Genomic DNA, 117,427 nt, shown 5'->3' with positions numbered 1-117,427 from the left:
TCGGACTATATTGATGAGGAGTGTGAGAATAGGACCTATTAGTTGTGATAGTGGAAAAAATGTGCATGGGGTCGGAGGAGCTAGCGGAGGTACTTAATGAAACCCTTGCTCAATATTCACCAGGGAAAGGGAACTTGGCAATTGGAAAGGAATAACCTAGAGCGGAATTACACTCTTCAGCATATAGACATAAACATGAGAGTGTGCTAGAGCTTTGGAAAAGCATTAAGTTAGATAGGTCGCCGGATCCATAGAGACATACAAACATCGAACATAGGTGCAGGAGTAAGCCATTCGGCCCTTCGAGTCTGCACCGCCATTCGGTATGATCATGGCTGATCATCCAACTCAGAACCCTGTACCTGCCCTCTCTCCATAACCTCTGATCCCTTTAGCCACAAGGGCCATATCTAACTCCCACTTAAATATAGCCAATGAACTGGCCTCAACTGTTTCCTGTGGCAGAGAATTCCACAAATTCACCACTCTCTGCGTGAAGAAGTTTTTCCTAATCTCGGTCCTAAAAGGCTTCCACTTTATCCTTAAACTCCTACCCTTGTTCTGGACTTCCCCAATCTTCCTCCAGCTAGCCTGTACAATCCCTTTAGAATTTTATACGTTTCAATAAGATCCCCCCTCAATCTTCTAAATTCCAGCGAATATAAGCCGAGTCGATCCAGTTTTTCATCATATGAAAGTCCTGGCATCCCAGGAATCAATCTGCTGAACCTTCTTTGTACTCCCTCTATGGCAAGAATGTCTTTCCTCAGATTTTGGGACAAAAACTGCATATAATACTCCAAGTGTACTCTCACCAAGGCCGTGTACAACTGTAGTAGTACCCCCCTGCTCCTGAACTCGAATCCTATTACTATGAATGCCAGCATACTATTCGCCTTTTTGACCTCCTGCTGTACCTGCATGCCCATTTTCAATGACTGGTGGACAATGACACCCAGGTCTCTTTGCACCTCCCCTTTTCCTAATCGGCCACCATTCAGATAATAATCTGTTTTCCTGGTCTTGCCACCAAAGTGGATATCCTCACATTTATCCACATCAGATTGTATCTGCCTGAATTTTCCCACTCACCGAACCTATCCAAGTCACCCTGCATCCTCTTAGCATCCTCCTCACAGCTAACACTGCCGCCCAGCTTCGTGTCATCCACAAACTTGGAGATGTTGCATTTAATTCCCTCGTCTAAGTCATTAATATATATTGTAAACAACTGGGGTCCCAGCACTGAGCCTTGCGGTACCCCACCAGTCACTGCCTACCATTCTGAAAAGGTCCAGTTAATTCCCAAGCTGTGCTTCCTGTCTCCCAATCAATTCTCCATCCACATCAATACCATACCCCAATACTGGGTGCTTTAAGTTTGCACACTGATCCCCTGTGTGAGACCTTGTCAAAAACCTTTTGAAAATCCAAATATACCACATCCACTGGCTCTCCCCTATCCACTATACCAGTTACATCCTCAAAAATTTCTGTGAGATTCGTCAGGCATGATTTTCCTTTCACAAATTTATGCTCACTTTGTCCAATGATTTCACCGCTTTCCAAATGTGCTATTATCACATCTTTGGCAACTAACTCTAGCATTTTCCCCACCACCGATGTCAGGCTAACCGGTCTATTATTCCCCGGTTTCTCTCTCCCTCCTTTTTTAAAAAGTCGGGTTACATTAGCCATCCTCCAATCCCCAGGAACTAGTCCAGACTCTAAAGAGTTTTGAAAAATTATCACTAATGCATCCTCTATTTCTTGGGCTACTTCTTTTAGCACTCTGGGATGCAGACCATCTGACCCGGTGGATTTATCTGCCTTTAATCCCTTCAATTTACCTAACACCACTTCCAGACCAATATGTATTTCCCTCGACTCCTCCATCTCACAAGACCCTGGTGTCCTACTATTTCCAGAAGATCATTTATGTCCTGCTCAGTGAAGACAGAACCAAAGTAGTTATTCAGTTTGTCTACCATGTCCTCGTTCCCCATGATCAATCCACCTGTTTCTGAATGTAAGGGACTTACATTTGTCTTAACCAATCTTTTTCCTTTCACATATCTATAAAAGATTTTACAGTCAGTTTTTATGTTCCCTGCCAGATTTCTCTCATAATCTTTTTTTCCCTTTTCTAATTAAGACCTTTGTCCTCCTCTTCTGGACTCTGAATTTCTCCCAGTCCTCAGGTGTGCCGCTTTTTCTGGTTAATTTCCTTGTTTCTTCTTTGGAATTCTTACTATCCCTAATTTCCCTTGTCATCCACAGTTGCACTACCTTCCCCAGTTTATTCTTTTGTCAAATTGGGATGTAAGATTGTTGTAGTTCATCCATGCGATCTTTACATGCTTGCCATTGCATTGTCAGTCTATCTTACCTAATTCACGTCTCGTACCTTCAAAGTTACCCTTCTTTCAGTTCAGAACCTTTGTTTCTGAGTTAACTATGTCACTCTCCGTCTTAATGAAGAATTCCACCGTGTTATGGTCTCTCATACCCAAGGGCCTCGCACCACAGGATTGCTCACTAGCTGTTCCTCATTGCTCAATACCCAGTCTAGAATGGCCTGTCCTCCAGTTGGTTTCTCGACATGTTGGTTAAGAAAACCATCCCACATACATTCCAAGAAATCCACTTCCTCAGCACCCTTACCAATCTGCGGAACAAATGTACACCGGGCTTCTATGGAAAGCGAGAAATGAGATTGTTGAGTTTCTGCGAGGATCTTTACATCAACAATAGGGACGGGAGAGGTACCGGAGGATTGTTCATGAATGGGAGTAGAAATAACTCAGGAAGTTATAGATCAATGAGCTTGACTTGAGTGACGTAGAAGATTCTGAGAGGCAGGATTTATGAACATTTGGAGAGGAGTGTTCAGCATGGATTTGCCAAGTCGGGTGATGCTTCACAAGCCTAATTGAATTATTTGAGGATGTACCAAAACACATTGATGAAGGTACAGCAGTGGATGTAGTGTAAATGGATTTCACCAAAACATTTGATAAGCCGCCCCAAGCAACGCTTGTTGAGAAATTAGGGAGGCATGGGATGAATGGAGACTTCGATTTGTGGATACAGAATTGGCTTGCCCGCAGAAGGTAAAGTGTGGTTTTAAATGCTTCGCATTCTCCATGCAGGTCGGGGACCAGTGCTGTTCCGCACGGATCAGTTCTAAGAGCCGCCCCCCCTTTTAATTTTTTGAAGTGACCTTAATGAAGAAGTAGTTGGGTAGATGTGTGAGTTAGTACGTTTGCTGGTGACACAAAGGTTGGCGATGTTGCGGATGATCTGGAAGGGTTGTCAGAGTTTACAGCGAGACAATCATAGGATGCAGACGTGCCAGATGGAGGGCAATAAAGATAAGTGTGAAATTGGTTCATTCTGGTGAGTCGAACTTCAAGACAGAACATGGTAAGATTCTTGGCTGTGTAGAGAATCGGAGAGATCATGAGGTTTATAGGACACTCCAAAGAAGGTTGACAGTGTTGTTAAGAAGGAGTATCGTGTGTTCTCAATCATCAACCGTGAGACCGACTTCATGAGCGGAGATGTAATGTTACAGCGGTATAAGACCAAGGTGTGATCCCACTTAGAGTACAGTGTTCAGGTCTGGTCACCTCACTGCAGGAAGGATGAAGATACTATCGAGAGAGTGCAGAGGAGATTTGCCATGATTGGAGACGAGCGTTATGAGAATAGGTTAAGTGAACTTAGTCTTTTCTCCTCAGAGCGATGGAGCATGAGAGGTACCTTGAGAGAGGTATATAAGATGATGAGAGGCTTTGATCGTGTGGATAGCCAGAGGCTTTTTTCCAGGGCTGAAATGGTTAACACGAAGGGCATAGTTTTAGGGTGCTTGGATGTAGGTACAGAGGAGATGCCAAAGGGAAATTTTTCACACAGAAGGTAGTGGGTGCATAGAATGCATCATCAGCGGCGGTGGTGGAAGCGGATACAATAGGGTCTTTTAAGAAAGACTTATGAAACACCCTAATTTCCGTGGCTGCGTAAGTATAGGGAAGTGTAGTACAGGGAAGACAAAACTCGTGAGAGTGAGGCACGTTCGATCCCACCTGAAACCCCGGTTTGTGTGGATGCTGTGTCATTTGCTCCCCTGTTATAAATTAATGCCACGAAATTACAGACATTACATTGCATACGATTAAAGGAATACTATTCATAAATCTTAACTAAACGGTTAGTAAATAATAACAAAAAAGAAAAGGGTCCATTCTAATTAAATAGTGAAAGGTGCACAGGTTGGAGCTTATGTTGAACTTTTCTCTCACTCACGTGCTTGGCCCTGGGTCAGCGTAAACACCCACACTGCATTCCGAACGTCGCTCGCAATCCACCTCGAGGAAACTGGTTTCCTACCGGACCGTAGGCTACGACCGATTATCCCAGCGGTTTAACTCTTCGTCTCCTTTCGAACTAAAGCTTCAAGCCCGACCTTAGTGCCTCTCACCAGAATCTGGGCTGAGAAGTGGCAGGTGGAGGGCAATCCAGGTAAGTGCAAATTGGTTCATTTTGGTAGGTCAACCTTGAAGACAGAACATGGTAAGATTCTTGGCAGTGTGGACGATCGGAGAGATCATGAGGTTCATGGGACACTCAAAAGAAGGTTTACAGTATTGCTAAGAAGGCAATTGTGTGTTCGTAATTGAATGACACACATTTCTCCTCTCTCTTATCTTCAACAGTAACCCAAGCAAGCATGGCACCGAACACACTGCTTGTCAGACCCTCAAGTTGAACTCTGTCTTTTAGTGTGCTTTCCTCCCGGCTGTCAGCCTGTGGTTTTGCATTGTCATGTGCTCCTATCCCCGCTCCTGTTCAACTCCGGCCCCTTTATTACTGAGTACTCCGTCTTTCATCTGCTTCTCAGTATCCGCTGTATTGCTGCCACCTGTGTCTCATTGTGCTCTGCGGCTCTGTATTTTGCTCAGTGTATTTCACTCCTGTGTTTTCACATGTTTGTTGCCAGATTGTGCCAGTGAATTTTCCTGAGCCTTTCCAGCCCTCGTATCTGTACTCTGTGCGTCTGAATATCGACTCTGCCTGCTTCTTGATTCTGGTTTTTAGATTGCTCTGGATGTTGGATCTCTGCCCAGACTTTGACACCAACATTGTTTGCACCTCGGGATTTGTTACTCAATTAAAATCACTGCATACACAGTACTGGGTCTGCAATAGGGTACCTACTCCAGCAACCGGACAGTACAATCTGGCGAGAATGAAACCAGCAGACCCCGATCGTCTGAGAGCTGCCATAGAACAACAGGGAGTGATGCTGGGGGAGACAAAAGAATCTATAGAAATCAGAATGCGCACACTCAGCGATTCCGGAAATATTTCTCTCCCGGTCGCCTCACCGACGTGTGATTTCTAATTGGACATTGAACACATAAACACGACCTCACCATTCTTAAAATTTATTTCGTTTGCACTACTAATTTTAAGTTAACTATTTTATATATACAAAAAAAAAGAAAAGGGCCATGCATGCATTTCTAAATGACAATAAACGAGGACTGAGTGTCCTCATAATCTAAATCTAAATAGTCCAGAAGTAAAAGAAAAGGGGCTGATGACGTAAGTTGGGCTGAAGAGTGGTTGAAGATGGAAGCTGCTTTCATAGTTGAGGTCGAGTCGCAGACGCTGAAAAATGCTGGAACCGATCAGAGAATAATTTGATGTCGAAAACGATAGAGAGGGATGATGGGCAGATGCAGCCGCAGATAATTGTCAAGCGAGTTGCTATCTTCTCTCTCCTCTCACGCTCCTGATCTAGTGCCAAAGTATAGTGTCCAAAATATCGACCTTTGCTTTCCTACTTAAATACTTCTTGGCTCGCAGAGATCCTCAGAAGTTTGCTAATTCCTCCTCCATTTTTGTGTATTTAACCAGACAATGGAGGTGATAAAATATAGATTTGACGTGTAGCAGATATGAGACCATAAGTTTGAAGATATTCTGAAGTCATTTGCGTTCATGGCATAAATGCGTGCGTACGTCAATGTGTATGTGTGTGGGCGCGCGCGCGCGTGTGTTTGTGCGCGCGCCTAGATTTTAGTTCTCGTTAGCTTTCAATGCAGGCTGAAATCCAAGCAGCTTATACACGATTGTCTACATACTTTCTTCTCCACTCTCAATACAAACCGTTCGCTAACGCAGCTGAATCTAAGTAATTCCGGTCAGAAAGACAAATATGCCAATCATTTCACACAGGAAATTCGGCGACATCTTGTGGATAGATGCGCTCAACAGTAAGTAATCAGGTACGTTTAACTTTGTTTTATGTGCAATAAATCAACATATTTGGGAAGGAAATTTAATAAACACGACTTTATTAATTGAAATAGATACGAATCAGTTTAAAATATATCAAAAATAAAATTATTCTTGAGACTAGATACAATTATTTATTTGTTATTGAATGATATATTAAATATTTATAGCTGAACAACAGCCAGAAGCTACTATATTTTGATGTCTAGTTAGCGTTTTTTTTAAACGGATGGCTATGCAATGAACACATTGGACGAGGTATCACATCGTCTGGGATTGCATAGAACATATTAACCTTTGTAACAGAATAATCATTAATTATGCATTACATCCACTTACTTGAACACAATTCACTCCATTGTCCACCCAGTGAAATTTCATGTGAACGACACAGTTCACTAAGGGTAATGCTAGGGTGTTACCCGTCAGAGAACTCTTGCTATATGTATTCCAGCAGACGATAATTATCTGAACTTCCTCAAATAATAAGTGGAACAACACACTCAAAATGCCGGAGAAACTCGGCTAGGCAGTCAGCATCAATGGAAAAATGTAGTTGACATTTCGGGCTGAGACCCTTCAGCATGAAGAGGGAAAATGTCCAATATCTTCTGATTTTATCTTGTTTGTCTACAACATGGAATCCCGTTTCCAACAGCGTTCTCGTATGGGGGAGGAGAGAGAGAAACACAAGGTGATAGATGAAAGCTAAAGAGGACGGATGAAGCATAGAGCTGGGAAGTTGATTGGTGAAAGAGATGCAGGCCTGGAGAAGGGGGAGTCAGATTGAAGAGAGAAAAATGCCATGGGAGAAAGTAAATAGCGGGAAGAGCACCGGAGGGAGCAAAGCGCAGACAAGAAGATAAGGTGAAGCAAAGGGAATGGGGAATGCTGAAAGAGAGGGAGGAAACATTACAGGAAGTATTAAAAATCGTTGTTCATGCCTTTAGTTTCGAAGTTACCCAGACGGCAAGGAAGGTGTTGTTCCTCTAACCTGAGTGTGACCTCATCACGACATTGCGGGAGGTCATGTATAGACATATCAGAATGAGAATGGGAAGTGGAATTAAAATATGTGGTACTGGCAGATCCCGCTTTTCCTGGAGGGCCCAGCGTTGGTGCTCGGTGAAGCAGTCGCCCAGTCTACGTCGGGTCTCCCAGATATATAGGAGGCAACACCTGGAGCACCAGAAAGAGTATATAAACCCAGGAGACTCAAATGGAGATGCATGGGAGCTATAGTACTTGTTCCGCTTGCAAGGATAAGAACCAGAAGGGATATCAGAGCGGAGGGACGAATGGACAAGGCAGTTACGTGGGGAGCCATACCTGAGAAGAGCAGAAAGTGGGACACGGGGTAGAGAAAGATGTGATTTGTAGCAGGATCGGTTGGAGATGATGGAAGCTGCGGAGCGCGGAGGCTGGTGGGGTGGTAGGTGAAGACATGAGGAACCATATCCCCGGTAGGATGCGGGAGGATGGGGTGAAGGCAAATATGCATGAAATGGAAGAGATGCGGTAGATGGCAGCGTTTATGATGAAGGAAGAGAAACTCCCTTCTTGCTTTTACAAGTAACAGGCAGGAGGTATAGTCCAGATAGTTGTGAGAGTGTAATAGACTTCAGCAGATAAGCTGACTCCAGAGACAGAGACAGAGAGATCAAGAAAAGTGAGGGACGTGTTGTAAAAGGTACATTTGAGTGCCGTCTGGCAGTTGGAGGCAAAGTGGATGAAGTAGACGATTTCCGAATGCGTACCTGACGCAGCGACTGCCCATGGCTGCAGCTTTAGTTTGATGGGGATGGGAGGAGCCAAAGGATAAATTATTTATTCCAATGCAGAAGAGCGCGGCGGTGGAGGGAAACGGATTCGGTCTGGTCTCTGGAAAGAAACGGAGAGCTTTGAAGCCTTCCCGTTTGGGGGCGGAGGTGTACAGAGACTGCACAAAAATATGATGGGAGCTGGAGAACTTGAAATCATTGAAAAGAACCAGAGCGTGTGCAGTGTCACGGATGTAGACAGGATGGGACTAAACTGGGCGAGATAAAACAGAGTCGAGGTATGCAGATGTGAGTTCAGTGCGGCCGCAGCAAGCTGCAACAACGGGTCTATGCGGAAAAGCAGATTTGTGGATCTTATGTAGGAGGTAGAAGCAGGAGGGGCGGAGTGCGGGAACTGTGAGGTTTATGGCGGTAGTAATGAGATCACCAGTGTTAATAAGGTTGGTGATGGAGTGGGAGACAATGGCATGCTGGTTCTTAATGGTGTCCTGTTCGAGGGGTCGTTAGAGGAGGTGTCTGAGGGCTTCAGCAAGGTTGAGGTCAGTAGGGCAGATTACTCCGGGAAAACCCAGTCCCCTTATCTGCAGGCTTAGTGGTGAGGAAGGGTTGGTACGGGGCGACTGGAGAACAGAGTGTTCTGAAGCAGTGAGGTTGGAATTGGAGAAAGGAGTGTTGAAGTCGAGACGGTTGATTTACTGCGGGCAGTTGGCAATGAAAAGGTTCAGATCAGGCAGAAGACCAGAGCAGGGTGTACAGGAAGTGAAGGAGGGTTGAAAACGAGAGAAATGAGTCATCGGTACGTGGTGGTGAGTCCTTGCCAAAGAAATAGGATCGGAGACGCAGGCGGTGGAAGAAAAGCCGAGAGTCGTGGAGGGATTGATACTCACTGAGATGATAACGCAGGGGGACAAAGGCGAGGCCCTAACTGAGGATGGAACTTTCTGCCTCAGTGAGGGGAAGGTCGGAGGGGATGGCGATGATCACAAAGACAGTGAAAATCTGCAATGTCTCCAAAATGATAATTACGCCTTTTGCCTTGCTGACCGAATTGTAAGTCGAATGGCTGTAATGCGCTATAAATATCTATGTTCTATGTTCTAGACTAAATGCTGACATTTGTCAATTTCGTATGATTTTAAATTCCTCTGATATTCTGTGAATTATAAACGTACTAAAGCAAAAATTAACTCCGATAGAAATGCCCTAAAGCCAAGAAACTAAACATCGTTTTAACCACATGGAAATATGTTTCATTGTCTGAGATTGTGCTGCCGCAGAATAAAATAAATTCAACGAACTTGCAGGCCTTCTAATTTTTCTCCGACAGTACGTCACGTGCCAATGATCTGAATTACACAAAGGCGCTGAAAAAATGTCATGAATGTATTCAAGGAATCAAATGCTTTTGAAACTGATGTGTCACTGACCGAATGATGAATGATCAGTGGGATTACATTTGTTTTGTTAGTAATTCGAAGGTTGGTCAACAAGTTGCATATTAGTCGTATTAGTCGAGGTCACTCGAAATCCCAGAAGCCATATTTAATGGGAATTTTAGGAAGTTTTTTTTTTATCAAGGGAGTACGTAAAATCTGGACTACACTCCGAAGGGATGAAGGGGACAGGTATTTTCTCCACGTTTAAGGACTAATTGTATTTGCACTTTGAGCACTACTGAGACAGGGTCAGTGTGGCTTTGAATTTGATAGGAGCTGGATAGAGGACCTGTACTGACCGAACTATCGTATTCCTGTATAAATCGTAAAGTACATCAGGAAATTAGAAAAAAAATAAAGTCTGGGCGACGAGGTTACACTACAACATAGAACATAGAATAGTACATCACCGACCAGGCCCTTCGGCCCGCAATGTTGTGCCGACCCTTAAACCCTACCTTCCATATAACATTCCACCTTAAATTCCTCCATATATCTGTCTAGCGGTCTCTTAAATTTCACTAATGTATCTGTCTCCACCACTGACTCAGGCAGTGCATTCCACTCAGCATCTATTCTCTGAGTGAAAAAAAAAACTTCCTCTAATCTCCCCCTTGAACTTCCCACCTCGTACCTGAAAGTCATGCCCTCTTTTACTGAACTGCGGGGAAGACACGCTGGCTGCCAACTCTATCTATTCCTCTTAATATCTTGTATACCTCTATCATGTCTCCTCCCATCCTCCTTCTCTCCAAAGGGTAAAGACCTTGCTTCCTTAATCTCTGAACACAATGCATACTCGCTACAGTCGACTGTACCTCTTCCTAGAGATGCTGCCTGGCCTGCTGATTTTAACTGCAACTTTGATGTGTGTTGCTTGAATTTCCAACATCTGCAGAATTCCCCATGTTTACCTCGGCGATTCCAGTTGGTTTTGCCGGTGGGGACCAAAGGTGGACAAATCGCCTTGAAAAGGACGCGACATGCTCCCCCACCAGAGGTGCCCCTTTCTGACAGCCCATTCATCCCAACCTGAGTGTGGCCTCTTAGCGGCCGTGGAGGAGTCATGGGCTGAAATATTGTTTGCAGCGTCACTGGAGAACAGCCAAAGTTCTGAAAGAATAGATATGTGAAACTGCAGCTTCCAGATGATCAGAGTGGATGGAGGAAATAGGGAATTCGGTTAGCCTGAACAACAGATTAAGATTAAGATTACATCAAGATTTTTGCCGTGAATAGAAAAATATAGTGTGTATTTAAAATGATTAGCAGTTTATTTGGAACGTTTCTGAGGCGTAGCTACGTGATTTCAGGAGCTGAGATTAATTCATCTACCTCTCCTTTGCCACAAGTTGGAGTTGCTCGTGATCTGACGCTCACTGCAGGGTATTTCTGAAATTTACTGACGTTATACTGACCGCTGAACCTTACGAAACCTTCTGCCCGCCACCCATCTCAAACTAGTGAAAACTGGTTAAAGTCCCCGCGCTGTATCGAGCTAGTAATTCTCAAGCATTTTGCCAGTCTCCATTTGAATTAAACGAAACACTCGCATATGACATGAAAGTCCTAAGCTTTATATCGGGGCTGCCATATCGATCACCATTTTCGCAATTTTCAAGCGCAGCTCTTCACTTCAATAGATGGGTGCGGTATTTCGTTTCACAAGTAACCTTGTTCATCTGCTAAACCAATAAATGGAATCTCCTATGTACGCGTTAGTCCATATCAATCTGGAGACATAACGGTAGCTAATTTGCAATACACTAGGGAATCAGGTTCTGCTAATGCGAACAGTCTTTGCAAACGTATTCTCTGACGAGGCTCTTCTGCCAAAAAGAAGTAAAAATAATTTTAAAACAGTAAATTCCCCTTGCTGTGTCTTATTACATGCAACGGCAATTTTGCTGGCCGACTGTCAAACGTTAAGCACTTTGTCCCGATTAACAAATTCTGTTTCATTGTTCTTTCTTTCCGTGCAAGAAATAGAATGCAGGACATCGAACATAAATCAGTACACTACAGAACCGGGCTCCTGGACCCACGATAATCCCCTCTCCCTACCAATTGCACAAATCCCGATATCCGAAAAAAAATAACGAAGTAAAACTGAACAAACTTCACTCTACGACTAAGGGTCGCCTTGGACCTGTTGGTGAAATTGGAATCGCAACACTCAAAAGTGACGACCTTTAGGTGATTCACACTGCTTGTTTGTGCTTAGAACCCAGTTCGCAATGGACAGCCCTCCCCTTCTATTGGGAACCGTTTGCTCGGGTGTTTCCTACGCGCTCGTCGCTTTCGCTAGGTTGTTGGAGAGTTCCGGTTGTAGATCGTTCAAATGAAGGCTGTAAGTTTAGTCTGGTCTAAGTGCCGTAGTTACCTGGATAGTTGTTGACAACGTTTATTGAATCGGGATATCGCCGGTCCTGTGGGCGGACTAAGAGTTAATTGCAGGGGGCGCAACTGGCAGAACTAAAATGTCGAAGTTGGAACTGACTGAAGTTACTGTGAAGTCGGGACCAAAAGCGAAATTAAACTTGCTATGAACGCTTCAGTGAAGGTTTAAAGGCGGAACATAAGGAAAATATAAGGAGAAGTAAAGGCTTAATAATATCAATTAAGGGTCTCATGGGCGATACCGATAAACAGTTACAAGTGCAATCGCATTTTAAGGATTTCACTGGTCTCCGGGAACCTGTTGTTGAGCAACACCGCATGTTGCTGTCTTCAATTCCAGAGCCAGGACAAGAAAGCTGTTTGGTAGTTTTGTGTGGATTGAAAATGTGAAAATGTGTTTTTTTTTCAAATTTCAAGTATTGATTTGCTTACGCATGTGGCAGAGGAACGCGCAGGGACGACCAGCCGAAGTTGCAGGAAGAAATTGCCGCACCGATAGCCAAATTTAAGGGCTATATTTGAGGTTGCTACGAAACGTGCTCAAGTAGGACACTCCGACAGTGTGACATACAATGTTCATAAGGCACAGAGGGAACCCAATACACTCTGTGTCAGTGTTGATTCATATTTTTTCCTCACTTGTCTGTGAAACATAAGTCAAGGCCCCAAGAGGTAGGTGCTCATAGGGATATAAACATAATAGATAAAAATAATATATGTTATGAGAAGGCAAAATTAAAAGACAATCTTATTGGAACAAGAGCACATTTTTCTCCATTTGCTTGAAGAGGACACGATAGGTCGCTGAGAGAGCATGTCAGACATTGCTAGCATTGTCGATCCTCAAGCACGATGTCCAAAGGCCATTTCCTGTCCCGTGAAAAAGCCTATCCGTTATTTATTTACATACACACAATCTTTCTCTCTCTCCCCTTTTTCTCCCTCTGCCCCTCTCACTATACCCCTTGCCATCCTTTGAGTTTTTCCCCCTCCCCCATTTTTTCTCCCTCGGCCTCCTGTCCCATGAAATATACTGCGTCCGGTGCTCCCGATGTGGCCTTCTATATACTGGCGAGATCCGACGCAGACTGAGAGATCGTTTCGCTGAACACCTACGCTCTGTCCGCCAGAGAAAGCAGGATCTCCCAGTGGCCACACATTTTAATTCCACGTCCCATTTCCATTCTGATATGTCTATCCACGGCTTCCTCTACTATCAAGATGAAGCCACATAATTCCCAACATGATTTTCTTTACCCCTGCATATTATTAACTCTACAACAAGGACACTACACATTCCGAACGTATGCCACCCTCTCAAAGGATTTGATTTCATATATTTTAACAACAGATCACCCCACCTTATCTGCATTTTTGCCTGTCCTTTTTGGTACGATATGTATTCCTGGATGTTAAGCTCCTAATTATGATCTTCCATCAGTCACGACTCGGTGAAGCCCAAAACGCTATACCGACCAATCTCTAACTGTGCTGCAAGATCATCTACGATATTGCGTATACTCCGCGCATTTAAACATGACGTTTGCAATCCGGCATTCATCACCATTTTCCATTGTGCCCTTATGTTTCACCTTAACGTATGCCACCGATTGGAGTTTTGCCGTATCATCTTTCTGACCTTCCTCACAGTCTCACTGCGCACGCGCATCTACTTGCGTATTGACTACCTATCTTAGGCCCTGTCACTCCGATTACCACCCCGCTTGCAAAATTATTTTCAATCCACCGAAAAGCTCCAGCGAATCGGCCAGCAGGGAGCATGGTCCCCTTCGGACTCGTAGAAGAGGTTCCAATGATCCATAAATCTAAAACCCTGCCATTAGTACCAGACCCTCAGTCGCTTACTCGTCAGTCCTAACAGTCTAATCCTGAGCTGACTAGCACCTGACACTGAAAGCGATCTAGAGACTACTACCTTAGTGGTCCCGCTCTCAGCCTTTTCACACACTCTCTGCATTCACTGAACAGGAACTGAACCCCTTTGCACCTCTGTCGTTGTTGGCGATCTGTACCACAGGCTCTGCATTTCCTCTGTGAGGGAACACATCATCCTGGCTTCTCGACGGTCGTCAGAGAATCTCTTGTCCGTTCCTCTAAATGTCTCGTCTCCTATCGCTATCGAATTAACTGAAGCTCCCCTTTCCTACTAAGCGCCAGAGACGGCCACAGTGCCACTGGCCAGTCTGCCGCTGACTCTGCCCGTTTTGGTAATACACTCGCCAGTACTCCAAAGAATGTAAATGTTGCTGAGGGGAATGGCTACAGTGGACCTTGCACCAGTTGCTTGCCACCCGATACTTTCCTGGCGGTCAAACATCTGCTGCCTGAAGCCTACACTCCGGTGTAACCCCGTGAGTAAAAAAGTGTTTTCTGTAATACATCCAGCTTTCTGGATGGTGGTGGTTGCAGCCAGCTCCAGCTCAAGTTCCTTGACCTTCGGGAGGTGATACTGAGCGCACATCCAGCAGATATACATAGTCAACAGGCAGAGCATGAGGAACACTGCGACAGAGCATTAATCTGACTTACCAGTCTCCCTGCCTATACCTGCTACAATTTTGCCTCTAATTGTTAATTTCTACAATCAACTAAATGACGCCAAATGTCTCAAAAACTTCAACCTCCGACAGTTCACTGCAAAGACTGACAAATCCAAAGCTAAAGGCAGCAGTGATTGGAGTCTCGATAGTTTCCAGGCGGAGTGTAAATTACGTGTCTACACTGGGGTGGTGCTTTGCCTCAAAGTGCCAGGGTGAAGAAAGATGCCTCCAAAAGATTGCCGAGCACCCTCACGGTGGAGCGTGAACACACAGTTGAATGATAAAGCACTTCAAAAGAAAAGTAGGTCCTATGGGCCACTAGGCCAGTTCTGAAATTCGATTCTGCCTAGTCCCATCGGCCTGCACCTGACCATAGACCTCCATTCCCCGCAAATCCATACACTAATCAAACGTCTCTTGAAAGCCGAAATCGTACCTATATGCACCACCTCCACCGGAATCTCGTTCCACATATACATCACATTCGGAATTAAGTAGTTCTGCCTCAGACTCCAATTAAATATCTTATCTTATACATATAATCGCTGACATCTACGTCCAGTCTCTCAAAGCCAAAATGGAATGGAAAATCGCTCGCATTTACAGAAAAGTTGCCGGTGAACGCAGCAGGCCAGGCAGCATCTACAGGAAGAGGTACAGTCGATGTTTCGGGTCGAGGCCCTTCGTCAGGACTCTGGCAGGAATCTTCCTATAAATGCTGCCTGGCCTGCTGCATTCACCAGCAACTCTTATGTGTGTTGCTTGAAATTCCAGCATCTGCAGATTTCCTCGTGGTCGCTCGCATTTATGCTATCTGCAAAGTGGAAATGAGCAAACCGTTCCATCTTTTTTTTTGTGAGGTCCAGGGCGAGTAATATACAGCCGTTTCATATGAAGATCATGGTGACAGGATGTGACCTGCAACATATTATTCTGTAAAACTGGGACCTTTAGCGGGGATAAGGATTCGGAGCATGGGAGCAATAGCCAGTGTGTGCGACAGACCTATTGCTCTGATGGCTCAGGTAACCTTCCACACGCCTCACAGCATAGTCCCTCATTAGGAGGGAGGGTACATACGGGCAGTGTAAGACAGAAGGCGAGCGAAATGGGGAACTGCAATGATACCTCTTGACAATTACGTAGAAATAGTAAGCTATAGTCTGGTTTGATAGAACAGGGCAGATGCGTGCATGGAGCTAATGCATGGGCGTCATAAGTCAGTCGACAGAGAAACGCCATTAGACGGGAGTGATGTGTTGGCCTTCTTTTGTAGATGGGTCAGGAAAGTACCATTTGGGAACAAGATGGTCTGTTATGGATGAAGGAGGAAGCCTAAGGGCAGGAGTAAAACTCTCAGGCTACAGGTCAGCACAGGTGACAGAACGAAACCCGCTAACATCGGCCCTTAAATGAGGTAAGGGACAGAGAGTGAGCAATTTCAAAGAGAGCAGCGCATGATGACATGACAGCCATGGCAAGGCGAGGGTACGTGACCTCGTCAGGAGGAAACAGACTGAACATTATGAAGAAATGGAGAAGGCTTTAGTTGAAGTTGCTAATGTGGTAACAGCATCCATAGACGAAGCCTCGAAGTAGAGACATAGTACAACGCCTCAGATTCGGGAGTTTCATTAATTGTGTTCTACAGTGCACCCATTATTGTAATAGAATTTGGATTTACTGTTAGACCTATTAATCTTTACTCTGCAATCCGAACCTAGTCCGTTAGTTAATTAAGTATTCTTGGGGTCACTATTTTGATGTCCATAGCTAGGTTTGATGGCAAACCCATCCACTGAGAATGTAAAAGCTCGAACAAATTCATGTTCAGGTAGATCAGCTTTTCCAGGTCTCCAGGTGCGCACTGTTTTAATAAACTGCCTATTATTTCAAACACCAAATTCTGTGTGATCTTTCTGCTTTTGTTTTGTTCCAACACCATCATCACATATTTCTGGCAACGGGATGTGGAATGAAACTTCCTGAAGTAATCTAAATGGCTGAAAGTGTTTTATTAATAAGTATCGGAATAAGAACCAGAGTCAAGTTCTAAATCTTTAACATTTTGTACTGTAGCAGCGGAAACGTTGCAATACATTGCAGTAGTAAATTGCAGAAATGATATTTCTGGATGCTACTTAAATCCAAAGGCCAGAATTAAAGAATGAGATAATTCGGAAAACATACAAATATTCTGTTGCTTCAGAACGTATTGTGGTGAAATGCTATAGACTTAACCGCTTTGGAAAGAGCCAAAACTAAGTCGCCTTCAGTTTTCAGCCAAATGTTGACAAAAGACATATTGACCAGTAGACTCCTTGCTAGTATTCCAGATGGCGTTAGAAATGTTGCTAGATTTGACCTGGGCACCCTACAGTGGAGACATGTGTAGCTGGGATCAACATCCGGATCAGAAAAGCAGTTGTCCCATTGGACAGTGAGCGGCATCGTTAATAACTTGGCCTGAGTCCGATTTCCCCGCGGATAATACTTACTTGTGAGAACAAGAATTGGGCGAATGACAAATGGTATATTTCCTTGCAATGTTGTGTGCTCCAAACTTGATTCAACTAACATTCTACCCTTTTCATATAACTCATATTTTCAAATATAACAATCAATTAGTGTAATGTAGAATGCACGTCCCGGGCTCAGTGCGATATTCTGTGTCAGAAACTTGCTACCTAAATTTTAGTCATATTTTCGGATCATTGTTAGCGACAAAGATCGTTAGAAATTCCGACAGGTATGAGGTCAATGTAACGCACTGAAGCGTACGCTTTTTAGAAGAAAAAAACAATTTAAATGTCATTAAAACATCACGGAGTAAACAGTGGCTAAAATTAACACAACGCAAAACAAAGTAAATAATTTAAGACATTTCTACCGATATCTTTCCCCAATTTTGTTCCGCTTTTACTAATCAAAATACGGGTATCTTGTAAATGGGTGAAGACTGAAGGAGATTTTCCCCAAAAGGTGGACTAATAGGACGGGCAATGCAGTTTCTGGTACGTTACACGTTGTAGTGATTTTAATTTTCGGAGAGAGGTAATTTTAAAGCGAGGTATCTTCTGCATTGTCTCTACAGTGAGACATCAGGATGAATCGCCATACACTGAAGTCCGCTGCACACGTTAACGGCTGTTTCCGAAAAATAAAACAGTTGGCTGTCTTTTTAGCTTTCATATGTGAAGTGTTACTCTCATGTTACTCGTGCAGGGTCAATAATATGCCCTCCCGATACTGGTGAAATAATATATCCAAAATTAGTGAGCATGTGGCAATCACTTGTGCAGGGAAATGAATGACTGTGCACGTAGGTCATTCATCCGTTTCGAATTACGAATAACATCAGGAAACTCTCCTCAGACATCCGCTCTCATTCGAAATAATTGCATAGCAATATTGTATGCGGAACAAGCACTAAACCGAGTATTCTCCAAATCTTTCACAGCATTTGCAAATTACCTTTAGTAAGGTTTCGTTCTGCCGGTATAGACATAGGGAGAAGCCATTATGTAATCAAACACAACCGTGGATAAGGTAACTTTCAGTAAAATGAGGTAACATAGTGGTAGAGTTCTTGTGCAGTGTGTTGAAACTCTGACTAAACACCAAGTTAACCCGGAGCCAATGAAGACAAAGTCGTGGTAAGGTTAACTATTTACTGTTCACTCTTCCACATTAACATCGTCTGGTGAAAACTGTTGATAAAAAAAAATACAAACATATACAGCGTCTGTTTCATTCTGGAGAACACGAGCGCTCTCTTGTTTTAGCGAGTGTCACCAGCCGCCCCGTGTAGGGAGCGAGAGGGTCGCGTCAAACCGCCGCCGGGCCCGAACCCACCCTGCGTTTGAAATTGAAAAGCTGACAAGCGCGCCGCTTCACTTAACAGAAACCGCGGTAATATTTTTACTTCATATACTTCATAGGAACTTACGGCGTTGCTTCTATAATGTTTCTTTGTGGGTAGACACGGAGCTCTTCACGATCATGCTGCACGCATGGAACCCACCTTTACACCTTCCCGAACCGGAGGTTACACATAAGACACGGCGAAACCGGACGTGACGTTATCACATGCAGCGATATTCATTGACAATGAATTTACCTTTGTTTGACTGCAACATAATTATCAAACTTTAACTTTAACTAGAAAATAGTTACAAGCAAATCATTTAAAGCGTCGACCCAACAAAATCAAATAAATGCCTTAAGGGCAGCACAATAGTTCTTGACGCCATAAGGTAACGTGAACAATGCATTGACATTTTATCTGCTGAGTTGCTTACACGTCACCCAGTTTTACTCTTTGCTTCCACGGTATAATTTGATCCGAATTCTGCAAGATATTCTCAGTCAGGGTTAGAAAAACTTACGGGAACATTTTGACAGCAGGCGAAGTTGTTACATTACGATGTCCGGATTGGATCGGTAGGTTGTCCGTGCATGCAAATCGCAAAATAATCTACAACCTGCTTCTCATCATGTAGGGTTGGGGTCAGTAACCATAGTGGACTGTAGTTTGGATCTTTTGAATTGTGTTCCTTTACCTTGTTGTCAGCGCTATTTCAGTGTTTCATTTTGATTTGTTGATTATCTTGAATGTTGCCAGTCTTTCCATTTACTAGATTATGTAGACTTTCCTGAATATCCAATTAAATTCCATATTGGTGGCTTCTTCCCCTGTTCTTGTTTATCCCCAAAGAAGAATCCGGCATGAAAAGTCGACTCCTTATTCCTCCTCATTGCTGCCGCCTGACTTGAGAGTTCTTTCCGTAGTGTGGGATTGTTGTTTTGCATTTCCAGCATATGCAGAGCATTGGTACTTTGTCCCTCACACGCACGTTTTCCAGGCTGATAATCTGTCCTTCATTCTGTGATTACAGTTAAAACATTCAACGCAGTTTCATCCTTTGAAGCATTTTGTTCAAAATCTCGAGAGTAGGTCAGTCTGCAACGAACGTAGAAAGCTAATTAACAAATGCCTACAAGTAGAATTTCCTGACCCATATGCAGAGAAATTGTTGCGTTTCTTATCAAATAAATATTTAGGTGTACGAATTTATATAATAACGAATTATTGCTTCACGAGTTAAGAAAGTATTAATTTTATATTACTACTTAATATGAAACGAGAGAATCTTTTCTTTACACGGGCCATGAGATTGAAAAAGAAGCAAATAAAGAATAAAGCGGAACGTACCTGATTTTCTTCTTCAGATCACTGCTTTGTATAACATTATGCAGCATTTGATCGGTGAGTCGGTTGGCCTCCTCCTCTTGCTCTGTGGAATTGCTCAGGTCCAGCCTCGTCAGTGAACGATTTCTAGCGAGAGTTGCGAATAAATCTTCCAAACAGTCATCTGTGAGCTTGTTGGATTTAAGCCTGCAATACAAGTGAAATATTATAGTCAGCACTGTTACCCAGTCTTATCTTGTAAGTATGGAAGTTACTGCTCCGGCCCTCATGACTGCTCGCTGTTGAACACGGTTATAAGTGATCGATCATGATGCAAATTTCTCCGCTGTGCTATGTGTCTGGCAGCTTCCGCGAATTATGCGAGCTCGGAATGACGGATATATCCCTTCGGTCCTACTTTCGTTAGAGCCCTAAGGTGCAAAGCTTGGGTGCACTGAAATACGCCTTCCTTTCGACACGTGAACATTTGGTTATCTGACTGGGAGTTTAAAAGATTCCTCCCTCCCTGTTATGGAAATCAGCTCAATTGCTATCTTTGCTGTCTTTGTACTGTCTACCAAGGAGAAGGCCGATGAAAAGGCGATGTCAAGATTGTTTTTTTTTTTGTTTGCAATTTATCTTTCTTTGCATATTGGTTGTTTGTCAATCTTCGTTTATGTGTAGTTTTTCATTGATTCTATTGCATTTCCTTGTTGTACTGTGAATACAGGCAAAGAAGGAAAAAAAACAAGATTTCATGTAGTGACAAATATGTACTTCGGTAATGAATTTATTCTGAACCTGAACTTTCGCCATTTCTTGCTTACTTGTTATTAACATCATCGCTCTCTAAATTTCTCTAACACACGTGGGGTGTATTCTTCCTCCTTACGTATCCAGAGAATTTCTTACTCTTATTATTTTTCTGATGTTACGGCCATGTTTACTCTGATTTTCCTGCCTTCCCATCGGACTTCTAGTCTATTGTTGGTAATCCCTAAAAACGTCCCGCCCTGTACTCTGTCCTACCACCAGTTTTGTCGCTTAATATATTCTACGTTTAAATTTAGCACGTTCCCATCTTCCTTTGAAATTAATTACTTTAGAGTGTTATGGTCAGCTGGTTTGAATACCTGCGATTGCAAAAACTTTTAATCAAAGAATTATAATTCGGAAGTAGTAGCATTTCTTCAAGGCTATAAATTCATATCTTACCGCTACCACGTGATTAAAGGCTCTCTGGAGATAACGCATAAGGTCAGATGTGACTCTGGTTGTGTAGTTTCATTCACATCAGTGGAATGGTACACTCTCACTGCCAGTAACACATATCCTCACTGTTACCGCGGACCATCCACATTGCAGCCTAACTCTATTAATCTGTCGCTTTTCATCGACTTGTTTTTGCAGTCCATCTCCGAAACTCAATTCATACGCCAATATAATTGCTCTTGTTGAACCTGAAAGCAGGGTTTGTATCTTAACACTACATATTGAATTCTGTCATATCCTGGTCACTACCTGCCCTGCCATAGGCTGTTAATGATAAGGTCTCTTATTATTTCTTGTTCGTCAATGATGACGAAACCTAAACCAATCTTCCTTTGTTGGGTTTGTGGAACAATCTATGTTCCGTGCCTATTCTGGTATCTGTCCCCCACTTTTCCTTCGCTATATCGACGACTGCATTGGCGCTGCTTCCTGCACGCATGCAGAACTCGTTGACTTTATTAACTTTGCCTCCAACTTTCACCCTGCCCTCAATTTACCTGGTCCATTTCTGACACCTCCCTCCCCTTTCTAGATCTTTCTGTCTCTGTCTCTGGAGACAGCTTATCCACTGATATCTACTATAAGCCTACTGACTCTCACAGCTATCTGGACTATTCCTCTTCTCACCCTGTCTCTTGCAAAAACGCCATCCCCTTCTCGCAATTCCTCCGTCTCCGCCGCATCTGCTCTCAGGATGAGGCTTTTCATTCTAGGACGAGGGAGATGTCTTCATTTTTTAAAGAAAGGGGCTTCCCTTCCTCCACTATCAACTCTGCTCTTAAACGCATCTCCTCCATTTCAAGTACATCTGCTCTCACTCCATCCTCCCACCACCCCACTAGGAATAGGGTTCCCCTGGTCCTCACCTACCACCCCACCAGCCTCCGGGTCCAACATATTATTCTCCGTAACTTCCGCCACCTCCAACGGGATCCCACCACTAAGCACATCTTTCCCTCCCCGCCCCCCTGCATTCCGCAGGGATCGCTCCCTACACAACTCCCTTGTCCATTCGTCCCCCCCATCCCTCCCCACTGATCTCCCTGCTGGGACTTATCCGTGTAAGCGGAACATGTGCTACACATGCCCTTACACTTCCTCCCTTACCACCATTCAGGGCCCCAAACAGTCCTTCCAGGTGAGGCATCACTTCACCTGTGAGTCGACTGGGGTGATATACTGCGTCCGGTGCTCCCGATGTGGCCTTTTATATATTGGTGAGACCCGACGCAGACTGGGAGAACGCTTTGCTGAACATCTACGCTCTGTCCGCCAGAGAAAGCAGGATCTCCCAGTGGCCACACATTTTAATTCCACATCCCATTCCCATTCTGACATGTCTATCCACGGCCTCCTCTACTGTAAAGATGAAGCCACACTCAGGTTGGAGGAACAACACCTTATATTCCGTCTGGGTAGCCTCCAACCTGATGGCATGAACATTGACTTCTCTAACTTCCGCTAGGCCCCACCTCCCCCTCGTACCCCAGCTGTTACTCCTTTTTATGCACACATTCTTTCTCTCACTCTCCTTTTTCTCCCTCTGTCCCTCTGAATATACCTCTTGCCCATCCTCTGGGTCACCCCCCCATCTTTCTCCCTAGGCCTCCTGTCCCATGATCCTCTCGTATCCCCTTTTGCCTATCACCTGTCCAGCTCTCGGCTCTATCCCTCCCCCTCCTGTCTTCTCCTATCATTTTGGATCTCCCCCTCCCCCTCCAGCTTTCAAATCCCTTACTCACTCTTCCTTCAGTTAGTCCTGACGAAGGGTCTCGGCCTGAAACGTCGACTGCGCCTCTTCCTATAGATGCTGCTTGGCCTGCTGCGTTCACCAGCAACTTTGATGTATGTTGCTTGAATTTCCAGCATCTGCAGAATTCCTGTTGTTTACCTCTATGAAGTAAGTTTATTCCACTTTGCTGTAATATGTTTGTCAGTTCAGCAATACCATCTGAGGTCAGCTGTATCTCACCTCGTTTATCTTGACTTATTAAGCATCCCGTGTTTGGAGACCGTGACCCCACGCCCACCCCCGCACCCATTTACTTAAAGGATGTGCCTGCAACTATTGTTAACCATTTTCCGGGTCTACTGGCTCATGCAAGTCTCAGGTGAAGCCCATCCAAACGGAAAGGCGCTGGTGTCAGTCCCATGTCTTGTGTCGCATCTCTGTTTAATCCTCTCATTCTGTCTCTATTTAGTCTCTGCTAACTTTCACCGTAATTTTCACCACACACACACACACACACACACACACACACACACACACACACACAAACACCGTTAAGCAGGTGAGATAGGCCACTAATAAAAGCACACACATACACAGACACACAGTTTTACACACAGACGTCCACCTGTCCACTCGCACAGCCAATAAACGCTTCCGCACAAATAAAAATAAATATTGCAGGTACAGCATATAAACAGACACACGCAATCACACACACACTAGTAAAACATAGACGTGCACACACACTTACACACACACATATGCACACATTGCAACATTGCCATAGATGTCAGAGCCCCAAAGGCACAACGCACAGACACACACCACACGAGACATAGAAAGACAGGCAGACCGAAGCATACACACACAAACGACTCGTGATATAAATTCATAGAAATTCAATTGCAACGAACACATACACACACATAGACAAACATACACGCGCGCATACACATACACAGGCGCGCGTGCAACGGGTAGCAGTTAAGAGAATCCAAGTCTGGCACTAATGGTATACCGAACTCACAGTTTAGACAGTATCTTGATTGCATTAGTATGTCTAACCTCAGAAACACAATTGTTAAATGGCAACTGACTGCCTACAGAGTAATACCCTGATGTATACTTACTCGAGTCTTTGCACTTTGCAATTACTTTTCTTCAGAACTTCAGAAAGAAACTTCACCCCAGCATCTCGCAGGTCATTTCCATTGAGTCTAAACGTGCAGAATCGTGGCCGGAGGATAGAACACAGATTTTAGCAATTAGTCAACGTGTTCGACATGTTTCTGTCAATGATCCAGAAAGCTATGTTGCTTTTTTTTTGGTGATTTCATGATTGATTGTCTAGGTAAATAAAGCTACGAAGATGTTTTGCAGCTCAATTGATACATTTTGTAATTCTGGTTGTAAAACGCAAATGAAACATAAAGCATTTGATGTATTTTAGTGGACTGATATTTCGGAATCAATGTACTTTTCAAAGTCAATAGGTTTGCTCTCTATCCGACATTATTCCATGAGGAGAAGAGAGTTGATGCCGACAGTGGAGTTTTGCATCTCAACTCAATTTAGTGTCAAATACTGAGTTACCGAGATCAAATCAGAAAGTTATAGAGTTATCGATTATTGCAGTCTTTCTGCCCCAATTAGCCCCTGCGCAACAAGGTGTTCATCTAATTACGTACCATTCGCCCGCGCCTGGGCCATGCAATCTGTACATTCTTATCCATGAGCTGACATAAGCATATTTTAATTGCTGCTGTCACTAACTTCAAACCCATCCCTTTGAAACTTCTTCTATATACTCAACAACCTGAGGTAGTTTTAATTATTTTCCCACTCACATTCTATCTATGCCATGTAGTTTTTTCTTAGTTTCCTCTCCCTATGAAAATAACTTGTGCATTCACCCTCTCTGTGCTTCTCACAATTATATTTCGACACTCCATCGTATCTCTCAGTACAATGACAATTGTCTGAGTTTGTCCGGCGTTTCCCCATAACTCAATACTCCCAATTTTGACAACAAAGGGAAAAGTCAATTTGGAAATTTGGTCCATGTGATGTGTTCAGTGGGTGTCCACGACTATAGAATTGCTTCATTCATATTAGAAATTGGAGTACTATTGCAATGAAACACTATAAGTGCCATGCTTCATTTAAACAAATGCATCTAGGCTGAGAGCGAATTCATAAAGTGATATGTAATTATTTGATGGAGACTTGGAAAGACCATAAAATAGGCTCGAGAGCAAAGTAAGAAATATAATAAAATTTTACTTTTTGCCTCCGAAGATTGCACTGGAAGACACTCACATATACACCCACTGCCACTTTATTAAGTACAGGAGTGGAGCCCAGCGTTGTCTGCTTTTGCAGCCCATCCACTTCAAGTTTGGACGTGTTTCGTGTTCAGAAGTACCTTTCTGCGCACCGCTGCCGATCTGAGTTACTGTCACCTTCCTGTCCTCTGGAATCAGTCTAACCATCCTTCCCTGACCTCTCACATTAGTAGGGTGTTTTCACCAACAGAACTGCCACTCACTGGTTTCTTTATTTTTTTCTATGTTTTTTGCACCATTCTCTGTAAGTCCAGAGACGTGCATGAACATCGCTGGCGGACAGATGGTTCAGAAATACACAAACCTGAGAGTAGCTCAAGTCGGCGCATGCAAAACCAAAGCTATAAAGGCAATCCAAACATTCCTCTCCTTTGATGCACTACTTGAATGATTGAATACTTCGCATACAAAACCTCAGCTAACAATACTTTAGCGATTAATATCCCTTTTCCTGATAACATGAAAAGAAAGCAGCTTGCGAGACAGGGATGAATTACATTGATGTAAAAAACAGCGTATTATTAGGAGAAACATTATTTCTCCTAGCGACTTTATTTGTTTTTTATTTAAATTAAATATTTGTTTTTGTTTGTAATGGTAGCGTAGCGGTCATAAGAGTTGGGAGTTCAGTTACAACGCCATCTGCAAGGATCTTGTATCCATAGACTGACCAGTTAATAGATTACCTCGTCATTGCAAATTGTCCTGCGATTAGGCTGTTGCTTAATACATGATCTGTCGGGCGGCAAGGTTCGTTGGGACGGACGGGCCTGTTCCTCGCTATGCCTCTGAAGAAATACATTTGGAATGTTTGTTAAATTACCTGAGAATTTCACATTTGTGGAGAACGTGCTCCAGTTGTTGGATTCCTTCAAGTTGTAAACGGCATGAACTGAGATCCATTTCTGTAACTCTTTCAGAGCAGGTTAATGTGGTGGATATCACCGTGCAGTCGGAAGGTCTGAGAAGGCATTGATTCAACTTTATTGCCGGTATTATTGTAAATGCATTCTTCGTTAGTTGCACGTCAGCAAATTCATATAAACAGTGTAGAATGTTTAATAAAGTGTTCTGGGTATACTTTCCCTCCAGTTTCCCGATGCACCTTTTAATCTTTTCCGAGAGCCAATCGGAGATGCACAGGGATACATCAGAAATTCGTTTGCCCACTAGCTTCTCTAGAAGATCACTTGATTTCCCTGAACAAAGGCCGACAAGAAAACGTAAAAATATAACCCATCTGCCGTCTGTGGACGTGAACGTATCGTTTAAAATTCTTTGCAATTCAATTCCCTTTGTATGTAGCCGTTTACTTACTGCAGCAATAAAATCCCGAATAAAGGAGTGTGTGAATTTATAAACAGAAGCAGTCATATCGTTGTCCTGAACTTGAATCATAAATGTCGAGGCAAAATTGGGAAGAAAGTAATTCAGATCACTTAATTTGTCGGATTCAAATGCATTTTTTTTATTACTGATTACCTCATAGGCTAACTTGCCGAGTGTCCGGAAGCTATTTCGAGAAAATGTCACATTATAACCGGACCTGCCTAGAAGGAGTGCAAAGAAGGAGGTGAACACCGGAGAGCTGCATATGACACAGGTTGTCCTCTCTCCTTGTATTTGTTGTGCCGTCAGAGAAGAGCAAAGGGCCGAGCAGAATAAAGGGTTACGGCACATGCTGTGCAATATGTCACTCTGCTCAATGAGTTTGATTACATTTTCTACTTGAAACCCATCTCGAAAATAACGATTAAAATATTGTTTTGCTTGATCAGCGGTGAACCCAATGATTTGGAATGTTGAATCTATCGGTGCCTCGTGCAGAGTCTCGAGGTTCCACGGCCGGGTTGTGATCAGCAACGAGCATCCCTTCAGCAAGTCTCCCTGCAAGAGGGAATGTACAATATCGGACACTAAGCAAACAGATTGCGGTTCCAAGCACTTTTGCTGTGGGTTCCCTTTCTTCACCTCGTCCTGATAATAACCGATTCCCTCAAATTGATCGAAATCGTCAAGTATGAACAATAGATTATTGGTTTCACTCCATAGATGTTCGAGATTACTTTTGAAGTGAGGATAAGCGTCAAGGATCAACGTGTTTAAATTTGTTTTACGTTTGACTGCATTTAGTTGCCGAAGCGGGAAATGCAAGATAAACTTAAATAGTTTGTACATAGTCCCCGTGGACCAGTCGTGGATAATTTTCTGTATCATGGTGCTTTTCCCAGTTCCAGCAGCCCCGCATACCACCGTGATGGTTGTTTTGTTTGTTAAGGAGTTGCCACTTCTAAACAATTGATGGAAATCAACTTGAATGTCTTGATTTGTGTTTTCCTCCAGCATCACTTCGTGTTCAATAAACAACCTCTCCCGGGGCGTGGCAATAAAGCATAAGTCAGTGTAGAACTCATCAAAGTTACGTTTCTCAGTCAATACGCTTCCATCATTCTCTGTGCCTTTCCAATGCTTATTTTGATCTCTGAGATGACACTTGTGCAACTGTTCAACTTCTTCAATATGGAACCAAGAAAAAACAAAACAGCAATTTTCTTTCAAAAGACAATATGCAATATTTCAACTAAATACCTGTAACACACGAGAAAGAATAAAATCAACAGAACTTTCGTAATTTCGTCGCAAACGTATTGCAGTTTGCTGTCAGTATATCGGATAGTCTAGAAAAGTGTCATTTAAAGCATTGCATGGGCGTTGAATTCGAATGCTATTCAATAGAGCTCGGTGGTCCTTATGAAATTGGTTGGACTTGTTGTAAGTAACCGGGATATGTGACATCACAGAGAAAACCTTTGCCATTGGGGTTTGTGCTTCAGTGCTTATATTGGGAAAACGCCAGGTGTTCGATTTATTCAATTAAATCTTTTCTACTCAATATGATTCCTACTACAAGAACTGCAAGATGTGGTAACAAACTGGAAGCTGCGGCGTCTTTAATCTGTAGCAGCAAATTAAATGCTAGAGGAGTTCATGGGGAGGGTGGCATCATTGGGGGAAATTCGAATTCGACACTTCTTTTCTAGACGATCTGGAAGCGCGAATAGAACAGAGAACGTCAGCATTAAGATATCAGAGGAAGAGGGAACAAGTAAACGCTGTACCATCAAGCAATGGTGAATACAATTAGAGGAGGGGGAAAAAAACGATTGTGGCGACAGCGATGGGATATGATTGGTTGAGTGAACAAAATGCTATAGGTTAAAGAATACAATTGGAAAGATAGATATGTAGCCACAAAAAAAAAGTGAGACATTCTGTTGCGAACAGCGAGGCAAGGGTGAGCTTGAATGGTGTTGTTTTTGGTGGAATGTTAATGCGACAGAGATTAGAAAAAAAAACTCGCCATTGTCAGTTTTGCTCGCATCGAGGCTTTGTTTCCCTAACAACTGTAATGCATCCGGTCGAGCTGCCTTCGCATTGTTTATGATGGTCCTATCACATTCCGCAAGAGAATGTATTCCTCTCACCGACTGAGATTCCACTTGATCTTGATCGACATCCAGCCTTAACTCTCTATCGCTGTCTGAATCAGTACTGCCCTTCCGGCGCTGCTGCGATTCTTTTGATGCATCTGCAGGAAACGTACAGAATACGTCGGTAGTTTCGTTAATTTCTCGATGGAAATTTGTAACCCTAGAGGTGGTACAACGGAGAAAAATGGTTCGGCATTTTTGCGGTTTCTACTTGAAAGATGAATTTCTGTTTCAAATAACAAAATATGTAATTATTTTTATATTTTTGGCTGTATAAAAGAACACTCGCCTTATTAATACATTTAAGAGCATTTGAATTGGATACAGGTATAGCTATTTCACTTGGAAAACGTGTGATACGTCCTGGTACAGTGGCTGTCAATCAATTAAGCTTCCAAGAACAATTTTCCGTTCTCGCATGCGCATTAGAATGCGGACCCCGCACTGGATATGCGCTCGTTGTTGTTACCTCTCTATTGCCAACATGTATGAGAATGAACGGAATGCCAACGTACGGCAATCTACATACGAGATACAAGACTACTCAAATATTATGAGGATACCCAGGACCCAACAGTCATTCCTGCGAAGCTATGCAGTCTAACTCAATGAAGAATGCAATTCAGCTATACGCACAGTCCATTATATAAACATCTGCAATATACTGACATCCGTAGCATAAGAACATTCTGACTCTGAGACTACAGGAAGTGGTTGTGATAACGGCAGTCATCTCTATCAATTGACTCTGTTCTCCTCAACTGAAAAATGTTTCATCTCCATATGATACCGGACTCAATCTCGACTATGCGGGACATAGTTCTGCCCTTAATCATTATGAGTAGCCGTTTCTGATCACCTCTGTAGTCCCTCAACAGAACTGTTTTTATTGCAGGACTGAAACATCGACGTTTTCCCTGATGAGTAACGCCACCCTCCCACTTTAATCCCTGTCACGTTCGAAGCAACGGAACCCTAGAGTCCTGAGCTGCCAGTCCTGCTACTATTCTCACTGTCTTATCAATGCCTCCCATGTCATATTTTCCTGTGCTGATCTATGCCCCGTGCTAATCTTGTCTTGAAATATAAAGAACCCTGGACATTATTGGCACAGTGGTCAACTTTATGATACCTGAATTTTTCTGAGGTCTGAACAACATCTGGTTACGACCAATTCCATTTTCATATTTAGTGTTGGAATATTAGACCTGGAGGAATACCACGATATTGTCGTCTTCTTTATGGCTATATCTACTTGAGATGCCATTCTCATTGAATTATGGACATGTATTACTTTGTTCTATTGCACTCCTCAGTGCCCTGTCCTGGTTGGTCCTACCGAGGTGTGATATCTCCCATTTGTCTGCGATAAATTCCATCTGTCATGTTCAGCACACTTTTTCAGCTGGTAAAGATTCCACTACATGACGGGATAGCCTTCCCCTCTGTCCACAACACCCATCGATCCTGGTGATCCTGTTTACACGCTATCATTTGAGATAGTAGGCAAATCAATCGGCACGGTAGTCCCCTAGTCACAGTCCTCCAGTCAGAGAGGCAAAGACCTACTACCGCTGTCTGGCTTCTCCTACAAAGTAATGTCTAATCAAATTAACTGAATCATGTTGAATGCCGAGCGACTGAAACCTCTTGACCAGCCTTCCATGAGGAACATGGTCAAGTACCTTACTAATGTATGTATGAATAACATTCACTGACTCGGCTTCATGAACATTCCCAGGAACTCCTTAAAAAAACTCCGCAAGTTTGTATGAACATGATCTACCACGCATAAAGCCATACTGAATGTCCAGAATCAGTCCTTGCCTCTACATCTCTTCTCGGTAAGGTATGACCTGTACCGGAGGGATGGATTACATCTGAACACGAGGGGTCCAATAGCATTGCGGCAGGTTGGCGAAAGATGTTAGGGTGGGTTTAAACTAATTTGGCGGGGGTACGGGAACAGGTATGATAGTTCCTTTACAAACAGACGCAATGTGTAGTGAGAGTTCCAGCAAAGGCGAGGCTAATGATAGGGCAAAAAGTCTCACAAAAGGCTGAGCTGCAACGAAAAGGTGTACACAATCGAGGAAAGTGCACACCGTACTGAAACTGTTATACTTGAATACAAGCAGTACACGGACTAAGGTCCATGAACAGTGAGAGTTGCATCATTGAACCATGGCTGAAGACAGATTAGAGTTGGCAGTTTAATGTTCAAGGATACACATTTTATCGAAAGAACAGGTACAAAGACAGAGGGGCGGTGATGCTCTGTTTGTAAAAATGACATCAAATCATTCGACCGTAGTTACAAAGGGTCAGAAGGTGTTGAATCATTGTCGATAATTCTTAGTAACTGCAAGGTTTACTGAACGGTGGAAGGAGAAGATCGCGGCGTGACGCAGCTCGCAGTGGCAACTCCGGTGGTGATGTCTGTTATCTGACAAGTAGGGTGCGGTGTACAATCCTGATTTGATGGAGGCAGGCATGAAAGCACAGAGGAACAACAGGTGAAATTTCCGAAATGCCTGCTTCGCTGCTACTGATACTGTGCGATCGAGAATCTCCAGTGGGGAAGGACCCGAGTCCTCGGCTTTGCTTGTTGTTCGGTGGCTGGGGTGTGGTCGTAGCGCTCGGCAGAGGATGATGCTCGGTGCTCGGTGTCGGAAAGCTGATTGGAGGCTCGAAGTTTTCGGACGGATTCTGAGTCCGCTGCGGTCGGGTGCTTCCAATGTTGCTGCATCGGCAAGTTTGCGGTGCTTGCAGGTTGATGGCAGGGAGAGTTTCTCTCTTCTACCGTCTGCGTGAGATCTTTGGACTTTCGAGAGACTTTGAGACTTTTTTTCTTTACCGTGTCTATGGTCTGTTCTTCTATCAAATTACGGTATTGTTGGCACTGTTGTAAATATGTGTTATAATTATGTGTTTTTTGTCAGTTTTTCAGTCATGGTCTGTCTTGTGTTTCTGTGATATCACACTGGAGGAACATCACATCGTTACTTAATGCAGGCATTACTAAATGACAATAAAAAAGGAATTCGTGTCCTCTTAATCTAATCTGAGCTAACATAGTGTTTTGCAGCAGCTCGGGCTTGTGACCAGTAAGGGATCAGCTGCTCAGGATTCGATGTTGTGCAATGAACTGCAATTGACGAGCGAACTGAAGGTAAAATAACCCTTGAAGCAAGTGATCATAGTATGATCGAATAGACTTTGAAGTTTTAGACGGAGAGCTAAAGTCAGATGTATCAGCATTACAGAGGAGAAAAAGGCAAGTAGGGAGGCTTGAGAGAGGAGCTAGCCAGAATTAATTGGATATACTGTGTATTTATATATACATTTAGTTTTTTTTATAAGGTAATGAGGAAGAGGTGTCCTAAAGGCAAAATAATGTGGTGGTGGCAACCGTTAGTCTCTCGAGAACATGGATCTGCTCCAGACTGTGTTAGAGAAGCGTCTGCTGTGGCTGTAGATTCCCACACGGGAGTGAAAGTCTCGGCTGCAGCGACTGCACGAAGGCACTGTCCCCCAGAGCTGTCTTGGTGCTGTTTTTCCGACGAGTGTACTTTCTTTTTTTTTTCCAGCAGCAAGTCTCAGCTACTCTTCTCCTCTTTTTAGACCTCTGCGTAGTTCCAGCCTCCAGTGAGAGCGATCGCTTGGGATGTCCTCCCACCTCTCGGCGTTGATTTTCAGTGACTTCATGTCTCTCTTGTAAACGTCTTTGAAACGAAGATGGTGCCACCCTTGCGCTCTCTTGCCGGAGGCCAGTTCTCTGTACCGAAGGTCTTTCAGGATCCTTCCGTCTGACATGCGGTGTACGTGGCCCAGCCAGCGGAGACGGCGTTGTTGGAGCAGGGTTGAGTGCAATGCTGTGGATAGTATCCCTGAGAGTATCCCATCTCTGCTGAGCATCTCATTCTGGTGGGTCTGCAAGGAGAACATCGTCCAGTGACTTGATGAACTCTGCAGCTTTGACTGGGTGCTGTGTCTTACTGGCATCGATGCGCTGCTTGCCCGGAGGCTTGGCGCAGTGCATCTTCTTCGGCCGAAGTCTGATCTTGCAGCAAACCAGAGAGTGATCCATGTCACAGTCGGCACTCTGAAAGGAGCGAGTCATGAGCATGTTTTTCAGGTGACGGTGTCTTGTGATTTTCAGGTCTAGCTGGTGCCAGTGTTTGGAGCGGGAATGCCGCCAAGACACTTTGTGCTGAGCTTTGATCTGGAAGTAGGTGTTGGTAACACACAATTCGTGGAGCATGCAAAACTCGAGCAGTCGTTGCCCGTTGTAATTCATGCTGCCAATCCCACTCCGCCCCAGGCAGCTTCGCCAGGAGTCGTGGTCGGCGCTCACTCTGGCGTTGAAGTCACCAAGTCGGAGCAACTGTTCCTGACTTGGGATCTCTTGTATCATCATTGAGAGCTGGTCGTAGAACTTGCCCTTTGTGTCTTGTGTAGAGTAGAGGGTTGGGGCATAGACGCTGACAAGGTTGACAAGCCCGTCGGATGTGTGGAGTCGAAGTGAGAAAATCCGCTCAGTCCCTTTCTCGCTAGACTCTACTATCTACAGCAGCGAATTCTTCACGGCAAAGCCGGCACCATATGCTCTCTGGTCTCGTCTGAGCCCTTCCCCTGCCAGAATAAGGTATAGTCTCTTTCACGTAGGGTTCCCGATTCTGCAAGACGTGTCTCTTGGAGCGTTGCGATGTCCACTTGGAGTCTTAACAGTTCATTGCTAATCACTGCTGTCTTGCGTGTGTCGCTGATCTCCCGAAGGTCGTTTGATATACCAGTTGTCATGATCCGTATATTCCAACATCCTAGTCTGAGAGCTGACTTCTTTCTTTGTCTTCTAGTTGTGCTTGGTGCAGCGTTTACAGTCCGCAGTTTGGGCTACTTGTATCCCAAAGCCCCAAGCACTCAGTGGAGAGGGGGGACTGTGGCGGGACAGCACCTAATTGGCTGAGGACTGCCCAGCTTGAGGCTGTCCAGTGAGACGCGATGGTCTCTCCCTCCGTCGAAAGCATCCCCTGGCGCCTTGATATACGCCAGTCGAGCACAGGTTTATAACCGGTAGACTGCTACTTTCCGTGTTGTGCCGTCGCGGTGAGGCGACGCTGGAGTGTCCTCTTCAGGGCGTAGGCCTGGGCAAGGTTGTATGGAAGACTGGCAGTTGCCCATGCTGCAAGTCTCCCCTCTCCACTACACCGATGTTGTCCAAGGGAAGGCCGATACAGCTTGGCACCAGTGTCGCCGCAGGAGTTTTCAGAACGAGGTTGAAGGCAACTGCCTTAGGGACTCCAGCTCCGGATTTGTTCTCAGGGTTTGTTCCCGAAGCCTTTCCCATCAGTGGGTATGGCCGCAAGGCAGCGGATCTTTGAAATCATAGTTTCCCTCTCTTAGATGGACGGCCTTCCCAGGCTGGCGATCTCCATCTACCCGAAGCACTGGTTTTAAGGCGCCAGGACCCACCTTCGCCCCTTCTCTGTCAGTAGAAACAGTTCCGCTGCGCTTAGAGGTTAAGCCACACGAGAAGGCCAGGAGTTAGACTTGGTTGTCAGAGGCTATTTGAGGCGCATTCCGTGAGGAGCACTTTTAGGTAGTGGGAGCTTGTCCCCACTACCACCCCTCGGCTTGACAACCTTGGAACAAACAAAATAATAATATAGCCGTGATTAAAAAGAGACGTCAATGTCAACTTAAAGGCCCAAAAGGAAGACAAAGATTAGAACAAAAGATATTGGTAAGTTTACAGATAGGGAAGCTTTAGAATGACAACAGAAGGTTTCAAATACTTTCATTAAAAGTTTGCAGACATATAACATGTCAACAAAAACACTCAACAACTTCGATAGATATACCGTGGATAGCATTATGACAGGCTGCATCACTGTCTGTTATGAGGGTGGGTGATTACTGCACCGGACCGAAATAAGCTGCAGCGGGTCGTAGTCTGCCCCATTTTAAGTACTGGCCTACAATATACCCAGGACATCTTCAAGGAGCCGGGTCTCTGAAAGGCAGCGTCCATTAATAATGACATCGAGAACCCAGGGCATGCCCGTTTCTCACTGTTACCATCAGGTAGGAGGTATAGAAGCCTGAAATCACACACTCAGCTATTCAGGAACAACCTGTTCCCCTCTGCCATCCGAGTTTTAAATGGACATTGAACCCATGAACAGTACCTCACTTTTTAAATATATATTATTTCTGTGTTTTTTTTTCTTTTGCAGAAATAGATGTTTATACATACTGTAATTGATCTATTTAATTTGTATTATTATTATTTTTTTCGTCTTCGATATTATGTATCACATTGAACTGCTGCTGGTAAGTTAACAAATTTCACGACGCATAACGATGATAATAAATCTGATTCCGATCTATCGGCTCTCTCTCTCCGTCACCCAAGTAAATACAGATGAAAAAAAAGCCCCTTAATATCACTGTCATCTCTCTTGACTCAACGCATAGATTTCCCACCGAGCACTTGTAATTTGCGAGACCTGGGATGTTGTCGATCACCAACCGCGTGATTTTCAATTTATGAATCCGATATATACCCAGCAGGTGTGCAACCAGTTTTCCAGGGCGGAACTGGACATACACTTGAGCAATGCATGTTTGACACTTCGGGCATTCGCGAGGCAAACTGCTCTGCAGGTTCACATTGCGCATGGGACAAATATATCCGGCTTCAACTCTGCTAGCTCGCTGAACCACTGTGCAGATACTGATGTGAGTACAATGTGACACATGTTGGAGTATTATCTTTCAGATCCACACTAACATCTAGCACATATATCACCCTCATTTTGGAACCTACATGAGAAAATCACTGGGGATCTCATTTCGGTTTATACATGCCCGCTAGAATAGGACAATAAGCTCGTTGTTGTTACGTCAATCAATTCCAGCTGTGTAACAAAGGAGACTTTTACACTCTGTGCACAAGTGAGCTGTACTGTTGATTTCCAATGCAACGCAAGTAATCTTCGTTCTCCGGCATACTTGCATTGGGATGCAATAAAACAGTGTAAGATTCGTACCGGTGCCATGGGGGAGGGTCTAGGCCCGAAAAGTAGACAGTTTACTCGTTTCATTAGGTGCTGTCTGATCTGCAGATTTCCTCCAACGTTTTGTGTGTGATTCTTCGGCTAGATATAGTTGTAAACGAAATGATAAAGTACTTAGTTAATTTCGAGCTCCACAATACGTCTTCAGTAATATAAACGGTAGTCCTAGCGCTGCAGAGCACGGCTAAAGCATTTTCTATGCATTATCCATAGCAGGCATTTTTCTGCCGCATACTGTAACAAAAATAAAACACGAAAAAAACAAAACAATACCAAAAAAATAAGAACCCTTACCACTTACAATTATGTTCTCTTCGGGGCTTTGCATCCTCACTTCAGTATTTGATGATCTTTGAACTTCATCAACTTCACTGGCGATAGATTCTTCACTTTCTGTAGCAGGCTTTCGCCCAGTCAATGGCTGAGATCTGGGCTGGTCTTTATGCTTGGAATCAATATCAGATTGATTGCATTCTTCCTGGTGTTGTTCATTTTCTTCCCATGCTTCCTGAATAATTTCTTGAGGCAAGCCAGTGTATTCTCTAAACTCTGGAGGTGAAATTAGAATTTCAGGTTGGTAATGGCGGAAGGCATGCTCCCCAATCCAGGCAACATCCTTGTAAATCTCCTCGGCACCCTTTCTATAGTATCCACATCTTTCCTGCACTGAGGCGACCAGAATTGAGCACAGTACTCCAAGTGGGGTCTGACCATGGTCCTATATAGCTGCAACATTATCTCTCGGCTATTAAACAATTGATTGATGAAGGCCAATGCACCGTTTGCTTTCTTAACCACAGAGACAACCTGGGCGGCAGCTTTAAGTGGCATATGGACTCGGGCCACAAGATCCCTCTGATCCTCCACACTGCCAGGAGTCTGACCATTAACTTTAAGGTATGAGACGTGAATTAGCTAAGATAGACTGGCAAATGATACTTAAAGGGTTGACGGTGGATATGCAATAGCAAGCATTTAACGATCGCATGGATGAACTACAACAATTGTTCATCCCAGTTTGGCAAAAGAATAAATCAGGGAAGGTAGTGCACCCGTGGTTGACAAGGGAAAATAGGGATAGTATAAATTCCAAACAAGAAACATACAAATTAGCCAGAAAAATCGGGACACCTGACGACTGGGAGAAATTCAGAGTCCAGCAGAGGAGAACAAAGGGCTTAATTAGGAAAGGGAAAAAAAAGATTATGAGAGAAAACTGGCAGGGAACATAAAAAATAGACTGTAAAAACTATTATAGATATGTGAAAAGAAAAAAAAAAGATTGGTTAAGACAAATGTAGGCCCCTTACAGTCAGAAACAGGTTAACTGATCATGGGTTCAAGGACATGGCAAACCAATTGAATAAGTACTTTGGTTCTGTATTCACTAAGGAGTACATAAATACATAAATAATCTTCCGGAAATAGTAGGGGACCAATTGTCTAGTGAGATGGAGGAACTGAGGGAAATACATGTTAGTAGGGAAGTGGTGTTAGGTAAATTGAAGGGATTAAAGACAGATAAATCCCCATGGCCAGATGGTCTGCATCCCAGAGTGCTTAAGGAAGTAGCCCAAGAAATAGTGGGTGCATTAGTGATAATTTTTCAAAACTCTTTAGATTCTGGACGTGTTCCTGTTGATTGGAGGGTGGCTAATGTAACCCCGCTTTTTAAAAAAAAGAGGGAGAGAGAAACTGGGGAATTATAGACTGGTTAGCCTAACATCGGTGGTGGGGAAAATGCTAGAATCGGTTATCAAAGATGTGATAACAGCACACTTGGAAAGCGATGAAATCATCTAACAAAGTCAGCATGGATTTGTGAAAGGAAAATCATGTCTGACGAATCTCATAGAATTTTTTGAGGATGTAACTAGTAGAGTGGATAGGGGAGAACCACAGGATGTGGTATATTTGAAATTTAAAAGGTTTTTGACAAGGTTCCACACAGGAGATTAGTGGGCAAACTTAAAGCACACGGTATTGGGGGTAAGGTATCGGTGTGGGTGGAGAACTGGCTGGCAGACAGGAAGCAAAGAGTGGGAATTAACCGGACCTTTTCATAATGGCAGGCAGTGACTAGTGGGGTACCGGAAGGCTCAGTGCAGGGACCCCAGTTGTTTACAATATATATTAATGACAGACGAAGGAATTAAATGCAGCAACTCTACGTTTGTGAATGACACGAATCTGGGAGGCAGTGTTAGCTGTGAGGAGGATGTTAAGAGGATGCGAGGTGACTTGGATAGGTTGGGTGAGTGGGCAAATTCGTGGCCGATGCAATTTAATGTGCCAATATGCGAGGTTATCCGCTTTGGTGGCAAAAACAGGAAAACAGATTATTACCTGAATGGTGGCCGATTAGGTAAAGGAGAGGTGCAACGAGACCTGGGTGTCATTGTACACCAGTCATTGAAAGTGGGCATGCAGGTACAGCAAGCGGTGAAAAATACGAATGGTATGCTGGCATTCATAGCAAGAGGATTCGAGTACTGGTACGGGGAGGTACTACTGCAGTTGTAGAAGACCTTGGTGAGACCACACCTGGAGTATTGTGTGCACTTCTGGTCCCCTAATCTGAGGAAAGACATCCTTGCCATAGAGTGAGTACAAAGAAGGTTCACCAGATTGATTCCGGGGATGGCAGGACTTTCATATGATGAAAGGCTGGGCCGACTAGGCTTATACTCGCTGGAATATTGAAAATTGAGGAGGGATCTTATTTAACGTATAAGTCCCTAAAGGAATTGGACAGGCTAGATGCAGGAAGACTGTTCCCTATGTTGGGGATGTCCAGAATGAGGGGTCACAGTTTAAGGATAAAGGGGAAGCCTTTTAGGACCGATATGACGAAAAACATCTTCACAAAGAGAGTGGCGAATCTGTGTAATTCTCTGTCACAGGAAACAGTTGAGGCCAGTTCATTGGCTATATTTAAGAGGGAGTTAGATATGGCCCTTGTGGCTAAAGGGATCGGGGTTATGGAGAGAAAGCAGGGACAGGGTTCTGAGTTGGATGATCAGCCATGATCATACTGAATGGCGGTGCAGGCTCGAAGGGCCAAATGGCCTACCCCTGCACCTATTTTCTATGTTTCTTTGTTTCTATTAATGCTATATTCTACCACCATATTTGACCTACCAAAATAAACCACCTCACACTTATCTGGTTGAACTCTATCCGCCACTTTTGAGCGCAGTTTTGCATCCTATCAATGTACCACTGTAAGTTCTGACAGCCCTCCACACTACCCAGAACACACTCGAACTTTGTTTCACCAGCAGATTTAATAACCCACCCCTGCACTTCCTCATCCATGCCATTTATAAAAATCACGAAGAATAGAGGTCCCAGTACAGATCCTTGAGGCACACTACTGGTTACCGACCTCCATGCTGAATATGACCTGACTATAACCACCAAGGCAGTTCTGGATCGACGAAGCAATGTACTCTTGGACCCCATGCCTCTTTCCTTTCTCAATAAGCCTTGCATGGTGTAACGTGTCAAATGCCTTGCTGAAATCCATATGCACTATATTAACGGCTTCATCTTCATCAATGCGTTTGTCACATCCTCAAAATATCAGTCAGGCTCGTAAGGCATGATCTGCCTTTGACAAAGCTATGCTGACTATTCCTAATTATATAATGCCTGTCTAAATGCTTATAAACCCTGCCTCTCAGGATCTTATCCGTCAACTTACCAAGCACTGAAGTAAGAGTCACTGGTCTATAATTTTCTGGGCCATTTCTTGAATAAGAGAAGAACATATGCGGAAACCTCCAACCCTACGGACGCTCTCCCGTCATCATTCATAATGCAAAGATCATCGCCAGAGGCTCAGCAAATTCCTCCCTCGCTTCCCAGAGTATCTTGGGATACATCCCTTCCAGACTTATCTAACTTGATGCTTTCCAAAAGCTCTAGCACATCCCCTTCCTTAGTACCTGCATACTGTAGCTTCTGAGTCTGCTGTGAGGTATCCCAACAATCGGGGGGCTCCATTTCCATTGTGAATACTAAAGCAAGGTGTTCATTAAGTACCTCTGATATCTCCTCCAGTTCCATACACACTTTTCCACTGTCACGCTTGATTGGTCCTATTATCTGACATCTTATCCTCTTGCTCTTCACATACTTGTAATATTCCAAAGGATTTCCTTAACCCTGTCTGCCAAGGCATTGTCATGGCACCTTCTGGCTCTCCTTATTTCATTCTTTAAATCCTTCCTGCTAGCCTTACAATTTTCTAGATCTGCATCAATATCTAGTTTTTTGAACCTTTCGTAGGCTTTTCTTTTCTTCTTCTCTAGATTTTCATCAGCCTTTATACACCATGGTTCCTGCGCCCTCCCAACCTTCCGCTGTCCCTGGTGTCCTGAAGGAGGTTCACGGCCCCAAAGTGTACACAGTTTACTCTTTTCATTAGGTGCTGCCTGACCTGAAGAGTTCCTCCAACATTTTGTGTGTGTTTCTTCAGCTAAATAAAGTTCTTAACAAAATTAATTGCTTATGTTTATATCGAGCTCATCAACATATCTTTGGTAATATGAATGCTCGTCCTAGTGCTGAAGAGTACGGCGAACACAGTTTCTATGTATTATCCTTGAGACGGATTATTTCAGGACGTTCGGAGAAAAACCCTTACCATTTCCGACTATGTTCTCTGCGGGGCTTTGCATCTCCTCTCCTCGTGTTGACGATGGTTGTACTTTATCAGATTTATTAGCGATGTCTTTTTCACTTTCGGTAGCAGTCTGTTGCTCAGTCCATGGCTGTGATTTGGGCTGGTCTTGATCAGCATCCAGCTTTTGCTTGAAGCAAATAGCAGATTGACTGCCGTCTGCTTGGTGGTGTTCATTTTTATTTAATGCCTCATGGATAATTTCTTGAGGTGAGCCAGCGTATTCTTTAAACTCTGGAGAGGACATTGCAATTTTAGGTTAGTTATGGTTCAAGAACGTTGTTCACTCGTCTCGTGGGGCATGCTCCCCAATCCAGGCAGCATCCTTCTAAATATCTTCTGCACCCTTTCTATGGTTTCCACATCTTTCTTGTAGTGAGGCGAACAGAATTGAGCACAGTACTCCAAGTGGAATCTGACCAGGTTCCGCTATAGCTGCAGCATTACCTCCCGGCTCTTAAACTCAATACCATGTTTGAAAAGGGCAATGCTTCGTATGCCTGCTTAGCGACAGTCAACCTGCACGGCAGCTTTGAGTCTCCTATGGACTCGGACCCAAAGATCACTCAGATCCTGCTCACTGACAAGAGTCTTACCATTAATGCAATCTGCTGCCATCTTATTAGGCATACCAAAATAAACCACCTCACACTTAACAGTGTTGACCTGCATCTACCACTACTCAGCCCAGTTTTGCATCCTATCAATGTACCGCTGTAACCTACGACAGCTATTCATACTATCTACAACACCCCCAGCCTTTGTGTCATCAGCAAGTTTACTAACTCCTCCCTCCACTTCCACATTCAGATCATTGATAAAAATCAGAAAGTGTAGGGGTCCCGAACAGATCCCTGAGCACCCCACTGGTCACCGAACCCCATGCAGAATATGACCCGTCTACAACCACTCTTTTCCTTCTGAGGGCAAAGGCAGTTCTACATCCGCAAAACAACGTCCCCTTGTATCCCATGCCTTCTTACATTCGCAATAAGCCTGGCATGGGGTACCTTATCATGTGCCTTGCTGAAATCCATACATATTTATTCTTCTTCTCTACATTCATCAGTGTGTCCAGTCATAACCTCAGAAAATTCAATCAGGCTCGTAAGGCACGAACTGCCTTTGACAAAGACATGCTGACTAATCCTGATCATATAATGCCTCTCCAAATGTTTATAAATCCTGCCTCTCAAGATATTCTCCATCAACTTACCAACTACTGAATAAGACTCATTGGTTTCTAAATTCGTGGGCTATATCTACCCCTTTCTTGAATAATGGAGCAACATATCCGCAAACCTCTAATCCTCTGGAACCTCTCCCATCCTCATTGATGATGCCAAGATCATCAGCAGGGGCTCAGCAATCTCTTTCCCCACTTCCCCACAGTAGCTGGGGTACATTCTCTCTGTTCCCGGTGACATATAGAACGTGACGCTTTTCAACATCTACAGTGCATGCACGTCCTTAATATCTACATGCTCAAGCTTTTTAGTCCGCTGTAAGTTATACCTGCAATCCCCAAGAACCTTTTCCTCAGTGAAAACTGAGGCAAACTCTTTATTATGTATCTCTGCTATCTCCTCCGGTTCCATAAACACTTTTCCACTGTCACACCTGATTGCTACTTTTCTCTCGCGTTGTATCCACTTGCTCTTCACATGCTACTAAATGCCTTTGGGTTTCCCTAATCCTGTCTGACAAGGTATTCTCATGGCCCCTTCTGGCTCTCCTAATTTCATTTCTCAGATCCCTCCTGCTTGCCTTATAATTTCCTAGATCTCTATCATTATCTAGTTCTTTGAACCTTTCCTATGCTTTTCTTTCCTTCTTCTCTAGGCTTTCAACAGCCTTTGCCCAGAATGGTTCCTGTACCCTTCCAACTTTTCCCTGCCCCTGGTCTCCTGAAGGAGTAGACGGTTTACTCTTTTTATTAGGTGCTGCCTGGTCTGCAGAGTTCCTCCAGCATTGTGTGTGTGTTTCTTTGGCTAAGTATATTTAAAATATACGAAATGGTAAATTGCTTATGTTTTTTTAGAGCTCACCAATACATCTGCAGTAAAATGAAAGCCTGTCCTAGCGCTGCAGAGCACAGCGAACACGTTTCTATGCATCATCGCTAATGCGCATTATCTTTGCAGCATATTGTAACAGAAACTCTTACCACTTCCGACTATGCTTTCTTTGGGGCTTTGCATCTCGGTTCCTGGTGTTGACGATGATTGAACTATATCAGATTTATTGGCGATGTCTTTTTCACTTTCTGTAGCAGGCTGATGCTCAGTCCATGGCTGTGATTTGGGCTGGTCTTGATCAGCATCCAGCTTTTGCTTGGAATCATTATCAGATTGACTGCGGTCTTCCTCGTGTTGTTCATTACCTTTTGAATCTTCATGGATAGTTTCTTGACACGAACCAGCATATTCTTTAAACTCTGCAGGGGAAATTAGTGTTTCAGGTGAGTTATTGTTGAAGAATGTTGTTCACTCGTCCCTGTGGTTGCGAGATTGAAGACAATTTTCAGTTTGAATTATATGAAAAAAAATTCACGAGAATTACTGAATCAACACGGTTGCAATCGAGGCCACATGACACACGTCCACTCTGCATAAAATATTAACCTAAACAGAATCGTCGTGTTTTTTTCTCCACATTTTATATCTACTATATTCCCACCTACTATAAGCACGAATTTCAATATATATCACCCAATAGGCCGTCCGTTATTTTTTTTTTCCTTTTGTGCACACTCTCGTTAAAATGCGAACCGTGGGCGTTCTCTAATGTTACATCAGTGCTTCAATTCCAATGACAGCACCACGTGGAAATTAAAACTTATCGGTAAATCAATGATGTGATATAATGCGCAATAGTCACTAAAGCAGGATTCTTACAATTATGGTTCCACCTGCAAGCACACATTTCTGCCTGTAGCCAAGGAAAGAGTGTTTTGTTTTCAGAATGGCTATATATTTCATGTCTTTATGTTTTGCTGATATATAATCTGAGTTTTTCGCTAGTTTTGTTTACCCGTTTTGATGCTTTTTTTTTGTAACGCTTTAGAGTTTGATTTACTTTGTTCCGCGGCTGTTGTGGGAAGACAAATGTCAGGGTTTACTACACAGATATTTTGACACTAAATGCACTTTGAATTCCGAAAACTACATTGTGATTACCCTCGTACTCCACCTGTTACTCATTTTTATGCACACATTCTTTCTCTCACTCTCCTTTTTCTCCCTCTGTCCCTCTGAATATACCTCTTGCCCATCCTCTGGGTCCCCCCCCCACTTGTCTTTCTTCCCGGACCTCCTGCCCCATGATCCTCTCGTATCCCCTTTTGCCTATCACCTGTACAATTCTCGGCTCTATCCCTCCCCCTCCTGTCTTCTCCTATCATTTTGGATCTCCCCCTCCCCCTCCAGCTTTCAAATCCCTTACTCACTCTTCCTTCAGTTGGTCCTGACGAAGGGTCTCGGCCTGAAACTTCGACTGCGCCTCTTCCTATAGATGCTGCTTGGCCTGCTGCGTTCACCAGCAACTTTCATGTGTGTTGCTTGTGATTACTTGTTTATTTTGAACGCAGCGAATTGTCTACTGTGAGATTTCAGTCATTTCCAGAGCAATACGGTACGAACGATAAAGTTCTGTGTTAATTAACCTTGGCAGACATTTCATTCACAGAAGGATATAACGAAACAACTCTCAACATTTTCTCTTGTCATTCTTTCCGAACCGTGTAACTCTGATTCTGGTAAAGTCACTGGCTGATTTTCATACAGGTTATTTGTTATGATATCTTCAAATTTTATGTCAAACCGTTGGTTAATTGCTGTGAGAAATGCAGCTTGAGTTTTGCTCTGCATCTCTCTCGGATTCACCGTGTAACAATTGCCATGACCCACTATCTTCGCGATCATCCGGTGGAATTTTATGGAATGTGTCAGCATTTTCATCTATTTCTGGAGGGAAAATTCTAATGATTATATTCACAAGGTAATGAAACATTTCGCTGAAGTCTGGGTTGCCAGTTAGAAGAGAATTTTTAAAAATTCATCAAATCAAATACAACAGACGTTAATCCTTCTGTATCAACTTCGAAGCATACAAAATTCTGCTTACATAGAACTATCGACACATAGAAGAACCTACAGCACTAGACACACTCTTCGGTCGACAATGCTGTGCCGAACATGTAATTACTTTAGAAATCACGTGCGGTTATCCATAGCCCTCTATTTTTCTAAGCTCCTCGTACCGATCCGCAAGCCTCTTAAAAAAAAATATATGTATATTCTATTCGCCTCCACCACCGTCGCTGTCAGAAAATGTCGTGCACTCACCACTCTATTTGGAATAAGTTACCCCTGACATCCCCTCTGTACCTACTTCCAAGCACCTTAAAGCAGTGTTTTCTCGTGTTATCCATTTCATGCCTGGGAAAACGACTCTATATATCCAAACGATCAATGCCTCTCATCATCTTATACACCTCTATCAAGTCACCTCTCATCCTCCATCGCTCCAAGGAGAAGAGACTAAGTTCACGCAACCTATTCCCGTAGGGCATGCTCCGCAGTCTAGGCAACACCTTTGTAAATTTTCTCTGCATCCTCTATGGTTTCTACATCCTTCCTGTAGTGGGGTGAACAGAACTGAACACTGCACTCAAGTGGAATCCCATATTTGTGCTATCTGGCTGCAACATTGCCTTTCGGCTCTTAAGTTCAATCCCTTGATAGATGATAGAGTACAGTACTCCAAGTGGGGTCTATCTAGGGTCCTATATAGTTGCAACTTTACCTCTTGGCTCTTAAACTCAATCCCACGATTGATGAATGCACCACATGCGTGCTGAACCACAGAGTCAACCTGTGTAGCAGCTTTGTGTGTCCTAAGGACTCAGACCGCATGATCCCGCTGACCCTTCACACTGCCAAGAGTCTTACCATTAATGCTATACTCCTCCATCATATTTGACCTGCCAAATTGAGCCACCTCACACTTATCTGGGTTGAACTCCAACTGCCACTTCTCAGCCCACTATTGCATCATATCAATGCACCGCTGTAACCTCTGAGAGCCCAGCACACTACAGCAATACCCCAACCTTTGTGTCGTCATCAAATTTACTATCACACCTCTCCACTTCCTCATCCAGATTATTTATAAAAAATCACGAAGAGTAGCGGTCCCAGAACAGATCCCTGAGGCACACCTATGATCACCGACCTCTACGCAGGTTATGACCTGTCTTTAGCTACTCTTTGTTATCTTAGTGCTAGACACTGCAACAAAGCAATGTTCCCTTGTATCCCATGCCTCTTTACTTTCTCAATACTTGTAGAATGCCTTTGGGTTTATTTAATCCTGCCTGACAAGACCTTCTCATGGCCACTGCTGGCTCTCCTAATTTTGTTCTTCATCTCCGCGCTAGCCTTATAACTTTTTTCATCTACATCAGTATCTAGTTGTTTGAACGTTTCGTAAGCTTTTCTGTTCTTCTTCACCAGAGTTTCAACAGCCTTTGTAGTCCATGACCTGTACCGTACCATCCTTTCCCTGTCCCTTGTGTCCGAAGGAGGGGTCGGCCCGAAAAATAGACAGCTGCCTGATATTTTAAGTCAGGGGTTACTATCTTAGGGACCACTGATCTTTCCCTAGTCCATGGATAGATCTGATGGTCCCCGTGATCTAGGATATGGACGAAAATACATCATTATGTTCAATAAAATTAACTGAAAGTGAGTATTTCCTTCAAATATTTTGTCTTTTAATATACATTTTTTTACAACTGCATTTCACTTTATTTGGTTGATTTTGGGATCCAATGCATTCAATTTATTATTATATGTTTAAATACAATATTTTGAGATATAACGAATACCAAAGGCGTCCGTTACCATAAAAAAAATAAGAGCACTAGCTTAATTTTCTAAACTTTATATGGTAGCTGAGTACTAGCAGCTAAACCGCAGTTGATGCTACTTAATGTGACTCCCTGATTATGATTTCTTATACTATGCTGTGAGCTATTTTATATCAGTAGTTTTCTGTAAAAGCAATGTGCCATGTTGGAAACTGTGTTTTGGCTTCGACTAAGGTAAGGACACATGCTGTCCATATAGGAATGTGAGTAAGCCGGTCAAGATTTTGTGATTTGGGAGAAGTTTCGAGAGGGCTGTGAGGAAGAGTTTTACGAAAGACAGTAGTCTTTTTCTCTGCCTTTTGGTGGGAGATGCGATAAAGAGAAGATCGAGAAATTCAACAGGAAGACTCGAGCGCAAGCGGAGCTTTGCGAGACGAAGGAGCCCAAGAAGGGAAGCTCTACCGGTCAGCATGATAAGAATTCAGCACAGTGAGTTATTGTTATACACAGCTTCAGGACGAGACGAACATGACTGGCCGTGTACGCATTTAGATTTATTTAACGGTTATGGTGTCTTTCATTTACTCCTTTCTTTTCTTTATTTAATTTATCTTTATAACTTTTTCATGCAGCTGAAATTAAGAAACAAACTTTACAATTTTATGGATTACATGATCTGTCATTTCTTTCCCGTGGATAATTGTGCATGGACAATATTTACAGATGATTCACTTAAATCGATGTTTCTTAAGTCGGAACGTCACGACGCTCCTGATTTGTTGACCGTCAAATCATACCGACCTGGATATATTTAGTTATGAAATGTGGCCTTCGCACCATTGCGTCACGCAGCTGTTAGCAGATGTCTAATGAGCTGAATGTGTATATGAGCCCTCCCTCACTCTCGGTATATCCATGACTGTGGCATAATCCGTAGCATTAAACTGCTAATTAAATTTGCTGATGACACTACACCGATTGGCCGAATCACAAATAGCAATGAGGCAGCCGACAGAGAAAAACTCATCGCCCCGATACAGTGGTGTCAAGAAAACAACTTTTCCCTCAATGTCGCCAAAATAAAGGAGTTGGTTTTGGACTGCAGGAGGAATGGAGTCAGACTCATCGCTAACTGACATGAACCGATCTGGGGTTGAGAGGGTGAAGAGCCTTAGGTTCTTGGGCACAAACATCACCGAGGATGTCACGCGGTCTGTACAAATCGGCTGTGTGTTGAAAAAGGCACAACGGTGACTGTTGCAGATCAGACGGTTGAAGAAGTTTGGTACGTGCCACCAAATGCAATGAACATCCTCACTTGCTGCATCACTGCCTGGTATGGAAACTGTACTACCCTAAATCGCAGCAGTTTGCAGGATGTCGTGCCGCCTGCACAGCGCATATGTGGATGTGAGCTTCCCTTTATTCAGGACATTGACAAAGACAGGTGTGAAAAACGGAGCGACGGAATTTTCTCCACCGTGTGGAATTAAAACGTGTCAGTAAATCAGCGATGTGATCTAATGCACAATATTCGATTCGAGTACAGGGGCAGGGAGGTACAACTGCAGTTGTACAAGGCCTTGGTGAGACCACACCTGGAGTATTGTGTGCAGTTTTGGTCCCCTAATCTGAGGAAAGACATCTTTGCCATACAGGGAGTACAAAGAAGGTTCACCAGATTGATTCCTGGGATGGCAGGTCTTTCATATGAAGAAAGACTGGATGAACTGGGCTTGTACTCGTTGGAATTTAGAAGATTGAGGGGGGATCTGATTGAAACGTATAAGATCCTAAAGGGATTGGACAGGCTAGATGCGGGAAGATTGTTCCCGATGTTGGGGAGGTCCAGAACGAGGGGTCACAGTTTGAGGATAGAGGGGAAGCCTTTTAGGACCGAGATTAGGAAAAACTTCTTCACACAGAGAGTGGTGAATCTGTGGAATTCTCTGCCACAGCAAACTGTTGAGGCCAGTTCATTGGCTATGTTTAAGAGGGAGTTAGATATGGCCCTTGTGGCTACAGGGGTCAGGGGGTATGGAGGGAAGGCTGGGTTCTGAGTTGGATGATCAGCCATGATCATAATAAATGGCGGTGCAGGCTCGAAGGGGCGAATGGCCTACTCATGCACCTATTTTCTATGTTTCTATGTTTATGTTTTATATTCTAAGATTTTCGCTAGTTCCTGGGGCCCCCCCCCCCCCCCCAGTTTTCACGCGATTAGCTTTTTTTTTAATTTTACGCATTGTGGGTTTGGTTTACTTTGTTTCGTGGCTGCTGTGGGAAGACAAATCTTGTTTTTTTTATATAGTACATACGCAGTTGGATAGTAAATGTACTTTGAATTTCAAAAATTATATTGTGAATACTTGTTTATTTTGAGCACAGAAATATGTCTTTTGTGAGCTCTGAGTCATTTCCAGAGTTTTTAGATGTGAACGATAAAGCTCTCTATTAACTAAGCTTGGTAGAATTTTATTTAACAGGAGGATATACGAAACAAGCCTCACCATTTTATCTTGGCATTTTTTCCTAACCTTGAAACTGTCGCAAGGGGGCGTTTAAGGAGCGGACCCGAATGGAAGACATCGGCACTGAAGTACTAGGAACAGGATGAAGTTCATCAAGAAAACAAGGGGGCTCAGGAAGAAACGGCGCTGGTCATGGACACAGGCCCTGAACGAGACAAGGATACGGAGCCTGTACTGGGTCTAAGACTACGAAAGCGAGACCAGGACAACGAACTTGGAACTAGGAGCTTCGTGCTTAACAGTTGGAGAGTTGTTCCTTTCATGAAATTCTAAACACTTTTTTCTCCAAGCATTCCTTTACTCATTGCGGTCGAAAAGTTCAATTTTAACTTCATCAGTCCGCAGGACTTGTTTCCAAAAATGCATCAGGCTTCTTTAAATTTTCCTTTGCAAACTTCTGATGCTGAATTTTGTGGTGAGGACGCAGGAAAAGTTTTCTCCTGATGTCTCTTTCATTTAGGTCATATTTATGCAGATGTCGCTGCACAGTAGAACAGTGCACCATCACTCCAGAGTCTGCTAAATCTTCCTGAAGGTCTTTTGAAATCAAACAGGGGTTTCGATTTGCCTTCCTAGCAATGCTACGAGCAGTTCTCTCGGAAAGTTTTCTTGGTCTTCAAATCTTCAACTTGACCTCCACCACTTTTATTGGAACCATAGAACCATAAGAGGCTACAACACAGAAAACAGGGCATTCGACCCTTCTGGTCTACGCCGAAACTTTATTCCGCTAGTCCCATTGACCGGCACCCAGTCCATAATTCTCCAGACCGCTCCCATCCATGAACTTATCCAATTTATTCTTACAACTTAAGAGTGAGCCCGCATTTACCATGTCAGATGGCAGCTCTTTACACACTCCCACCACTTTCTGAGTGAAGAAGTTCCTTTTAATGTTCCCCTTAAACCTTTCCCCTGTCATCCTAATGCCACGTCCTCTCGTATTTATCTCTCCTAATCTAATTCGGCCTACTCGCATTTACTCTGCCTATACCCCTCATAATTTTGTAAACCTCTATCAAATCCCACACCCCCATTCTTCTACGCTCCAAGGAATAAAGTCTTTACCTGTTCAATCTTTCCCTGTAACTCAGCTCCTGAGGACCCGGCACATCCTAGTAGATCTCTGCACTCTTTCAATCTTATTGATATCCTTCCTATAGTTAGGTGACCGGAACTGCACACAGTACTCCAAATTTGGCCTCACCAATGTCTTACATAACCTCATCACAGCATCCCAACTCTTATACTCAATACCTTGATTTATGAATGCCAGGATGCCAAACGCCTTCTTTACAACCCTGTGTCATACGAGGGGCGGCGCGTGACTGGAAGCGGACCCAGATGCAAGACATAGACACTGAAGTACTGGAAAAAGGACAAGGTTTATCAAGAAAGCAAGAGGAGTCAGGAAGAAACGACGTTGGACATGGACACAGGCCCTGGATGAAACAATGCCACTGGGCCTGGTCTAGAACTAGAACTAGGAAATCGGGAAAAGGACAAGGAACTTGGAACTAGGAGCCTGGGCTCGGAGCCAGACACTGTACAGCGACGAGAAACCTGGGTCTTGACTCGGGTTCGGATCCCGGATCTAGGCGAGGACAGACGTGGCTACAGGACTGTACGTGTCTAGAGGACTGAACATGGAACTCCTGCACAGGACGAGGCACATGGACAGGACGAGAACATAAACTCTTGACTTGGACAGGACGAGGATCTTGGATTAGGATTAGGTAAAACGAGGTTCTAAGAATTCGCGTGGACGAGAGACTCCTAGACTGACGACAGAACTCCTGGACTGGACGAGAGAACTCCAGCACAGGACGAAGGAACTCCATCACAGGACGGGGAACTCCAGCACAGGACGAGGGATCTCCAGTAAAAGACGAGCAATCTCCAGAACCGGGCTGGGCGAGGTACTCTCCATTGGGCGAGATAGCTCTGTGCTGGGCGAGGTTCTCCTGGGCTGCGCGAACTCCGGTACAAGGCATGGTTCTTGCAGGAGGTTTAGCTCGGTTCTTGGACTCGGCTTGATTAGGTTCCTGGTACGGAGCCGAGACCCGTCTAGGACGCTGGGCCGGGACCCTTCTAGGACGCAGAGCCGGGGCGCTATCAGGGACGCAGGGCCGGGACCCTTCTAGGACGCAGAGCCGGGGCGCTATCAGGGACGCAGGGCCGGGACCCTTTCTTGAACGCAGGGTCGGGACCGTTTCTTGGACTCAGTGCCGTGATGACTGCAGAGGATCTTTGCCGAAGTGACTGCCGAGGAGACTGTTGAGGAAACCGCCGAGGAAACTGTCAGGATTTAAGAAGGGGGAGGGCAAGGGAACGGTCCAGCAGGAAATCCTTGGTTTGCAGAGGTAGTTCTGTACCTGCCAAAAACGAGAATCAGGTGCCTCAATTAAGGCACCCAATGGAACAAGGGAAAAGAAGAAAACACGGAATAGCATCGATGAACCGGACCGTAAACCGGAATGCAGAAACTCTGATTCTGGTAAAGTCACTGGTTGATCGTCTGACAGTTTATTTGTTACGACATCTTCGAATTCGCTGTCAGGCTGTTAGCTAGTTGCTGGAAGAAATTCAGCTTGACTTTCATCAGCGCTCTACTTTTGCTCTGAATTCCTCATGGTATCACTGCGGTCACCTGGCCTGGTTGCACTTCTTCCCAATCATTAGATGGAATTTTATGGACTGTGTCAAAGTTTTCATAAATTTCTGGAGGGGAATTGTTTACGATTATTCACATAATATAATGAAGCATATCGCTGGAATCTGATTGCCAGTTGGAAGAAAAATTCTAAATTAATAAAATCAACTTCCAACATAAGTTTATAGTCTGCAAAGAAATACTTCATATCTACTTTGAAGCATACCAAATTTTGCTTCCATAGAACCATAGCAACGTAGGAAACCTAAATTACAATACTGGTCCTTCGGCCCACAATGCTGTGCCGAACTTACCCAGGGTGGCCCATATCAATCTATTTTCCCAAGGCCCAAGTACCGATCAAGGAGGCTTTCAGAAGACGCTATTGTATTCGCCTCCACCAGAGTCACCGGCATCCCCTTCCACTCACGCACGAATATGTGTGTCTGAATCCTACCCCTGGCATCTCCTCTTTATTTGGTCTGGCCTTAAAGCTGTACCCTCTAGTTTTAGCCATTTCATCCCTGATCGGTGCCTCTCATTGTCTTATACACCTCTATGAGATTACCACTCATTCTCCTTTGCTGCAAGGAAAAAAGGCTAAGTTCACGCCACCTAAGTTCATAGGGCATGATCCCAAATCGAGGTACCATCCTTGTAAAACCTCTCTGCCCCCTTTCTATAATTTTCACATCCTTCCTGTGGTGAGGTGACCAGAACTGTGTACAGAACTCCAGAGTGGGGTCTGACCAGAGTCTTTCAGAGATATAGCATTACCGTTCGGCTTTTGAACTCACTGCCACTGTTGATGAAGACCAATACACCGTATGCCTTCTTAACCACATAGTCAACCTGCGCAGCAACTTTGAATGTCCTACGGACTCGGAACAAATGATCCCTCTGACCCACCACACTGCTAAGAGTCTTAACATACTACTATATTCTGCCATCATATTTTACCACCTTACACGTGTTGATTTGAACTACTTCGGCCACTTTTAAACCGAGGTTTGCATCCTATTGATATCCCGTTATAACCAATGACAACCCTCCACGCTATCCACAACACTCCCAACCTTTGTGTCATCAGCAAATTTACTATCCCGTCCCTCCACTTCCTCATCCAGGTCATTTGTAAAAATTACGAAGTGATGTGGTCCCAGAACAGATCGCTGAGGCTCATCACTTGTCATCGGCCTCCATGCCGAATCTGAGCCATCGACAAACATTCTTTGCTTTCTGTGGGAGAGCCAGCTCTGGATCCATAAAGCAATGTCCCCTGGATCCCATGCTTCCTTACATTCTCAATAAACCTTGCATGGGGTACCTTATCAAATGACTTGCTGAAATACATATACACTGCATCTACTGCTCTACCTCCATCAGTGTGTTTAGTCACATCCTCAAAATATTCAATCAGGCTCGTAAGGCTCGACCTGCTTTTGAAGTATCCTAAACATATTACATTTGTAGGTTTCTCCAAATGTTCATAAATCCTTCCTCTTCTCCATTGGTCTATAAGTTCCTGGGCTATCTCTACTCCATTTCCTGAAAAAGGGAATAACATCAGCAACTCTCCAACCCTGCGGAACCTCTTCCGTTATCGTTGAAGATAGAAGTACCATTGCCAGCAGCTCAACAGTCACTTCTCTCGCCTCAAAAGTTCCCTCGAATATGTGGAGTCCGTTTCCAGTGACCTATCCAACTTGATGCTTACCAAATATTTGAACACATCTTCGATATTAATGTCTACATGCTCAAGCTTTTCAGTCCGCTGGAAGTCATCCCTATAATCGCCAGGTACCTTTTACGTAGTGAACTCTGAAGCAAAGTATTCCTGAAGTACCTCCTCCGGTTTCAAACACACTTATCCGCTGTCACACTTGATTGGTCCTATTCTCTCACAGCTATTCCTCTTGCTCTTCACATATGTATAGACTTCCATGGCGTTTGTTCTCAGTCCTGCTCGCCAAGAATTTCTCAGGGCTCTTCTAATTTCATTCTTATTCTCATTCCTGTTCGCCTTTGATTTTCTAGATCTCTATCGTTATCTAGTTTTTTTTTAACCTTTCGTAAACATTTCTTTTATTCTTCACCAGGCTTTCAACAGCCCTTTTTCATCAGCGTTCCAGTACCCTACCATCCTTTCCTTGTCTTATTGGAACATACCATGCAGAAACTCACGCAAATATACCATGAAGATTTACCACATTTCTCCGTATATTTCCCTGAGAATATCTACACCCAGGTTTGGCTTGACGGTTCCAGCCTAAAATCATCATATTTCCACTTGTCGAATTAAACGTTTTGCCGAATTCTCTGCTTATATCCTTCTCCAGTGCTTGGTAAAGGAGATAGAAAGGATAATTGCATTCAACTGCTGCTGCTAAGTTAACAATTTTCAGCTCACAGGCCGTTGATAATAAACCTGACTGTGATTCTGATTATGATTCTAATCACCATCTCCAAAATGCTCTCCCACTGAGAGACCTGTCATATGATCTGGTTCATTGCCCAATACTAGATCAAGTACAGCCTCTCATCTCGTGGGCTCCAGGTAGAGCACGACCTGGAGCCAACTGTGGTACGGGGCTTGTGTTGCAGATGCTCCCCGAGCACGGAAACCCAGCCATAGCCGCCTACTGTGATGTCTGCAGAGATCATGACGTGAGTACATTGAGAGCTATTTCTCCTCCAGTGTCACAAGCCTCTTTCCACCCATAAAAACGTCTTTCCATACCCCGCACATACTTGCCCACCCTACTCCATCTCATTTCCGTACTTATGCTGCGTTAGAATGCTTAAATTGCCTTTCGTTAGGCAGCGGCTATTGTTGCGACGATACTGACTTGCAGCTCAGACAACTGAGAGCTATATCGTAACTCTAAAAATTGGTCGACCAGCACAGCCCTGCCAAGCTGCCGGTCGCGAATAAATGACAAGACTAGGCAATTTGTCGGGATCAAACTCTTTAGTTTCAATTTTTTAATCCGTTATATATCCAGCAGGTATCGAACCAGTATTCCACAGCTTGAAGATGTTTGGTCCTTCGGACACCGGCTAGCCGAACTATTCTGCAGGTTCACATTGCTCATTCGACAAACATATCGGACATCAAATCTGCCTGCTTGCTGACCCACTGTGGAGATTCTGATCCGAGGGTAATCGCACAAATGTTGGAAACTACCTTTCAGATGCATACTCTTATCTGGTTACTATATCATTCTTGTTAACTAACCTACGAGAGAACTCGGCATCTAGTTAAGCCTTATACATGTCCGTTATAACACGAACATAAACACGATGTCGTTATATCTTCAATTCGAGCACACCCACCAAGGAGAGCTTTACAATCTGTTCAGAAGTGCGCTGTACTGTTTGTAATGCACCAACAGAATTTTCGTTCTCTCGCGAGATTTGGAATGGTGTCCCGAGGGAGGGTCACGGTTTACTGCGTTCCGTTTTGATTCTCCAGCATCTTGTGTGTTGCTCTTCTGGTATTTTTTTTAACATAATTAGAATAAATATATTGATTTAGAGCTCATCAATATATTTGTAGAGATACAGTAGCTATTCCCAGCTCTGCAGAGAACAGTTAACACATTTGCCTACGTATTATTTCCACTACGCATGTTTTTGGCAGCAGATTGTAACAATACACCTTACCATTTCCACTTCTGCTCACTTCAGGGCTTTTCATCTCCGTTTCTGATATTAAGGATGGTTGAATTGCATCAGCTTTATTGGCGGTAGCTCTTTCACATTCTGTAGCACGGTCAGTGGCCGAGATTTGGCCCTCGTCTTCATCAGCATCCAGCTTCGGCTTGGAATCATTATCAGATTGACCTTGGACCTTCTGGTATTGCTCATTTTCTTCTGATGTTTTCAGGGTAATTTCTTGAAGTGAGCCAGCGTATTCTTTAAAAGATAGAGATGAAATTAGAATTTCATGTCAGTTATTTTGGCCGAATGCTGTTCACTCGTCTCTGCGGCTGCGAGATTCAGCAGAATCTTCAGATCGAAATGTATGAAACAAACATTGACTGAAATTAGAAAAACACGAGCAAGTCTGCAGATGCTGGAAATTCAAACAACACCCACAAAAAGCTCGTGTAACGCTGCAGACCAGGCAGCATCTATAGGAAGAGGGACAGTCGTTGTTTCAGGTCGAGACCCCTCGACAGGACAAACTGAAAGAGGAGAAAGTCGAGGATTTGAAAGTGGGAAGGGAAGTGGGATATCCGAAATGTTAGGAGAAGACAGGAGCTGGTGGGATGGAGCCAAGAACTTGAAAGTTGATTGGCAAATGGGATACAAGGCTGGAGAAGGGAGAGGATTATTGGACGGGAGGCCTAGGGATAAATAAACAGAATGCGAACTCCACGGACTGGGCAATGGCAATGTTTCCAGCACTGTATGGAAGCCTTCGGGCGACCGAACAGGCTCTCCATGACTAAGGACGACTTGGACGGGTGGGGTGTATTCAATCAGGAGAGAACCCAGGATGACAAGAGTTAGACTACTGTGTTTTCGTTGCTTGGTCCATGCATGGCTGGCTCTTTCTGGTCAACTCCAGTGTGAGTAACCTCGTTTCATGGTTCTTAGGTCTGTCAGTTCTAACTCTAGCATCGCTCTTCGATTCTCTCCAAACCCACAACTCCGGGTAAGGACTCTCCTGGATACCGATTCCACGCTTACTACGGCAATAACCCCTCCCGACCCTGACTCCGCGCCCGTGTTCTGCAGTTGGGTTCATCCGCCGCCACGCTCGTGTAACAGGATGATATTTTTATAAGAGACATGGTGGGCAGAGTAATAGTTCAGTTAGCTGGGAGAGTCCGGAGGCTTATAGAAGATGTAAGTAGATAGGCTGTCTCCAGAGATAGAGACAGAAAGATCAAGAAAGGGGAGGGAGGTGTCGGAAATGGACCAGGTAAACTTGAGGGCAAAGTTAATGAAGTCAACTAGTACTTAATCGACACGGTCACACCCACCGGCTTATTGCACACATTATTTTCATTTCACTAAGAGGAAATGCAAAGTGCCACAGCAGCATGTCCCAAATATTTTAGCTCGCGGTTCCCTATCCTAAGAACCACTGACCATACTGGATTTCATGTATAGACGCAATGGTGTCCGTAATCTTGGATTTGGTAAAATACATTTTTTTTCACTGACATCAAATAAGGCGCAGCTAAGTAATTATGGCACCTAAGGGCGTCTCCTTTGCTTGAATCGTAGGAAACAGTTCTATTTCCATTTTTAATATGTCATTTTTTCCCTTTCAGGGTTCTTATGAAGACCCTGACCTGGAGTTACACGCTGACTACGGTTCTTTGCGGGAATGGGACCCGCTCTAGGCCTCAACGATCGGCCGTTATTGGACACGCTAAGGTTTGCCCTAAGATTACGTACTTTTAACATTATAAACCAGCGAGTTGATTGTTATGTCTCCCTGCTCGTTTGAAAATGGAGTCACTTCTTTCTCCATGATTAGGAGAGCGATAGAGCCTGCACATTTGGAATTATCGTGTGCACAATGAGGTCTTTGGGGTAGCTGCAAGACTGTGTCTTTGCCATTGCTTTGCTCACGCTTGAGTGCTGGTCGTGGGTGCGCTTTATATTTGGCGGTGGGGGAGGGGGACGTTGCTCGCTGCCGCTTACGCGAGTGAATAAGGGTAGCTGAGGGTAACGAGCTTTGGGGTCCTGATATTTATCTGTCGCTCATTCTAGGGGTACTCCTCTGTTTTCGTGGTTGGTTCCGAAGAAAAAGCATTTCACGATGTACATTTTATGCATTTCTCTGACAGTACATGCAGCTTTGAAATCTTTGAAATCTTCGAAATGGAAAATTTTACTCATATCTTCGTACTCTCATGTGTATTTTTACGTCTGCATTTCAGTATCAAAGATTGTGCATAATCTGTTCTGCAGGTTCACATTACGCATGCGTCAAAAATATTGGGCTTCCACTCTGCCAGCTGGATGACTGACCGTGCAGAATCAGATCTAATAAAATGGGACATATGTTGGACAATTACTTGAGACATCCACACTTATGTCTAACACATATATCTTCCTCATTTTGGAACCTACATGAGAACATCACCCGGGATCTTGTTTATCGTTTGGGGATGCAATAAGACAGTGTACGATTCGAACTGGTGTCCCAAAGGAGTGCCTGGGCCAGAAAAGTAGACAGCTTGCTCTTTTACTGACTGCAGAGTTCCTCTAGCAATTTTGTGTGTGTTGCTTCACAACATGATAAATTGCTTATGATTATTTAGAGCTCATCAATATATCTCCAGTATTATAACCGCTAGTCTTGGCGTTCCAGAGCACGATTAACACATTTTCAATGTATCATCCTTCGTACGCATCATTATTATGATTAGTATTTCTTTGCAGTATATTGTAACAAAACCGCTTACCGTTTCCAACACTGTTCTCTCCAGGACTTTGCATCTCCTTTCCTGGTGTTGACAGTGTTTGAACTTCAACAACTTTATTGGCGATGGCTTCTTCGTATTCGGTAGCAGGCTGTTGCCCAGTCCATGACTGAGAAATGGGTGGCCCTGATCAGCATCCACCTTCTGATTGGAATTATTATCAGATCGAATGCGCCCTTCCTGATGTTGATCATTTTCTTTCCATATTTCCTGGCTATTTTCTGGAGGCGAGCCATCGTATTCTTTACACTCTGTAGGGGAAATTAGAATTTCAGGTCAGTTACGGTGGAAGAGTGCTGTTCACTCGTCTCTGTCACTGCGACAAAGAAAATAATATCCGTTTGAAATGTATGAGCAATATTCACCAAAGTTACTTAATCAACTTGGCTACACCCACTGGCACATGACAGCCATTGTTTTCATTTCACTTAGAACAACTACAAAATGCTAGGGCAGCATCGTTCCTAAATTGTTGGTCAGTGGTACCTGTCCTAAGGACCACAAACTCTTCGCGAGTACATGGATATATTGGATAGTCTCCGTGATCTTGGATGCGGGGAAAATACATCACTATGTTCAGTGACATGAACTGAAATTGAGATTTGCCTTCAAAGAATTTGAATTTTAATTTACATTTTTGCAAATGTATTTCAGTTTAATCGGTATATTTTGGGATCCTATGTATTCATTTTTTTAAAATATTTAAATACAATATCTTGAGATATAACAAAAGGCATCGGTTACGACAAAAAAAAAATCTTTAGAACACCAGCTTATTTGATTAATCTTTAGGTGGTAGCTGATTAGTAGCAGCTAACTGTAGTTGGCGCTACCTAATGTGACACCCTGATTATCATTTCTTCTACTATATGGTGAACTAGTTTATATTAGCAGTTTTCTGTAATATCAGTGTGCCATGCTGTACACTGTTTTTTTTTCGCTTTGGCTAAGTTAAGTACACAGCTCAACGTAGGACCGTGAGTTAGCCATTAAGGATTTTGGGATGTGGGACAAGGTTCGAGAGAGTTGTGGGGAAGAGTTTTATAAACGACAGTAGTCTTGTTCCTTATCAGTAGGTTACAGTTGCGATAAAGAGAATAACGGAAGATTCGACGAGAAGACGCGATTGCAAGCGGTGCTTTGCGAGACGAATGAGCCCAAGATGGGAAACTCCACCGGTCAGCAGTGATGAGAATTCAGCACCGTGTGTTATGGTTATTTCCAGTTTTCGGAACAGACGAACATCAGCGGCCATGTACGAATTTAGATTGATTTAACGGTAATGGTGTCTTTAATTTACACTTTTCTTTTCTTTCTTTACTTTCTCTCTGTAACTATTTCATGAAGCTCAAATTAATGAACATCCTTAATAACTTTATGGATTATACGATCTACTATTTCTTGCCCGCCGATAATTGCGTATGGACAATACTTGCAGATCAATCAGTTAAATTGACATTTCTTACGTCGGAACCTACGACGCTCCTGATTTGCTGACTATCAAATCATACCGACCCTAGTCATATTTGTTTATGAATGGTGACCTTCGCATCATTGAGTCACGCAGCTGGTAGCAGAGACGGCTAATAAGCTGAATTTGAATATGAGCCCTCCTTCACTCCCTGTACTTCCATGACTGTGTCACGATCCGCAGCAGGAATCGGCAGATTAAATTTGTAAACGATACTACACTGATTGGCGTAATCACAAATAGTAATGAGGCAGCCTGCAGAGAAAAAGTCATCACTAAGAAACAGCGGTGACAAGAAAACAACTTCTCCCTCAATGTGGCCAAAAAATGGAACTGGCTGTGTATTGCAGGAAGAAAGGAAACATTCTCATACTTATTGAAATAAATGGATCTAGTGTTGAGAAGGTGAGCAGATTGAAATTCTTAGGCATAAACATCACCGGGAACGTCACGCGAGTTGTACCAAACGGCTGTGTTTTGAAAAAGGCGCAACAGTGTCGCTTTCAGCTCCAAAGGCTGAAGAAATATAGGACGGGCCCATAAAAGCAGTGAACTTTCCATAGGGCTACAACTGACAGCATCCCGACTGGTTGCATCACTGCCTGCAATCGGAACTGTACTTCCCTCAATCTCAGTTGTCTGTAGAGAGTGGTGTGGATAGCACAGCCCATCTTCAGATGTAAGCGTCTCTTTATTCAGGACATTTAGAAAGACAGGTATGCAAAAAGCGTCCGAAGGGTCATTGGAGACACTAGTCGCTCCAACTCCAAACTGTTCCAGCTGCTACCATCCGGGAAATGGTTTCCACATCCTTACTATAGTCAGGCGAACAGTATTGAGCACTGTACTCCAAGTGGAATCTGACCAGGTTCCTATATAGCTGCAACATTACGTCTCGGCTCTTAAACTCAATAGCATTATTGAATAAGGCTAATACACCTTATGCCTGCTTAACCACAGTCAACCTGCACAGCAGCTTTGAGTGTCCTATGGACTGAGTCGCTCTGATCCACCACACTGCCAAGCGTCTTAAAGTTAATACTATCAGCTGCCATCAGATTTGGTCTACCAAAATGAACCACTTCATACTGATCTGTGTTGACCTGTACCTACCACTTCTCAGGCCAGTTGTATATCATATCAATATACTGCTGTAAACATGGACAGCCCTCCACACTATCCACAATACCCGCAACCTTTCAATACCGAAGTAAAGTATTTATTAAGTATTTATGCTATCTCTCCCCAGTTCATACACACTTTTCCACTGTCACATTTGATTACTCCTAGTCTCTCACGTCATAGTCTCTTGCTGTTCACGTACTTGCAGAATGACTTCGGGTTTCCTTAAACCTGTCGGCCAAGGGATTCTCATGGCTCCTTCTGGCTCTCCCAATTTCATTCTTCAGATCCTTCCTGCTTGCTTTATAATTTTATAGATTTCTATCATTTTTAAACTTTTTTTTATCCTTTTGTATGCTTTTCTTTTCATCTCCTCTAGATTTTCAGCAGTCTTTGTCCAGCATGGTTCCTGTTCCCTACCAACCTTTCCCTGACCCTGGTCTCCTGAAGGAGTAGACAGTTTACTCTCTATATTAGGCGCTACCTGGCCTACAGAGCTCCCCCAGCATTCTGTGTGTGTTTCTTCGTCTAAATATACTTATAAAAATGATGAATTGATTTTGTTTATTTAGAGCTTATCAATACACCTGCAGTAATATGAACGCTCGTCCTAGCGCTGCAGAGCACGGCTGACACAATTTCTATGTGTCATCCCTAATACGCATTTTTTGCAACCTATTGTAACAGAACGTTTTACCGCATCCGACTATGTTCTCTTCGGGGATTTGCATCTTCGCTCCTGCTGTTGGCGATGAATGAACTTCATCAGCTTTATTGGCGATGTAGTTTTCACTTTTGGTAGCAGGCCGTTGCCCAGTCCATGTCACAGAATTCGACTGACCTTGATCAGCATCCAGTTTATGCTTGGAATCATTATCAGGTTGATTGCGGTCTTCCTGTTGTTCATTTTCTTTCGATGCTTCCCGGGTAATTTCGTGGGGCAAGCCAGCGTTTTCTTTAAAATCTGGAGGGGAGATTAGAGATTCAGGTTAATTATGGCGGAAGAATGTCGTTCACTCGTCTCCATGGCACGAGATTGAAGAGAATTTTCAGCTTGAAATATATGAAGAAGATCATTCACCAAAATTACTTAATCAACACAACTACAACCTAGGGAACATAACGCACGTACACCCTTCATAATCACATTGATCTAAAAAAAATAATCGTCGTCTTTTTCCCATTTTGCATCTATATGGGAACTACTATAAGCACGAATTTCAATATATTTCACCTAACAGGCCGACGGTTTACTTTAATTTTCATTTGTACATGCGCTCGCTGAAATGGGAACTGCGGGCTTTCTCTAATGTTACATCGCCGCTTCAATTCCAACGATCACTACCTTTTGGAAATTAAAACTTATCAGTAAGTCAGTGATGTGATGCAATGCGCAACATTTACTAAGACAATATTCCTTAAGTTATTGTTCCAGTCGCAAGTTCGCAATTCTGCATGCAGCCAAAGATAGTGTGTTTTATTTTCAGAATGGCTATATATCTTATGACATTACGGTTTGCTGTTTTACAATCTGAGTTTTTTGCTAGTATTGTTTCCCCGCTTTTACGCGATGTTTAACGCAGTGGGGTTTGGTTTACTTTGTTTCGTGGCTGTTGTTGTAAGAAAAAGCTCAGGAATTACGACGTACGTAGCTTGATACTAATTGCACTTTGAATTTCGAAAATTACATTGTGATACTTGTTTATTTTGAACGTAGTAAAATGTATTCTGTGAGACTTGAGTCATTTCCAGAGCTATAAGGTATGAACGATGAAGTTCTCTATTAATTGAGCTTGGTAAACATTTCATTCGCAGGAGTATATAACGAAACAAGTCTTAACATTTTCTTTAGTCATGCTTTCCGAACCTTTTCACTCTGATTCTGGTAAAGTTACTGGTTGATCTTCATACAGGTAATTTGTTATAACATCTTCAAATTTGCTGTTCGACTGTTGGCTAATTGTGACAAATTTAGTTGACTGTCATCGGCGCCCGCCCTCGCTCTCTCTCTCTGCATCGCTCTCCTGTTCACAGTCCATCAACTGGCATGCTTCAATTTCTGCCCGATCATCTGGTGGAATTTTATGGAGTTTGTCAACATTTCAATAAATTTCTGGAAGGAAATTTTAATGATGATTTGCATAAGGAAATAAAACATTTCGCTATAGTCTGCGTTGCCAATTGGAAGATAAATTCTAAATTAATCAAATCAAAATACAACCGAAGTTAATTCTTCCTGCAGCAACACGCTACAAATCAACTTTGAGGCATAGCAAATTCTGCTTACACAGAACCATAGAAACACAGTAAACCTAATGTGCAATACAGGTCCTTCGGCCCACAATGCTGTGCCAAACATGTACGTGTTTTAGAAATTGCCTATGGTTATCCATATCACTCTATTCGTAAGCACCATGTACCGATCAAAGAGGCTCTCAGAAGACCCTGTTCTATTCGCCTCCACCAATGTCGCCGGCAGCCCCTTCCACGCACGCACGACTCACTGCATCAGAAACCTACCCCTGACATCTCCTTTTTATTTAATTTCCAAGCACATTAACTCAGTGCCCTGTCCTGTTTGCCATTTCATCCTGGGAAACAGCTTCTGACTATCCACATGATCAATGCCTCTCATCATCTTGTACAACTCTATCAGATCACCTCTCATTCACCTTCGCTCCAAGAAGAAAAGGCCAAGTTCAGTCCATTTATTCTCATAGGGAGTGATCCCCAATCGAGGTCGCATCCTTGTAAATCTTCTCTGCACCCTTTATATAATTTTCACATCCTGCCTATAGTGAGGTGACCAGAAATGAGTATTGAACTCCAAGTGGAGTCTGACCAGAGTCTTTCAAAGATGAAACATTGCCTCTCGGCTTTTGAACACACTCCCTCAGTTGATGAAGGTCAATGCACCGTATTGCTCCTTTACCACACAGTCAACCTGCGCAGCTGCTTTGAGTGTCTTGTGGAGTGGGACGTGAAGATCCCTCTGATCCTCCACACTGCTAAGAGTCTTAACATTATGACTATATTTTGCCTTCATATTTGACCGACCAAAACGGACGACCTCACACTTGTTAGATTGAACTCCACCTGCCAATTTGCAGACCAGGTTTGCATTATATTGACGTTCGGTTATAAACTATGACTGCCCTCCGCAATATCCATACCACTCCCAACATTAGCGTCATCAATAATTTACTACCTCATCCCTTCTCTTCCTCATCTTGGTAATTTGTAAAAAAACACGAAGAGAAGTGGTCCCAGAACAGATCGCTGAGGCACACCGCTGGACACCAACCTTCATGCCGAATTTGAGCCGTCTACAAACATTCTTTGTTTTCTATGTGAAAGCCAATTCTGGATCGACAAATCGATGTCCCCTTGGATCCCATGTTCGTTACATACTCAATAAGTCTTGCATAGTGTACCTTATAAAATGCCTTGCTGAAATCCATATACACTACATCTACTGCCTACCTTCATCAATGTGTTTAGTCACATCCTCAAAAATTTCAATCAGGCAAAAATTTCAAGCACGACCTGACTTTGACAAATCCATGCTGACTATTCTTAAATATATTAGGCCTCTTCAATCGTTCATAAATCCTTCCTCTTCTCCATCAACTTACCAACCTCTGATGTAAAAGTCACTGGTCTATGATTTCCTGTGCTATCCCCACTCCTTTGCTGAATAAGGGAACAACATTTGCAAGCCTCCAATACGTCGGAACCTCTCCCGTCCCCCTTAATGATGGAAAAGTCATTGCCAGCGGCTCAGCAATCTCTTCTCTCGCCTCCCACAGTATATGGAGTACATTGCGTCCGTTTCCGGTGACGTACCCAACTTGATGCTTTCCAAAAGTACCAGCACATCCTCCATCTTAAAGTCTATATGCTGAAGCTTTCTGTTCCGCTGCAAGCCATCCATATTATCGCCAAGTTCCTTTTCAGCAGTGAATGCTAAAGCAAGGTATTCCTGATGTACCTCAGCCACCTGCTCCGGTTTCATACACACCTTTCCACTGTCACACTTGATTAGTCCTATTTTCTCACGTCTTCTCCTCTTGCTCTTCAAATATCTGTAGAATTCCATGTCGTTTTTCTTAATCCTGCTCGCCAAGACCATTATCTATCATTATCTAGTTTTATGAACCTTTCGTAATCTTTACTTTGATTCTTCACTAGGTTTTCAACATCGTTCCTGTACCCTATCATACTTTCCCTGTCTTATTGGAACATGCCTATGCAGAACCTCACGTAAATATGCCCTAAATATTTGCCATATATTTCGTATATTTTCCTGAGAATATCTGCTCCCAATTTATGCTTGTGGGCTCCTGCTTGATAGCATCATATTTCCACTTTCTCGATTTAAACGTTTTGCCGACTTGGCTGCTCCTATCCCTCTCCAGTGCTTAGTAAAGGAGATGGAAAATAAACTAGTTATTTCCTGCTACTAAGTTAACAAATTCCACGTCATTTGCCGCTGATAATAAACCTGATTCGGATTGTGATCACTATCTCCAAAAATGCTCCCTCTGACTGAGAGACCTATTACCTGATCTAGTTCATTGCCCAATACCAGATCAATTACAACCTCACATCTTGTGGGGTTATCTACATACAGCGTGCCAGCAAGAACACGACTTGGAGCCAACAGTTGTACAGGCTTGTGTTACAGATGCTCCCAGAGCATGGAACTCCAGCTATGGCCGGCTACTGTGATGTCTGCAGAGATCATGATGTGAGCAGATTGCTAGCTCTCAGACCAATGAAAGCCATATCCTTACAGTAAAAAATTGTCGACAAGCACAGTTCTACCAAGCTGCTGAGCACGAGTAAGTGACAAGACGAGGCAACTTGTCGTTCAGCAACCTCTTCATTTTCAATTTCTGAATCCAGTATAAATCCAGCAGGTATGCAACCAGTTTCGTCATAGCGTAAATGGACATTCACTTGAAGCAATACACGGTTGGTCCTTCGACACTCGCGAGCCAAACAGTTCTTCAGGTTCACATTTCGCATGCGAAAAACATATCGGGCTTCAAATTTGCCAATTGCTGACCCTCTGTGAAGATGCTGATCCAAGTACAATAATACTGTTATTGAAAACTACCTTCCAGAATCACACTCACATTTAGCTTATATATCATTCTTGTTCATGCCATACGTGTGAACAACACTCAAAATCTGTCTTCGGCTTATTCATGCTCATTAGAACACGAACATAAACTCGCAGTTGTTAGGTCAATCAATTCGAGCCGACTAACCAAGGAGAACTTTGCAATCTGCGAAGAAGTATGGTGTGCTGTTGATTTGTAATTCACCCACGGAATTTTCGCTCTCTCACGAACTTTCCTTGGACATGAAATACAACAGTGTAAGATTCGGAATGGTGCCCTGAAGGAGGTTAACTGTTTACTGCTTTCCATAGGTGTCGCCTGACCTACAGAGCTCCTCCAGCAACTAGTGTGTTGCTCTTGGGGCATTTTTTAAAAATAATGATACATTACAAATATTGATTTAGAGCTAATCAATATGTCTGTAGAGATACGAAAGCCATTCTCGCTGTTCCAGAGAACAATGAACAAATTTGTCCACTTATTATTCCGAGTACGCATGTTTTTTGGCAGCAGATTGTAACAAAACACCTTACCATTTCCACTTATGTTCTCTTCGGGACTCTGCTTCTCCGCGTCTGATATCGGCGATGATTCAACTTCATTAGCTTTATTGGCGATGGCTCTTTCACTTTCCGTTTCAGGCTTTTGCCCGGTCCATGGCAGGGATATGTCCTGGTCTTGATCAGCATCCAGCTTTTGTTTGGAATCATTATCAGATTGATTGCGGTCTTCCTGGTGTTCTTCCCTTTGTTCTGATGAATCCAGTGTAATTTCTTGAGCTAAGTCATCGTCTTCTTTAAACTCTAGAGATGAAATTAGAATTTCAGTTCAGTTATTATGGCCGAATGTTGTTCACTCGTCTCTGTGGCTGCGACATTGAGGAGAATTTTCAGATAGAAATGTATGAAACAAACATTTACCAAGATTACTTAATGAACACGGTTACAACCACCTGCGCATTACATAGGCTGTTGTCATTTCACTTAGAGGGGATACAAAATACACAGGTCAGCGTGGTTATCAAAACAGTTTAGCTGAGGCGTTCCTAACCTGGCCTACACGTACCCTTCGGGGATGCATGGATAGGTTACAGCGGCTCCGTGATCTTGGATGGGAAATATACAAATTTATGTGTACTAACATCCAACTGAATTTGACAATTTACTTTAAATAATTCATATTTTAATATATATTTTGATAATTGCATGTAGGTATAATAGGCTGATATTTTTGCCCTATGTGTTTGATTTCATTTTATCTGTTTAAATAGATTGTTTTGAGAAGGTTTCCAGAAGTTTCATAGGACTGCCAAAGACGTCGTTATATTAAAAAAAAATCTTAAGAAGACGAAATTATTTGTTTAAAATGTATAAGGTAGCTGCACTGTACCAGCTAAACTTTTCTTGCTGCTGAATGCTAGTAAATATACTTGATTTATAATTTTATGCTTTATATGATCTACTTTTTCTTGTCCAATGATAATTGTGCATGGACAATATTCACAGAACATTCGCATAAATGGAGGTTTATTTCATCCGAACATCACGACGCTCTCGTTTGGTTAAAACAAAAATCATACCGACCCGAGACATACCTGTTTTTATTGCCTTGATTGTCAGAGAGAATATTACAGCGGTGTTCTGGCAGGATAGATTAGAGGGCTCGTCTAAGGAGGCTATTTATGTGGAATTGAGGAATGGGAAAAAAAGTGTAGTAACTCTTATGGGGTGTATAATAGACCACCAAATGGGGTGCGGGGATTGGAGGAGCAAATTTGTGAGGAGATAGCAGATATTTGTAGCAAACACAAAGTTACGATTGTGGGAGATTTTAATTTTCCCCACATGGACTAGGAAGCCCATACTGTAAAAGGGCTGGATGGTTTTGAGTTTTCAGAATGTGTTCAGGATAGGTTTTGCTCCAATACATACAGGTACCAACGATAGAAGGGGCAGTGTTTGATCTCCTGTTAGGGAATGAGATAGGTCAGGTGACAGAGGTTTGGGTTGGACAGCACTTCCGGTCCGTGATCACAATGATATTAGTTTCAATATATTTATGTAAAAGGATAGGGCTGGGCCCAGGGCTGGTATTTTTCATTGGAGAAACGCTAACTTTGAGGAGATGCGAAAGGATTTAGGACCAATGCATTGGGACAAGTTTTTTTTTTATGGGAAGAATGTAATAGAGAAATGGAGGTCATTCAATTTGAAATTTTGAGAGTATGTAATCTTAAGGTTCCTGTTAGGTTGAAAGGAAAGGTTAAAAGTTTGAATTAACCATGATTTTCAAGGAATATTGGAAACTTGGTTCTGAAAAGAGAGATACCTACAATAAATATAAGCAGATGGAGTAAGTGAGGTGCTCGAGGAATATAATGAATGTAAAAAGAATCTTAAGAAATAAATTAGAAAATCTAAAAGAAGATACGAAGTTGCTTTGGCAAGTAAGGTGAAAATAAATCCCAAGAGTTTCTACCGTTATATTAATAGGAAAAGCATAGTGAGGGATAAAATTGGGCCCATAGAGAATTCGAACGGGCAGCTATGTGAGGAGCCAAAAGAGATGGGGTAGATTCTGAACAATTTCTTTTCTTCAGTATTCATTTAGTAGAAGGATATTTAATCTTGTAAGATAGGGGAAACTGGTAGGGAAGTAATGGAAACTATGATGATTACAGAAGAGGAAATACTGGAGCTTTTAAGGAATATAAAAGTGGAAAAGTCTCCGGATATTCCCTAGGACCTTGAGGGAAGTTAGCGTGAAAATAGCAGAAGCTCTAACAGAAATGCCATTAGAAACGAGGATGGTGCCGGAGGGTTGGCGTATACCTCATATTTTTTTTCCCATTGTTTAAAAGGTGTTCTAAGAGTAAACTTAGTAATTATAGGCCTGTGAGTTTGACGTCAGTGTTGAGGAAATTAATGGAAAGTATTTTTAGAGATGATATATATATGATTATTTGGATCGCCAGGAACTGATTAGCAACAGTCAAGATGGATTTGTGCGTGGAAGGTCTTATTTGACAAATCTTATTGGATTTTTTGAAGAGGTTAATAGGAAAGATGACGAGAGTAAAGCGGTGGATGCTGTCTATATGAACTTCAGGAAGACCTTTGACAAAGTCCCACAACGAAGCTTGGTTAGGAAGGTTCAATCGTCAGGTATTAATATTGAAGTAGTAAAATGGATTCAGCAGTGGCTGGATGGGAGACACCAGAGAGTGGTGGTAGATAACTGTTTGTCAGATTGCAGGCCGGTGACTAGTGATGTGCCTCAGGGATCTGTACTGGGTCCAATTTTGTTTGTTATATACATTAATGATCTGGATGATGGGGTGGTACATTGGATGAGTAATTATGAAGATGATACATAGACAGATGGTGTTGTGGATAATGAAAGAGATTTTCAAAACTTGCAGAGAAATTGTGGCCAGTTAGAAAAGAGGGCTGAAAAATGGCAGATGGAGACAACTACTGATAAATGTGAGGTGCCACATTTTGGTAGAACTAATCAAAATCGGACATACATGGTAAATGGTAGGGCATTGAAGAATGCAGTAAAACAGAGGAATCTAGGAATAATGATGCATAGTTCCCTGAAGGTAGAATCTCAGGTGGATTTGTTGGTGAAGAAAGCTTTTGAATTGCTGTTTTTTTTTAATAAATCAGACAATTGAGTATTGGAGTTGGGATGTAATGTCGAAATTATACAAGGGCATTCATGAGGCCAAATTTGGAGTATTGTGTACAACTTTAGTTACCAAATTATAGGGAACATGTCAACAAAATAGAAAGAGTACAGAGAAGATTTACTAGAATGTTACCTGCTTTCATCACCTGAGTTACAGGGAAAGGTTGAACAAGTTGAGCCTTTATTCTCTGGAACGTAGAAGGTTCAGGGGGACTTGATAGAGGGATTTAAAACTATGAGGGGTATAGATAGAGTTGACGTGGTTAGGTTTTTTCCATTGAGTGTGGGGGAGATTCAAACAAGAGGCCATGAGTTTAGAGTTAAAGGGCAAAAGTTTAGGGGTAACATGAGGGGAAACTTCTTTACTCAGAGAGTGGTAGCTGTAGTGCGAGCTTCCAGCAGAAGTGGTTGAGGGAGTTCCAATGTTGTCCCTTAAAACTAAATTGGGCAGATCCATGGACAGGAAAGGAAAGTAGGGCTATAGTCTGTGTACAGGTCGGTGGGACTAGGGAAAATTAAGTGTTCGTCCCGGACTAGAAGGGCCAAGATGGCCTGTTTCCGTGTTGTAATGGTTGTATGGTTATGTGGTTATATATGAAAAGTGGTCTTCGCACCGCTGAGTCACGCGGCTGTTAGCAGAGCCGGCTAATGAGCCCGATGAGAGTGTTATATGATCTTCTCAGAGAGGGTTGAGTCCTCGGTAATCCAGTAAGTTTGTAAACACAATTTGTGCAGGGGATATCGGCATCCAGTCGATGCACTCCACAGCTCAAATATGGCACACAACTTAACCTCACTGCCGTACGGATTCTCGTTGCTTGCGCTTCCAGTACATCAGACTCCAGCTCTGCCCTCAACTTACAGGCCGCATAAAGATAATAATCTAACTAGAACCATCACTAGGTTACTTTTATGCTTTTGGCATCGCATAGGCATCTAGCATAAGTACAATTTCAATATACAACATTCACTAGGCCCTCCGTATAAGACACTGTAAGATTCGAACTGGTGTCCTAAAGGAGGGCCTGGGCCTGAAAAGTAGACAGTTTATTCTTTTAGTTAGGTGTTGCCTACCTGCAGAGCTCCTCCAGCATTTTGTGAGTGTTGCTTTGGCGAAATATACTATTGTAACAGCATGGTAAATTGCTTATGATTTATCAATGATTAGAGCTCATCTATATATCTGCACTAATATGACCGCTAGTCCTAGAGTTGTACAGCACGATTAACACATTTTCAATGTATCATCCTTGGTACGAATTATTATTATTATTATTATTTTGCAGGTTATTGTAACAAAACCGCTTACCGTTTCTAACATTGTTCTCTCCAGGACTTTGCATCTCCTTTCCTGGTGTTGACAGTGTTTGAACTTCATCAACTTTATTGGCGATGGTTTCTTCGCATTCGGTAGCAGGCTGTTGCCCAGTCCATGGCTGAGAAATGGGCTGATCTTGATCAGCATCCAACTTCTGCTTGGAATTATTATCAGATGGAATGCGGTCTTCCTGGTGCTCGTCATTTTCTTTCGACGTTTCCTGGTTATTTTCTTGATGCGAGCCATCGTATTCTTTACACTCTGTAGGGGAAATTAGAATTTCAGGTCAGTTACGGTAGACGAGTGTTGTTCACTCGTCTCTGTCACTGCGAGAAAGAAAATAATATCCGTTTGAAATGTATGAAAAACATTCATCAACATTACTTAATTACACAATTACTGTGGCTGTGCCCTTTAAGAATAAGTATCCCTGTTTGAGTACTGTTGCTGGGGGGACAGCATACCTGGGGGAAGCAACATTGGACGTGCCTCCGGCACAGAGCCCTGTACCTACGAATGATAGGGGATGGAAGAAGAGGACAACAGTAATAGAGGATTCAATAGTTAGGGGGTCAGATAGACGATTCTGTGGACGAAGTCAGGAGACCCAGATGGTATTTGTCCTCCCTGGTGCCAGGATCGGTGATGTTTCTGATCGCGTCCAAGAGATCTTGAAGTGGGAAGGAGAGGAATCAGAGGTCGTGGTACATATAGGTACCAATGACATAGCTGGGAAAAAGGGAGAGGTCCTGAAAGAAGAACATAGGGAGTTAGGAAGGGAGTTGAGAAAAAGGACGACAAAGGTAGTAATCTCGGGATTACTGCCTGTGCTACGCGAAAGTGAGAGTAGGAATGCAATGAGATGTAGAATAAATGCGTAGCTGAGAGATTGGAACAAGGTGCAGGGATTCGGGTTTTTTAATCATTTAGACCACTATTGGTGCAGTCATAACCTGTAGAAAGGGGACGGGTTGCACTTGAATCACAGAGGGCCAATATCCTGGCGGGGAGATTTGCGAGGGCCACTAAGGTGAATTTCAACCAGAATGGTTGTGGGGAAGGAATCAAATTAAGGAGACTAGGAGAGGGGAGGTTTATGTAAGGGAAACAGAGGAAGAAGATAACAAAGTTGTTTGCTCCACTAAGGATAAACAGCGAGTGGGAGGTGGAAAGTTTCTTAAATACATCTATTTTAATACTAGGAGCATTGTAAGAAAGGTGGATGAGTTTAGAGCACGGATTGATACCTAGAAATCTGATGTTGTAGCTATTAGTGAAACGTTTTCGGAGGAGGGGTGTGATTGGCAACTAAATATTCCAGGATTTCGTTGCTTCAGATTGAGAGAATAGGAGGGACAAGAGAAGGAGGTGTTACATTGCTTGTCACAGATTATATAACAGCGGTGCTCTGGCAGGATAGATTAGTGGACTCGTGTAGGGAGGCTATTTGAGTGGAATTGAGCAATAGGAAAGGTGTTGTGACGCTTATGGGGGTGTATTATAGACCACCAAATGGGGAGCGAGAGCTCGAGGAGCAAATTTGTAAGGAGATAGCAGATATTTGTAGTAAACACAACGTTGTGATTGTGGGAGATTTTAGTTTTCCACACATAGACTGGGAAGTCCATTCTGTAAAAGGGCTGGATGGTTTGGAGTTTGTGAAATGTGTGCAGGATAGTTATTTGAAGCAATACATAGAAATACCAACTAGAGAAGGAGCAGTTTTGGGTCACCTGTTAGGGAATGAGACAGTGCAGGTGACGGGCGTATTTGCTGGGGAGCACTTCGGCTCCAGCGATCATAATACAATTAGTTTTTATAATTCTGGAGAAGGATAGGACTGGACCTTGGATTGAGATTTTTGTTTGAAGAAAGGCTATCTTTGGGGACATACGAAAGGATTTAGAAGGAGTGGATTGGGAATATTTGTTTTATAGGAAGGATGTAACAGAGAAACGGAGGTCACTTACAGGTGAAATTTTGAGGGTTCAGAATCTTTATGTTCCTGTTCGGTTGAAAGGAAAGGTTAAAAGTTTGAGTGATCCGTGGTTTTCAAGAGATATTCCAAACGTGTTTCAGAGAAAGAGAGAGATCTTCCATAACATAGGCAGCTTGGAGTAAATGTGGTACTCGAGGAATATAAATAATGTAAAAACGTATCTTAAGAAAGAAATTAGAAAAGCTAAAAAAAGATACGAGGCTGCTGTGGCAAGTAAGGTGAAAGTAAATCCAAAGGGTTTCTACAATTATGTTAGTGGCAAAAGGATAGTGAGGGATAGAATTGGTCCATTGGAGATTCAGAGTGGACGCCTATGTGCGGAGCGAAAAGAGATGGGGGAGATTTTGAACAATTTCTTTTCTTCGGTATTCACTAAGGAGAAGGATATTGAATTGTATAAGGTAAAGGAAACAAGTAGGGTAGTTATGGAAAGTATGACAATTAAAGAAGAGGAAGTACTGACACTTTTAATGAACATAAAAGTGGATAAGTATCCGGGTCCAGATAAGATATTCCCTAGGACTTTGAGGGAAGTTAGTGTAGAAATAATAGGGGCTTTGACAGAAATATTTCAAATGCCATTAGAAACGGGAATAGTGCCGGAGGATTGGTGTATTGCTCATGTGGTTCCATTATTTAAAAAGTGTTCTAACAGTTAACCCGGCAATTATCGACCTGTGAGTTTGACGACGGGTGTGGGTAAATTGATGGAATGTTTTCTTAGATATGGTATATATAATTTTCTGGATATACAGAGTCTGATTAGGAACAGTCAGCATGGATTTGTGCGTGGAAGGTCATGTTTGACAAATCTTATTGAATTTTTTGATGAGATTACTAAGAAAGTTGACGAGGGTAAAGCGGCGGATGTTGTCTATATGGACTTCAGTAAGGCATTTGACAAGGTTCCACACGGAAGGTTAGTTAGGAAGCTTCACTCGTTAGGCATTAATATGGAAGTACTAAAATGGATTCAGCAGTGGCTACATGGGAGACGCCAGAGAGTAGTGGTGGATAACTGTGTGTCAGATTGGAGGATGGTGTGTAGCGGTGTGCCTCAGGGATCTGTACTGTGTCCAATGTTGTTTGTCATATATATTAATGATCTGGATGATGGGTTGGTAAATTGGATTAGTAAGGATACAGATGATACTAAGATAGGTTGTGTTGTGGACGATGAGGTAGGTTTTCAAAAATTGCAGAGATTTAGGACAGTTAGAAGGGTAGGCTGCAAGATGACGGATGGAATTTAATGCTGAAAAATGTGAGGTAGAACTGCTCAAAATAGCACATACATGGTAAATGGTAGGGCAATAAATAATGCTTTAGAACCGAGTGATCTAGGAATAATAGTGCATAGTTCCCTGAATTTGGAATCTCATGTGGATAGGGTGGGGAAGAAAGCTTTTGATTTGCTGGCCTTTATTAATCAGAGCATTTAGTATAGGAGTTGGGATATAATGTTGAATTTGTATAGGACATTGGTAAGGCCAAATCTGGAGTATTGTGTACAGTTATGGTCACCAAATTATCGGAAAGATGTCAATAAAATTGAGAGTACAGAGGAGGTTTACTAAAATGTTGCCTGGGTTTCATCTCCTAAGTTACAGAGAAAGATTGAAAAAGTTAGCTCTTTATTCTTTGGAGCGTAGAAGGAGACTCGACAAGGGTATTTAAAATTACGAGTGGGATTGATAGAGTTGACGTGGTTAGACTTTTTCACTTGAGAGTGGGGAAGATTCAAACAAGAGGCCATGGGTTGAAAATTAGAGGACAAAAATTTAGGGGTAGCATGAGGGGGAGCTTCTCTACTCAGAGAGTGGAAGCTGTGTGGAAAGAGCTTCCAGCAGAAGTGGTTAAGGCAGGTTCTTTGTTGTCGTTTAAATTTAAATTGGATAGATATATGGATAGCAAAGGAATGGGGAGTTATGGGCTGAGTGCAGGTCGGTGGGAATAGGATAGGGTAAGAGTTCGGCAGGGTCTAGCAGTGCCGAGATATCCGTGTTGTGATTGTTATATGGTTATATGGTTAATCAACATGGCTACACCCACTGGCACATGACACCCATTGTTATCATTTCACTTAGAGCAACTACAAAATGCCAGGGCAGCATGTTTCCCAACTATTTAGGTCAGTGGTACCTATCCTAGGGACCACAGACTCTTCGGGCGTACATGGATATATCCGATGGTCTCCGTGATCTTGGATGCGGGGAAAATAAATACAATATTTTGACGTATTACGGAAAAAAAAATCTTAAGAACTCTAGCTTATTCGTATAACCTTCAGGTGGTAGCTGATTAGTAGCAGCTGAACTGCAGTTGGTGCTACCTAATGTGTCTCCCTGATTCTGATTTCTTCTGCTATGCGGTGAACTACTTTATATTAGCAGTTTTCTGTATTAGCAGTGTGCCATGCTGTAAACTGATTTTTGGCTTTGGCTAAGTTAAGTACACAGTTCAACGTAGGACCGTGAGTTAACCATTCGGGACTTTGGGATGTGGGCAAGGTTCGAGAGAGCTGTGGGGAAGAGTTTTATAAAGGATAATAGTATTTTTTTTATCAGTAGGTTAGAGATGCAATGAAGTAAATAACGGAAGATTCGACGAGAGGACGCAGTTGCAAGCGGTGCTTTACGAGACGATTGAACCCAAGATGGGAAGCTCCACTGATCAGCAATGATGAGAATTCAGCACCGTGAGTTACGGTTATTCCTAGCTTTAGGACGAGCCGAACATCAGCGGCCATGTACGAATTTACAAACACCATTTCCAGAAAAGTTGGGATATTTTCCAAAATGCAATAAAAAAAAAACAAATATCTGTGATATGTTAATTCGCCTAAACCTTCATTTAACTGACAAAAGTACAAAGAAAAGAGTTTCAATAGTTTTACTGACCAACTTATTTATATTTTGTAAACATACACAAATTTCGAATTGATGGCTGCGCACCCTCGACAGTAGTTGGGACAGAGGCATGTTTGCCATTGCGTTACATCACCTTTCCGTTGAATAACACTTTTTAATGGTTTTGGAACTGAGGATACTAATTGTAGTAGATTTGCAATTGGAAATTTTGTCCATTCTTGCTTGATATAAGACTTCAGCTGCTCAACAGTCAGTGGTCCCCGTTGTCTGACTCTCCTCTTCATGATGCGCCTTACATTTTCAATAGGAGATAGATCTGGACTGGCAGCAGGCCAGTCAAGCACACACACTCTGTGTCTACAAAGCCACGCTGTTGTAGCCAGTACAGAACGTGGTCTGGCATTGTCCTACTGAAATAAGCATGGACGTCCCGGGAAGAGACGTCACTTTGATGGCAACATATGTCTCTCTAAAATTCTAATATACACCTCAGAGTCAATGGTACCTTCACATACATGCAACACACCCATGCTGTGGTCACTGATGCACCCCCATACCATCACAGATGCTGGCTTTTGCACTTTTCGCTGATAACAATCTGGATGGTCGTTTTCATCTTTGGCACGGAGAACTCGACGCCAGTTTTTTTTTTTTTTTCCCGAAATCTAGCTGAAATGTGGACTCTTCTGACCACAGTACGCGGTTCCAAAGTCTTTCAGTCCATCTAAGATGAGCTCGGGCCCAGAAAACTCGCCGGCTTTTCTGCATAGAGTTGATGTATGTTGTTCCTCCTTGCGTAATACAGTTTCAAGTTGCATTTCTGGATGCAGCGACGGACTGTGTTGAATGACAATGGTTTTCCGAAGTACTCCCCAGCCCAGGTGGCTATATTTGTCAAGGTAGCATGACGGTTTCTTAGGCAGTGCCGCCTGAGGGCTTGACGATCACGCGCGTTCAACAGTGGTTTCTGACCTTGCCCTTTACGCACTGAGATGTCTCTGAATTCTCTGAATATTTTCAGAATATTATGTACTGTAGATGTTGAAAGACCTAAATTCTCTGCAATCTTGCGTTGAGAAATGTTCCTTTACAACCGACTAACAATTCTGTCACGAATTTTGGCACAAAGGGGTGAGCCACGACCCAACCGTGCTTGCAAAGACTGAGCCTTTGATGGACGCTCTTTTATACACAGTCATGACACCTCACCTGCTACCAATTAGCCTGCTTAATGTGGAGTCCTCCAAACCGGTGTTACTTGAATATTTGTGCACTTTTCAATCTTATTTTAACTCGGTCCCAACTTTTGTTGAGTGTGTTGCAGCCATCAAATTTAAATTTGTGTATATTTACAAAATACAATTAAGTTGGTCAGTAAAACTATTGAAAATCTTTTGTTTGTACTTTTGTCAGTTAAATAAAGGTTCACGTAAATTAAATAAAGCTTCACGTAAATTAACATATCACAGATTTTTGTTTTTATTGCATTTTGGAAAATATCCCTACTCTTCTGTAAATGGGGTTTGTAGATTTATTTAACAGTAATGGTCTCTTTAATTTACACTTTTCTTTTCTTTCTTTTCTTTTTTCTCTATAACTATTAAATGAAGCTCAAATGAATGAACATACTTAATAACTTTATAGATTATACAATATGCTATTTCTTGCCCTCCGATAATTGCGTATGGACAATATATGCAGTTCATTCAGTTAAATTGACATTTCTTACATCGGAACATACGACTCTTCTGATTTGTTGACCATCAAATCATACCGACCCTTGCTATATTTGTTTATGAATGGTGATCTTCGCATCATTGCGTCAGGCAGCTGTTAGCAGAGACGGCTAATAAGCTGTATTTGTATAGGAGCCCTCCTTCACTCCCTGTATTTCCATGACTGTGTCACTATCCACAACAGTAATCTGCTGATTCATTTTGTGAACGAAACTACGCTGATTGGCGTCATCATAAATAGTCATGAGGCAGCCAACAGAGAAAAAGTCATCACGAAGACACAGTGGCGACAAGAAAACAACCTCTCCCTCAATGTGGCCAATAAAAAATGGAACTGGCTATGGTCTGCAGGAGGAACGGAAACAAGCTCATCCTTATTGACATAAATAGATCTGGGGTTAATAGGTTGAGAGAATTTCAATTGTTAGACATAAACATCACCGGGGACCTCACGAGAACTGTACAAAACGGCTGTGCTTTGAAAAAAAAAGACACAACAGTGCCGCTTTCATCTCAGAAGGTTGAAGAAGTATGGGACGGGCCCACAAAAGCAATGAACTTTCTACAGGGGTACAACTGAGAGCATCCTGACTGTCTGCATTACTGCCTGCAATCGGAACTGTACTTCCCTCAATCGGAGTTGTCTGTAGAGAGTGGTGTGGATAGCACAGCTCATCTTCAGATGTAAGCGTCTCTTTATTCAGGACATTTAGAAAGACAGGTATGCAAAAAGCGTCCGAAGGGTCATTGGAGACACTAGTCGCTCCAACTCCAAACTGTTCCAGCTGATACCATCCGGGAAATGGTTTCCACATCCTTACTATAGTCAGGCGAACAGTATTGAGCACTGTACTCCAAGTGGAATCTGACCAGGTTCCTATATAGCTGCAACATTACGTCTCGGCTCTTAAACTCAATAGCATGATTGAATAAGGCTAATACACCTTATGCCTGCTTAACCACAGTCAACCTGCACAGCAGCTTTGAGTGTCCTATGGACTGGGACCCAACGTCGCTCTGATCCACCACACTGCCAAGCGTCTTAACGTTAATGCTATCAGCTGCCATCAGATTTGGTCTACCAAAATGAACCACTTCATACTGATTTGTGTTGACCTGTACCTACCACTTCTCAGGCCAGTTGTATATCATATCAATATACTGCTGTAAACATGGACAGCCCTCCACACTATCCACAATACCCGCAACCTTTCAATACCGAAGTAAAGTATTTATTAAGTATTTATGCTATCTCTCCCCAGTTCATACACACTTTTCCACTGTCACATTTGATTACTCCTAGTCTCTCACGTCATAGTCTCTTGCTGTTCACATACTTGCAGAATGACTTCGGGTTTCCTTAAACCTGTCCGCCAAGGGATTCTCATGGCTCCTTCTGGCTCTCCCAATTTCATTCTTTAGATCCTTCCTGCTTGCTTTATAATTTTATAGATTTCTATCATTTTTAAACTTTTTTTTATCCCTTTGTATGCTTTTCTTTTCATCTCCTCTAGATTTTCAGCAGTCTTTGTCCAGCATGGTTCCTGTTCCCTACCAACCTTTCCCTGACCCTGGTCTCCTGAAGGAGTAGACAGTTTACTCTCTATATTAGGTGCTACCTGGCTTACAGAGCTCCCCCAGCATTCTGTGTGTGTTTATTCGTCTAAATATACTTATAAAAATAATGAATTGATTTTGTTTATTTAGAGCTGATCAATACACCTGCAGTAATATGAACGCTCGTCCTAGCGCTGCAGAGCACGGCTAACACAATTTCTATGTATTATCGCTAATACCTGTTTTTTGCAACATATTGTAACAGAACGTTTTACCGCATCCGACTATGTTCTCTTCGGGGATTTGCATCTTCGCTCCTGCTGTTGGCGATGAATGAACTTCATCAGCTTTATTGGCGATGTATTTTTCACTTTCGGTAGCAGGCCATTGTTCAGTCCATGTCTCAGAATTCGGTTGGTCTTGATCAGCATCCAGTTTATGCTTGGAATCATTATCCGGTTGATTGCGGTCTTCCTGTTGTTGTTCATTTTCTTTCGATGCTTCCTGGGTAATTTCGTGGGGCAAGCCAGCGTTTTCTTTAAAATCTGGAGGGGAGATTAGAGTTTCAGGTTAATTATGGCGGAAGAATGTTGTACACTCGTCTCCATGGCTGCGAGATTGAAGAGAATTTTCAGCTTGAAATATACGAAGAAGATCATTCACCAAAATTACTTAATCAACACAACTACAACCGAGTGAACATGACACACGTACACCTTTCATAATCACATTGATCTAAAAAAAATAATCGTCGTCATTTTCCCATTTTGCATCTATATGGGAACTACTATAAGCACGAATTTCAATATATTTCACCTAACAGGCCGACGGTTTACTTTAATTTTCATATGTACATGCGCTCGTTGAAATGCGAACCGCGGGCTTTCTCTAATGTTACATCGCCGCTTCACTTCCAACGATCACTACCTTTTGGAAATTAAAACTTATCAGTCAGTCAGTGATGTGATGCAATGCGCAACATTTACTAAAACAATATTCCTTTAGTTATTGTCCCAGTCGCAAGTTCGCAATTCTGCATGCAGCCAAAGATAGTGTGTTTTATTTTCAGAATGGCTATATATCTTATGACAATCGAAACTGTACTTCCCTCAATCGCAGTTGTCTGCAGAGATTGGTGTGAACAGCAGAGCGCATATTCAGATGTTAGCTTCTCTTTATTCAGGGCATTTAGAAAGACAGGTGTGCAAAAAGGGTCCGCAGGATCATTGGGGACCATAGTCGCTCCAACTCGAAACTGTTCCAGGTGCTACCTTCCGGGAAATGGTACCCAATACAGACAATATCCTTGTAAATCTGTTAGGCACAGTTTCTATGGTTTCCACATCCTTACTGTAGTCAGGCCAACAGTATTGAGCACTGTACTTCAAGTGGAATCTGACCAGGATCCTATATTGCTGCAACATTACGTCTCGGTTCTTAAACTCAATACCATGATTGAATATAGCTAATGCACCGTATGCCTGCTTAACCACAGTCAACCTGCACAGAATCTTTGAGTGTCCTGTGGACTGGGACCAAAGATCGCTCTGATCCACCACACTGCCAAGCGTCTTACTATTAATGTTATCAGCTGCCATCAGATTTGGTCTACCAAAATGAGCCACTTCATACTGATTTGCGTTGACCTATATCTACCACTTCTCAGCCCAGTTGTGCATCCTATCAATAGACCGCTGTAACCACGAACAGCCCCCCACACTATCCACAACATCCGCAACCTTTGCGTCATCAGAAAATTTACGAACCACGCCACCACTTGCTTATCCTGGTCATTTATAAAAATCACGAAGGGTAGCAGACCCTGAACAGATCCCTGAGGCACACCACTGCTCACTGAACACCATGCAGAATATGAACTTCCTACAACCACTCCTTTACTTCTGAGTGCAAGCCAGCTCTGGATCCGCATAAAAAATATCCCCTTGGATCCCATGCCACTTTACTTTCGCAACAGGCCTTGCATAGGTACCTTATCACGTGTCTTCCTCAACTCCATATACATTTTATCTACGTCGCTACCTTCTTCGAGGTGTTTACTCACATCCTCAAAAAATCAGTAAGGCTCTTAAGGCACGACCTGCCTTTGACAAAGCCACGTTAACTATTCCTAAACATATACTGCCTCTTGAGAGGTTGATAAATACTGCCTCTCAGGATATTCTCCATCAACTTACCAACTGAAGTAAGACTCACTGGTCTATAATTTCCTGGGTTTTTTCTCTACTCACTTTCTTGCGTAAGATAACAACATATCCGCAAACCTCCTATCGTCTGGTACCTCTCGTGTCCTCATTGATGATGCAAAGATCATCGCTAGGGGCTTAGCAATCTCCTTCCCGGCTTTCCACAGTCTACTCGGGTACATTCCGTCCTGTCCCGGTGACATATCGAACTTGATTCTTTTCAAATGCTGCAGTACATCCTCTTCCTTAATATGGACATGCTCAAGCTTTTCATTCCGCTGAAAGTTATACCTACAATCGCCAAGATCCTTTTCCATAGTGAATACTGAAGCAAAGTATTTATTAAGTATTTCTGCTATCTCCGCCGGTTCATACACACTTTCCAACTGTCACACTTGATTACTCCTAGTCTCTCACGTCATATTCTCTTGCTTTTCTCATACCTGTAGAATCCCTTCGGGTTTCCTTAAACCTGTCCGCAAAGGGATTCTCATGACTCCTTCTGGCTCTCCTAATTTCATTGTTCATATCCTTCCTGCTTGCTTTATAATTTTCTAGATCTCTAAAACTATCTAGCTTTTTTTTTATCCCTTTGTATGCTTTTCTTTTCTTCTTGTCTAGATTTTTAGCAGCCTTTGCCCAGCATGGTTCCTGTACCCTACCAAACTTTCCCTGTCCCTGGTCTCCTGCACGAGTAGACAGTTTACTCTTTATATTAGGTGCTGCCTGGCCTGAAGAGTTCCTCCAGCATTGTCTGTGTGTTTCTTCGACTTAATATACTGTATGGAAATGATAAATTGTCTTTGTTTATTTAGAGCTCATCAATAAAACTGCAGTAATATGAACGCTAGTCCTAGCACTGCAGAGCACGCCTAACACATTTTCTATGTATTATTCCTAATATGCATTTTTTGGCAACATATTGTAACAGGACCCCTTACCGCATCCAACTATGTTCTCTTCGGGGATTTGCATCTCCTCCGCTCCTGCTGTTGACGATGAATGAACTTCATCAGCTTTATTGGCGATGTATTTTTTACTTTCGGTAGCAGCCCATTGTTCAGTCCATGTCTCAGAATTCGGTTGGTCTTGATCAGCATCCAGTTTATGCTTGGAATCATTATCAGGTTGACTGTGGTCTTCCTGTTTTTGTTCATTTTCTTTCGATGCTTCCAGGGTAATTTCCTGAGGCAAGCCAGCGTTTTCTTTAAAATCTGGAGGGGACGTCAGAGTTTCAGGTTAATTGTGGCGGAAGAATTTTGTTCACTCGTCTCCATGGCTGCGAGATTGAAGAGAAATTTCAGTTTGAAATGTATGAAAAAGATCATTCAACAAAATTACTTAATCAACACCGCTACAACCGAGGGAAAATGTCAAATGTACATCCTTCATAATCACATTGATTTAACAACAACCGTCATCTTTTATTTTTCCCATTTTGCATGAACTTTAATTTTAATTTGTGCATACGCTCGTTGAAATGTGAACCGCCGGCTTTCTCTGATGTTACATCGCTGTTTTAGTTCCAACGATCACTACCTTTTGTAAATTAAAACTTATCAGTAAATCAAGGATGTGATGTAATTAGCAGCATCCACTAAGACAATATTCCTTAAGTTATTGTTCCAGCTGCAAGCTCGCATTTCTGCATGCAGCCAAGAAAGGTGTGTTTTATTTTCGGAATGGCTATATATTTCATGACCTTACAGTTTGCTGTTTTACAATCTGAGTTTTTTGCTCGTTTTGGTTCTCCGTTTTTACGCGATTTTTAAAGCATTGCGGTTTGGTTTACGTTGTTTCGTAGCTGTTGTGGTAAGACAAATGTCAGGCATTGCTACGTATAAAGCTTGACACTAAATGCTCTTTAAATTTCGAAAATTACATTGTGATCCTTGTTTATTTTGAACGTAGTAAACTGTCTTCAGTGAGATTTGAGTCAATTCCAGATCTATAAGTTATGAACGATGAAGTTCTCTATTAATTAAGCTTGGTAAACTTTTAATTCGCAGGAGTATATAACGAAACAAGTCTCAACATGTTTTTTTAGTCATGCTCTCCGAACCTTTTCACCCTGCATCGCTCTCGTGTTCACAGTACATTAACTGGTATGGTCCAATTTCTGCCCGATCATCCTGTGGAATTTTATAGAGTTTGTCAATATTTTCATAAATTTCTGGAGGGAAAATTTTAATGATGATTTGCATAAGGAAATGAAACATTTCGCTGAAGTCTACGTTGCCAGTTGGAACAGAAATTCTAAAATAATCAAATCAAACTACAACCGAAGTTAATCCTTCCTGCAGCAACACGCTACAAATCAACTTTGAAGCATACCACATTCTGCTTACACAGAACCATAGAAACATAGAAAACCTAATGTACAATACAGGCCCTTCGGCCGACAATCCTGTGCCAAACAGGAGACAGCTTCTGACTATCTACATGATCAATGCCTCTCATCATCGTATACACCTCTAGGATGTCACCTCTCATTCTCCTTTGCTCAAAGAAGAAACGGCCAAGTTCACTCCACTTACTCTCATAGGGGGTTATCCTCAGTCGGGGTACCATCCTTGTAAATTCTCTCTGCACACTTTATATAATTTTCACATCCTGCCTATAGTGAGGTGACCAGAAATGAGTGCAGAACTCCAAGTGGAGTCTTATCAGAGTCTTTCAAAGATATAACATTGCCCCTCGGCTTTTGAACTCACACCCACAGTTGATGAAGGCCAATACACCGTGTTGTATTATTTCTTAATGTATACATTACTAAATTTCAATAATAGAGGACTACGTGAGTTCATAATCTAACCACAGAACAACCTGCGCAGCAGCTTTGAGTGTCCCGTGGACTCGGATGCGAAGATACTCTGCCCATTCACGCTGCTAAGAGTCTTACCATTATTACTATATTCTTCCATCATATTTGACATACGAAAATGAACCACCGCACACTTATTCGGTTGAACTCCATCTGCCATTTTTCAGCCCAGGTTGGCATTCCATCAAGGTTCCGTTATAGCTTATGACAGCCCTCCACACTATCCACAACACTCCCAAACTTTGTGTTACCAGCAAATTTACTATCCCATCCCTTCACTTCCTCATCCTGGTCATTGGTAAACATCACGAAGAGAAGGGGTCCAAGAACAGATCGCTGAGACACACCGCTGGACACCGACCTCCATGCCGAATATGTGCTGTCTACAAACATTATTTGTTTTCTGTGGGAAAGCAAATTCTGGATCAACAGAGCATTGTCCCCATGAATCCCATGCTTCCTTAGATTCTCAATAAGCCTTGCATGGATGACCTTATAAAATTCCTTTGCTGAAATCCAGACATACCACATCTACTGTTCTAACTTCATCTCTGTGTTTAGTCACATACTCAAAAAATTCAATCAGGTTCGTAAGCCTTTGACAAATGCATCCTGACTATTCTGAAACATATTAGGCCTCTCCGAACGTTCATAAATCTTTCCTCTTCTCCATCAGCTTACCAACCACTGATGTAAAACTCACTGGTCTATAATTTCTTGGGTTATCCCTACTCCTTTCTTAAATAGGGGAACAACATCTGTAACCCTCCAATCATTCGGAACCTCTCCCGTTCCCTTTGATGATGAATGCTCATTGTCAGCGGCTCAGCAATCTTTTCTCTCGCCTCCGACAGCAGCCTGGAGTATATCGCGTCGGTTTTGGGTTACTTACCGAAATTGATGTTTTCCAAAAGTTCCAGCACACCCTCCATCTTAATGTCTATATGAGGAAGCATGTCATTCCTCTGCAAGTCCTCCCTATAATCGCTAAGTTCCTTTTCCGCAGTGAATACTGAAGCAAATTATTCCTGATGAATTACCTCCACTACCACCTCCGGTTCCATACAGATTTTTCCACTGTCACGCTTGATTGGTCCTATTCTGTCACGTCTTTTCCACTTGCTGTTCCCACAGGGGTAGAATTCCATGGCGCTGTTCTCAATCCTGCTCGCCAAGACCCTCTCAGGGCCCCTACTGGCTCTTCTAATTTTCTTCTTAATTTTATTCCTGCTCGTCTTTAATTTTCTAGATCTTTATGATTATATAGTTGTTTAAATCTTTCGTAATCGTTAAATTTATTCTTCACTGGGCGTTCAACCGCTTTTGTTCACCGTCGATCCTGTACCCTACCATTCTGTCCCTGTCTTATTGGAACATACCTGTGCAGAACCTCACGCTAATATCCCCTGAACATTTGCCACATTTCTCCCTACATTTGACTAAGAACTTCTCCTCCCAATTTCTGATTGATGATGCCTGCCTGATAGCATCATACTTCGACTTTCTCGAATTAACCGACTTGTCTGCTCCTATCCCTCCCCAATGCTTATTAAAGAAGATAAAAAGGAAATTACATATTGCATTGAACTGCAGCTTCTAAGTTAACAAGTTTCACGTCACATGCCGGTGATAATACACCAGATTCTGCCGGTGATCACTATCTCCCAAACGTTCTCTTACTAAGAGACTTGTCACCTGATATGGTTCATTGCCCAATACCGGATCAAGTACAGCCTCTCACCTTGTCGGCTTATCTACATATAGCGTGCCAGCAATAACACGACTTGGAGCCATCTGTTGTACCGGCTTGTGTTACAGATGCTCCCAGAGCGTGGAACTCCAGCTATGGCCGGCTGCTGTGATGTCTGCGGAGATCATGATATGAGCGCATTGCTAGCTATTTGCCCTTCAGTGTCACAGGCCTCTTTCCACCCCTGTATAGCTCTTTCTATACCACGGACATATTTTCCCACTCTACCCCATCTCGTTCCCGTACTTTCGCTGGCATTAGAATGCTTGAATTGCCTTTGGTTATACAGCGGCTATTGTTGTGACGATACCTTCTTGTAGCTCAGAGCAATGACAGCCATATAGCAACAGTAAACACTGATTGACAAGCACAAACCTACCCAGCTACGGGGCACGTGCACATCACAAGACCAGGCGATCTGTCGATCATCAACCTCTTCATTGTCAGTTCTTGAATCCAGTACAAATACAGAAGGTGTGCAACCAGTTTTCCACAGCGTAACTGCACATCCAGTTGAAGCAATAGATGCTTGGCCTTTCAGATACTCACGAACTTGCAATGGGCATGCAATAAAACAGTGTAAGATTCGGAATGGTGCCCTGAAGGAGGGTGACGTTAAACTATTTACTGCTTCCATAGGTGACGCCTGACCTGCTGAGCTTCTCCACCATCGTGTGTGTTACTCTTTGGGTATCTTTTTAACATAATGATAAATTACATAGGTCGATTTAGAGCTGATCAATATATCTGTAGAGACACGAAAGCCATTCTCAGCCCTGCAGAGAACAGTTAACAAATCTGTCAACGTATTAATTCCTAGTACGGAAGTTTTTGCAGCAGATTGTAACAAACACCTTACCATTTCCACCGATGTTTTCTTCGTGGCTTTGCATTCCCGCTTCTGATATTGACGATGGTTGAACTTCATTAGCGTTATTGGCGATGGCTCTTTCACTTCCGGTAACAGGCTGTTGCCCAGTCCATGGCTGAGATTTGGCCTCGTCTTGATCAGCATCCAACTTTTGCTTGCAATCATTATCAGATTGACTGCGGTCTTCCTGATGTTGCTCATTTTCTTTTGATGCTTCCCGTGTATTTTCCTGAGATGAGTCAACATTTTCTTTAAGCTCTAGAGATGAAGTTAGAATTTCAGGTCAGTTATTATGGCCGAATGTTCTTCACTCGTGGCTGCGAGGTTGAGGAGAATTTTCAGATAGAAATGAATGAAAAAAAAACAACATTCACCAAGATTAATTAAATAACACGAAAGCATCCACCTGCGCATTACACAGATTACTTTCATTTCACTTAGAGGAGGTACAAAATTCAGAGATCAGCGTGGTTATCAAAACAGTTAAGCTCAGGGGTTTCTAAAGTGGCCTACACGTATCCTTCGAGGAACTATGGACAGGTCACAGCGGCTCCGTGATCTTGGATGGGAAAAATACATTTTTTTTGTTTGCAGCCATTCAGTAAAGTATTTCGAGAATGGGTCAGAACGCTTTAAAGGACAGCCAAAGACGTCGTTATATTAAAAACAAAAGAAGAACACGAGCTTTTTTGCTTGAACTTTATATGGTAGCTGCGCAGTAGTAGCTAAACTTCAATCCCTGCTACTTAATGCAACGCCCTGACTATGCTGTGAGCTAGTTTATATCAGCAGTTTTCTGTAAAAGGAGTGTGCCATGCTGAGAAGTGTGTTTTGGCTTCGGCTAAGTTGAGGACACATGTTGTCCAACGTGGGAATGTGAATTAGCCAGTCCGGATTGTGCGATGTGAGAGAAGGCGCCAGGGAACAGTAGGGAAGAGTTTCTAAAGGACAGTATCTGGTTCGTCGTCTTTTGGCGGAGGATGCGGTAAAGAGAAGATCGGAAAATACGACAAGAAGACGCAGTTAGAAGCAATACTTCACGAGGCGAAGGAATCCGAGATGAGAATCTCTATCCATGATGGGTGATGAGAATTAATCGTCATGGCTTGCGGTCATACCCAGCTTTAGGAGAGATGAACTCCAAAGTTTAAGTACGCATTAAGAGAGATTGAACTGCAATAGTGCCGTTTTCTTTACTATCTCTTCTTCTTTTCCTTCTCTTCATAACTATTTCAAAAAAGCTGAAATTAGTAAATATATTTATAATATTTACAATTTTGGGGATTATACGATTTGCTTTTTAGTGTCCAAAGTTAATTGTGCATGGACAATATTTACAGAATATTCGCAAAAACGGACGTTTCATTCATCGGAACATCACGACACTCTTGTTTGCTTGAACGGCAAATCATACCGACCCGAGACATATCTGTATATAAAAGGTGGTCTCCGCACCGCTGAGTCACGCGGCTGTTAGCAGAGCCGGATAACGAGCCCGAGGAGAATGTTAAATGATCTGCTCAGAGTGGGTTGAATCCTGCGGTAATACAGCGAGTTTGTAAACGCAATCTGTGCAGCGTTTATCGGCATCCAGTCGATGCAGTCCACACCTCAAATTTGGGGCACAAGTTGCCCTCACCGACGTATGGATTCACGATGCATACGCTTCAGTACATCAAACTTCAGCTCTGGCCTGTACTTACACGCTGCATGAGGATAATAATCTAACTAGACTCGTCAATAGTTTACTTTTATCCTTTTTGTATCGATATGGACATCTTAGCAGAAGCACTAGTTTCAATGTACAACACCCACTACGCTCTCCGTCTATATTGCTGCTTTTTTTTTGCACTAAACTGCCAAAAATAATGGACAAAGTAATTAGCGAATGAAATAAGTCAACTACAACATGTGAGGAAAATCCATGGGCAATTAAGACTGACGATAATTATATAGAAGTCTACACATACAGAACGAGCATTCGGTGTCGTACTCACGTAAGCAAAAATTCTGGACGCAAAGAAGGTGATAGATCAAAAAAGAGCAATGGATATGTCTCTATCTACTTCGGCAAAACATCTGACAAGATCCCTCGTGGTAATCTCAGACAGATATTACGAAGGTATCAAATTAACAGTGAATTTAAAATTTTAATCCATTATAAGCTGGCCCATAATATACACAGAGGAGAAATCGGTGAGACGTTTTCAGGCTGGAGGCTAGTGTTTTTTTTTTAGCATACCGCAGGGATCTGCGTTGTGATCCCTGTAATGATTAGCATAAATAACGAAGTTGTAAATCCGGATGGGTTAGTTAGCAAACACGAAAACAGTACAAAGACTGGAGACATATTGGAAGTGAAGAATATTGTCAAATAACATCACCCCATCATACAGATATGGACGGAGAAACGGCATATGACACTGAAACCGGCCAAGTGTAAAGTGTTGCAGTTGGGGAGATCAATTGCAAATCAACACTGCCCAGTTGATGACATGATATTTAATAGCGTTGACGTACAGAAGCATCTTGGGATCGAAGTCTCCAAACTGCAGGAATGTGTCTGCAGAGGGTGATAGAATGTCAAAGAGGCGCCCAGGAGAGAGGCATGTGAGTCCTTGCACTCCACAGCAGGCGGTGTGGCGTGGCGTCCCGTTTGAGTCGGCGCTGCCACGTCATGTTCCCTCAGCAGAAAGCAGTCCATATTCTGTTCGGCTGCGGTTTTCTGCGACATTCATTGATACGGGCCTTGAGCCTAATGTTTCTGTGACTGTGTTTTTTTCTGATGTCATTGATATGTTTACATCTTATTACTGCTTTAACCTGCATCTGCTTGTTGGTTCTGGGTTTTGCACCTTGGCCATGGAGTATCGCCTTTTTATTTGGCTGCATTCATGGGTTCACGCATAGTTGAACGGCAATTAAATTTGATCCACGAACTTTAAGATATAGCACATTCGTATTAAATAGTTTAGATCATGAGGTCAAGAGCCAGGAAGTTATATCGAAGCTGCATTAAACTATAGTTAGACCTTAAGACTGCTCAGTTCTCTTTGGTCCATAATGGGAAACTTCAAGGGATTACAAAAGAGGCTTGCAAGGATATTGGCAAGATTGGAGAGCAGGGTTGCCATAAGTAGAGGTTGTTTTCTCTACAGGCGTCGAGAGTTAGGGGAGATTATCATTCAGGTGCATATGGTTAATACTAAGCAAAATGATAGCTCTGTTTGGATTATTTCCGCTGAAGGGAGCTCTATGATTATATGTCTGCAATGATGCTACGCACATACTACCATATATTTTACCTTTCCATCTACTTTGGTTATAATACGATAAGCCAGAACCAATCAGTACCTGTTCGTAAAATTTCATTCAGTATTTTCCTTAGATCTGGATCTATATTCTGAAATTTCAGAAGTCTTTTCCAAACTTGTCGTACTTTTTTATCGTCACTTTCACTGATAATGTCAAAGAGGGATTGGCGAGGATCATTCTTTGCAAGTAGCTCCTGCAGAAATATCTGGATAAATCATGTAAAAATTACACGGGTTAATGAGATCATAATCACTACACCAAATATCCCCGATGAGGATTCGCAGTGCTACTCAATTGCAGGCGCTCTTGGCGAGCTTTCAATGTAAACCACAGTGACATAAATGCAAGGTAGCAAACGCAGTTAGCGACTAGACTTGTTGAAAACAAAATAGTATGAATAGAATGTCTGTTATGAGTAAATTCTGCAGAAGAACATGAAAAATGCCATCTGATAGTTTTTCAATTTATATTATCTGCTTGCATTTTACCTGGCATTCATCCGAGGTTATTACATTTTCTTGCCCCATAATCCATATGAAATCAGCAATTGTTTTTTGAAAGACACCTTGAAATCCCTGGAGATATTTCTGTAAAATTCTACGTAGTTCCTCGGCGTCTGCAAATGTCACGGTGTCGTTCAATGTCGTCCCTGGGGGTGAGAACGTGAACAAATAAAACAATTTCACTGCGATGAACGTCAGCGTGAGAGATTTTGGATATTCCGCCCATTGAGGATCCGAGGCTGACATTTGTCTGTGATTATTCGGAAAACATGCTCTCAACAGTTTGGGGGAAAGCATTTCACTCTCTGTCCACCAGAAAATCCATATGATGCCCCTAACCTCTGCACTACATTTAGTTCACCAGACGTCCACCAGAAATAGAAACATAGAAAACCACAATACAGGCCCTGCGGCTCACAAAGCTGTGCGAACATGAGCTTACTTTAGAAATTACCTAGGGTTACTCATAACCCTCTATTTGTCTGAGCCCCATGTAACTATCTAGGAGTATCTTAAAATACCCCATCGTATCTGCCTCCACCGCCGTCGCCGGCAATCCATTCCACGCACTCACTACTCTCTGCGTAAGAAACCTACCCCTGACATCTCCTGTTCGTGCTTCAGAGCACCTTAAACTGTGTCCTCTCGTGTTAGCCACTTCAGCAATGGGAAAAAGCGTCTGACTATCCACACGATCAATGCCTCTCATCATCTTATACACCTCTATAAGGTCACCTCTCATCCACTTTCGCTTCAAGGAAAAATGTCGAATTCACTCAACCTATTTTCATGAAACATGCTCTCCAATCCAGGCATCATCCTTGTAAATCTCATCTGCATCCTTTCTATGGTTTGCCCAGACATTCCGTAAATATTGGATAGAAGCGGCAGAAACTTTATGACTACATGCTGGGCAATCAGGATGCTACGTTGATAACGGAAGAGTGCTTTGGAAAGGCCCATAAAGTGAATAACCTTTCTTGCAGTTCCTCGTTCATTACAGACATGAAGTATTTGCATAGGTCTACGATTCACATGGTCAGAAATATTGAACACTTTAGTAAATCTTTATGTTTGATAGGAAATGCCCATGAATTGAATATTATTTCTACTCTTTCCAACTTCATTTCAGACTTTAACCAATTGCATAAGTCTAATCAGGAAATCTAATCATGTCGCTTCCTTTTTCCTAATTACACAGAGACATGGACGTATGAGCAAAGCATCAGAAACAACGGCAACAAATAAATCGTTACTGGACTCAGAAGACTGGCTACGTAAGTGCTTCGAATTGGTGAACTGGATCGTGTTCTGTGAGTCATCCGTGCAGGAATCAGCGGAGATATGGCATGAGATCAGACACTATCGTAAAGCTTTATAGGTGTATAGTGAAAAGTGCGCCCACTGGATGCATTACAGTCTGGTGCAGGAGCACCATTCCCTTTGAGCAGAAAATCTGACAAAACCTACTGGATTGCGCTGAAATCCTCCCAACTCTCGGGCATATCTGCATGAAACGTTTCCGACGGAAAGCAGCATCCATTATCAAAGAGCGTCACCACTAGGTCATTTGCTGTGCTTGCTACTGTCATCAGGTAAAAGGTAAAAGTACCTCAGAACTTTCTCCACCAACCAACAGGCTCTTGAATAAAAGGAAGTAAGTGCCCTCATTTAAGGATTCTTTTATTTTGTTATCTCATATTCGATATTAATTGCTATGCATTTAGACATGCATTTGTTCAGTTCCCTCTCTATCTATACGCACGTACTCTGGTAGTAAAGGTCGTTTGGACGTTGACCTTAAATGAACGACAACAGCACAGTAATCAGGAACATTACAAAAGCACCTTTACACACGCGTAACGACACAGAAGTATTAAGAATATTCACCAACTGGAAGCTCAGTATGTAGAAGAGATTCGATACTTGCTGAGAGCTACATAGGTGGCGTTGAGGCATAACGAACGAGAGGAGTACAAAGGACCATTTGCAACATCTGGCAAATCATTTCAAAATCAAAGTGGCAATTTCCTACTAACTATTAATCACAGTAAAATTCTCAACAGTTGTTGCAATACTCGAATTTCATCACCTCCAACAAAGCAAAGCAAGAAAATAAAGAGTAACATATATGACAGCTTTTCACTTCCAAATGAGATCTCTAATATTTTTGTCCTCGTTTTTGTCAACCAAGCCTGTCATAACAGGTCAGCAGAAAATGACATTTCATTGGTACTTTACGCACCTCTGGAACACTAGTGTAAATTAAGATACAGACATCAGGATGTTCTACAGTGACTACTGATAAGCATTCAACACTATCATCCCCTCAACCCTCAGAACTAAAATTTAAAGCTTGATGTCGATAATTCCTTGTGCAACTGTATCGTCGATTTTCAGAATGGCAGGCAGTGACTAGTGGGGTGCCGCAAGGCTCAGTGCTTGGACCCCATTTGTTTGCAATATATATTAATGACTTGAATGAGGGAATTAAATGCAGCATCTCCAAGTTTGCGGATGACAGGAAGCTGGGTGGCAGTGTTAGCTGTGAGGAGGATGCTAAGAGGATGCAGGGTGACTTGGATAGGTTAGGTGTGTGGGAAAATTCATGGCAATGCAATTTAATGTGGATAAATGTGAGGTTATCCACTTTGGTGGCAAAAACAGGAAACAGATTATTATCTGAATGGTGGCCGATTAGAAAAAGGGGAGGTGCAACGAGACCTGGGTGTCATTATACACCAGTCATTGAAAGTGGGCATGCAGGTACAGCAGGCGGTGAAAAAGGCGAATGGTATGCTGGCATTTATAGCAAGAGGATTCGAGTACAGGAGCAGGGAGGTACTACTGCAGTTGTACAAGGCCTTGGTGAGAACACACCTGTAGTATTGTGTGCAGTTTTGGTCCCCTAATCTGAGGAAAGACATCCTTGCCATAGAGGGAGTACAAAGAGGGCTCACCAGATTGATTCCTGGGATGGCAGGACTTTCATATGAAGAAAGACTGGATGAACTGGGATTGTACTCGTTCGAATTTAGACGATTGAGGGGGGATCTTATTGAAAAGTATAAAATCTTAAATGGATTGGACAGGCTAGATGCAGGAAGATTGTTACCAATGTTGGGGAAGTCCAGAACGAGGGGTCAAAGTTTGAGGATAAAGGGTAAGCCTTTTAGGAACGAGATTAGGAAACACTTCTTCACACAGAGAGTGATGAATCTGTGGAATTCTCTGCCATAGGAAACAGTTGAGGTCAGTTCATTGGTTCTATTTAAGAGGGACTTAGATATGGCCCTTGTGGCTAAAGGGATTAGAGGGTATGGAGGGAAGGCTGGTACAGGGATCTGAGTTGGATGATCAGCCATGATCATACTGAATGGCGGTGCAGGCTCGAAGGACCGAATGGCTTACTCCTGCACCTATTTTCTATGTTGCTATGTTTCTATTTGCAGAGTACAATCAGTAGGGCATGACAACAACAGCACTCCATCATCATCAACAGCACAGGTGCACAAAAAAAAAAAAAAACACGTGTTCTTAGCCCCAGTCCTACCAGATTTATACCTGTGACAGCTTGGTTGACTGCAGTTTCAAATCTGTGTTGTATGCTGACGTAATCGCTGTCGTGGTAAAAAATCAAAGGTAGTGGCAACTCACTCTACAATACAGGACCTTCGGTCCACAATGTTGTGCCGAACATGCAGTTGCTTTAGACACTACCTAGGGTTACACATGTCACTATATTTTCCTAAGCCCCATGTACCGATCAAAAAGGCTCTTAAGAAATCCTACTGTATTTCCCTCCACCACCATCACGGGCATCCCCTTCCACGCACGCACGACTCTGCGTCAGAAACCTACCCCTGACATCTCCTCTCTATTTAATTTCCAAGCACCTTAAAACTGTGCCGTCTCATGTTAGCCATTTCCTCCCTGGGAAACAGCCTCTGACTACCCACATGATCAATGCATTTCATCATCTTATACACCTCTATCAGGTCACCTCTCATTCTCCTTCGCTAAAAGGAAAAAATGACAAGTTCTCTCCAAGTATTCTCATACAGCATGATCGCCAATCGAGGTAGCATCCTTATAAATCCTCTCTGCCCCCTTACTGTAATTTTCACACCCTTCCTGTAGTTATGTGACTGTAACTGTGTACAGAACTCAAAGTGTGGTCTGACCGGAGTCTTTCAAAGATATAACATTACCGTTCAGCTTTTGAACTCACTCCCAATGTTGATAAAGGTCAATACACCGTATGCCTTCTTAACCACACAGTCAAAATGCGCAGCTACTTTCAGTGTCCTATGGGATCGGACCCGGAGAACTCTCTGATCCTCCACACTACTAAGATTCTTACTATTTTTGCTATATTCCGCCATCATATTTGACACAACAAAATGAACCACCTCACACTTCTCGGATTGAACTCCATCAGCCACATTTCAACCGAGGCTTGCTTCCTATCGATGTCCAGTTATAAACCGTTACAGTCCTCCACACTATCCACAACACTCCCAACCTTTGTGTCATCAGCAAATTTACTAACACATCACTCCACTTCCTTATCCAGGTCATTTGAAAAAAAATCACGAAGAGAAGAGGACCCAGAACAGACCGCCAAGGCACACAACTGGTCACCGACTTCCATGCCGCATATGATTCGTCTACGAACTTTCTTTGCTTTCTGTAAAAAAGCCAATTCTGGATCCACAAAGCATTGTCCCCTTGGATCCCATTCTTCCTTAAAATAAGCCTCGCATGGGGTACCTTATCAACTGCATTGCTGAAATCCATATGCACTGCATCTACTGTTTTACCTTCATCCATGTGTTTAGTCACATCCTCAAAATATTCATACAGGCTTGTAAGGCACGACCTGCCTTTGACAAATTCATGCTGAGTATTCCTAAACATATTAGGCCTCCCAAAATATTCATAAATCCTTCCTCTTCTCCATTAGTTTACCAACCAGTGAAGTAAGACTCACTTGTCTGTAATTTCCTGGGCTCTCTGTGCTCTCTTTCCTGAAAAAAGGAACAACATCCGTAACTCTCCAATCCTGCGAACCTCTCCTGTCCCGCTTGATGATGAAAAGATCATTGTCAGTGGCTCAGCAATCTCTTCTGTCCCCTCAACAGTAGCCCGGCATGTATTGCGTCTGTTTCCCGTGACTTATCCACCTTGCTGCTCACCAGAATTTCCAGTACATCCTCCATCTTAATGTCTATATGCTCAAGATTTTCAGTCCGCTGCAATTCATCTCTATTATCTCCAATTTCCTTTTCCGTAGTGAATATTGAAGCAACGTATTCATGAAGAACCTCCGCTACATCCTTCGGTTCCATACACACTTTTCCACTGCACGCTTGATTGGTCCTATTCTCTCACGTTTTTTCCTCTTGATCTTCACGTATTTGTAGAATTCCATGGCGTTTTCCTCAGTCCTGCTCGCAAGATATTCTCAGGGCCCCTTATGGGTCTTCTAATTTCTTTCTTAATCACATTCCTGCTCATCTTTGATTTTCTAGATTTCAATCATTATCTAGTCTTTTTGAACCTTTCGTAATCTTTTCCTTTATCCTTCACCAGGCTATCAACAACCCTTGTTCACCATCGTTACTGTACTCTACCAACCTTTCCCTGTCTTATTGGAACGTACCTATGCAGAACATCACGCAAATATCCCTTGAACACTTGTCATATTTCTCCGTACATTTCCTTGAGAAGGTCTGCTCCCATCGTATGCTTGATGGCTCCTGCCTGATAGCATGATATTTCCACTTCCTGGTATTAAACGTTAACCGATTTGTCTGCTCCTATCCTGCTCCGATGCTTCGTAAAGGAGATAGAAAAGAAGTTTGGTATTGCATTGAACTGCTGCTGCTAAGTTAACAAATTTCACGTCACATGCCGGTGACAATAAACCTGATTCTGATTGTGATCACTATCTCACTGAGAGACCTGTCACTTGATGTGGTTCATTGCCCAATATCAAATCAATTACAGCCTCTCAATTTGTGGGCTTATCTACATATAGCTTGCCAGCAATAGCACGACATGAAGCCAACTTTTGTATAAGATTGGGTTACAGATGCTCCCAAAGCATGGAAATCCAGCAATGGCCGGCTACTGTGATGTCTGTAGAGATCATAATATGAGCACATTACTAGCTGTTTGTCCGTCAGTGTTACAAGCCTCTTACAACCCATATACACCTCTTTCTGTACCACGCACATATTTGCCCATCCTACCCAGTCTCGTTTCCATACTTACGCAGCGTTAGAATTCTTCAATTGGCTTCGGTTATCCAACGGCTATTGTTGCGACGATACTTACTTGCAGCTCAGACAAATGACAGTCATATCGTTACAGTAAAAATTGGTCGAGCAGAACAGTCCTACCAAGCTGCAGACCACGAGTAAATGGCAAGACATGGTAATTTGTCGATCATAAACCTTTTCATTTTCAATTTCTGAATCCAGTATGAATCCAATTAGTATGCAAGCAGTTATCCATAGCGTAACCGGATTTTCACTTGAAGCAATACATGGATGGTCCTTCGTACACTCGCGAGTCAAACAGTTCGGCAGGCTCACATTTCGCATGCGACAAACATACCGGGCTTCAAATCTGCCAGCCAGCTGACCCTCTGTGCAGATGCTGATCCTTGTTCAATGTTACAGTTGTTGGAAACTACCTTCCAGATCCACACTTACATCTGACTTACATATCATTCTTGACCTATGGGAGAACATCACTCGAAATCTCGCTCCGGCTTTTATATGCCCGTTAGAACACTAACATAAACTCGCAGTTGTTGTATCAGTCAATTCGTGGAGACTAACCAGGGAGAAATTTACAATGGGTGAAGGGATATGGTGTACTGTTGATTTGTAATTCACCCAGCGGAATTTTCGCTCTCTCACGAACTTACACCAGGCATGCGATAAAACAGTATAAGATTCGGAAGGTTGACTGTTTACTGTTTTCATAGATGTTGTCGCCTGACCTGCAGAGCTCCTCCAGCATGTTGTGTGTTCCTCTTTGGGTATATTTTTTTACCATAATAATAAATTACATATATTGATTTAGAGTTCATCAGATATCTGTAGAGATAGGAAAGCCATTCTTAGCTCTGCAGAGAACAGTTAACAAATTTGCCCACATATTATTACGAATACGCATGTTTTTGGAAGCAGATTGTAACAAAACACCTTACCATTTCTACTTATGTTCTCTTCGTGACTTTGAATCTCCGCTTCTGATACTGACGATGTTTGACCTTCATCAGCCTTATTGGCGATGGCTCTTTCACTTTCGGTATTGGCTTTTGCCCAGTCCATGGCTGTAATTTGGCCTCGTCTTGATCAGCATCCAGCCTTTGCCTGTAATCATTATCAAATTGACTGTGGTATTTCTGGTGTTGTCCATTTTCTTCTGTTGCTTCCCGGGTTCTTTCCTGAGGTGAGCCAGCGTATTCTTTAAATTCTAGAGGCGAAATTAGAATCAGGTCAGTGATTATGGCCGAATGTTGCTCACTCATCCCTGCGGCTGCGAGATTGTGGTAAATTTTCAGATAGAAATGTATAAAACAAACATTCACTAAAATTACATAATCGGCGCGACTACAGCCACCTGTGCATTACACAGGCTGTTGTCATTTCACTTGGAGGAGATACAAAATACATTTATCAGCTTGGTTATTGAACAAGTTTAGCTCCGGGGTTCCTAACCTGGCCTACACGTACTCTTCGAGATTCTATGCACAGGTCATATCGGCTCTGTGATCTTGGATGGTCAAAAATACAATTTTATGCTTACTACCATCCAACTGAAATTGAGGATATACTTAAAATAATTTATTTTAAAATATATATTATGCTAATTGCATTTCAGTATAATTGGTTTATTTTGTGACCATACGTATAAATTTCATTTTATCTATTTTAGTAGATTATTTTGAGAAGGGGTCCATAGGCTTTAAATGACTGTCGAAGACGTCGTTACATTAAAAAAAAACTTAAGAACCCGAGCTTATTTGCTTAAACTTCATATGGTAGCTGCGCAGTACCAGCTAAACTTCATTTGCTGCTACTTAAAGTAACGCCCTGATTAAGATTTCTTCTACCATGCAACACTCACAACACGCTGGAAGAACTCAGCAGGTCGGGTAGCATTCGTGGGAAATATCAGTCGACGTTTCGCGCCTGAACCCTTCGTCAGGACTCCTGACGTGAGTCCTGCTGAGGTCCCCCAGCGTGTTGTGAGTGTTGCTTTGACCCCAGCATTTGCAGATTATTTTGTGCTTACGATTCTTCTACTATGCTGTGCGTTAGTTTATATCAGCAGGTTTCTGAAAAAGGAGTGTGCTATGCTGAAACGCGTGTTTTGGCTTCGGCTAAGTTCAGGACACATCCTGTCCAACGTAGGAATGTGAATAAGCCAGTCAGGATTGTGCGATGTGAGAGAAGGCGGAAGGGAGCAGCAGTGAAGAATTTCTGAAGAGCAGTAGTCTGGTTCGTGGTCTTTTAGCGGACGATGCGGGAAAGATAGGAAAATACCACAAGAAGACGCAATTAGAAGCAATACTTCACTAGACGAAGGAATCCGAGATGAGAATCTCTACCGATGAAATGTGATGAGAATTCATCGCCATGGTTTACGGTTATACCGTGCTTTAGGAGAGATGAACTCCAAAGGTTATGTACGGATGAAGAGAGAGTAAACTGCAATGGTGCCGTTTTCTTCACTATCTATTCTTGTTTTCCTTCTCTTCAGAACTATTTCAAAAAAGCTGAAATTAGTAAACATACTTAATTTATAATTGTGTGCATTAGACGTTCTGCTTTTTTGTGTCCAACGTTAATTGTCCATGAACAATATTTACAGAATATTCGCATAAACCGAGTTTTCTTTCTCCGGAACATCGGGAGACTCTTGTTTGCTGGAACCGCAAATCATACCGACCCGAGACATATCTGTTTACGAAAGGTGGTCTTCGCAAGGCTGAGTCACGCGGCTGTTAGCAGAGCCGGATAACGAGCCCAATGAGAATGTTAAATGATCTTCTCAGAGCGGGTTGATTCCTGTGGTAATCCAGCGAGTTTGTAAACGCAATCTGTGCAGCGTATATCGGCATCCAGTGGATGCAGTCCACACCTCAAATTTGGCGCACAACTTGCCCTCCCGCCGTACAAATTCAGGCTGCATACGCGTCCAGTACATCAAACTCCAGCTCTGGCCTGTACTTGCACGCTGCATGAGGATAATAATCTAACTAGAATACTAGACTCGTAACTAGTTTACTTTTAACCTTTTTGTATCGACATGAGCATATTAGCAGAAGCACGAGTTTCAAAGTACAGCACCCACTACGCTCTCCGTCTATATTGTTTTTTTTTAATTTGCTCTAAAGTGCCAAAAAATGCACAACGTAATTAGCAAATGAAATAAGTGAACTACAACATGTGACGAAACTCCATTGGCAATTAAGACTGACGATAATTATATGGAAGTCTACACATACAGAACGAGCATTCGATGTCGTACTCACGCAAGCAAAAATTCTGGAAGCAAAGAAGGTGATAGATCAAAATTAGAGCAATGGATATGTCTCTTCCTATTTCGGCAAAGCTTCTGACAAGATCCCTCGTGGTAATCTCAGACAGATATTACGAAAGATTAAAGTTAACAGTGATTTCACAATTTTAATCCATTATAAGTTTGCCCATAATATGCACAGAGTAGCAATCGGTGAGCCGTTTTCAGGCTGGAGGCTAGTGGCTTATAGCATACTGCAGGGATCTGCTTGTTATCCCTGACATTAATAGCATAAATAAAGAAGTTGGAAGTCCGGATGGGTTAGTTAGCAAACACGAAAACAGTACAAAGACTGGAGACATATTGGAAGTGGCGGATATTTTCAAATAATATCACCACATAGAACATGGGACTAAGAATAGTACAGCACAGTACAGGCCCTTCGGTCCACAATGTTGTGCCGACCCTCAAACCCTGCTTCCCATATAAGCCCCCGCCTTAAGTTCCTCCATATACCTGTCTTATAGTCTCTTATACTTCACCAGTGTATCTTCCTCGACCACTGACTCAGGCAGTGGATTCCACGCACCAACCACTCTCTGAGAAAAGAACCTTCCTCTAATATCCCCCTTGAGCCTTCCACCTCTGACCTTAAAGCCCTGTCCTCTTGTATTGAGCAGTGGTGTCCTGGGGAAGCGGCGTAAGCTATCCACTTTATCTATTCCTCTTATTATCTTGAACACCTTTATCATTACCCCTCTCATGCTCCTTCTCTTCAAAGAGTAAAGCCCGAGCTCCCTTAATCTCTGATCATAATCTCTAAACCTCACTAAACCAGGCAGCATCCTTGTAAATCTCCACTGTACCACTTCAAATGCTTCTACATCTTTCCATAGTGAGGCGACCATGACTGGATAGAGTACTCCAAGTATGGCCTAACCAGAGTTTTATAGAACTGCATCATAACATCGCGACTCTTAAACTCTAACCCACGACTTATGAAAGCTAACACCCCATAAGCTTTCTTAAGTACCCTATCAAACTATGAGGCAACTATCAGGGATCTGTGGACATGTACCCGCAGATCCCTCTGCTCCACCACACTACCAAGTATCCTGCCGTTTACTTTGTGCTCTGCCTTGAGGTTTGTCCTTCCAAAGTGTACCACCTCACACTTCTCCGTGAACTCCATCTGACCCTTCTCAGACACATCTGTATCCTATCAATGTCTCTCTGCAATCTTTGACAATCCTCTACATTATCTACAACACCACCGACATTTGTGTCGTCTGCAAACTTGCCAACCCACCCTTTTACTCCCACATCCAGGTCGTTAATAAAAATCACGGAATGTAGAGGTCCCAGAACAGATCCTTGTGGGACACCACTAGTCACAATCCTCCAATCTGAATGTACTCCCTCCACCACGACCCACTGCTTTCTACAGGCAAGCAAATTCTGAATCCACCTGGCCAAACTTCTCTGGATCCCATGCCTCCTGACATGCTGAATAAGCCTACCGTTTGGAACCTTGTCAAATGCCTTACTAAAATCCATACAGATCACATCCACTGCACTGTCCTCATCTATATGCCTGTTCACCTCCCTGAAGAACTCTATCAGGCTTGTTAGACACGATCTGCCCTTCACAAAGCCATGCTGACTGTCTCTGATCAGACCATGATTCTCTAAATCCCCAGAGATCCTATCACTAAGAATCTTTTCCAACAGCTTTCCAACCACAGACGTAAGGCCCATTCGTCTATAATTACCTAGACTATCCCTACTATCTTTTTTGAGTAAGGGGACAACATTCTTATAGATATGGACGGAGAAACGGCATATGACACTGAAACCGGCCAGGTGTGAGGTGTTGCAGTTTGGGAGATCATTTGAAAATCAACACTGCTCAGTTGATGACAGGACATTTAATAGCGTTGAGGTACAGAGGCATCTTGGGATCGAAGTGTCCAAAGTCTCTGCAGAGGGTGATAGAATGTCAAAACGGCACCCAGGAAAGAGGCATCTTAGCCCTGGCACTCCATAGCAGGCGGTGTGGCGTGGCGTCTCCGTTTGAATCGGCGCTGGCACTTCGTGCTTCCTCAGCAGAAAGCAGTCCTTATTTTATTCGGCTGCCGGTTTCTGCGACATTCATTGATAGGGGCCTAGAGCCTAATGTTTGTGTGACTGTGTTTTTCTGATATCATTGATATGTTTGCATCTTATTACTGCTTTAATCTGTATGCGGTTGTTGGTACTGCGTTTTGCACCTTGACTCGGGAGTTACGCTGTTTTACTTGGCTGTATTCATGCGTTCACGTATAGTTGAATGGCAATTAAATTTCATCTAAGAACTATAAGATACAGCATATTCGCATTAAATGGTTTAGATAATGAGGTCAAGAGCCAGGAAATTGTATCGAAGCTGCATTAAACTACTGTTAGACCTGAAGACTGCTCAGTTCTCTTTGGTCCATAATGGGAAACTTGAAAGGAGTACAAAAGAGGCTTGCAGGGATTTTGGATAGATTGGAGGGTAGGGTTGCCATAAGTAGAGGTTGCTTTCTCTACAGGCGCCGAGAGTTAGGGGAGATTATCAATCAGGTGCATGTCGATAACACTAAGCAAAGTGATAGCTCTGTTTGGATTATTTCGGCTGAAGGGAGCTCTATGATTCTATGTCTGCAATGCTGCTACGCACATACCACCACATATTTTACCTTTCCATTTATTTAGGTTATAATACGATAAACCAGAACCAATCAGTACCTGTTCGTGAAATTTCATTCAGTATTTTCCTTAGATCTGGGTCAATATTCTGAAATTTCAGAAGTCTTTTCCAAACTTGTCGTACTTTTTTATCGTCACTTGCACTGATAATGTCAAAGAGGGATTGGCGAGGATCATTCTTTGCAAGTAGCTCCTGCAGAAATATCTGGATAAATCATATAAAAATTACAAGGGTTAATGAGACCATAATCACTACACCAAATATCCCCAATGAATATTAACAGTGCCACTCAATTGCAGGCGCTCTTGGCGAGCTTTCAATGTAAAGCACAGTGACATAAATGCAAGTCAGCAAACGCAGTTTGCGACTGGACTTATTGAGGACGAAATAGTATGAATAGAAACAAGAGGAGTTCTGCAGATCCTGCAAATTAAAGCGACATTCATCAAAGTTGCTGGTGAACGCAGCGGGCCAGGCAGCATCGCTAGGAAGAGGTACAGTCGACGTTTCAGGCCGAGACCCTTCGTCAGGACTAGCACTTGCTCCCTCCTGACACTTATCCTTGTAAGCGGAACGAGTGCTACACATGCCCTTACACTTCCTCTCTAATCACCATTCAGGGCCCCAGACAGTCCTTCCAGCAGAGGCGACACTTCACCTGTGAGTCGGCTGGGGTGATATACTGCGTCCGGTGCTCCCGATGTGGCCTTTTATATATTGGTGAGACCCGACGCAGACTGGGAGACCGCTTGCTGAACACCTACGCTCTGTCCGCCAGAGAAAGCAGGATCTCTCAGTAGCCACACATTTTAGTTCCACATCCCATTCCCATTCTGACATGTTTATCCATGGCCTCCTCTGCTGTAAAGATGAAGCCACACTCAGGTTGGAGGAACAACACCTTGTATTCCGTATGGGTAGCCTCCAATCTGATGGCATGAACATCGACTTCTCTAACTTCCGCTAATGCCTCACCTCCCCCTCGTACCCCATCGGTTATTTATTTTTATACGCACATTCTTTCCCTCACTCTTCTTTTTCTCCCTCTGTTCCTCTGACTATACTCCTTGCCCATCCTCTGAGTTCCCCCCACCCCCTTTGTCTTTCTCCCCGGGCCTCCTGTGCCATGATCCTCTCATATCCCCTATGCCAATCACCTGTCCAGCTCTTAGCTCCATCCCTCCCCCTCCTGCCTTCTCCTATCACTTTGGATCTCCCCCTCCCCCTTCCACTTTAAAATCTCTTATTAACTCTTCCTTCAGTTAGTCCTGACGAAGGGTCTCGGCCTGAAACGTCGACTGTGCCTCTTCCTGGACATGCTGCCTGGCCTGCTGCGTTCACCAGCAACTTTGATGTGTGCTGATAGTATTAATAGAATTGCTTTTATGTGTAAATTTTGCCGAGGAACATAAAAAAAGCCATCTGATAATTTGTCAATTTATATTATCTGCTTGCATTTTACCTGGCATTCATCCGAAGTTATTACGTTTTCTTGCCCCATAATCCATATGAAATCAGCAATTGTTTTTCGGAAGACACCTTGAAATCCCTGCAGATATTTCTGTATCATTCTACGTAGCTCCTCGGCGTCTGCAAATGTCACGGTGTCGTTCAGTGTCGTCCCTGGGGGTGAGAACGTGAACAAATAAAATAATTTCACTGTGATGAACTTCAGCATGGGAAGTTTTGGAAGTTCCGCCCACTGAGGCTCCAAGGCTGACATTTGTATGAGATTATTCGGAAAACTTCCTCTCAATGGTGTGGGGAAAGCATTTCGCTCTCTGTCCACCAGAAAATCCATATGCTGTCCCTAAGCTCTGCACCACGTTTGGTTCACCAGAAGTCCAACAGAAATAGAAACATAGAAACACAGAAAACCACAATACAAGCCCAGCGGCCCACAAAACTGTGACGAACATGACCTTACTTTGGAACTTACCTAGGGTTACCCATAACCCTCTATTTGTCTGAGCCCCGTGTAACTATCTAGGAGTCTTTTAAAATACCTCATCGTATCCACCTCCACAATCTTCGCCGGCAGTCCATTCCACGTACTCACCACACTCTGCGTAAGAAACCTACCCCTGACATCTACTCTGTACCTACTTCATAGCACCTTAAAACTGCGTCCTCTCGTGTTAGTCACTTCAGCACCGCGGAAAAGCCTCTGAATATCCAGATGATCAATGCCTCTCATCATCTTATACACCTCTATCAGGTCACCTCTCATCCTCCTTCGCTTCAAGGAAAAATGTCGAAATCACTCAACCTAATTTCATGAGGCATGCTCTCCAATCCAGGCGACATCCTTGTAAATCTCCTGTGCATCTTTTCTATGGTTTGCATAGACATTCCATAAATGTCAGAGAGAAAGGACAGAATGTTTGATTACAAATCAGGATGCTACGTTGGTAAACCAAGAGTGCCTTTGAAAGGCCCATGAATTCAGTAACATTTCTTGCACTTCCTTGTTCATTACAGACCTGAAGTATTTGCATAAATCTACGATCAACATGGTTAGAAAAAAATCAACACTTTAGTAAATCTTTATGATGATTGGAAACGCCCATGAATTGAATAATATTTCTTCGACTTGATACTTCATTTCAGACTTTAAGCAAATGCATAAGTCTACGATAAACATGAATTTAATAAAAAAAATAACCATATCGGAAATATTTAAGTTTATTAGATTTTCCAGATAGATGATCAAAACGTAAGCAATGCTTCACTGTTGTGATTAACGTAAGCAATGCTTCACTGTTGTGATTCTGTTTTATGAGACGTGCCTCACCTTCAACACTTCAGATACAACGCTCCAACGCGAAGAATCATCAATCGACCAGACGGAACTCCAGGAACGGGCAGAGGCAGTGGCCCTTCCTTCATGATAAACTCATCACGGTGTTCGGAGGTGCCGGAATTGTCTCATTCTTATTCTATAGACTGGGCCACCTAATGATTAAATGCCGATCGCACTATATGACGAGACACTTCTTCGCGTGTTGTTCTGTCACCTGAAACGTTAGCAGACTTTTATCGATGCAAAATAGAAAGTATCCTAAAAGGTTGTCTAACGGCCTGGTATGGAGAAACCAATACCTTGGTAAGGATAAGTCTATAGAAACTAGAAAATATAGACAGCCCAGTCCATATCAGGGAAATCCCTCCCTAGTATTGATCCATTTACATGGAGCGCTCTCATAATGAAGCATCATCATTCAATCATTCATCAAGTTCCGCCACCGTTCAGTGCATGCTGCCTTCCCGTTACAAACATCGGGAAGAAGGTGTAGAGGCCCAGGACTGCATACCACTAGGTTCAGTCAGCGTTATTATCCTCCAAGCATCATGTCCCCAGCCATGATGATAAATTCACTCACCATAACGCTGATCTGTTTTGACAGCATAAAATCTCTCTGTCAAGTAGTCCACAATCCTTGAGTCCGCAGTGTGTGTTACAATGCAAGTTCTCTATTATTTGCGCAATTTGCCTTCATTTTTTCAACAATAATTTTGTTCTCTGCTTATATATATTAAAAAAATATACTGTATTTCTTTATTTATTTGTAACTTTCCGAATCAAATATATCTCAAGTTAGGATGACACGACATGTTCTTAAAAGGAGAATATTTGTGCGTTTGGAACTTTTACTTTGACTGCATCGAATGCTGAATGGTGTCTGTAGGGATTCGGAAGCTGGAATATGTAGACTTATGCAAAACCTAGAGAGCTATATGTCAGTGAGGTTAAATATGAGAACTATTTTGATAGGTAAAACTGGAAACTGTGCGTTTTTGGTTAGCATGATTTTGAAAAGGCTGCTGCTTCTCTTCCTTCTAAGTTTGCGAAAATACTGCATGACATCTGAAGTTATGACGATTTCCATAGCTGTGTAGTGGTGATGACATTGACTGGTTTAGAAACATCAGTGACTTTGACAGGAACCTTCTACAAATATAATGGTTATTTCTACGTCCATTACAGGAAATGTTCTCTCCTTCAGTGAACACATTTACACGAAGTGCTGTGGAAGATTAGAGGCACCCGTCATCAAGAACCGCAGCCATTTGGTTGCGCGAACAGTTCGCTACTGCCGTCAGAAAGAAGTTCCAGCAGATTCAGAATCCACATTAGTAGATTCAGGAACAGTTATTAACTGTCAACCATCAGGATCTTGAAGCACAGGGAATAATTTCACTCAACTTGACTCGCCACTTCATTAACTTATTTCCACAATCTATGGACTCAATGTCAAGAAAAGTACGTCGCACGCTCCTGGTATTCATTTTTTACTGTTATGTGTTTTTTTTTATTTCTTCTCAGCTGAATCTGATGAAAACTGAAATACGACCGTAGCCAAACAGGCCCATTGTTCAATTGCTATGAACAATCGAATTATTTTTGTCGTGTTTAGTATTGTGTCTTGCTAGAGATTTACATAGATATTGCTGTTCAATGCACTTAAATGTTGGATTCTATTGTGTAGATATTTTGCGATGATGCCAGATGTACGTATTACGTTTGATAGAATGTGTACCCTGCACGTGTGTTTAGAATGACTATATCTAATAAGTTGCTCTTGCTTGCTTATCCTTTAGTGTATCGGGCCGTAATTATCGATTCTGCTGTCTGTGATAATTTCTCGGTCGTAATATTATAGAGATAGAACAATCCATAGATACTATTAGCATACAGTACACTGCGTCCTCTCTTCCTGCAGTCCATATACATAAAAAAATGTCAGTCACGCCTCATTCACGTCACACTGATTCCTTCTGAAAAATCAATATCGCGGAATATAAAACAAGTAATTCAACACTATCGACAGCCAAGGCTTTTGCAACTTTATTATTAATCCAGCTGGCAATTAAAAGAAACGTATTTCAACCTGTCCTAATGCTTTGTTGTACAATCTACTGACTATACTTCGTCACAGTTCCTATGCCTATTGTATCAATCTTAACACCAACTGTTGCTTAATTGAACTTAACTTCCTTGTTCCCACCGGTTCACCTGTTTCAAGCTCGCATGAGGTATCCCCAAATGTACCAGCATACCTGTACGCAAGGACATTTTTCCACGTTAGTTGAGTCCCAACCAATCCTTCTGTGCAGGTCGCACATTTTACAGAAGACATCTCTGCAATCGAGAAATCTGTAACCTTCGCCTTTCACCAAATTATCATGTTAGAGAACTTATGGTTAGAGGAATAAATATTCGACCTGTCGAGCGAGACAGTTAATCAGGAATATGCTAATATTGCCTCGATTGTTTCCAGTTGCCAATGAAGGGAAAGCAGACAGAAAATTATATAATGTTTATGACATCTTCACATGGCATATCAATTTCCAGATGCTGTGGTTGGACAATGCGGTCTAAGCCTTCAAGAGTCTAATGAACAAACACCTTGCATCTCTCGGAGGAAAGTCATATGCTTCTTCATAAGCTATCATGAAGGGGACCAGGTTGGCAATGCTTGGTTGTTGGTAGGTAGGGTTAACGCCTGACTTTCAAGAGCACTTGTGAGTTGTGATCCGTCTGGACTTAGTCCTTAAACTGCTGGAGAACAGTGCGAAAAGAACAGGTGCTGCTTTCTCCCGGCAGTGATTAGTTTTTTAGTTTCAAGTGCTGCTGCCACGTTTTGTCACCCTGCAACCATATCCTTCAATATGTTTGAATTATGGAGCACAGCACGTGTATAAATGTCTCTCTCCAGGAGACTTCTGTATGATCGACATGACTCCAGTATTGCTACTATTTTTTAAAACGTTTCTTAATTGTACATATGTTTTTTTTGTGTTCTATCGTTGATAAGCAGTGAACCATTTCATTGGCCTATCAGATTTCTTCTTGGGAACTAGTTGATTTGATCAGCGCTTCTGACCTGGCTATTGTTCAAGATTGCACGTAATTAAAACAAAAATGACATCTTCATATGGCGCGTCAATTTCTGCCATACGTTTAAAATGTGTGAAATAGAACTGTATTGATTTTGCACTTGCACAGTCAATACGGAGAGATCAGGGAAGTTGTCAGTCATTTGTGCAGTTCTTTTCAATTTCCGGACCTGCCGCAATCCTGCAGGTATACACCTTATCGTAAATACACTCTGCAAAGACCAATAAGACATCCACGCGAAATATCAGCAGAGTTACTCAACTGCAGGCGCTCTTGACGAGCTTTCAATATAAACCGCTGTGATATAAATACAAACAATTCGCGACTGGACGTTCTAAAGTCAAATTGTATGAATAGAGGTGCTTCCATGGTTAAATTTTGCAGAAGAAAATGAAAGAAAAAAAAAAAAACCTCGGCTGATATTTTGACAATCTGTATTATCTGCTTGCACTTTACCTGACATTGTTGCACAGTTATTCCTTTTCTCGCCTCAATATCCGAAGGAGATCAATTTTTTAGACACCTTGAAATCCCTCGAGATATTACCTTTTCATTCTACGTAGTTTGCCCGGTTCCTGCAAATTTCACCGTTTCGTTCAATGTGAACAAATAAGACAATTTCAGTGTGATGAAAGTCAGCATGAGGGATTTTGATATTCCGCCCACTGAGGCTCTGTGGCTGAAATGTGTACTTGATTAATCGGAAGGCATTCTCTCTATGGTGTGGGGAAAGCATTTCGCTCGTAGGCCCCTAAGCTCTGCACCAAATCTCTTCACCGCATCTCTACCAGGAATGCCAGAGAGAAACAGAAAAAAAAACAGCAACTTCACGATTAAGTGCCGCACCAACGAATGCATCGATATTCCAGGAGTGCTTTGGAAAGGATCATAAAATCAGTAACATATTTTAAACGAAACACTTTGTACTTTATTACAGACATACAGTTATTGCATAAGTCTCCCATAAACATGGTCAGAAAATCATCAACACTTTCGGAAATATTTAGGCTTATTGGATTTTCTAGGCAGATAATCAAAAAGTAAGCAAGGCTTCACTGTTGTGATTCGGATTTAAGTGACTTGCCTCGCACAAATCACTTCGGATACAACACTCCAACTCGAGGATTCATCATTTGACCAGAGGGGGAATCCAAGAAAGGTCAGAGGCAGAGGCAGCGGCATTGCTTTCAGGATAAATTCATCTTGATCCTCGGAGGTGCCGGGCTGGTCTCATTCTCGTTCTCTGGACTAGAACCCCTAATCATTAAATACCGAACGCACTACATACCGAAAAACTTCTTCGCGAGATGTTGACCGTAGTTACCATAACGCCAAAGACAGATATCAAACAATCACTCCTTGTATCGAGTGACCCGACAACAAAGTGAAGCTCTCTTCCCTGACGGCTTTCATGTCTTTGTCAGAATACATGATCAAACAAGCTTCTAGAAATCTCTGCCCACCTACCATCAGAACTTTAGCTGCAGCTGCAATGGATCTAACACCCTGCCCCACTGCTGCCCGACCATGAAAAATTCCAACCGTTCAATCCCGACACGGTATTTCAGGAAAATTAATCATGTCACTACCGTTTTCCTAATTACACAGAGACATGGACATATGAGCAAAGCATCAGAAACAACGGCAACAAATAAGTCGTTACTGGACTCAGAAGACTGGCTACGTAAGTGCTTCGAATTGGTGAACTGGATCGTGTTCTGTGACTCATCCGTGCAGGAGTCAGCGGAGATATGGCATGAGATCAGACACCATCGTAAAGCTTTATAGGTGTATAGTGAAAAGTGCGCCCACTGGATGCATTACAGTCTGGTGCAGGAACACCACTTCCTTTGAGCTTAAAATCCGACGTAACCTAGTGGACTGTTCTGAAAACCTCCCAACTATTGGACATATCTGCATGAAACGTTGCCGACGGAAAGCAAAATCCATTATCAAAGAGCATCACCACCCAGGTCATCTTCTGTGCTTGCTACTGTCATGAGGTAAAAGGTAAAAGTACCACAGTACTCGCTCCACCAAACAACTGGTTCTTGAATAAAACGAAATAACTGCCGTCATTTAAGGATTCTTTTATTTTGTTATCTCATATTCGATATTAATTGCTATGCATTTAGATGTGCATTTGCTCAGTTCCCTGTCTACCTATCCGTGCGTACTCTGGCAGTAAAGGTCGTTTGGACGTTGACCTTAAATGGAGGACAACAGCACGGTAATCAGGAACATTACAAAAGCACCTTCATACTGGCGTGACGACACAAAAGTATTAAGAATATTCACCAACTGGAAGCTCAGTATGTAGAAGAGATTCGATACTTGCTGAGAGCTACATAGGTGGCGTTGAGGCATAACGAACGAGAGGAGTACAAAGGACCATTTGCAACATCTGGCAAATCATTTCAAAATCAAAGTGGCAATTTCCTACTAAGTATTAATCACAGTACAATTCTCAACAGTTGTTGCAATACTCGAATTTCATCACCTCCAACAAAGCAAAGCAAACTATGACAGCTTTCACTTCCAAATGAGATCTCTACTTTCTTTTCTCCTCGCTTTTGTCTACCAAGCCCTGTCATAACAGGTCAGGAGAAAATGATATTTCATTGGTTCTTTACGCACCTCTGGAACACCAGTGTAAATTAAAATACAGACATCAGGATGTCTTACAGTGACTACCAATAAGCATTCAACACTATCATCCCCTCAACACTCAGAACGAAGCTTTAAAGCCTGATCTAGTTACTTTCTTGGGCAACTGTATCGTCGATTCCTTTATTTGCAGAGTCCAAGCAGTAGGGCATGGCAACAACAGCTCTCCATCATCATCAACAGCACAAGTGCACAAAAAGCATGTGTTCTTAGCCTCAGTCCTACCACATTTATACCTGTGACTGCTTGGTTAACTGCAGGTTCAAATCTGTATTGTGTGCTGACGAAACCGCTGTCGTTGTGAAAAATTAAAGGTAGTGGCAATTCACTGTATAGGAGGGACACTGAAAATCTGGTTGACTTTTGTTACATGGACCACGCACTCAGTTTCCAGCAAATTCTGGAGGGAAATTTCTAATTATTCTTCTCATAATGTAACAAAGCATTTCGCTGAATTCTGAGTTGCCAGTTGGAAGATAAATTCTAAACTAATAAAATCAAACTGCAACACAAGTTAACGCAAGGTGCAGCAAGACGCTTCATATCTACTTTGAAGCATGCCAAATATTGCTTCCATTGAACCATAGAAACAAAGAAAATATAAAGTGCAATACAGGCCCTTCGGCCCACAATGTTATGCCGAACATGTGCTTGCTTTAGACATTACCTAGGGTTACACATGTCACTCTATTTTCCTAAGCCCCATGTACCGATCAAAGAGACTCTTGAAAAATCCTATTGTATTCGCCTGCCCCACCATCGCCGGCATCCCCTTCCACGCACGCACGACTCTCTGCGTCAGAAACCTACCACTGACATCTCCTCTCTATTTAATTTCCAAGCACCTTAAAACTTTGCTAAAAGCAGAAAATGACAAGTTCTCTCAAAGTACTGTCATACAGCATGATCCCCAATCGAGGTAGCAAACTTGTAAATCCTCTCTGCCCCCTTTCTGTAATTTCCACATCCTTCCTGTGGTGAGGTGACCAGAACTGTGTACAGAACTCAAAGTGTTGTCTGACCAGAGTCTTTCAAAGGTATAGCATTATTGTTCGGCATTTGTTTTCACTCCCACTGTTGATGAAGGCCAATGCACCGTATACCTTCTTAACCACACAGTCAACATGCGCAGCAACTTTCAGTGTCCTATTGGATCGGACCCGAAGATCCCTCTGATCCTCCACACTGCTAAGAGTCTTACCATAGTTACTGTATCGATGTCCCGTTATAAGCCATGACGGCCCTCCACACTATGCACAACATTCCCAACCTTTGTGACATTAGCTAATTTACTTACACATCCCTCCACTTCCTTATTCAGGTCATTTGTAAAAATCACGAAGAGTAGAGGACCCAGAACAGTCGGCCAAGGTACACAGCAGGTCACGGACCTCCATGCCGCATATGATTCGTCTACAAAAATTATTTGCTTTCTGTAAGAAAGCCAACTCTGGATCTACAAAGCATTGTCCCCTTGAATCCCATTCTTCGTTACATTAGATTAAAATAATCCACCGATAGGGTACCTTATCAAATGCCTTGCTGAAATCCATATGCGCTACATCTACTGCTCTACCTTCGTCTATGTGTTTAGTCACATCTTCAAAATATTCAACCAGGCTCGTAAGGAACGACCTGCCTTTGACAAATTCATGCTAAATATTCCTAAACATATTAGGCCTCCCAAAATATTCATAAATCCTTCCTCTTCTCCATTAATTTACCAACCAGTGAAGTATGACTTACTTGTAATTTCCTGGGCTTTCTGTGCTTCCTTTAGTGAAAAAGGGAACAACATCCGTAACTCTCCAATCCTGCGGAACCTCTCCTGTCCCGCTTGATTATGAAAAGATCATTGAAGTGGCTCAGCAATAACTTCTCTCGCCTCCACATAAACTGACATATATGGCGTCTGTTTCCTGTGACAAATCCATCTTGCTGCTCAGCAAAATTCCCAGTACATCCTCCAACGTAATGCCTACCTGCTCAAGATGTTCAGTCCGCTGCAATTCATCTCTATTCTCTCCAAGTTCCTTTTCCGTATGGAATATTGAAGCAATGTATTCATGAAGAACCTCCGCTACATCCTTCGGTTCCATACACACTTTTCCACTGCACACTTGATTGGTCCTATTCTCTCACGTCTTTTCCTCCTGATCTTCACATATGTGTAGAATTCCATAGCGTTTTCCTCAATCCTGCTCGCAAGATCTTCTCAGGGCCCTTTATGGCTCTTCTAATTTCTTCCTTAATCTCATTCCTGCTCATCTTTGATTTTCTAGATTTCTATCATTATCTAGTTTTTTTCATTTCGTAATCTTTTCCTTTATTCTTCATTAGGCTATCAAGAAACCTTGTTCATGATCGTTACTGTCCTCAACCATCCTACCCTGTCTTATTGGAACATACCTATGCAGAACATCTCGCGAATATCCCCTGAACATTTGTAATATTTCTCCGTACATTTCCTTAAGAACGTCTGCTCCCACTCTATGCTTGATGGCTCCTGCTTAATAGCGTCATATTTCCACTTCCTCGTATTAAAAGTTTCCGACTTGTCTGCTCCTATCCTTCTCCGATGCTTCGTAAAGGAGATAGAAAAAGAAATTTGGTATTGCATTGAACTGCTGCTGCTAAGTTAACAAATGTCACGTCACATGCTGGTGATAATAAACCTGATTCTGATTGTGATCACTATCTCCCAAAAGCTCTCTCACTGAGAGACCTGTCACCTGATCTGGTTCATTGCCCAATACTAAATTAAGTAACGCCGCTGAAATTGTGGGCTTATCTGCATATAGCTTACCAGCAATAGCACAACTTGGAGCCAGCAGTGTAGAAGCTTGTGTTACAGATGCTCCCAGAGCATGGAAATCCAGCCATGGCCGGCTACTGTCTGTAGCGATCATAATATCAGCGCATTACTAGCTGTTTGTCCGTCAGTGTCTCAAGCCTTTTTCAACCCTTATATGCCTCTTTCTATACCACGCACACATTTGCCCATCCTACCCAGTCTCGTTTCCATACTTACACCGCGTTAGCATTCTTCAACTGGCTTTGGTTATCCAGCGGCCATTGTTGCGACGATACTTGCAGCTGAGACCAATGACAGTCATATCGTTACAGTAAAAATTAGTCGACCAGAACAGTCCTACCAAGCTGCCGACCACGAGTAGATGACAAGACATGGCAATTTGTCGAATCATCAATGTTTCATCTTCAATTTCTGAATCCAGTATAAATCCAATAGGTATGCAAGCAGTTATCTGGACTTTCACTTGAAGCAGTACGTGTTTTCTCCTTCGTACATTCGCGACCCAAACTGTTCTTCAGGCTCACGTTTCGCATGCGACAAACATATCGGGCTTCAAATCTGCCAGCTAGCTGACGCTCTGGCATATGCTGATCCTTGTTCAATGGTACAGTTGTTCGAAACTACCTTCCAGACCCACACTTACATATCATTCTTGCTAACGAACCTACGTGAGAACATCACTCGAAATCTCGCTTCGGCTTATAACTGCCCGTTATAACAATAATATAAACTCGCAGTTGTTGTGTCAATTAATTCGGGCAGACTAACCAAGGAGAAATTTACAATCAGTGAAGAAATATGGTGTACTGTTGATTTGTAATTCAGCCAGCAGAATTTTCGCGCTCTGTCGAACTTGCACTAGGAATGCTATAAAACAGTGTAAGATTCGGAAGGGTGACTGTTTATTGTTTTCACAGGTGTTGTCGCCTGAACTGCAGAACTCCTCCAGCATCTTTTGTGTTGCTCTTTGGGTATATTTTTATCATAATGATAAATTACATAAATTGATTTATAGCTCATCAGATATCTGTAGAGATACAAAAGCCATTCTCAGCTCTGCAAAGAACAGTTAACAAATTTGCCCACATATTATTGCGAGTACGCGTATTTTAGGTAGCAGATTGTAACAAAACACCTTACCATTTCCACTTCTGTCCTCTTCGGGGCTTTGCATCTCCGCTTCTGATACTGACGATGGTTTAACGTCATCAGCTTTACTAGCGATGGGTCTTTCACTTTCGGTAACAGGCTGTTGCCCAGTCCATGGCTGAGATTTGGCCTCGGATTGATCAGCATCCAACTTCTGAATGTAATCATTATCACATTGACTGCGGTATTCCTGGTGTTTGTCATTTTCTTTGGCTGCTTCCCGGGTTGTTTCTTGAGGTGAGCCAGCGTATTCTTTAAACTCTGGAGCTGAAATTAGAATCAGGTCAGTTATTATGGCCGAATGTTGTTCACTCATCTCTGCAGCTGCGAGATTGTAGTATATTTTCAGATAGAAATGTATGAAGCAAACATTCACCAAAAGTACTTAATCAACACGACTACACCCACCTGTGCATTACACAGGTTGTTGTCATTTCACTTAGAGGAGATACAAAATACATTTATCAGCTCGGTTATTGAACACGTTTAGCTCAGAGGTTCCTAACCTGGCCGACACGTACCCTTCTATATTTTATGGACATTTCACATCGGCTCTGTGATCCTGAATGGTCAAAATACAATCTTATGCTTACTACCATCCAACTAAAATTGAGAATATCCTTCAAATAATTTACTTAAAAAAATTATATTATGATAATTGCATTTCAGTATAATTGGTTTATTTTGTGACCATATATATTTAATTTCATTTTATCTATTTTAGTAGATTATTTTGAGAAGGGGTCCAAAGGCTTTAAATGACTGTCGAAGACGTCGTTACATTAAAAAAGAACTTAAGAACCCGAGCTTATTTGCTTAAACTTCATATGGTAGCTGCGCAGTACCAGCTAAACTTCATTTGCTGCTACTTAAAGTAACGCCCTGATTAAGATTTCTTCTACCATGCAACACTAACAGCACGCTGGAGGAATGCATCATGTCGGGTAGCATTCGTGGGAAATATTGGTCGACGTTTCGGGCCGGATCCCTTCGTCAGGACTCCTGACGTGAGTCCTGTTGAGTTCCCCCAGCGTGTTGTGAGTGTTGCTTTGACCCCAGCATTTGCAGATTATTTTGATTTACGATTCTTCTCCTATGCTGTGCGTTAGTTTATATCAGCAGGTTTCTGAAGAATGAACATGCCATGCTGAAAAAAAAAGGTGAAATTAGTAGACATACTTAATTTATAATTTGGTGCATTATATGACCTGCTTTTTCGTGTTCTACGTTAATTGTGCGTGGAGAATATTTACAAAATATTCGCATAAACCGAGGTTTCATTCATCGGAACATCACGTCACTCTTCTTTGCTTGAAACGCGAATCACACCGACCCGAGACATATCAGTTTATGAAACGAGGTGTTTGCACCGCTGAATCACGCGGCTGTTAGCAGAGCCGGATAACGAGCCCGATGACAATGCTAAATGATCTTCTCAGAACGGATTGAATCCTGCGGTAATCCAGCAAGTTTGTAAACGCAATTTGTGCAGCGTATATCGGCATCCAATCGATGGATTTGTTACACAACTTGCCCTCACCGCCATACCGATTCACGCTACATACGCTTCCAGTACATCAAACTCCAGCTCTGGCCTGTACATACACGCTGCATGAGGTTAATCATCTAACTGGAATCGTCACTGGTTTACTTTTATCCTTTTTGTATCGATATGGGCATCTTAGCAGAAGCACTAGTTTCAATGTACAACACCCACTACGCTCTCCGTCTATATTGCTGCTTTTTTTTTGCACTAAACTGCCAAAAATAATGCACAAAGTAATTAGCGAATGAAATAAGTCAACTGCAACATGTGAGGAAAATCCATGGGCAATTAAGACTGACGATAATTATATGGAAGTCTGCACATACAGAACGAGCATTCGATGTCGTACTCACGCAAGCAAAAATTCTGGACGCAATGAAGGTGATAGATCAAAAAAGAGCAATGGATATGTCTCTATCTATTTCGGCAAAGCATCTGACAAGATCCCTCGTGGTAATCTCAGACAGATATTACGAAGGAATCAAGTTAACAGTGAATTTACAATTTTAATCTATTATAAGCTTGCCCATGATATACACAAAGTAGCAATCGGTGAGACGTTTTCAGGCTGGAGGCTAGTGGCTAATCGCATACCGCAGGGATCTGCGTTGTGATTCCTGTCATTATTAACATAAAAAACGAAGTTGGAAGTCCGTATGGGTTAGTTAGCAACACGAAAACCGTGCAAAGACTGGAGACGTATTGGAAGTGAACGATATTTTGAAATAATATCACGATATAGATCATAGAACTTAGAACAGAACAACACAGTACAAGCCCTTCAGCCCGCAATGCACTGCTGATTCTCAAACCCTGCTTCCCATATAAAGCCCCACTTTAAGTTCCTCCATATACCTGTCTAATAGTCTCTTATCCTTCACCAGTGTATCTGCCTCTTCCACTGACTCAGGCAGTGGATT

At 42.7% G+C, this 117,427-nt stretch overlaps 2 protein-coding genes across 10 annotated transcripts; both read right to left on the bottom strand.

Annotated features, from left to right (window-relative positions):
- Positions 1-18,158: 18,158 nt before the first annotated feature.
- On the bottom strand, positions 18,159-36,034 carry LOC134340000 (NACHT, LRR and PYD domains-containing protein 3-like). 3 transcript variants are annotated; one of them, XM_063036862.1, is made up of 5 exons: positions 35,899-36,034; positions 28,510-28,613; positions 23,810-23,896; positions 19,700-19,882; positions 18,159-19,447 (listed from the first exon to the last, which is right to left on the bottom strand). In XM_063036862.1, exons 2-5 carry the CDS (start codon positions 28,539-28,541, stop codon positions 19,366-19,368), a joined length of 384 nt encoding a protein of 127 aa, XP_062892932.1. In that variant the 5' UTR covers positions 28,542-28,613; positions 35,899-36,034; the 3' UTR covers positions 18,159-19,365. The 3 variants fall into 3 exon arrangements, with proteins under 3 accessions (XP_062892932.1, XP_062892931.1, XP_062892930.1); XM_063036861.1 differs by having other exon boundaries at positions 35,892-36,030; XM_063036860.1 differs by lacking the exon at positions 35,899-36,034 and having other exon boundaries at positions 25,848-28,525.
- Positions 36,035-40,378: 4,344 nt separating this feature from the next.
- On the bottom strand, positions 40,379-97,638 carry LOC134339998 (myb-like protein X). Of its 7 annotated transcripts, none has more exons than XM_063036853.1 (12): positions 97,377-97,638; positions 90,137-90,297; positions 89,688-89,853; positions 86,322-86,591; positions 81,830-82,102; positions 78,924-79,229; positions 70,514-70,783; positions 66,045-66,314; positions 61,080-61,346; positions 57,772-58,040; positions 42,452-42,721; positions 40,379-40,518 (listed from the first exon to the last, which is right to left on the bottom strand). In XM_063036853.1, the coding sequence occupies exons 1-11, from the start codon at positions 97,498-97,500 to the stop codon at positions 42,515-42,517; spliced, it is 2,583 nt and encodes an 860-aa protein (XP_062892923.1). In that variant the 5' UTR covers positions 97,501-97,638; the 3' UTR covers positions 40,379-40,518; positions 42,452-42,514. The 7 variants fall into 7 exon arrangements, with proteins under 7 accessions (XP_062892923.1, XP_062892925.1, XP_062892924.1 ...); XM_063036855.1 differs by having other exon boundaries at positions 61,224-61,346; XM_063036854.1 differs by having other exon boundaries at positions 78,960-79,229.
- Between the last annotated feature and the right edge of the window lie 19,789 nt (positions 97,639-117,427).

The sequence above is a fragment of the Mobula hypostoma genome, chromosome 31 (assembly GCF_963921235.1).
Source record: "Mobula hypostoma chromosome 31, sMobHyp1.1, whole genome shotgun sequence".
Classification (NCBI taxonomy): Eukaryota; Metazoa; Chordata; class Chondrichthyes; order Myliobatiformes; family Myliobatidae; genus Mobula; species Mobula hypostoma.
The sequence above is the reverse complement of the archived record's forward strand: the minus strand, read 5'-3'. Positions and strand labels throughout refer to the sequence as shown.

Bases quoted from the DNA above. Each gene is read 5' to 3' on its own strand.
- LOC134340000 (XM_063036860.1), bottom strand. From the start codon at position 27,370: ATGCTGGAGGAAAACACAAATCAAGACATTCAAGTTGATTTCCATCAA. The intron at 23,897-25,847 runs GTAATTTAACAA...CTGCACGTTTAG, and splicing joins CACAAATGTGAAATTCTCAG to ACTCAATGGAAATGACCTGC. The intron at 19,448-19,699 runs GTACGTTCCGCT...CGTTCGTTGCAG, and splicing joins GATCTGAAGAAGAAAATCAG to ACTGACCTACTCTCGAGATT.
- LOC134339998 (XM_063036853.1), bottom strand. From the start codon at position 97,500: ATGGACTGGGCAAAAGCCAATACCGAAAGTGAAAGAGCCATCGCCAAT. The intron at 82,103-86,321 runs GTAAGGTGTTTG...CGTCCCCTCCAG, and splicing joins AGAAAACATCGGTGGAAATG to ATTTTAAAGAAAACGCTGGC. The intron at 66,315-70,513 runs GTAAGCGGTTTT...TTTCATCTCTAG, and splicing joins AGAGAACAATGTTAGAAACG to AGTTTAAAGAAGACGATGAC.